This window comes from Crinia signifera, chromosome 8 (genome assembly GCF_055691185.1).
Source record: "Crinia signifera chromosome 8, ASM5569118v1, whole genome shotgun sequence".
NCBI classification, from domain to species: Eukaryota; Metazoa; Chordata; class Amphibia; order Anura; family Myobatrachidae; genus Crinia; species Crinia signifera.
This window is the reverse complement of record NC_139224.1, coordinates 118,432,033-118,576,211: the sequence shown is the minus strand read 5'-3', so window position 1 is coordinate 118,576,211 and position 144,179 is coordinate 118,432,033. Positions and strand designations below refer to the sequence as shown.

The following is a 144,179-nucleotide window of genomic DNA, read 5'->3' as shown; positions in this document are numbered from 1 at the left end:
CTGATGCAGTACCATGTCAGAATTGCACTTGTAACTTGGTAAATGTACCTGATTTTTCTATTGAAATCTATTGAAATTTGCTCCATTCAGAAGATTCCATGAATGGATGGTTCTGGTAAGCCAAATGAACACATCAAACCATTGAATTCTTTATGAATAGAATGTTATACATGTCATACAGTAGGGCCCACGTTGTTTGGAGCAAATTAAAAAGAAGTTAAAAATATTAAATTGCTCCTGGACAAACCATGGTGCACTTTTTTTTATAAATTGATATTTATGCATGCGGTAAAAATACAGTATGGACAGCTATTCTAGCTAGCAAACACAGGACAGCTTTGTTTTGACATGATTATAAAGCCTAAGCAGCAGCTTTTAAAAGCTGCCTCTTCTTGTTGAGTTTAAAATCGAAATTTGAAAATATAAATTATTAACCACAGTAACACAGCATTACAAAGTTCCCCTTTAAACGTCGCCGGTAGCCAGGGCCTGCAACAGAAATCTTGGGGCCCCATCCATGGATATTCTTTGGGGCCCCCACCCCCTCAAGCACCAGTAGTTATGTGGAGCAGGGAGGGATGTTGGACGTATTGGTGGTAAGAAGTCCCATATACTGTAATGCAGGGCTGGGCAACACCGGCCCTCCAGATGTTAATGAACTACACATCCCAGGATGCTTTGCATTAGTTTTGCTATGTGGCCATGCTGAAACTGATGCGAGGCATGCTGGGATGTGTAGTTCATCAACATCTGGAGGGCCGGTGTTGCCCAGCCCTGCTGTAATGGCTGCCCACAGTGCAGACAGAAACTTCTGAACTGACAGCTACTACACATTATACCACACAACATAATGCCCAAGACATTATACCACATGCTGTAATGCCCATTACACATTATGCCACACATCCTAATGTCCATTACATATTATACCACATACTGTAATTCCCTTTACATATGAAGCCACATCAGTGCCACTTACCTACATGCTCTTTGCCAGGGGTTGCATGTTAGGGGCCCGATTCAGAACCGCTTGCTAGGCGGAGTATATTCACTGCCTAGCAAAAGGGTAAGTGCCACCCACAGCCTCAACGAATGCCCCCCACCCCCGCATCCCCTCGGTAACATGCTATGGAATGTGTCTGGTAACACATCCCCTTGCATGCAGCTGAGGGAAAGAGACCATCACTGAGCATCAAATGATTTCTCTCCCCTTTTGAAAACCGACTTTTATTTCTGCCATTTTTCACTGAAAAGGGGACGGGTGCTGACGTCATGTGATATCAGCGGCTTGCACCAAGCAGGCATCGGCCTGCCTGCATTCACAGCGGAATGCCCAGCATTTTCATGGAGATGCCCATAAAATGCTGGAGGTTCCCCTGCACCGGCCCGGTATCCTCCCTCGTCCACCCTCTGGTGCGAATGGCTCAACTAGTGTGAAACTCACTAAAGCATTTCGATGCTGGGGTCTGCACATCCGCAAGTACACACATGTGCAGACCCCTGACCATTGGTACGGGGCAGAATTCATCCCCACCTGATCAACGTTGAACCACCCCCTAAATTGTGTTGCCTTGTACTCATACATGGATTATGTACAATATCCATCTATAATCTGTCATTTCTAAAAAAAAAAGTGCAAGTGCAGAGTCTATCTTGATGTTCTTATATGGAGCCAACTAGAGGCAGAATTACCATTGATGCAGTCCACATTTGTCCTATCTGTATCCGTCCATTCAGACCCATTTTTTTATTATTATTATTATTATTATTATTATTACTTCTACTACTATTACTACTACTACTACTACTACTACTACTACTACTACTACCAATTATCTTTTATTCATATGGTACCACAGGGGTTCTGCAGCACTTAACAGAGTACATAAACATATCAGCAAAACAAGAAAACAGTATTTAATTTACAGTACACTACAAGACATTGCAAGACAGAAAGTAAAAAACTGGGCCAATCCCTGGGCCAAGCACCTGGGCCAATCACTCAAAAGTTTTGCCACTGGAACCAGAAATCCACATATACCAGTAGGTTAATTTTACCTTACAAGACTGGAAGACATTAAGCTATGCCATGCTTCAGAACTGTGCAAAATAGAGAAGGTCCGATCAGAAATGGACCGATTCCTGGATTCATTTCTTTCCATAAAACACTTGTGTTGTCTTGCAGAACCAAAACACAATGATAAAATTAGAATAAAACCAAGATATGAGATTCCGTGAAATTCTCTAATTAGAACCAAAGAAAAAAAAAACCTTTCAGTTGCTTCTTTATTATCTCTCCTCTAATGGGAACTTCTTCTACCATAAACATTTTAAAAATTAAACTTTTGATATACAGTAGAGCATGGCATTTTCAATATTCTTGAAAGCAATTTATATTTTGGTGGTCTCCTACAGTGGTTTTCTCCTACAGTGTCAAAAAATCTATTTAATTCCGTTGATTGCTAACACTTCAATTTGTAATTTTATTTAATTACTAAGTTGATTGAGATATTTGAAAATACATCAACTACTAAATTACCAGGCAATATGTTTTAATATGACTAACAGATGGTTAGGTACATATAAAAATCTGTTCATTTCTAAATCTTTGTATGGTGTGAACTATCTTTGCAATTTGCAAGTGGACAACTGTAGTAAAATGTTCAACGGTAATTCTCTAATTAGGCCGATATAATTGGTTCTAAGTGTTTTAATATTATTGATTGTAGACCCTGTATAAAAGCTAGTGTGTGAAGCAGAGAGATGTTGTTCCAAAAACATAAACCAATAATAAAATGCAATATTCTCAAAATTTGTTTTGCCCACATTAATTGTATCCTCTGATACTATGAAGCTGTAGATCCAGAATAAAACAACATTGTTCTGGTGTTGAGACAGATCCTTTTACCACTACTTTAGTAATGGTGAAACGCATCACTGCCGAGTCCGACTCACTCATGTGTAACTTCCGGCAGTAAGAGCTCAGATGTTTGAACGGATCCCTCTACGCAACCAGGACACTTTCCCAAAGTTAAGGAGTGGGGTGTGGGAATGAACACCATCTGAAGAGGGTAAAGGTTCCTGCAATCAAGCTCTGTTAATTTAGCATTTTTTCAGAACTTGTTATATATAGGTCCCCATGCTAGTGTATGGGGACAGCAGGCCAGTTTGTGGGAGAGTTGCATCAACGCTTGGGTATAGATAAGGTATCAACCAATCTGGTCCTAACTTCCACTTAACAGGTCGTGTATAAAAAATTTACAGGAACTGATTGGTTGGTACTTTATCTCAATCTACTTTATCTCTCTCCAACCTTTGATACATATGCCCTTAGGAATAAAAGGTACATTATAAGCAAGACATTTCCATGATATCTCCTGCATTCATTTTTATTTTACTTACAGAATGTCCCTAAGAATTAATTTATAGAAAAGTAAGTGGAAATGTTTTCAACTGCTTTTGTATAAATTGAGGAATGATAAATAGACTCTTGTGAGGTATACAGTATATTGATTTGCTAATTTATTGTGGATCCGGTGGCCAGGATAGGTTAAAAAAAAAGGGGGGGGGGGTGAAACTGCGCTATATTTATGCACATGCAACAGGTGTTAACTATATATTCAAATTTATTACTATTAAATAAATGCAATAAACATTAAAAAGAGGGTAAATGACTGTGCTAAATAGCAATATTAAAATGGCTGGTACCAAGAAAGGATTGTATTAGCAAGAATATTCAACCAGAGTCCAGGAGGGATAGTGTCTAGTGTCCGTTCCTATGATGCTGCCTTTAGATGTGTCCCAGATTTTGTAGACTAATTGCTGTAGCAGGGACTTTATAGATGTAAATCTTCCTGTCCAGGGACCGCCTGCTGATATGGGGTACTACCTGGTATACAGGAGAGTGGTGGAGTCCCGATAAACTGCCGTTGCTGGGATAGTTGTGGAAGCTGGTCCGGGCACACGTTTTTGGAACTAAATTTGTAATCCAAGGGTTGGGTGTCCTTTGCTATGATACACCAACGCGTTTTGCGTTTCGCGTTTTACTTAGCAGCTTTTTCAAGGTGATGACCCCCAAATAACCAAAACTGCAGCTTCAGCAAACCTACTCTCCCTAGGCAGCTTCTCAGGACACATAGTGTCCCTACCCCCTTGTTTGATACGGTGGCCAGGATGCTGGCATTCAATTAACCAATGGCGGCATCTCGACAGCTGTCATAACACCATCATCAAAACCTCAAAAAGAAATTATGATGTCAACAACAAAATACTGACAGCTGCATTCCCATCAGTGAGAATGTGTGGCGAGCTAGTGTGCATCTGGCAAAGGGGGGCTAAGTTCAAGGACTATAAAGGGAAGGTTAGACTGTGAGGAGAAGGGGTAAGGAGCCCGCTGGAGCACACTCCTGCTGAGGGAAGACCCGGTGACATCGATTCCCTTATTTTCAGGGAGGGGCTGCTTGTGTAAGCCTGTAGCCGGGTATTCAGTTTTTTTTTTTTTGATCCTTGGATGCTACATTGTCTGAGGAGCACACAATCTTTGCCAGATGGGATGGCGAGTATGATTTTTATTCACAGGTACCAATGTGGATTCTACGGCAGAAGAGGAAAAGCCTATGTTGTGCCCTATAAGTAAGTATGTATGTATGTATGTATGTAGTATGTATTAAAGTTTTATATTTTCAGGTGTATGTGTGTGTGTGTGCGTGTGTGTGTGTGTGTGTATGTTCTTGGGGTATTGTTTCTGTAGTAGGACTACAAGTCCTAGTGGGCTAATTAATGCCCAAATGCTGGGACTTGTGGTCCTCCAAGTCCCAGCAAGTGGGGAGATTTATACAGGGGGTGAAGGAATGACCCTTCAGGTAGGATTTGCGCTAAGGGGGAGCAGCTTGATGTACAAGTTTAGATATAATGGGAGATTGTGTAGACACAATTTTGGGTCAAGCGCTAGGGAACAAGGGTGAGGACAGACTTGGGAGCACAAACAATTTGTAGGGAGAGGTGCACACACATGCGATTAGCTTTGCATAGAGGGTGCAGGAAAGGAGTGGAAGCGTAAGAAAATAAATAAAATAAAAACTGGAAAGAAATGAGGAAGAAGAGAGGAGGATAAATGGTGAAAAAAATAATGAAATAAAAATAAAAAAATAAAAAATAAATAAAAATAATAAATACAAATAAAAATCAAAGTAAAAATAAAAATAAAACAATAATAAGAACGTAAAAAAATAAAATCAAAGACCAATATGTTTACACACTTTTGTGTTGATGTGGGAGCAACAGAGTCTCGGGAGAAGCTGTCCCTATCTTACCCTGATGTTTTTGCTGAAAGTTAGCAGCGTTTGTGTGAAGCTGCGGGACTTCGCGGCCGGGTGCTGTGACATCACCCGCCGGCTCCGACTTCTTTGTCAGATGTGCGGCAAGGTTCTGGGTGGCTGGGGAAGCTTGGTACTCCTCTCCTGGTGCTCCTTAACGTATCCAACGCGTTTCACACCGCATGGGTGCTTTTTCAAGGATGTTTAAAACTGTTTTTTCTTCTCTTTATATAGCAAAACTTTATTGAAAAAAACGGAAGTTAAAAAACGGAAGTTGGTGTTCTTCCGGCGGGAACCTCATGGCTTTTCTGTAGCCTTGTATTATTTGTGAGGTTTTGGGCAAAGAGCTTTAAGATTGCTAAAAAATTGGTCAAATTTTTTTTATAAAAAACTAAAAATAACAAAACAAAAATAATAATAAAAATAAATAAAAATAAAAATAAATAAATAAAGATAAAAATAAAAATAAATGAAGATAGAAATAAAATTGGATAATAAAAAATAAAGTAAAAAATATAAATAAAAAATATAAATAAAATGAAAAGTAGAAATAAAAATAATAGAATGATACATAGAGCAATAGAAATGAAGAAAGATAGGAATTGGATGGGGGAAAACATTTGGATTTCACATGTAGGCAAGGTAAAAGAGCGACTGTTTCTTAGAGAAAGGCTTTTAATTCTATGTCGATATTAAGCCCCTTTGGTTCGAGGGTATCAAGTGAGTATATCCATTTGGTCTCAGTCTTTTTCAGTTCTGTCACGGTATCACCACCTCTCCATTGGGGTTCAACATGTTCTATGCCCATGAAGATGAGGCCTTTTGGGTTCTTGTTATGTTTTTCCAGAAAGTGTGACGATACGCTATGTGTTTTCAATCCTCTCTTAATATTGTAGATATGTTCTGCAATACGGATTTTGAGTTTTCTCTTTGTTTGACCAACATATTGGTAGCCGCAAGGGCATTCCAGGAGATAGATGGCTCCTTCTGTTTCACATGATAGGTGGTTTTTTATCTGGAAAGATCTTTTATTTTGGTTGGATTTGAATGATTTCGTTGGTTTTGTTCCTGTTGTTTGATTCTTGCACCCCATACATTTGGTGCAGTGGTAAAAGCCTTTATTCAGTTTTTTATTTGTTTCGAGTATTGGTAAAAAACTTTTAGTTAGTTTTTGTTTCAAGTTTGTTGCTTTCCTGTATACAATTTTTGGTTTGTTTGGCAGGATTTGTTTCAATTCTTCATCCAGTAAAAGAATATGCCAATGTTTTTTTAGCATCTCTTCTATTTCTTCGTGATTGCTGGTGAATTGGGTGATAAATGTGATCGGCATTTCTGTCTTGGGTTTATTGGAGTAGTTGATCAAACTGCGTCGTTCTATATTTTGGACTTTGTTCATTTCTTCATTTAGGAAGGTTTCTTTATATCCTTTTTCCAGGAATTTGTTCTTGAGGTCTCTGCTCTGTTTTGCATATACTTCGTCTTCGGTGCAATTTCTTCTCATACGTCTAAATTGACCTCCGGGTATATTTTTGACCCATTGTCGGTGGTGGTTGCTGTTGAATGCTAGCATATTATTTCCATTTACTTTCTTTATATGCGTTCTTGTTTGAATTCTGTTATTTTTTATATATATTTCAAGGTCTAGGAATGTGACCATTTCTTTGCTGGTGTCTGTGCTGAATTCCAAGTTTAGAGTGTTGTTGTTCATATGGTTCATGAATTCTTTTAACTCGTCTTGAGAGCCATCCCAGATGAAGAACAGGTCGTCGATGTACCTTTTCCAGCATACAATTTTTTCCAGATATTTATTGTTGGACCAGATTTTGTTGTCCTCCCACCAAGCCACAAATAAATTTGCATAGCTTGGTGCGAAGGACGTCCCCATCGCTGTCCCCTGCTCTTGGTTGTAGAAGGAGCCGTTGTACCAAAAATAATTATGCTTCAAAATGAAGTCAATGCTGTCCATTATGAAATTTATCTGTGCGTTTGTTATGGTTGAACTTTTGGTTAGATAATGACGGGTTGCAGTGCATCCGGCCTCATGATCGATTACCGTGTACAGTGATTTGATGTCACTGGTACATAGGGTATATGTCTCTTTCCATTCTGTAGTTTCTATTATCTGAAGAATGCTCATGGTGTCCTTTAGGAAGCTTTTTTGTTGTTTTTTTTTTGGAAGAATGCTCATTGTTTGTGCTCCCAAGTCTGTCCTCACCCTTGTTCCCTAGCGCTTGACCCAAAATTGTGTCTACACAATCTCCCAAGTGGGGAGATTTGCTGGGGCCTATAGTTCTACTACAGAACCCAAAATCTATTTTTGATACTTTCTTTTTTACAGTTTTTACCCAATTAGCCTACCACCCACCGCCCATTGGTAGTGGGGACAGCCCCAGGCTTTAGTCTGAGCCAGGGGTCCACTGGAAGGGAACACCCATTATTGGCGGGTTCCCCACTTCCAGAGGGACTCATCTCAGGCTGACCAGCCATGGTGCTCATGATTTGACTGGGGCATAATGAAGGTATGGAAGCTGGGGGCTCCTGTTACCTGCCACTAGGGATGGCTGTGAAGCTCGTACATTAAATAGTGGTAAACGCTCTTCATGCAGCACCTGTCATGTGTGACAGGCACAGGCAGCTATAGAGGCAGCAGGGAGAGCACCACCCAAGTCTGGCATGTCCATGCAGAAGTAATGTCCATGCATGAGGTGTGGTGGAGGGAGCAGTGAGTACAAATAAATTAAGATTTTTTTAAAGGGTGCAGGGGATTATCTTTGCCCCCCCCCCCCCCAAGCTGCCAGGCACCATATCAGAATCAGAATCAGCTTTATTGGCCAGGTATACTTGCATATACTAGGAATTTGATTTGGATTGCTGTGCAACAGCCAAGTAAAACAGTGGCAGTACAGACATATATATATCACACATACAGATATGCACTAAATGTATCCTGAAGAGGGACATGGACATGGGGAACATATATTTACTGAGCTGTACATCACCCAGGCAGCCATTCAGCGGCGCCACTCGGTGATTGCACAGCCAGATAGGTAGCAGGTAAAAACAAGACAGGGGAGACACGGGGGACATGTTCTGGCTAGTGGCACAGATCCTAGGCAACCATTCAGTGGTGCCATCTTAACATTGCTACTCACAGGCAGCAGTGGAGGGGTTCAACAGCCATCTCCCTTCAGTACCCATAGGAGTCAGCTTGCATGGATCCAGAGGCTGTCCTGTTGAGGGGCTTAGGGGAGAGGGGCAGTGTGCCAGAGACCTGGCTAGAGGAAGAGCCAGCATGGGTGGTGGCGATGGCGGGGGAGGGGGGGGGGAGTCAGTGAGGCCGGGAGAAGAGTCCATGAGGCTGGGGGTAGAGTTGGGCCCTCTCCGGGCCGATAGATAGGCAGTACCTGCTCCCATGGGGGCCACCTCCACTGGGTTTGCCCAGAGCTGGAGCATTGGGTGGGGGGGGGCAGACGGGCTACCGCAGTCTGGAGGACTCACTCCCAGTCCCAGCTGCATCCCCTGCATCATCTATAGTTACGCCACTGGTAAAACATCTCCCCCAATTGTGACATGACACAGCTGTCTGTTTGAGCCCAATGCTGGTTTCCAAAATAAGGGGAGGACCCTACTCCTTTTTTTCTACCATGTTTTGGGAACCAGGACCAGGCCAAGAGCCTGGTGCTGTTTATAGAAATCCCCCCCTCCCCCCTCCCTGTATTTCTGCATCCAAGACCGATTCAATGAGCCTGGGGCTGGTTATGTGCACCATATTTTTAACTATTCGTTTATTTTTACACAGAGAATCATCGCACAGTTCTGACTTATCTGTGCAATGCTCCATGTTTATTCATCTTTGGCTGCCGGGAAACTCAGCAGCCAAATACGAATCACTTTACCATCAGAAAATACAAATCGGTAGAATACAGCAGCTATGTAAATTAGCTGTATTCTCTGTTTGTATTTTCAGGCCAATTACAGCAAATCCCGGTCGTACCCATTGATACATGGGATCGTCCGTCAGCCTTCAGCCCTGCTGAATTGTCAAATTACATTTTCTAGATTAAGCTTTGTCATTAAGAATTTTGCAGATAATCAACTGCATGCCTGATCAGAACATGAATAATAAAGATTTCACTGCATTTAGGGGCAGATTTATTAAGCTTGGAGAAGAGATAAACTGGAGATAAAGCTGAGAAAAGGTAAAAGGAGATAAAGCACCAGCCAATCAGCTGTGTTTGAAAAAGACAGTTGGGAGTTGATTGGCTGTGCTTTATCTCCTTTTACCTTTTCTCCGCTTTATCTCCAGTTTATCTCTTCTCCAAGCTTAATAAATCTGCCCCTTAGTGAATAAAGCATCACATTGCAATTGACAAATACAATAGTCTTTTAGATACAAAACATAGTTGAAAGTAAATACATTGTTGCACATATGTCAAGTATTGAACATAGAATAAATGAAGATTTCATCTGCAATAAATTCAGTAAAAGCTTGTAATAGATAATAGTAAAACAGTGTCCAGAGTCCAAAGGGCATCTAACACTATAGGGGGATCTCCCGGTAGTCTTCTGTTTTCATTCCATTCTATAATTTTGAGGGTGTCCCCAATTCTATTTTGAAAGTTTATCAGAAGAATGGAAACATAACTCTCCCAAGTCTCAAAGAATTTTGTAGCACGTTTTTCCTTATCTAGAGTTGTCTCAAGCCAATCCATCTGAAAAATATGATAGAGATAGAGGGAAGGGGGTTGTAGGGAATTCCATCCCTGCAGAATAGTTTTACAATCAGCTAAACATTTATACAGTAGGTAATAACAATTTCCTGCATCCCTTGGCCACTTTCTGGCTATTGGAAACAATTCCAAACATGGACAGACTAGATGGGCCAAGTGGTTCTTATCTGCCGTCAAATTCTATGGCCCACTCTGCATTAAAATACAAATAACTAACTAAATGCTCCAAAACAAAGTCTCCCACCTGCAGCCAAAAATGCTGAATTAAAGGGCATTTCCAGAGACAATGCAATAGTTTTGCCCCTAGTCCAGCACAATGAGACATGCACCTAAATAGGGGGCATATCTGCCATATGTTGTCGGTGATTTATACCGTACATCCTTTTTTTTTATACATACTGTATTTTACAGTAATAAATCTTAGAAATATAACTTTTTTTTCCATTTTATCACAGAGATACACTCTGTCGGGAGTAATTCTGTGATTGTTATCACCATTGTTTATTTTAATACATACAACGTTATAACTGTCATGTTCATTGTGTTCATTGGGCTGCTCTATCATCCTTTTTAGTATAACTGTGCATACTCATACAGGGTACTTTACACAGAATTTATTAATATACTGTATTATTAATATACTTTAGTGCATGATACCATGTTTGTGCTGACCACTGTACACAAGGGTAACATTGTTTTGTCTGCTCATGTTATTAAAATTCTTTATTAAGGCATTTCTAAAATGTTTCTAGCAAATGTTTATGTTCAAGAAATGAAATCTAAAGCACCACCTAATTTATAGGGGAAGGTATCTGCTGTCTCCCTGGAATTCATTGTGCAGTTCTGACAATTCAAATAAAGTTGTGCCTACAAACTGTATGCTGAGAGAGAGATGAGCCTGCTCTAGAATATATAAACCATTTTAATAAGAGATGCACACAATGTAAAAATAAAATATAAATAAATAGAAAATAGAAAATTATAAAACAGACATTGGCCAATGTTAAACAAAAATTAACACAAACTGGAAATTAATGAGCTGATTAGACTTAATGAAGATCTAGTGATCAGACATTAGACAGTCCTAGATTGGTAAAGTCCTTAGAAGGATGGTAAGTTTAGGCAAGCAAGATGCAGTCCTATTATTCTAGGTATTATTTGCTGTTAATGGATGTTAATAAAGTGGCATTATGGCAATAGCTTGTTGTTAGTACAGTCTATTACTGTGGATATAATTACCGATCCTGCTGAGCTTGGTTATAGTTGGTGGTCTGGGCCAGATGTATTGTAACGTGTACAGGGTGGCCACCCTGATGGTGATTGTGGAAGGGAATGGCTCCCGACTGGTTAGCGCTCTAATTCGGCCTGGACTGGATCCGCCCTTATAATAATCACCAAGGGTCACAAATGATGAATGGTACCAACAGGTTGCAGCAAAAGAACTTAGCTTATGCGTTTCACCACCTGAGAATATCAGTGGCTTCCTCAGAGAGTAAAATGAGTATGATTGTAGCAGAGTTGTTATGATGATTAATAAGATCAGGCCTATTTATTAAAGTGTAGGTTTTCCAAATTAACAATGAAAAATCATAAGCATTTCCATAACAGTTATCTGTTATATAACCTGAAAATTCATACATCCCAGATTTGGAGGAGACTGAAGAGGGACGCTTGCATGCGCCGGAGCCTGACATTTTGGGGGATGACCTCATTACCAGGGGGAGTGGCCTATGCTTGTGGGGCTTCAGTGAGGTCACACCCACATTTACGCTGCTAATGGGGTATGGTCAGCGCTGTGTATGCTGCTTGCCATGCCCCCAGCCCCTCTGCCTGCATGAATAGATGCTGTGCACATGCAGGACACAAAAAATGGGACGGTCCCGCAAAAATCGGGACAGTTGGGAGGTATTGAAAAAACACATTGAGTGAGTCTGAGTGAGAGAGCAGGCTCAAAAAATACTAACAGATTGGGCAAGAAATTTAATAAAGCAAATTGTACTGCAGTATAAAACATCAGTTCCATTCGACTTAAAAATAACAACACAATTGTGAGTTTTCTAAGTATAAAAATTTACACTAGCACCAGCAGTTGGGGATGTGCAAGCGTCTCACACACTCACGCCTAAATAGCTGGGAATGGGGCGTGCGCACATCTCCATGCCAGGAGCTGCTCATATAAAAGTGTCTCCATCTGTAGGTGTGTGCTAGTGGTGCCTTGCACACAGTGCACCTGCACTGTCGGAGCATCTGCTGGCACAAACATAGCCTTCAGAGCAGGGGGTATAGGACAGGAGAGGCACTCTCCCCGCTCTACATCTGTCTGCTGTCCTGCGGCCTGCTGCTACATCTGTCACACAGTTTGAAAGGCACCAACACTGACAGCTAGAAGCCCTCTCAGTTTATACCATAAGCATTATATAAGAATAATAAACGTAACTCAATGGTATCACAATAATAAATAATAAATATTTTATTATCGAAAAATTGTATAAAAGGTGAATATAATGGATAAAAACTAAAATGGAGGCTTCCACGTGGTAATTAGGTGAAACTACTGTGCCTAATACAGGTATACATACACAATAAGAATAAGGGAGGACACAAGACAAACATACAGACAAATACTGTAGTCCAAAAATTATTAGTGGTTAAAAAATAATAATTTAATTATAATATTTATGTCCTCCGTGTGTAAAGGGCAGGTAATCCTGTGCTGTCCTTTGAGAAATACATCTGGCAGAAACAATACATTTTGAATCAACACATATGAAATTATATATATATATATATATATATATATATATATATATATATATTGAGCGAATCACTCGGCACTCAGGCTTGAAGTAATCAACTTGGACGGTGCCTCTGTATTCCGACTGGAAGAAATATAGACCACAAGCATTCCAGGCACTCATCCGGAGTTTCAACGGCAAATAATGAAATAAATCAGCCCAATACAGTGGGTGCTTTGCCAACGTTTCGGGCCATAGACCCTTTATCAAGACATGTCTTGATAAAGGGTCTATGGCCCGAAACGTTGGCAAAGCACCCACTGTATTGGGCTGATTTATTTCATTATTTGCCGTTGAAACTCCGGATGAGTGCCTGGAATGCTTGTGGTCTATATATATATATATATATATATATATAAGCAATTGGAAAATCCGCACACCATGTATAGAGATCATCTTTAGGGTGCCATGGCCATAAATGGATGATGGTAGATGGATAATTAGAGCCAAGCACACCAATTTGAAAAAAGTTTTTTGTATTGTAAGAAGAAAAAGTGAACAAAATCCATTGGCAGTACAATTAGTCCAATACAGCAGATCAAGTCATCCAGATACTTATCAGCATGCAAGCCGGTGAATGGGAGACAGGATACAAGACATCATAGTACTGCATTCAATGGGACAAAGTCAGGTCTGCTCGACAGCTGTTTCGGAGTGACTATCCGTCGTCAGGAGCATGTCTGACTGACCCACAGTACCCGGTATATATAGTAACCGCAATAACATAGTAATGAAAAAAGTGAACTCACCTGTGATCGCTAACTCACATGAGAAGGGAAGCGTGCGTTCAGTCCGGCCTCCGCCAGTACTAGCGCATCACTTCCTGTACATCCTGATAGGGTGTAGGGCCGTGTCAGGCTCACATGTGACACGCTGCGATACGCAACTTCCGTTACTCACACAGCGGTCTCTAAGGAGACCAGACGCTGCCTTTGCTAGAGCGTCATCAACCTGGGGCGTACACGCGATAGGTTGGCGACCCACCAGCGTGCACGTTACCATGGCGACGCGCTACTAGCCGCTAGAGCCTGGTGAAAATGACAGCTAACACAAAAAGTGCCAGCGATCACTCCCCAAGTCTCACAATGCGCACCCAAATAACTGAAGCGGTGGATCCACCAAACAGGCGCCACTAAGTGGTACACTGATCAGGGTCCAACACCTAAAATAATTTGCGATCACTGGTATATATATATGGTGGTACTAGCGCTGGTAATCCCCTGATCTTTAGATGTTAAAAGTTCTTCACACCAATTCGTGTTAGGCCTTATATACACTTCCCTCTTTCCTTTAGGGTGGCAGCACCTCTCCTATGGGTTCTCGTTCTCTTGAACCCTATGTGTAGCAAATCTGAAAAAAAAGGGTGAGATGGGCGCCTATAGTGTAGTATTTTCTGAACCAGTTTTGTCTCCCTTCACCACATGTAGACAGACCAACACCCCCAATCTTAAAGGTGTACCGTATAAGCTGGTTTTCCACCACTGTTCTATGCGCGTCTTTATCAAGAAAGTCCCAGCGACTATTCAACAGCTTCCAAGGAGTTCCAAAGCCTCCCTTCTTAATCCACTCCTCAATGTAAATTGCAGTACATACATGTAGGGAGAGAGTACAGGGAAGACGGACTAGTGTAATATGTTAAACACAATTTATTCACACCGCAAATACCACAAATTAAAATTCGTACAATATATAAAAGCAAAGTGAGCTTATCTGGTGGTGACGCACACAACGATTGTCATCCATCCATCACAGTAAAAGCAAATGGTCCCTCTCAACGCGTTTCATCCCTCTGGACTTCTTCAACACACTCTCCTGAAGAAGTCCAGAGGGATGAAACGCGTTGAGAGGGACCATTTGCTTTTACTGTGATGGATGGATGACAATCGTTGTGTGCATCATCACCAGATAAGCTCACTTTGCTTTTATATATTGTACGGATTTTAATTTGTGGTATTTGCGGTGTGAATAAATTGTGTTTAACATATTACACTAGTCCGTCTTCCCTGTACTCTCTCCCTACATGTATGTACTGCAATTTACATTGAGGAGTGGATTAAGAAGGGAGGCTTTGGAACTCCTTGGAAGCTGTTGAATAGTCGCTGGGACGTTCTTGATAAAGACGCGCATAGAACAGTGGTGGAAAACCACCTTATACGGTACACCTTTAAGATTGGGGGTGTTGGTCTGTCTACATGTGGTGAAGGGAGACAAAACTGGTTCAGAAAATACTACACTATAGGCGCCCATCTCACCCTTTTTTTCCCATATATATATATATATATATATATATATATATATATATATATATATATATATATATATGATAGTGAAGAGACAACAGCGGCACTCTGGGGATTTTTTGAAAAAATATATTTTCAGCAAAAAAAGCTTCCAACGTTTCAGGGTATGTGACACCCCTTTGTCAAGGTTATACGTGCAATAATAGGTACATACATGTGCTTACCTTTATCATAACAAGTGAGAAGAGTGAGCAAATCACGTTACTGCAGCGTGCTGGCATCAAACAGGAAACGGACAGTGAAAGGAAGTGGCCAGGCAGTGGATATCCTGCTGTTGGAACGCAGCGTGGACAGCAAGCCTCAGGTCTCCTAGGAGACTGATGGTGATTGCAGCAAATGTGTCCGGTGTAACGAGATGCCAGCATCACCTGACGTGACTGGCTTACCGTAGGGTGAATATTAGCATAAAAAGTGTATATTAGATAATAAAAACAGTGTAGAATCAACATGAAGATGCATTTAAAATAACGCAATATAAAAGTGACAAAATCATCTATATAAAATAACGTGCTGTGACCAAATAGTCTGATGTAGTCCGGGCATGGATCCTCCATTTCGGTGCACCGCTGAGTGTGTGGGAACAATTGGAGTGTCTGGAGGAGTGCTTTATTGTGGCAGAGGAAGAGGCGATTGATCACAGGCTCCTGGACACCCCAGCATGGCGAGACCAGTGTCGCAGGGTGGCTGATGAAAGGCACCGCCTGAAACAGCTTCTCCCACAGCCTAGGGAAGAAGCTGGTCAGTGTTCTATACTGGGGGAGGTTATCCCCAAAGTGAAGGAAGTGGGGCCCGTTAGCCAGGCACCCCAGGAGGAGCTGCACTACAGATTCCCTTTTGCTGAGATGGAAGATGAAGAGCTATTATCCTGCTGCCAGGGGATCTATGAGGACTGCGTCCAAGAGGAGATCACCGTGGTTAGAGGAGTATTCGCCAACATCCAGGCCACAAGAATACCAGTCACAGATGACGTCTTGTCTCAGGCTGCCCAGCATATTCAGCTGGGGAAGGAGGTTATCCAGGAGGAGGAGGTGTGCGCAGAAGTGGCTGCAGGTGAGCAACTGGCTTTTAAGGGGACAGAGCTGATGCGGCCTGTCCTGCAGCCACCAGCGGAATTGTTCCTGATGGAGGGTCCCTCCTCAGCCCTGGGCATTGAAACCAAATGTTGTACTGAAATTTGCCATGCCACTAGTTTGGGTTGGAGGGAGGAAGGATGTGACAGAGTGGCGGAAGTGCCAGGGCCAGAGCCCCTATATTGGCCTGCTGTTTGGCAGCTGTTCCTTGTGCAAGAGGGGGAGGTGGAAAGTGCTCCCTGCCCCATTAGGCCAGAGGCAAAAGTATTAGTACACCCTATAGGTGTGCCCAGTGTAAAAGGTTACAATGTTGCAGAAGGGGGGTACCCAACTTCTGAAGAAGAGGAATTGCTAAATCCCTTGTTAGTTCAGATGTATAACTTAGATTGTAATATAGCCCTTGCTGGTTCTGCAAACCAGCTGCCATTTACAAGATGGGTTTGGCATGATGTCACACTGTGGGACTCAGGTGGTACATCCAAACCCCAGATTCTCTGCTCTGAATCCCACTACAGGTTGTTATTGGTTCCTGAACAACTTGGTACAGGGACTAAAATAGTAGGGGAAGGAATGTGAAGTTATCAGACTCACTGTAAGACTGTAATTATTATATTTTATTAGGTGTAGTGATTAATGTACTTTTTAGTCCGTCTGTACCCTCTTCCTCTCCGTAGATATTTCTATCCCCCAAATCTGTGTGTATTTCCAGAACCATAGTAGTACACTGTATATCATATAGTATTACACTCTATATTAGATGCTGTTACCCAAATATGGTCGGACAGGAAATACCCAGGAAAGAACAGTGTATGATTTCACCAAAATGTTATGTCCAATTACCATATTATTGTTCCTGCTATTTACAGGAGGGTGATAGCTGAGGGACAATCTTCACAGGGGGTGATCAGCACACAACGTAATCAGCTGGTGTTTGTTCCTTGTATTTATACTCCTCTGTGCCTTTCTGGACTCTAGTAGACTGTTTGGAGCCTGACCCAGCAGGGGGGGGCAGCAGCAGTAGCTGGGAGGGGGATAAACCTGACTCTTGAATCCACCAATCCGGACCCAGTGCAAGTCCACTGATAGTTCAGGTACTGTGGGAATTTAGAAGGTTTTAAAATGACTTGTACACAGGCCGGCTCCTCATGTTAGTCGCAATCCTGGCTCAGGGGTCATACCCTCCACTGGATCTTGTGGAACACATTGTTTGCCCGGGAAGGGGGCATCCTACCAAGCTCTGGTGTGGAGCGTCTGTGCTGTGTGGATTTACACAGGTTTTGGCTATCACTGCTGTGTGGAATAAGTGATAGTTTTGCCATTTTGGAACTGCTACTACAAGGACTGCCATTTTGGACTGCTACCCGATAACGTTTATATGCTACAATTGCCTCTTGTTCCTGTGTTTGTCTACCTGTGTGTGCTGTGATAAAAATAAACCATATTTTGGTTTCATCTGCTCGGTGTCTGAGTGATTGAAGAATTCGTATCCTCACACTCTGCAGTGGAAGTCTGTCCTCTCTCCCTAATCCGGTGTGTGATGCCAACCACTGGTTTATACACAGCCACCCCTGAATCCCAATGACCTTTCCTATTGGCCACACCCCTTCATTTTGCTGGGGCCTGCAGAGCTGTCAGCACCCCTGCTTTTCTGAGGTTTCTGTATGTCCATTTGAGGCATCAGTAATGGTGGTGACACCCTGTGGAGTTCATGCAATATCCATGCACCTAAAGCATACACTGGTAAAAGTGAGCTGTGGCTTCATAGGTAAGGAGCATGGCCTTGCATGAAGGAGGAAAAAAGTTTAAGATGAGCGCCTCTAACTAGCTGCTGGTACTTGGGTTGTCTGCTTTGAACCATGCACCCAGAGCCAGACCACTACACCATTGGTGATATATCCACTAGAACTCAACATCTGCACAAAAGGAAATCCATACCACTGGGACTATTGCCTATCATCTCCTGACAATATGTATCCAGAAATAAATATTGCAATAAAACATTTTATTTAGAAAAACGTTAACTTTTATTCACTATATACAATAACAGCCGACGCTGGTACACCCCCTGTTCTCTCTTGTTACATCACTTTAAAGAGACCGGAGATACGGGCTGCCCCCAGACACCAGTGTGAGTGTAGTTCTGGCTTCTACACATTGACAGGAACCATGATCTGCATTTTATATCACAATGTCACCCTTCTACAGACAGCTTGCTGTGGTCAACATACCCCTGTTGTGACACTTCTGATGTCCAGCACTCATTGATGGTTAGGGTTATAAGGTTTTGAACTGGGAGGTCAATGCGCCCTATTAGAGTACTGGGTAAGTGGAATGAGCTATTTCACCTTATTTTAAAATGGAATTTCTGGCAATTTGGTAGCCTGCAACTGATAAATATTTTCTCTTCTTATCATATTAGAAATAATTGTTTACAATGGCAATTTGAAGAACAGTGTTTTTCCATTCTCTGGCCTTTAGTAATTCTGTTTTTGTCCAAATAAATACTAGGTATAAACATGCATCAATTTACTTACTGATCATTTACTGCGCTTATTATAGCTTAGTATAGCTTAGTATAGTTTGGGACGTCAGTCCTTGGGACGTTAGGGGCAGTGGCGTAGCTACGTTTTGGGCGCCCCCCCCCCCCCCGCCGTTAGGGGGGTCGCCCCCCACCACCCATGCAAACCCCCCCAATCCCCCGCAGCCTTACCTTTCGTGCTGGTCCCGGCGGCTCCGTTCTTCTGCTGAGGACCACCACAAAATGGCCGCCCCCATACAGCACACAGTTTCAGAAAACTGTGTGCTATATGGGGGCGGCCATTTTGTGGTGGTCCTCAGCAGAAGAACGGAGCCACCGGGACCAGCGAAATAGGTAAGCCTGTGGGGGATTGGGGGGAGGTGTAACTATAGCACCGCAGCCCCCGGCGCCCCCATATGCACAGCGCCCCCCCCCCCCCGCGCGGAGGCGGGGGCGGCGGTGCTATAGATACGACACTGGTTAGGGGTCTAGTATATGAAGGGTCTAGTTCTAAAGGATCAGATTTAAATTAATATCAGCGTTATACCGGTGTTAAACCAAAGGAAACCAGAAGACAAACAACAAACCAACATTACTTCTGAAGGACTGCATTATAACCACAAACCTCAGGAACATCATGTGGCCTCAACTCCCCTTTGCCATGAGAACACCTGCACTAGGAGCACCACCCCTACAGCTGAGAACACCAGGCCTACCCCTCATGATGAGCATGTAGCTGTGAGGGGAAAGCACCAGGGCCAGCCTACGTAGAAATACTTCCCCCATGATTGAATGTGCCCCCCTCCTTCTAATAACCAACTGTACTGCTCTCATGATTCCTGGACATTGATGATTCTTTGAAAATTATGTCAAAATATTTCCCTGTCGTCAGTCCCCAGCAAAAGTGTGTTCATGTATTTTCCCCACCCCTGAATGCACACATCTACCCCACCATGTGCTTGTCCTGTAATGTGTACCTCCGCAGATTGCACACCTTGCCAGCGCTGACCTATGCAGTGCACCAAGCTGGTTGCCTAGGATGATTTCTCTGCGGGCAGGATGTGGGTCACGTGGCTGTTTCTGTGCAGGGTTTATCGTACTACCACACAAGTATTTGCTTTCCAATATATGCATTGTAGTGCGCTCACCATGGCTGCCTCATCTGGTGCACTTGTGGATGGGATGAAAAATACATGGAGCTGAGTATACATTGAAATCACCCATTTTAGGCAATTTATTTTAGGGTTAATCTATTCCACCCAGGGTAATCCTACGCAGAGTGCCTAAAATGGCTGCCACACCTGGTAGCTTATTAGGGTGGAGTACAGGGTGGATTGTAAGCTCCACTGGAGCAGAGACTGATGTGAATATCCAAATACTCTCTGTACAGCGCTGCAGAATATATGTGCGCTATATAAGAAACTGTTAATGAATAATAAAATAAATATGGGTCACAGAGTGTAGTGACCCATAATGACATTACACAGCTCGTATTGACCCATATTTACATTAAACACCACATAGTGACCCATATTCATATTACCCATATTCATATTCATAATTCATGCTCCTGGAATTCCTGTCTGCTGTGGCCATCAGAAAGTGGCCATAGCAGACATTTTCCCAGTGATCTTTACCGCTGTGATGCTGGACCGAGGGAGAGGTGAGTAGAATGAAATAGGTGCACAGTGTACAGTTTGTGGGACCTCTTGGACCCAGAGGCCTGTGTGCACTGCACACCTTGCACCTACAGGTATTATAGATATGCCAGCAGATGGTGACTGTTGCTGGCTGCTGCTGGGATCTGTGCTGCTGGGTTATGGGTGCTTTGTTGGGTGATGGATGCTGGGTCAGAGGTGGAACTAACGGCAGTGCCAGGGGGCAAGAGCCAAAAATTTGCCTAGGGCAATTAATTGGCTAGGACCGGCTCTGCTTACTTACATTAGATTTTTTTTTGAGTCAATATTAGCCATCAAGTATTATAGAAAGGCCACTTACAGAATGGATTAATTCTAATTTACATAGCTTAGGACTCCAAGTATATATTTTCTAGTAATTTTCACATGACTTCAAACAATCTTTATTAGTTAGTCTGACAGTTAATTGCAATCTGTAACGTTGACATTTCAATCAGAACCTACTTTAAGCCTGAAATATTGAACTTGTACTTTTAATAGCTCATTAGCACTTAATTTTAATCCTGTGTGTCTTGGTTACAGTTCATGTTTGCAGTATGTGACAGAGGTGCACAATAAAGTATTAGCATATGGATTGGCTAAGTTATATGCTAAAAATAAACTGCAAGTTTTATTCTGTACAAACTTTAATAAATGCATGCATGAAATTAACCATAAAATAAATCTATTTATAATAATAATAATAATAATAATAATAATAATGATAATTAAAAAAAAGGGTTAACATATTTATAAAAATACCATATTTTTTCATGCTGTGAATGCATCTCTTGCAATGATATTTATATGGTAATATTATGGCTGTTTATAATTGTTGAGAATAGGTGGTTTGTTCCTTGTACATAAGCCTATATCCGCAGTGGCTACTTTATTAAGTACAGTATGCCATCTGATAATAATCTATCCTTGCTTGAATACTTTGTTCCATGAATTCATTCATTAGAGATCATTGTCCATGTTGACATAAGAGCATTAGGCAGTTGCTGACGATTAGTCTGCTGCACAATTACAGTTATGCTACAATTCTGCTCCAAAATTAAAGATCAACCAGTTACGATCTAAAAGAATCCAACCCATAGAGCAGTGGTTCCCAAAAATTTTTGAATCACGGCACCCCGGAGTATCTTTTTTTTTTTTCACTAGAATAAAAAAATAAATGTAGAAAACAATATTAAATTATATAAATTGTATGTATATGTCATCCTTAATGTTACAGCCACGAGCACTGGTTTTGACTATTTCAATGACTATAAATAATTTGCATTGCTACTGAACCACTAAATCGAGGCACCCCAGGGTGCCTAGGCACACAGTTTGGGAACCACTGCCATGGAGTATGAAAAGATGATCCCACAGTCCTCTTACACTAACTTGTTGCCCTGTTAAACCACAAAAATGGCATCAAACCGGTATTTTTAAACATTTCTAAAAAAGGGTCAGACAGCTAAAAGCCCTTTCAGACCGCATGTCTGGTATTTGGTATTTCTATGCCATTTTTGTCCCTTCCCATTGAACCCGTTTTTAAACCCATAGAAAATAGGGGATGTTCAGACTGCAAAAAAAATAACATTTTTTTACCGTTTAGAAATACCGGTATTCTGGAACCAGTAAATTCACTGTGGACCTTTCACATTGCACAAATTACCATTTTGAAATCATAAAAAAATGGCAAAGTACCGGGTAATCAGTGCGATCTGAAAGGGGCATTAGCGAACTGCTCTAATATTCTTACTAGGTGTGTAGAGATAAAGACCTTTTTTCTTATTCAGCTAATTATATTGTTTTAGGGGATTTAGACAACCCTTGAAGGCCACTTATAACCCTGAGCTTTACTATAATGGGCGGTATTCAATGAGGCAGATTCGCCAAGTTTTATGGCGAATCTGTGATTTTTTCGTGTGTGTCGGCGATTTTTGGAGCTCCAAAAGCAAATCACCCTATTCAATGAGCTATATTCGCCGATGGCGACCGGCGAATGAAGGACAATTCGCCATATGTTATTTGCTGCAAGTCGCCGGGCTTTGTCAATAGGATTTTTCATTGGGATTCGCCGGGATTCGCCAGGATTCGCCATGATTCGCCAATAGTGTATTCAATGAGAAGTTGGCGAATCTATTTCTTGATTCTTATCGCCGTTCTTCACCGAGTTTCCCTCGTCATCTTTTTATGGTGAACTTTTATATGAACTTCTGAAATAATTGGTTTTAAGTGTTCAATTTAACTCTGCAAGTGTAATCTAATATTATTTGCTGCCCTTGTGTGATTTTATGGTTGTAGAAGTGCTATATAAATATATATTTAATTTTTTCTGGTATTTTTTTTTCTCCCACAATGCTTTGTTATTACCCATGATTCACCTCAATTACCCATGAATCTCCTCCCCACCTCACTCCTTCGTTTGGCCTTTGAGGAGATTACACAGTTTTTGCAGTCTGATGTATTGAAATCGTTTTTTCAGGGTAATTTGCATTTTTTTTGCATTTCACTGCAATTTCTTAAACACTGACTACAGTAATGGAGCTGTTTAGGGATACGCCGGATTGGCTGAGATTCATCGTTAGGGGCGGTGAATCTCAGCCACGTTGAATAGGGTGACTCGGCGAGTCCCGGCAAATCCCCATGCATGGCGAATCGCGGCAAAAAAGCCGGCGAATTGATGGCAAATCTAAAAACAGTATCGCCGTGACTGGCGATAAAAGTAATTGAATACCGCCCAATGTATTATTTGTTTTATCTCAAGTTTCTCCATTTGTACACTTATCTCCTGGATGAGATTATTTATTATTATTATTTATTACCAGTTATTTATATAGCGCACACATATTCCACAGCAATTTACAGAAAAAATGTATACCTTCACATCAGTCCCTGCCCCAGTGGAGTTTACAATCTATAAACATCAACTGTCAGCTTGGAATAGCAGTTGGTGGCAGTTGATGTTTCTCCCCTATTTGAATTTTGAATTGTGCTCCAGCTCCACCTCTGGAGCCACCACTGTGCACTACTCCATACTACTCCGCAACTGTTTTCTTGATAAAAAGTTCAGTATAAGGAGGCACCACTAGTAAAAATTACACAGTGCCTCGGTTTAGATCAGGCATGTCCAACCTGCGGCCCTCCAGATATGCTAAAACTACACATCCCAGCATGCATTGCCATCATTCTAGCATTCCCTAATAGCCAAATTGTGGCAGGGCATGCTGGGATATGTAGTTTTAGCACATCTGGAGGGCCGCAGGTTGGACATGCCTGGTTTAGATGATGTCAATTAGGATTAGTTCTCAAAATAGAATGTCTGGATCAGCCCATTCAAAAAAATCTAATTCAATCCAATACCTCCGTCTATGTTAATGGCCAGGTGGTGCTCCTTGGTGCTAATCCAAAAAACTAACGCATTTCATAGCTGTGATCTTTCTCAATCTACCTTTTTCAACATACTCTATAATAATAAATAATATAATCGGTTAACACTATCCAAAAATCCTGGAACAACATTACCATTACCTTTAGCATTACTTTAAGACCATATATATTTTGTTCCTTGATGTATTAAACAAATAATTATATCCTCTGCCAATATAGACTCAGCAAAGCATGAGGAAACAAAAGATCAATTTCAAATTATAAAAAGGACAAAAATAAGTTTAAGGTAATAACATATTTTACACATAATCTGATGTGCAGGCCAATAACTGTGAAATGTGTTTCTCAATGGTCATTTAAGTTCACTTAATCTTAACTGCAAATGTTACATCTGTGAAGTGTACTCTGTGATGGGCTTAGAACCTAGAAGATAAATTGCTGATAAATGACCCTCTAGTTCAGTTCTGACTTGCCACCGAATAGACTTGGACCACCATTCTTGCAGCAATGAAACCCGGCCTTCTTGCTGTTGTTGTGTTGCTTTTGTATGGATCTGTTGGTAAGCATTATATTTCATATCTATCTATCTATCTATCTATCTATCTATCTATCTATCTATCTATCTATCTAGTCATCTCTCTCTCTCTCTCTCTCTCTCTCTCTATCTCTCTCTCTCTATCTATCTACTGTATCTAGTTTATATAGAGTAAATTATGAAGCATTTTCCTCTGTGTTTTGTTCTGTTGGGGAAATTCATAGGACAGTTACCATCCAGTAGTTATTATGTAAATCTATAGAAAGAGCAAAGCTCATTCCACTGCATGGTCACACGGGGACACATGCCAAAAGTGTGAGCTGGTGCACCAATCTATGACTAAATCACACCATAGAAATTATATGGAGCACATGTGATATTACAGTATATCCATATGAGCCCCTCGCAACATAAGCCCCACGCAAAATGGATCATGGGAGCACCTAGTGGCAACCAAGCTGAGCATGGCTACAGCTGTATATACAGTTTTCTTTTAAATAAAGATCTGTCTATGGTCATCCTTGCCACTAGCTGTGACAATTGTGGATCATTTGCCATGGCTGTGTACATACCCATCAAATGAGTGGGGCTAGTCTTAATTGCAATGCATATTCCAGTGCAACTGGCTTGGAAGCGTACGTATCTGTATTAAGATAGATAGATAGATAGATACAGTACATTATTGGTTATTTAACTTTTTTTACAGGTTGAGTATCCCTTATCCAAATTATCCAAAAACCATATTCTCCAAAAAAAAATTGTATGGGGGGGGGGGGGGGGGGGGGGGGGGGGGCTAAAAACCTACTGGCTACATCTGTATCTGGCACTACTGGGAAAATAACATGTAGCTGGCACTAAATATGTGCAATGACATGATTTATTGGCATTACAATTCAGTTTCTGAGATTGTACACAAACTTTATTTCATTTTTTAAAACTTTGTTTCATGTACAAATAAAATATGTTTGTGTATTTCATGTGTTCGATGTGCTCATACAGGTACAACATAAATGCAAGCTATCTCAAGATACCTCATTCAAATATAAAAATATTACAAAATACGGAATAATCGGTTATCCAATATAAGGGATAAGGGATACTCAAAGTATATATGCATTAGTTTGGTCATTCTAAATCTAATACTATGCACTGTGTTTGAATACAGAGCCTGCTTATAGCGCTAAAACTGCTGATCAGCAGCTGAGGAGCAGAAGAGGTATGGATGCAGCTCTCCCTGTCTCCCAGAGACATTTGGACAACATTATACATTGTGCTTATAGCTAAATGTGGAGTGTTTTTCTGCATGGCTGGCATGAGGCTTTTGGGTGACATTAAGCAGATGACAAATTTGTCCACAGCTCAGATTAATATCGCAATTACTGTAGTTAAGACATTGATGTGAATGAACTGATAAAAATTGCAGAACCTTAACTGTACAGTGAGTCTTAAATGTCAATTTACTGATATGAATGGTACGAGAGTTGTGCACCTATTCTGCATTTTTGTGAAGGGAATAAGTACAACCTTTATCAGAATGGTATATCCTTTTAAGGTGATCTGGCAATCACTGTCAGGGTCATTGTGAAAATAACAAGACATATGTCAGATAGTATTTACCTGAAACCGATTGGGAGAAGATCCCAGACCTCAGGACACCTTACATTTAAATATCAAGACTAGTGAATGGAAGGTCAGTTGCAAGATGGTTCTATCATCTGATTTATGGTAATTTATGTTAAGGTAGGGGGAGGCTACTTAACATTAAAATACTACGCTGCTCAGTTATACAGAATAATGCAAATAAGATGTTAACTAACTTTTAAAGTGCACAAGCATGTATTTCATTTCCAAGTTCCTGCCTTTAATTTAGAGGTAAATGTCATTCATAATTCGCCTTATAGTATTACAGATATTCTTATCTTCTAAAGTTTCCGTAATTCCTACAACAAATGTAGGGAAAATAGTTATTCAAATGCCAGAATTATAGTGTGACCATTTATTTGATAAATGGTTATATACTGTAGGCCAGTGATTTTCAACCTTTTACCTTGCGGCACACTAAATAAGACTTTAAAATTGCCTAGGCACACCCTAAGATCCCCAAAGGGCAGAACACATTGGCCATCACAGGAAAAAAACAAACCTATTGGCCCCCACATTAAAAACAATCACACTAGTCCCCACAGGTGACAACAATGAAATACATTGGCCCTTTACATGAAAAGAAGAGACCAGTAAATAACATTTGAACTGGTGGTAGCTGTAAACTGGTTTGGGCTTCTCTAGATGTGGGGGCACACTTGAGAACAGCTCAAGGCACACTGGTTGGAAAACACTGCTGTAGGCTGTACTATAAATACTTCTGCATTTTGGTGTGGCAGGAATACACTGTAGCATTTGTTGCCATAGCAACTAAAAGTAATTATGTTTGGAGTTAATTAATTTTTCCTTAAGATGGGGATTTTCTTGTAGTTCTTTCATAGTTTTTCAGACAGTTCTGGGATATTTACAAAAAAAAAAAGTTTCCATTTAACAAGATTTAACCTAAATTACCTACATTTATTATGTAATTCCCCCTACCAATTTGTTGCTGTATTGCTTATTTTATGCTTAAATATTGTTAGCAATACTGTCCCGCTAATAATAAACATCATAATTTAAATGGGGACCCTAAATGCACAGGAAAAAAGTTTTGTGAATAGCGATGTTTCCAAAGGTGGGACTGCATCGTCGTTCAAAATTCAGAGGCCTCCAAACACTGCCAAACATCACTAGCCGAGACTTAGGGGTTTATTCTAGTTCATTCTTTCTGACAAAATCCTTCTTAGATGGACAAAACCATGTGCACTGAAGGGGGGCAGATGTAACATGTGCAGAGAGAATTAGATTTGGGTGAGTTATTTTGTTTCTGTGCAGGGTAAATACTGACTGCATGATTTTACACTGCAATATAGATCTCACTTTGAAGTAAAACCTCACCCAAATCTAATTCTCTCTGCACATGTTACATCTGCCCCCCTGCAGTGCACATGGTTTTGTCCATCTAAGAAGGATTTTGTCAGAAAGAGTGAACCAAAATAACCCCCTTAGAGACGTAGCAATACACAGGATTTGCACATTATACAGTTGTCCAGTACAAAAAGTACAACAATGTGCCTGTAGTTTCATTTCATTTATGTATGATGCCTGCCTATAACTTCTTTGCTGAATATTGCACTTCTCATCCAAATTACTCATCCAACTGAGAAATGCGGTATTAAAAGAGACATTTTGACTACTATGCGGTAATTTTGGCATCTGCTTTACTGAAAATATTGCCTTCCTCAGGATCCACTCAGTCACATTTCAGAACAGGTTGAACTTACTGTAATCTCTGACTTTTTGTTTTCTAATGAGGAAATAAAAGTGTTGCATAGTTACGGCGCTCCAACTGACTGAGACACGCGTGCGTCCCCCACACACGCGCGTCTCAGTATCCGGGCGGCGAGGCGGACTCAATACTGTCCGCCTCCCGCTCGAGGGGGCTGGGGGGGACCCGAGGGCACTGCGGGGGGTGCGGTCGCCCGGTGTGGGCACCGGGCGACCGAGGGCAGCACCGTCGGAAGGGGACGCTCGCGCACCTCGTCCGCGTGCATCACCTTCCGGCATACAGATGGCACGGGGCAGGGGATGGCGGCTGGCGCCGCCATCGCCATCCCCTGCAAAGATGAATCCCGCTACATCTGTAATTGTAAGACTGACTTTATAGCTCCAGAATATGAATTTTTAAGGCTGCTATGTGGCCCTGCTAAAACTGTTGCAGGGCATGCTGGGATGTGTAGTTCAACAACAGCTGAAGGGCCAAATGTTCCCCATCCCTGCTTTAAGGTGTATGTTTTCGAGATATATCTATTGTGGGGAACATGCTATGTTTTCAAAAAGATTGTAAGCAACATTGTAAATATTCAATCAGATTGTTTTATAATAGTTTTCAGCATTTTCATACATTTATTTGCAGCAGAGCAGGCATACAATTTTTTTATATTTTTGCAGCGATAGATTACATTTTTTTATGTTTTTGGTCACTTATTCTATGTATACAATACACTGTCAGATACAATGTTTGTCATACTGACAGACATTTATATCTGATGAACTTGAACATGTCAGATATTGTGGCCAAACACTGGGGCAGATGTATTAAGCCTGGTAAAGAGATAAAGGTCCTTATTCAGATCTGATCGCAATACAAATATGTTCTCAAAATGGGAAAAACAATGTGCACTGCAGGTGGGGCAGATGTAACATGTGCAGAGAGAGTTAAATTTGGATGTAGTGTGTTGAAACTGAGATCTAAATTACTGTGTAAAAATAATGCAGCCAGTATTTACCCTGCACAGAAACAAAATAACTCACACAAAGCTAAATCTCTCTATACATGTTACATCTGCCCCACCTGCAGTGCAAAAATTGTACTACGATCAGGTCTGAATAAGGGCCAAAGTGGAGATAAAATGGAAGGTGATAATGCACCAGCCAAATCAACTCCTACAGTAACTGACATTTTTCAAATATGGGGAAGATGTATTAAGCCTGGAGAAGAGATAAACTGGAGATAAAGTGAAAGAAGTTAAAGCACCAGCCAATCAACTCCCAACACATTTTCAAACACAGTTCATTGGCTGTTGCTTTATCTCCTTTCACTTTATCTGCACTCTATCTCCACTTTGTTTCTTCTCCAGACTTAATAAATCTGCCCATAGCTTATTGGCTGGTACGTTATCACCATACATTTTATGTCCACTTCATCTCTTCACCAGGCTTAATACATCTGCCCCACTGTGAGATCACATTGTATGGCCATGATATTTGCCTTTCTCTCCTAGGGCCAGATGCACTAAACTTCAAAAAAGTGGAGAGTGATAAACCATCAGCCAATCATCTCCTGTCATTTTTAAATCCAAGCCTGTAACATGGCAGTAAGGAGCTGATTGGCTGGTGGCTTATCACTTTCTGCTTTATCACTTTTAAAGCTTAGTGCATCTTGCCCCAGAGAGGAAACATGTCCCTGTTCCACCCCTGTGAAGAAACAGGTTAAATGTGGGTTGATAGGCCATGGCAATGCATAAACTGCCAGTTGTCACTGACCAATTATCAGATCTATAGGACGTGCTCATAGGCGTGCGCAGCACATTTTATTAGGGGGTGCACCGTCAAAGGGTTGTGTGTAGCTCCACCTATTGGGCGTGTCTAACACCGCCAATCAGTTGTGTCTTCCGTTATCTATTGCCACTCGCTACAATATAAAACATCTCTCAGTCACACCATAATCTCCTGCCTATGCAGCCACACCATAATCTCCTGCCTATTTCAGCCACACCATAATCTCCTGCCTATTTCAGTTTTCATCTTCTAAATACTCTGTGTCATAAACATATATGGATGACACAGGTATGTAGTGATATGACAATGGAAACACACATTATTGTTTGATGTGTGCGTCTTTAAATGGAATACAGTTCTAAAAAGCAAAAGTCTTTGGTTAAAGGTATAGCTGCAGGGGCGTAGCCACCGTGAGGCAGCCCCTGCGGTCGCTTGGAGGCGCGACCGCCCGCGGGGCTGTGGTGGGCGCCGGCGCCTGTTAGGAACAACCTGACTACTGCTGCCACCTCTCCTGTAGTACATCCTTTGGCGCGTCATTCCTCCTCCATCACACCTGCCCGCCGTTCGCTGAGTTGCGTGTGACCAGTAAGTTACTGTTATCAGAATGTGACCTAAGCGCTGCGCCCACCCCGGCAATGTACGGGCGCGGGCACCGGGTACTGGCAGCGGCACTCTGCACAGCCGGATGTCATAATGCACTGTGACGGGGAAGTGACGTCGGGTGCGGGAGATATGGAACCCGGCACGGCTTGGTCCCTGGAGCTGAGCCCCGTCTGCCGCCGGAGTCGGGGTGAGCGACCAGGTTCTCCCTTGTATAAGATCCTTCCCCGGGTTCCTAATGTGTCTCAGTCGATGCACCCTTGTGTATCTGCACGAACAGGGTATTCTCCCCCGTATAGCTGTTCCTAGATGCTGTGGTAGGGTAAAAAGAAAAACAATTGCACTGCCAATATTTATGGAGCAATGCTGAATATTGGTATTTATAATGATGTGTTGCAATCACTGGAACCCCTAATTTGGCTATTCTAATTGTTGCAGTTTTCCTCATATCTGTTGCAGTATTTTAAGTCATCCCATCAAGAGCGCTAGCTGTACCCCCTACTACGTCCAGACTATTAATGCACAACATAGCAACCCCACTATAGAGGCTTATAGAAGCAAATACAGACTTTTTTTCTCTCTTGTGCACTCAAGGTGCCAGGAAGATGTGTGCTCAACATTGAAGGTAGGGATGCCAATCCTGGGGCATTTTTTCAATTCCGGAATTCCAGTTTGAAAAATTACCAATTCCGGCATTCCTAAAAGAAACCCCCCCCCCCTCAGGTTATAGTGTTTATCATGCCCAGTGCATGCCGCATGGAGCTATGAGGAGAAGCCGCAGGCAGAGTAGTTGCTGTGCCATAAAGGAGCCCTGGCCCTTGCAGCAACGATGACCTTCCTGGGATAACCATGCCCTCAATGTGGGTGATGACTGCACAGAAGTACCTGCAGCAGAGCTGGGCAATGGCCGCTCACATTTAAGTATTCTCTTCCCCTACTACTGTGGACATTAAGTGTAGGCTGTGCTACTACTCTGGGCATTATATGTAAGGGATGCTACCTCTGTGGGCATTGTGTATAAGTGGTACTACTGTTGGTATTGTCCATGTTAGTGGTTCTACTACTGTGGGAATTGTGCATTTAAGCTGTTCTACTACTATGGGCATGTATGTAAGGGGCAGTGTAGTATTATGTGAACAGGGGGCACTAACATGACTGCTTCAATGTGACAGTAAAGCCTGGAATGATCACTAAAGAATTCTAGATTTTTCATACCCTCACTTCATACCCCAGTTCCCACTTCGACTATATATATATATATATATATATATATATATATATATATATATATATATATATATATATATATATATATATATATATGTATGTATTTATATATATGTAAAAACAAGTGGCATACATTTTATAGTTACGCCACTGTATAGCTGTTAGTGCTAGCGGCAGGGGGGTGTTCATAAGGGTGGGCACAGCATTAGGGGGTGCCTGGGCACCCCTAACTGTCATTGTGCACACACCTATGGATGTTCTGTACAATTTCAACATGTTTGAAGATGGGTAATTACTGATTGGTTGTGTTAATACAGTTACCAGCCTAATCAGATTATTATAAAATGATTGGGCCTATAATTGGACAATGTTTACCCAGCATTAGCAGGTGATTTAATTGCAGGCTTTGGCCACACTCAAAATGGCAGAACTTTATGATCCCCAATATCACCATTTTTTCTTCTGTTGGCGATGTTGGTCTACCACATTCTACTGCGATTTGGGCATGGTCACAAATGTTATCTGAGTACACTATTCGTACCAGAAATTTCATCTGAAGTGGACTGGTTACCACATGATATACAATTATCCCACTGGCAAAGCCACTACTCCAACACGCTGACACCCTCTGCAAGGCGAATATCCCTGCATGCATGCGAATGGAGGCTTTGCATGCAAATGGAGGCTTTGCATAAACAACTATTCACAGCCTTACACGTGGGGCTAAAATAATTCGATGGTTTCCGACCATCAAATGTTTTCTAAAGAGTTCACCAATCTAAGGCACTCTGTGGTGACTCAGATTTTCAGCGCCCTGCTATATGAACAGTCCGGGCAGCTGATATCCGGTGATGTCAGATGCCCACCCCCAGCACCTGCACCACAGCGCTATTAACAAGGGAACCCCTAGCGTTTGCATGGGAACGCCTGCACCCTGCCCACACTGCTCAATGCGAATGGGATGGTGACTATATAAGCCACTGCATCCATTCACAAACAGAGCCTGCACATGTGCATAAATGGTTATGTGCATGTGCAGTAGCAAAACATCGTCCCCCCTGTGTGGACACCCGGGGGAGCTAATAGATGAGAATGACCTCCTAAGCCTTGGGGGGAGGGGGGGGGGATGCTCAAGGAACCAAAGACAGAGGGGTGATAGTAGATTGTGCATATCTCAAAACATAACCCATTCCAGGAGGGACAAATGCTCACTACCTGGACTTCTCTCTTCATATATGAATGGTGTCACCTGTGTGGAACTGTTTGATTCAGTAAAAAGGTGTTTCAACACAGGACAATGCCATCATAACTGAAGGAAGTCCAGGTAGAGAGTACTTTGTTCCTCCTGGAACAGGTCGTATTGGGATGCTTTGATAATACAGTATTAAGTTTAAACCTATGGAGAATATTAGAATTAAACTACTAGTTTATAAATGCCCAGACATCTACTTACAGCTATCTCCACCCTCCTATCTCTCCTCTGCTCAGGGAACCTCCATCGGTTCTGCTGCTGCATAAGGAAGACAGCTAGTGACGTCAGTGCATTCTGGGCTGACAAAAAGGGGCCCAGAGTACAGCATGCGCTGCACCCCTTTCTTAATCTGCCTATGGGTGTGAGTACTCCCTACTATCTTGTCTATTAAGAAGCCTAGCTAAGACAACCAGTGTGTCTCCATCTGAAAAGGCAGCTGTGACTAGGACTTCTAGTCCGCAGCAGCTGGCTTTGAACAGATTGTCTATCTCTGAAAGTCCTGTGACTACACAATGAAGCTTTTTCTGAACAGAATGTATTTTCAAAATCCAATCTGAACTGTCACCCTCCATTTTCTCATCTAAATTACAACCAACAATTATAAATAGCATTTGGTGCCAGATAATATCACATTACAAGATAGTACTATACTATCTGTTTTGAATTTGTTACCTTAATTCACCCCAGACTTGCACATAACAAATGTCTTTCAACTAAATGCAAAACCCAGTGAAAAGTGAATGTTAAATTATTCCTATAAGTGGAAATAAAGCTTTTGCTGAGATGAGTGTTTTAGATAATCTAACATTTGCTCTCCAGTAAAACTGCAGAAACCAATTGAGTCTTTTGTCAAGTTGCATAAGACAGTTAATTCAACACCAAGACTGAAACTTTTCTGTTTTTTTTTCCCTTGCTGTCACAGCATTTTTCAGCAAGAAGGAATACCCGATGGCAAATGACAATGTTGTGTATGGTACGTCTGCCTTGACCTCAGATACACTGTCCATACGGTTTGCACCCACTTCTGCTATACACATGTATTGATGTCAATGGCTTGCCTAGTTGTATTCAGGAAAAATGGCTTTTTTGTATTAGAAAAGGGTACATTCATTATGCTTAAGAGATGCCATCTGTCATTTTGTAAGGTGTAAGCTTACAACCACTACATCTCATCCCCTCCCTCCCTCCCACCCACCCACAATTCATTGAAAGATCTATAAATAGCCCCAATGCTTGTGGTATATTTGTGAAAAATTTAGCAGTATTAAAATATAGACCCTCTATTGCACCCCAGAGTAAGTAATAATAATAATATAATAATAATAATAATAATTATAACAATAATAATAAAAATAAAACACAGATATTTAATAATTTAGCAATCCACATTTTTTTATTTAAATGAACACATATGATGAAGGGCCTGATTCAAACCTGATCGCTGATCATCAAAGTTGCAGAAGACTGTGAGTAGATAGCTGCCGCCCAGACAGTGAAAACTCGCCTTATACTAATCGATATCCACTCACAAATCCAGATGCAATTCACGAAACATCTAATGATTTTTCCAGTCTGTGCAAATGTGAGTAAGTCTGACCATTCCATAATTCTGCGGCTGAGACTAGCGGATCTAGCCGGTACAGAACCTACATGATAACGCCTTGTCGCGCCTGCGTGTTTATAGACACCAAGAAAACAACCGGTAACCACTCCCACATGGCGACTTCCTGTCAAGGTCTGAATGATTTGCTTTTATGGTTCATCTTTTCTGTTGCTGTTTCCCATCATGCATATATGCTGTACACACCTGCTGTCACTTGATAGTCGCTCAATCTGTGAATATGATGATCGGTGATCCACTCTGAATCAGGCCCTTATGCAATAGCCTGCAAGAAGCAGGAGAAGTAGGATATGGTGGGAGTCAGAACAGAATGTTAAAGCAGTGTACATGATTGCCGCTTTAAAAACCTGTCCAGAATCAAACAATATCCTACAATTCCAGCTTCTAGAAGACTTGCATTTAGTCCACCTACAGTAGCCTGAGCATAAATATTAACAATACAATTGTCTTGTCTTATTAACAGTCAAGGTAGAGAAAGTAATACGGGAGACACCATAAGTATACACGTTTCAGGTGATGACACCATAAGTATACACGTTTCAGGTGATGACACCATAAGTATACACGTTTCAGGTGATGAACACTATCCCTATATAAACTGGGTTTTGCTTTTGCTGTTTGTGCTGTGCCAGTGCAAAAGAGGGTTGACCCCAGGTGTATGGGTCATTGGGTCGACACTATTAAGGTTGACATACATTGGGTCAACCACTAAAGGTCGACTAGCCTTAGGTCAACACCTGGAAGAGGTCGACATGCCTAAGGTTGACAGGGTCAAAAGGTTGACACAAGCATTAGGTTGACATTGGGAAGGTCCACAGTCAAAAGGTCGACATGAGGTTTTCATGTTTTTTGTCCCAAATGTCAACACAGTCAACATGGACACAGACAGCATGCACTGCGTCCGCTCAGCACACTATTCTATTCTATTCTACCTCCACACAGTAGGGGATGGTGGGGCATAAAATACCACCTGTCGGCACACGTCGGCTCCAAAAAAATGAAAAACCCATGTCAACATTTTGACTGTCAACCTTCTCAATGTCGTCCTAGTGGTTGTGGTGACCTTTTGACCATGCCGACCTTAGGCAATTCGACCTCGATCAGGTGTCCGTGTTGACCGTCAGTGGTTGGCTCAATGTATGTCGTTCTTAATAGTGTCGACACTATTAAGGTTGACATACATTGGGTCAACCACTGAAAGTCGACTGGCCTTAGGTCAACACCTGGACGAGGTCCACATGCCTAAGTTTAATAAGCTCAAAAGGTCGACACAAGCATTAGGTTGACACTGGGAAGGTCCACAGTCAAAAGGTCGACATGAGGTTTTCATGTTTTTTGTCCCAAATGTCAACACAGTCAACATGGACACAGAAAGCATGCACTGCGTCCGCTCAGCACACTATTCTATTCTATTCTACCTCCACACCGTAGGGGATGGTGGGGCATAAAATACCACCTGTCGGCACACTTTGGCTCGAAAAAAATGAAAAACCCATGTCAACATTTTGACTGTCAACCTTCCCAATGTCGTCCTAGTGGTTGTGCTGACCTTTTGACTATGTCGACCTTAGGCAATTCGACCTCGATCAGGTGTCAACCTAAGGCGTGTTGACTGTCAGTGGTTGGCCCAATGTATGTCGTTCTTAAAAGTGTCGACCTAATGACCGTATTCTGACCCCATAGGGATCATGTTGTTTGCACCTGTGTTTGCACAAAGGGACAGTTTCTCTAAAGCAAACATGCATGTAGTTTTGTGTCTGGAACAAATCATGAAAGGGGAGCAAATGCATTTATATTATTTCTCTATGGGCTAAATACTGATTGATTTTGCATGTAGCAAACAGATAAAGGACAGCTTTATTTTTACAAAGAAAATTAGATTTCAGTTTTAACACATCCCACCCAAATCTAACCCTCTCTGCACATGTTACATCTGCCCCACCTGCAGTTCAAAATGGTTTTGTCCGTTTGCTGTTTTTCTTTTCTTCTTTGCTAACAAAGACCCAAAGTGCATTCATTTTACATGTGCGATTTGTAGCATCGGATGGGGGTGTACATTTTTTTTTGTCCAGGTTTGTTTGGTTAGATGAGTGGGATCCGTTCTAATTTTGAGGTATAAACCCATTTGCTAAAGGAAGTGGTAGAGGATGCACCACATTTTTCTTCCCACATGAGCACTTTAATGTTCCACATTGTTAGCCGTCATTATGTGCATTCAGCAGGACACCACTTGTACCTCCCAGGAACACTGTATAGGATTTAGTTTTTGTGTTGTTGCACTTAAACCAACCCATCAAAAACATTCAAATGCACTATAATGATGACTGGCCAAATGTATTAGCCTGCTGGTTTGTGAAAACTGCAGATGTTCCAGTAATTCACAATAGCTGAGTTGGTTTTGTGTTAAAAACCCCCTCAATTTTAAATCTTGCAGTTAGCAAACTACTCCACACTCTATGGGGATTATTCTGGTTGCTTTGATGTGCAAATTCACCACCTTGCGAGTGCACCAACCCCGCCTTGCGAATGGTGGCTGGCCACCCCCCATTCGCAAGTCAAATTCGCACGGAGGGCATGCGAATGGTTGTTACACAATAACATCTATTCGAAGCCTGGTGGGATCCGCCCCCATCATTCGAATGATGGTGAAGGCTCACGCATATGTAAGGTTGCCTCAGAAAAACCTTACAGATGCGTGCCTGCTCGGGGGGAAGTAGGCGGGCAGCTGGCATCAAGTGATGTCAGCTGCCCGCTCCCCATCTGTCCATCATGCCTCATTAGCATTAGAAATCCCAGCATTCTAATGGGGAATGCCCATGAACAGCTGGGCATTCCCATATTGTAATGGGGCAGGCTGCCGCCCAATGCCCTCTCCGTCCACCCTCGCCCACAAGGTTTCTTGCATGCACCCAGCAAACAATCTGTTCGCTGTGGCCGCACGCAACAAGCGCATGCCCCTGGGTAGAAATGCGCATACATATAGATGAAACATCAGTCCCCATGCGAACGAGCCCCTTGTGCGAACGGACCTGAATAAGGGCCCATATCCCGCATGAGAAAGACGTCATGGATGTCTGAAAGAGCTCAAATTGAAACGACCAGGAACAGGACATGCATATTGTGATGTGCAAAGTCAACAAAAAAGTATTTGTGCAACTACAGTAACATTTTAGGACAGCACAAAACATCTAATTGGACAATCAGAGGTCGCCAGATAATACTACATTAAAAAACCTCTTCACCAGAACAAAGATACAGTAGGTTCTAGTGCCTGTGAAAAACACTGTATAATATAATAGGTCGTAACCCGACTGTACTCCATGAAACCATTGAACAATCAATTCCTTTATGTATTGCCTTGGCTGTCATCTATCTACAACGTCCTCCACTGAAGCAAGCACAGGAAGTTGAAGGTTCAACTACTTCTTTTATATCATAACCCTCTGTGTGTGCTATTCACCATCATCAGGTGTAGATTAATAGATAGAAAGTGTCTAGATAGAAAGTCAATAGGTCAACACTAAAAGGTCAATATGCAATTGGTCAACTTGGTCAAAAGGTTGATGTGGTCAAAAGGTCAACATGACCTTTGACACATAAAAAGGTTGATATAAATGGTCTTTTTTTGGGGGGTGTTAATGTCAACACCTGCAGATATGGACCCCCAATTAGTGTAACATGTACCCTCACTTGATAAAGTATAAAAAAGTCTGAATTATTAACAAAATTGTGAAAAACTCATGTCAACTTTTTCATGTGTTTACCTTTTTGTGTCAAACTTTTCATCATGTTTATTGCATTTCGACCTTTTGACCATGCCGACCTACTGTGTGTCAACTTTTTGGTGTTGACATATTGACTGTCTACCTTGACAATATCAATCGGAACCAGATACTATAAGCGAAATTTCACATATGATGTTGCTATTGGCAACTAATCAGATCCTGTCTACTATCATCTACCTAGAGGGTGCTAAATAAATAAGAAGTAGATGCTGATTGGTTGCCCATAGCAACATCACATGTGAAGTAGAATATACACCTTTGTAAATGTCCCCCCCATTATGTCAAACTGTAACTTTATCTACTTAGTTCTGAACAATACGCGCCTTGCTGAGTACATTATGGGTTTCCTTAGTCCTAATGCTTCAACATTGATTGACACAAACTCTGTGTCATTCATGATTTTATTTATTCCCTAAATAAAGAGAGAAGCCCAAAATTTACACAGTGACCATAGTAGAGTTCAAACTCTGCCTGTAGAATGTGTATTAATGGGGAAGCTGATCCTATCCTAGCTCAGTGTTCATGGATATACAGTATATTAATAACACAACATATCAAATCCACTGCTGCTAAACTAAGAATAAAAAACAACAATATATAAAGATATGTGTGTGCATTATGTGTGTTTTTCTGTTTTGTTTCCATTTTCCCTCACTTGTTTTTGTGCAATTGTTCTTTTATGGTACATTTGTGCTGTGAATAGTACGGAATCCTTTATAGCATATGCACAATTCCACAGCATCTGTGATTCAAGGTTGCTAAAAGGTAGATTCTAAAAGACAGCTTCTACTATATCCTTTATTCAAAAGCAAATCTAATGAGATGCTGCCTGTCAAGGTTAAGCTCATTTTCAGATAGAAGGCAGACTGTATTTTTTTATATTGATGGCCATGAATAGGGTTGTTGGAATATAATCAAGGAGTAATTACCCCTTCTAGCTGCCACTGGAAACAATGCAGAAGAGTAGAGGTTGCCATAAATAGGTTTCTGAAAAAAGACAAAATGATTTCCCTTTGTCCAGCTCTTGGCCAGTTTATTCTCAGTACAAAGCTATTTGGCTACATTGCCAAGAAGGATGATGCTACATATGCTTGTTCATATTCATGGGGTGAGAGAATAATGGACTATCCTTACTTATAGTTTGAATTGAATAATATGTGCACAAAATGATACCCTCATAGACTGTAGTTAATATTTACCTAGAACTCCAGCAGAGGTAGGAGTGAGAAAACAACAAGAAATCGTTGTGCAAACATAAATATAATTCATTAATTTGCATTTCTGTCATAACGCATTTTTTCTTTAATCAAACAGGTGGAAAGGGCCACTCTTCCTCTACCTCGGATGCTCTGTGTGTTCGACAATTTCTAAATTGTATTTCTGATACTACAGCCGGCAGGGGGCGCCTTTGTTCCGTGTAAAAAAAGAGATGCAACGCAGAGATTTAATCAAAAAGAAATCAACCCTTTGCAAACTGTGCTAGCTGCTGTAGCCATAGATTATGAAAGATACTGTATGTACTTTATTTTAAATGAAATAAAATGCATTGTGCATGCAATATGAAATGAGTCTTATATTCGGATTGGTAGTTGATGAGGGAACGTAGCATTCAATGTCTGCATGTGTCTGCATGTGTTCTGTGTGATTTTAATAGTCATGTTAAAAGCTTAAGCTTGTTCTTAATACAAAAATATGTGGCTGAAGTATACATTACACAGAATCCTATATATGAATGTATACTTGCTTGATTGGTGCGTGATACTGTATAAGAAAGTGCTGCATCTGCTTCCTTGTTATTATTTATTGCTATAATTGCTTCAAGAGAGCTTTTGTTTTTGAAAATGTGTTCCCATTAAATATATATATGCCCTTTCCTTTCTCCCAGTTACTCTGTGATCAGAATCTCAATGACCACAGTCTCACATTCCTTATGCAAGACCACAGAACTTTGCCCTTTCAACACATGCAGGAATTAAGCGTTTGGATAGCGTCATAAATATGCAAAAATAATCTAGAAATGCCAATGAAATTGAATGTAAAAATCATATTCATTGTTCTATAGCTTTCTATTGTACACTCAATCAACATTTCTATAGCCATCGTCATTAAGGATGGCCATTGCTGTTGTAATGGGGTGTCATCATATCCTTTGCTTACACTAACAGGTCTATCGGGCAGTTGTCAATGATTCAATCAATCATGGCTTTGCTTAATATTTAGGCAAACTCTCAAACGTATCTTTTCTATAGGTGTCTGGGCTTGCTGGGACTTTTAGTGTCACCCCCACCTGGAAAGTCAGATATTATAACTCTTGCTGCACATTACCATTTCAATCTCATTAAACTAATTAATCACAGGATTGATCGTTTCCCTTTTGCAAATTGCTGACACCAAATAAGGTACACCAAACAGATCTCAAAGAGGGCCCTGATGGATTTAACCCAGATGTACATCCATGGTATAGTACTTAAGCCACATGTTGTGACCTCAAAAGGCTAAGGGTTTGCTAATGGTCATTCTGAAATCATATACAGTAGATGGCTAACAGCATGTATAGTTCAAAGAAGCTTTGATCTGCACGCTAACAGCCACATTCACTATGGTAAATGCAGGCATTTTAGAAGGGAATGGGTTAAATTTCACAGGCTTCACTTTTTTATGTTTAAATAACGGTAACAAAAAAAAAAAATTCTCCAAGGAAAGTAAAGATAACAATAAGTCGAGTGATTGATTTAAATCACTGCTGATGATTATATAAAGATAGAAGTGTGTGGGTGGTAAGCTGCATTATCTCTAGAAGCAAAATGGCTTTTAACGTTCTATTTACATATGACACAGAGCAAAGCAGCTTTCGATTGTGCTAAAGTGAATAGAATAGCTGTTTTCACATTATAGCACTTTAACAATTGAGATACAATGCAGGATCTAGTGTAAAAGCAAATACATCACGTTGCTGCAGAGTGCACCCCAGAACCCTGGAAAACATTCGACTCATAGTTAAATACTCCAGCCAGTAACTAGCTAATAGCTTATGATAGATTATAAAACAATACAGTTTGGTGGAGATGTCATGTTCGAACTGTAACACATTTCAGTAACGTTGTCAAGTGTTCCAACGACCATATCAGTAAATAAAGGCCTACAACAGAAGCCTATGAAAACAATACATCTGCTGATACCTGCTTAGGGTTTACGGCTGGGTGCAAGTACAATGGCTATTCCCAGATCAATGATGTAATTGTATATATTAATATATTATTATTTATTTTTCAAATCTTTGACTTCCAACTATCAGGATACATTTCCGGCAGCACTGCGTCTACTAACGCATCAAGAGAATTCATAGGGATTACGCCAAAAGGCTGTTATTGATCTGTGACACACATTTACATTTAGAATAAAGCAGGGATTAAACATCTGATTGCATGATGATTTGTCATTTAAGGTGGACAAAATTGAAAATATGCATTTGTTAGACACCAGTGTGATGCAACAATATTTATTGTATTGTTTGTTAATTCATATAATAGGGTGAGGCTGGGATCTTTACTATTATTCTGGCCTGAAGAGGGCAATAGTTTAACACAAATAATACATGAAATCACACGGTAGCTTCTTGAGACGTTTGCCTTCAACCCAGGAATGCAATTTTCTGTAGGTAAAAGCAAAGGCTCCTAATTACTGTATATTGAAACAAAAGATCTGATAAACTGTTTGATTTGTCCTCGGGCTATGTTTCCAGATTGTTAGTACTGAAGAATCGCTGGGTTTATTCCGATGAGAGTGGCACAATTCCTTGAAATGTAATTAATTAATCAGAAATGATCAAACTAGATTATAAGCGTTGTAGCATAACAGTTCGGCGGTTGCAAAGGCTTCAAAGGAAAAACTAAAGGAAGGTGAAGCACATTATAGGTTTCATCAGTGAATTTCTCATTTTTATCTGTTCCAAATACAAGCGCCTTATTCGCAACTACAGTACATGATCCAAATATTTCAGCACCACCAGTGTGGACAGCTCCCAGCTTCTGGGAAGACACTGTACTGTAGTTGCTGCTCTATATGCTGCGCTGCTGAAGAGTACTTCTGACTACATTAGTGAACAGTTTATCGACTACAGAAAATGCATCACTTTTATTGTTTTACTAGTATTGTTTTGTTTTGATTGTTTTTACCTGGGAAGGTAATGATTGCGTTTAACTCTTAAAAACTCAGCTATTTCCAACAATGTCATTTAAAAAAAGCAATTAGGTTTAACGTGTTGTATTTATTCCATTAATATTAGAAATAAATCTGAGAGCTATCATTAAATCTACATATGATAAGAAATAAATAAAATAAAAAAAACCTGAGAAGCATGTGCAATTTAAATCACACACATACAATATAAGGGTTTTGCTGCACTGGCAAAGTGTAGTAATTATGCATAGTGGGAGTGCGGGCAGGCATTGTAATGCAAATCAAATTGTATCTCATTGTCATTTTTATAATCATTACTAGCATTATTGTTATTATTGGTCAACTGTATCTTGTATCATATGTGATGGCATCAGACTGGCCTTTGGAATATAACTGTCAGTCTTTCATTCTGCTAAACGGTTCTGGTCGACATCTGTGTGTTCTCTCTCTCTCTCTCTTTCTCTCTCTCACTCTCACTCTCACTCTCTCTCTCTATCTCTCACTCTCTCCTTTTGACTGCATGTTCCTATAGTCCCACAAGGCTTTGCCTCTTTCCCATTGGGAAGTAATGAATAAGAGGCTAGGAAGCTTGCACGTCAGATCTTCCTCAATTAATCCACCATTAGCATGTTCGGGATCCACTACTGCATGGTTAACATAAGCTTGTGTAACTGTATGCTGCCCAGAACCAATTAGGAGCTGCTAGAAAAATGAACTCTTTTCAGCCCTGCGCAGGGAGCTGTCAGGCTTTTACGTGCTGAGCTGTGGAGGTTGGGGTGTAGTGGCAGCAGGCAGATGGTGCAGATCAGATCGATGTGTTCCCTATTGCTGCTTTTTTCCCTTCCCTCTGGTTACTGAAGCAGAGGGCGCTGGCTGAAGACTATACAGCAGTAGCCGGGTAAGGAGTGAACGTGTCTGGGGACTTTCTGCAAGATTTCCCCCCCATCACTGACTTTCAGGGTTATCATGAACAAGGAAAAAGCAGCTTGCATCGTCAGCTCCGGTTCCTACATCAGAAAGCAGCTCCCAAAGACATAGCACAAGGATCAGCTACATCCTCAGAGTCAGCCAGAGCTCTCTCTTGGAAACTACACGGTAAGCAATGGGTTTCATGCAGGCATAACCTATAAGAGGTAATCATATCTTAGTACTATGCTCCTACAGTATATATAATGTATATTTCCAAGATGGCTCATTATGTGTCACCAAAGAAGATCAATATTTTTTTCCTTGTCTCTTGTTGCAACCATGCTGTAGCTGAGGTGCCTGTCTCTGTGCACACAAAGATGATTTTCATTTCTGTGTATCTTGCTGTGCTGCACAGAATCGCACAGGCTTTTCTGCTACACATCATTGAAGATTATTCCTTCAAGTAAAGTAACAGAACAACCCCATGGTATCAGATATCATGTACAGACTAACCACAAGTCTCCCTCAGATAACAATGAAACCAGCTTTAAAACTGCATCTCTGCTCCCACAACAGAAGAAATACTATATATTTATCTATTAGGTGGAAGTTGGTCTGGGAATACAGTACATAAAGGCAGTAATGCTACTTAGAGGGTGTAGAGATAGGGAAAAATCTTAGATTGGAGTCATTCTCTCTGGTTAATATTCATACTGAAGTGAGATCTCTCTCTGAATAATGAGAACCTGTGAGAAGGTGGGGCACTCGTTTCATATATTTCTGTTGAGCATTACTTTCATAAGTCTGGAATGTTGCCCAGTAGTATGTTCCTTTGCTACAGAACTGGGGAATTGAGATCATACATACCACTAGTTCTAACAGAGCGACTGCCCATGAGATATACTGACTTTCCCTAAGGCACACTTCACGATTTCTGGAAGAAGACGGGAGGTGTGAAACTCCACAAAGCTAAAGGGATCTGATCCAAAATTGTGTTAGTATGTCAAGAACAATTTTCAGGGAGCAGTAATTGCAAAGGGAGATTATTTTCCTAGCCCCCACGTTATGCGTTTTGCATGAAGGAGTGGAATGTATGTCTCACCCACCAACAGCTGTAACATTTGGCTGAAGCTACCAAAAAGGGAGCTGTCCACAGATCGGTGCTGAACAGTTTCAACCATATTGGTATTGTAGACTTTCTATCCTGTGATTGTACACTTGTATGGCTGTAGATAAAGTGTTTTCTTATTTTATATTTAATAACCTTTGTGATTTTCAGTTGCACTTTTCCATTGTCTTAAGAATGTAGTGTACTCATGATTTAAACTGTACTTGCAAGAGGAACGCAGCATAACGCACATTCAGAGCAGAATGTCATTTTAACACCTATAGTATTTTACTATATTCTATAGTACACTAGTTACAGTGTACACAGATTAATACATGTGAAATTTTAATAGTGAATATATATATACTGTATGTGTGTAATTGATACTGATAATTTCAGGAATCAGTACAGTATGTACTGTATATATGTATAAATGAGTATATTTATATGTGCAGCTTATGCTGGGGAAATATTAATATGTATGTATACATATAGCCGCTCATAAAAATATATTTCACATGTGTATAATCTCATACTGATCACTCACTACTCAGCATGTGTGCTGAATAAACCCACATTCATGAATTAGAATAAGGGGAAATGGACACAGTATTCAACCCCCATTCTTTAAAATTCAAGAATTGCAAAGGAATCCTACTGATGTTCTACAGTATACAGGATATCTACAGCCACACAATCTATATATCTTAAAAGCTGATCAAGAGAAAACAGATTTTTAGTGATGATCTGGGTTTATAACACCCTCACACATCCTATAATCCACTTCTGCATTCAGCACAGCTACAGTAATCCTGACCTTTTCAAAAATTATCATTTTGATATGAAACTACAGACAATGCTTTGCCATATTGTACATCATGTACCTCACCACATGGTATATGCATGTAGATTTCATAATTCATAGTTATAGATTTTCATAATTCATAGTTATAGATTTAAGCACATAATGCATATATATATATATATATATATATATATATATATATATATATATATATATTAGCTACATTAGTACAAAGTTTAAATGTGGATCAACAGCATAACAGAAAGGAATGTATTATTACTGATATAATGAAAGAAGCAATAAATAGTTCTTATGCCTAATCACACAATGTGTGGCATAATATATGGGATATACATTCAGTACTCTGTTGGATCTTTCACAGTATGACTATACTTAAGTATGCATGCAATTCTCTTGCAGGAATCTATAGGTCCATTGGACAGCCAATTGAACTGCCTGGAGCTGGGGGGGCGTACAACAGAGGGTTATTTTGCAAGAACAGAGGAAGACATAAGGAGAGACAAGGTACATTGCACGTAACTCTCTTGTGGTGTGTGTATGTGTGTATAGATGCACATCTTCATTGCATTACACTTCATGGCTCTCTGCTATTCTTTCAGGACTGGCACTAGGACATTTTGGACTTGGTTTATGGACCTGTTTGGATTCTTCCCTGCCTATGGATTTATTGTCCAGCCGGCTGCTGCTTTGTGGCTCTCTTCGGTGACGGGTATTCTTGGGTGGATAATACGGATTACGTTGTTATTGCTTAAGAATACGCGTAGTTGAGGAGAGTATCTACAACAAGCACGCTGCAACGCACCATGTGGCAACCACCGACTGCTGTCTTTGCCAAGGTAGCACAATTTCATCTATTTTCCATGCATTTAAGATGCTTGCTTGCAAACTGCTTACTGAACTTATTATTTCAGCTGATAGATCCATTAAATGGGCAGTGTGTTGTATTCTCCCCTTTAAACTACAGCTGAATGATAAATAGATTATTATTTTATTTTTTTTATTATTTTTCATTTTCTTTGCTTCGGTGTGATTTGTGTTTGCCAAATTTCTCTCTTCAGATAACTATTAAAAAAAAGAGCTTTGAGGTTTCTTGTTCTAGTCTGATATTGTGGATGAATTATATATGGGCTCAGATATACACCAAGGCAACGCCTTAAAATTCTTTTAGCCGGGATCCTTTGGGACTTCAGTGAAATAAAGTGATCCCTGCTCTGTGGCCTGTATCTTTGCCTTGGGCCTAATCTCTGCACTACGTTTATTACCCTTTGCCTTAGCACTCAGTCATTCCAATCTTCCATTCTCCCTGACATGTAGTAAATGTTCCCTTGGAAGTGTCAGTTCAGCAATAAGTGCTGCAGAACTCCATTTTGAACTCCAACTAGAAGAGAGGGGGTTAATGAGCAATGCTATGTTGTTTCTGTTGTTTTAACCATGGATTGCAAATCAGTCTCCTAAAAACGATTGGAAATCTTTGTGAGTACATTGTAACCCATTAATTTCACTACGGGTAGCACAATAAACGGTTTGATACGATTGAGAATTGCCAGCTGTGTGTTATCTTGCTCCTGTAAATACTTTCTTGGTCTTATACATGTATATAAATATTATAGACTTAAATGAATATACATGATAGATTTACAAAAAAATATATTTTTAACACTTGTCGTGAAAAATGCTAGAGCGAGAAATGTTTTACCAATGAATAATGTAAATTGTAAACCAAGGCTAATTCTCAAGACTTGAATAAAATATGTTCTGTCAATTATAGGGAATGCTAATAATGTGGAATAGTTATGTATAAAACATCATCCAGTAATATATCCAGAAATAAAGACATTGCTTTCACAAATATAAGCGTTTATTGAATTTCTACACTCTTGAGCAAAATCAGCTTCATACTAAGAACACATTGCCATTAATTTTACACTGAATTTAGCTAATCGAAAAGTTATTTGGACAACTAATGCAAAATAATATGTAAAAAAGAAGCAACATTTGTTTTAGTCTTGCATGACAAAAAAGTATTCCAATTATCTTTACAGTTATCACATTCATTTGGACACGGTATATATATATATATATATATATATATATATATATATATATATATATATATACATATATATATATATATATATATAAAATATACCATGTCCAAATCATTGTAAATTAATATATATACCTATTTATTCTATTTCGATACTTGAAATACATAACTCTTGAATTTTGAACATTTTAGGATATTAGACTGAATGCAATTATCTCATCTGTACCACAAAGCAGAAACATCTGTATTTCGACCATAGGGAAAATAGAAATATTCAACATCTTTTAACATAGACTGATAAAAGATTGCTTTAATTAACAGAGCTAACCTTTGCAGTGGCCTCTCATTTCCACATCCATCAGAATATATTACCTTCAACTTCTGCCGGGTGCTGATTTTGTGGATGGACATTTCTTAATATTCATTTATTAATCAAATACTAAGAAATTTGAAGAAATGTTTCATTTTATTTGTCAGAAGTACAAAAGTTAAGCATGACTGGCCATAAAGGCCTCAACCTTAGTATTCCACTGGGAGAAGTTAAAGTGTTACGAGAGTATGGAAGTAGTGTGCTATCTAAATTATTTTCGTCTATGTATTACATGGGAGTGGAGAAATGGAGGTTGTCAATGGTTTTTATTTAATAACAAAATTGACTGAAAAAAAGTACACTGGTACACTATTTAAGTTTTGACTGTAGAATATAGATAAATATTTATCTAAATATAATGCAAAATGTTTTACGCAAAATTAGCATTTCAAATAAATTATACATTTGGGACTATTTTTAATAATAATTAAATAACTGATGCACTGCTATAAAAAATTATGAGTTTTGATTATAGAAAGGCAAAATATGAAACCCTAACACAATTGGGAAACATTGGAAAAGCCATCTGCTAAGACAAAATTGCCACTTAAGGGCCTAATGCCAATGAATTATGCAATAACGTCACATTTCCATTATATATAGATGCAGCTTATAATGTTACAAATTGTTCCATTTACATTCTGCTTCGTCTCCTGGTTCTCAGTAAATCTCTTTATGATTAATGATTTCTCTGCAATGGAAACATTCTATTAAAATGGATGAAAAACGTCTGCATGTTTCAGTGACTATACAGATTACATAAAAATGAAAAAATTCTATCTTCTGATTTGAATCTATAGTACCAGAGTATTTTAGGCTTGATGAAGTAAACATATTGATAGATTAAAATATATTTCTTAGAAAATGAAATAACTGCAATACATAATGTGACTTTGAGGCCTTCTTACACAAAATCTCTATTTTACATATATGTCAACTGCCTTCTTATTTGTAGTTCCTTTTTATACTTTACTATAGTTGTTTATATAAAAAAATAAGTTTTCAGGAAAACATTTCTTACAACTATTTTGTATTAATACATACGGTACCAACACAATATGCACATGTTAGGTGTACATAATACATGTGTATCTTAAATTACATGAATGTTTATTCTTGATTCAGAAATGTGAAAGGCAACAACCCAATTAGAGCATACAACAGATTTGTTGCAGTTGGTGCACTTTTCCATCTCGACATGAAAAAAGTTGGTTCCTACAGTGATAAAAACTGAAGTATGGAACTACCGTCAATATTATTTTTGAACTCTAGAGTTACTGGATTTTCTCACACCAACTCATTTTTATTGTAGAGTACATTGATACTGATACATTTGTAATTGGCCTCTATGTAATCCTAATGTATAATACCATTTATTTAATTAAAAATATACTATTAATGTATTCATATTTATGGAAATAAAAAAATATTAAAAATAGTTTTCAATATCACACCTGTCTTTGGTTTAAGTAGGCTGGAAAATTTAAACGGAGATATTGCCTGAGATATAAGGTTATATATCAAAAAATTCATTATATTCAAATATATGAAAATCTTATGAATTAACCAATGATCTATACATATTGCATAGACTTTGAAAGGTATGGTACGCAAAATAATAGTCCACCAAGACTAAAATATACTGAGGTCTGCATAATCAGAGTAAAGCATTACATTGAAGGTTTTAGTGAATAATAATAACGAAATTTGCCAGCAGCTGAATCTAAGATTTTAGTCTCTAAATGTATAGTTAATATACAGTATGGGGAAAAAAAGTTTTTAAATACATTATATATTTGATTTACATAATCCTAGCAATGTATATAGCACTATACATAAGTGTCTTAAAGACCATATACAAAATAATATGCTCCGTAAGAACGAATAAATAATCTTGTCAGCAAAATAACATCCTCAACAAAAAAAGCACTACAGATAAATGATACATACAGTAGTGGTGCCCAACATTCAAAGCATGTAGAGGGATAAACTGGAGAGAGGTAAAGTACTAACCAATTAGCTTATGTCATTGTACAGGCTGTTTAAAAATGACAGGAGCTAATTGATTTATATTGTATTTCTCACCACTTAATTTCGTACTCCAAGCATTGAGAAATCTCCCTCTCTTTGGGGGAAATTTACTAAAATGGGAGTTCTATTACAGATGGGATGTTGCTGTGGGCAACCAATCAAGTACTATCTATTATCTTCTATAAGGTGCTAAATAAATAACAAGTAGATTCTGATTGGTTATCCATAGCAACATCCCCTGTTAAATAGAAATCACATCTTAGTAAATGTCCCCCTTTGTGTCTGTACACCTACATGTAGTGTTATCATATGCTTGGTGCACAGTGATGTTTTTGACTTTTATGTGTGTTCTGACTAATGGATGTAACAAGGACAACATGTTCTCTTTCCTGCTTGTGGTCAAGTGCTGACCTTGCAGTAAATCTATAGTTCTCTTGCTGCAATCAGTATGTTACATTAATGTTTTAGAGATGGGATTGCACCTGCAAGCAGGGCCAGATAAAGGAATGGGTGACAGTGGCAGCCTTCCTGGGGCCCCCATACGTTAGGGGCCCCCACATACTGTTGTTTCAATGTCCTATGGTGGCCTACCTGTTCATCAGCAGCCACCAAGTATCTCCTCCAACTAGCGGGACAGCAGGCTTGACAGTGCAGGGTCAGTTTCTTGAGGGATTTCACTTCACTACACCATGAGACGATGACTGTGAGCTGCCAGTGTCTGCTGCTCTGGTGCACTGCTGCTGCTGTGATGTCCTGGTCAGAGTGTGAGCATGTGTCAGTCAAACAGGGAGGGAGATTGGCAACAATTTTACTGCCAAAATACCTTGATCTGACCCTGCCTACAAGCCTTGCCTCAGTCTGACCATACTGTTTACTATTATTTCAAGGCCTAACTCACATCTATTGGACGCTCCATATATGGAGCTGCAGTACAGTCCAATATTCCTATAGGGGAGCCGTACCAGCTTGCAGATTGTCTGGCAGCATATTGGGGGTAAGTTGGTGTGGCTCAAATATTTGAATTGCGGGCTGCGCTGCAGACCCATATCTGGAGCTGCTAGTGGTCACACCTAATCTAGAAAAGAGGTCAGAGTCGTTTTCAAGGAAGAACTTGCTTGACATATTTATACTGGGGATGGTTTGCTAAACTAAATATCTAAACATAAAACAGTATATAAGCATGGCACACATTTTATTCACTGTGGTAGGTGATAAAGACCCTATTCCGAAATTCTAATTTTGGGGTGAATATTTGGTACATACCAAGGAATTTATGCTGCTGGTGGTTCTATCTTTAGTACACCAATAAGAAAAGCTTTACATTATTTAACCCAAAAATATAATTCTTCCTACCTACAGTATATTTTCAGTCACTGCGGTGCTCGCTGCCTGATTAACAGGTAGAGGGCCTTCCAAGGTGGACACCTGGTGTTTCCAATAGAAAGCTGGGTGGGCCTCAAGGAATGCAGGCATTCCCTTGCCTGCTCGGGGCAGGTGACTGATGCTAGTGCCCGCCCCCAATTTGGAAAACACCATGCAGCCGAAAAGTAAGTCCAGGGCTAACCTTCTGCTTCATGAAGAGGAAAAATCCTTCAATGGTAACTGCCAAATGATATTTCCTCTGTGTGGGTGCTTTTGAGCAGATGTGTAAGCATAGACATCCGCTCGCAGTGTAGCAATGGGATTTGGGGTGTGTTCAAAGAGGCAGCGTTCACCTGCTCGCTAGGCTCTGAATAAATGTAGCAAACTTTTGAAAGGGCCTCCATTCTACCGAGAAAGGGTGACACACATATATAGGGGTACAGTTGGGGGTACAGGGTGTCACACACACAGGGCTATAGAGGTAGGGATCTCCCAGGACTGTCGCTGCTCTGTGCTCTCATGCACCTTGGGTGAGCTGCAGGCTGCCACGAACCAAGGTACATGCCAAACCTAATCTAGCAGCCTAACCACCCCGCTTTTCCAAGTAGCTTCCTCCTCTGAGTTTAAACCTAAGTCCCATACTAGTGCCTAAACCTACCCCCCCACCACCACCTTTTTCCAGCCTAATGCTGCTGGTGCCCACATACTTATGTAGTCGGAATGCTGGCACTTCCATCCATGATGTTGCCATTCCAGCACTTGTCTTTTGGCGCTAGTCAGGATGCTGGCGTTAGTTTTGTGACTGCCGGCATCCTGATTGCCTGGATGATAAATGCATTTTGCATGGACAAGGCCAACAGTGAATGAGGACCTCCACTCACTGAGAGATATAGAATGAGTCTTAAACTGGACTCCACTGGACTCTTACCATGGGGGCAGAAACAAACACCATAACATCTCACACCCCTGGGAGCCCCATCCTGCAGTACACAGCCACACCCCCCTTGATTACCACACATAACTGATAATAATCCACTGTAACCCCATACCCTACACCCCCTGCCAACACACACACCCTATTCCCCTCGATTTACACAGCCTACCACACTGACCAACCCCTTTGCCCAGCCCGCACCTTGGTGGATAGTTCTTTCAGTGGGGCTGACAGCAGCACCAATTCCCCTTTTGGTAGCTGCTCACCAGGACAGTCAGCTCCACACAGTGCGCCTCAGCAGAGCTGGTGTCGATGAGATGTGGCTGTAGCTATGTGAGGCGGAGCTGCAGCTGAGACGCAGTGCAGGAGCAGAGCAGCTGCTGTCCAGAGGAACTGTTTGTGGTGCCTGTCCTTCTCTAGAAGTGTATGACCGGCTCCGGTCCCAGGATAAGTAGCGCGGGGTGGCCGCATCTTCTAGCAAATCCTGCAGCTATTAGCGGCACTGGTGGTGAGCAGCTGACTGACTGTGAAAGCACAATCAGTGCTCGTCCATCAGCTGCGCACCATCAGAGCCGCTGCTAGCTGCTGGAAATCGATAGAAGAAGGGATTTCACCTCCTCCCGCCTCCCAGAAAATAAGCAACAGGAGCAGCGTTAATTGCAGAAATTTTCTTTAGAGGGTGCAGGGAGCCCCCAAGCCGCCGGGTCCCATAGCAATAGCACCCCCTGCACCCTATATAGTTACGCCACTGCCTTTATTATTATACTGTACAATTACTGACATGTGTTTGGTTGCAGTATAAATATATGAGGAGATTTGTAGTATTATATATAGCTAGTCTTAGGCCTAATTTACAAGCCCAGCGCAGAGAGGCAGCATTTCTAACCACATAGTTACAATGTTGCCGATAGCTTTTGATAGACTCCAGAGTATACTGTATTAGATTAAAAGAAGGAATGTTTACAGCCATTTTGTTAAATCCTTATGTTAAAGACTTTAATATTTACTTTTATGGGAGGGAATTTTTTAAATGTTATTAGCACGTTATTATTTAATATTACCATTGTGGCTAAAGTCATGCATTGCCTCAGCTCAACAGTGCATCCAATAGTATCCAGTCAGGAAGTTTCTTTTATTACTCATCCATTAATGGATTTTAATTGCTGATTTCATGCATTAAAAAAAAAATAACTTTGTTAGTAAATAACCAGATGACCACCATTATCTTTATGTTACATGTGCCATATTCAGTGTACAGTTATATATTTGATCAATAATCATAGTCTAAGAATTGTTCTGTCTAAAATATATATACTTACAAAAGATATTTTGCACATTAAACTCTACACTGCTCAGCGGCTGCCTTCATCTCTAGATGTGTTTTGCTTTCACTAACAATTTGTACAATCTGTTGTACGTTAGGGGGGGGGGCTAAGCAAAACTTGTAGCAGAGAATGTAAAAATATGAACAAAAACAACATTGTATTAACAGCAGTCATACGGTATATCATTATTTCTGCCTTCTATCCTTCTTTTAACAGCCCTGGGGAAGATGTACAGTATAGTGTTACACCTAACAACAACTAGAGATATGCAGGTTTGGATTTAATTGGTTCTTACAGTATCACCAAATTATCGCAAGTTTTTATTTTTTTGGATTGACTATTTGCTTTCACTTGTTCAGGCTAGCCAATGAGATCCCGCCGTGAGAACCAAGTAAATCCAGGTAAAACAAACCTGCATAATGCTAATAGCAACCAATCGAAGTCTGTCTATGAGTTTATAGTACTGTATGTACTAGATGATGGGTCCTCAAACTATTTTGCTCTGGGACCCCATCAGACACTAAAAATAATTACGGGACCCCGGCAAGTTACTGCAGAAGGTCATCACATCACATGTGCAGTCAGCAGACAGCACATACATGGAAGCAGTGCGAAGGCACAACATTCTGTGATGAGTCTAAAATAACAGACAATTCAACAGATTTTTAAGACTCCTTGAATCACTGACTGAGATTAGAAAAGTCATCAGCCTGATGGTCAGCAACATGGAGTCACGACCCCGTGCTGAGAAGGTCGGGACCCACTTTGGGGTCAGGACCCACAGAGCTGCTGTACTAGATAATGGATAGTTAAATGATGCTTAGTTGCTATGTTCAACTACTCCACTTATTGTCTTTAGAAGGGACAGTGTCAGACCTCTACTCCCATTTTGAAATGAACAGTGTCTCCAACATACTTTTTTTTTGCTTCCTCTTACTTTTCAATCACATTCTTATTAGATGAAAAAAGGTGCTGAAGATATCTAAATATGCACATATGGTAACAAGAGCTGCCCCTGATACCAAGAGGTGAGACAGAACATCAGTCTCAAGAATTGCCAGTGAGGATATATGGTATCCATAGGTGCTAAAGTGACCCCAAGATAATAATAGATGGCACGTTAATATGGGGTGCAATAAATTACTTGAACAAATCTGGAACAGAGTAACAAATGTTTTATTAAAAACAACTGTAAAACATAACAATCACCCCAAAACAAGGAAACAATAAAAAACACTTAAAACACATACCAAAGAGAGTCCATACCTGATGGAGGAGTAGCTTGTTGCATCTACTAATTGGAATTTTAGGGGCTATATAATATTATCCTTGGGTCACCTTAGCACCTACAGTAAGTATACAATATCATATATCATCACTTTAAGCAATCACATTATTATAGCATCACTTTATGGCATTGAAATTTGCTGTAACCAATACAGTATAGCCAATTGCCTTTTTTCTACTGATCTTTCAAACATAAGCTTGTAGTACTGTTAGGGACTAATTATCCTGTTCTGCTTTTAGAGGGGAAAATTTATGGGTGAGGGCACCCCATGGCAAAGTAATTTTATTAATTTCATAAATTGATAAAATAAGCTGCCGTTTGAGTTTGCCAAATTTAATAGAATAATAATAAAAAAAACACTTACGAGGACCTTTTTAATTTTAATTATGGTCACATATTTATTAAGTAGGACAGCTAAAAGGGCAGTAGATGCATATCCTACCCATTTACAATCCATTCAAGATGTCATATAACACATTGTTTTACAGTTACTGGAACTTTTCAGGCTCACAGTACGGACATATTGTAATCATCTAAGTGTTACAACCCAATCAATTTCCACCCTAGTCATGTGCCTCACATGCCTAATGGGAAATATCACACTGTCTATTTGGGTTATACTGTAAGTGTATTGCAAGTTGTCTCCAAATTCTGTGAAGTTTAGGTACTTGTTTCCTAGCACGGCACCCAAGATTTCCATCTTATGGCATCATACGATGCGATGCGATTTTTAATTGTATAAGCACGCTAATGGGTGCTTACAATGTTAAATGCACCCCCAATACGATTTTTAATTGTATAAGCACCCTAATGGGTGCTTACAATGTTAAATGCACCCCCACTATCAACGCGAACCCCAAGCGTAGCGAGCCCACGAGGGGCAGCGGTACGCGTCCTCTGACCTTTTCATACCCCCACTATCCACGTCGGCGTGGAGTTGATTTTAGATGGTGTGGAGAGCGCAGTGAGCCACCGATCCCGAAGCGTGGTTAGCGCAGCAAACCCTGCGAGGGGACGCGTATTACTTTACATGTATTCCGCGTCCCCTTGCGGGCTCGCTGCGCTCGGGTTGGCGTTGATAGTGGGGGGGGCATTTAACATTGTAAGAACCCATCAGGGTGCTTGTTCAATAAAAAATCGCATACCATCGCATTGTATGCCATTGTATGGCATGCAATGCCATACAATTTTTTATTGTACATCGCGTCTCATCGCATACCATTGTATGCCTTATTTAGTCTTATGGTATACAATGCGATAGGCGCCATGCTAGGAAACAAGTACCGACGTTTATAAAAGAATGTGGTACCTTGTGCCTATTTATTATCAAAAAAACTGTTTATTGATTTCATTTTCAACACATACTTAGAATATTCAGAAAACTATATTTTATACCTAATATTATACATTAGTTATAGGTGAGACCCAGCACTCCATTTCTCAAATATAATTGCTCTGGAGCCATCCATCAGTGAGCAAAACCTCATAGAGAAGTAAAATCTTCAGGCAGAACTCTGAAGTCTTTTCCAAAAAATATCTTTATTGATTGGAAATCCTGCACATGTTTCGGGTCACATTCTGTCATCAGGGATAAACATGAATTGTGCTCTAACCCTCTTATATACCATTATACATGCCCTTTAATTATCAAAATTGAAGTACACCTGCGATGCTCCACTCTCTCAGCTCCTATTCTGTCCCAGATTTAAGTGCTGTTATTTGAGGTGAGCAATCCACTTGTGACTTTTAATAATACATACAGTATTATTAGTATTATCAGTATATAGTATTCTATTTACAAAATACATGAAATACATTAACAATACATATACAAAATCTATTTAAAAAAACACATTCAAAACATCAAGTTAATGCTCTTGTTAGATAATAAACCTCCTGTATTTTTTGGCATATACCCTGATTAGGCAGTATTTTTCATTTTTCATTATATTATTTTATTAGCATATTTAATTCTGCTCCATGATTAATCATTACGTGACCAAATCATGCCATAATGAGTGAATCCATGTGCCTTATTATTCAATATTCCTATATTTCAACTATTATGATCATACAACATTATGCTGACCCATATACTCATTTAGTCCTCTCAGTGAAATAGTATCTCATTTAAATATCCAACGACTCTCTAGTTGTAGAAGTTTTTGTCCATGACTGCCACTCCTTCTTCTCATGGTAGGCACATGTTCAATTATTTTAGATCGTATGCTTGCTACATTATGTGCCAACAGGACACAGTGTCATGCCAGCGGCTGGTCGCTAGTACCAGACTGTATGGTTGTCCCAATGGCAGACCGGTGGTTTGCCATCCTTTCCTTAAACTGACATTCTGTCTTGCCCACATAGTACAAGCCAAAGGGGCAAGACAAAATTGTAATTACATATCGAGAGAAACAAGAGAATTTTTTATGGCATATTTTTTACATGTGTGGGGATGAGTTATGTCATTAATTATTAATGAACAACATCTTGCTTTTTCATTATAAATTGTTCATTGGGTTTTCTCTTATTGAAGTCAGTGATGTCCAATTTAAGCAACATGTCTTTTAAGAGTATGTGATGGCATAATCTGTTTGGTACAATGCTGAGATTTCTCTATCTGAATTAACTATTGGCCGTTATCTTTTAACTTCCTTATTAGTCCCCTTACTATGGTTGGTGTATTGTTTGACCAATGGTATCACTTTATTAACTAAGGTATCTTGTTTACCTGGTTGCAGGGTTTAATCCCTGGGTACTGATTTGACCTTTTACTTAATTTTGGTCTGATCTACCAAACTATTTTCACCATATGATCCAGTGCAAGATCCACCATTGATTTATTGCTTGTGACCCTTTTAACCCTTAACATTATATGTAATTCATATCACAGCTGTTCTTCAAACTGTTTAAGTAACCTGAAGCATATTTTAGGGGAGATGTATTAAGGTCTGTTATATGTATTTATGGTAACTGTTTATGTAATAATAATACAGGGAAGTGTTCAGAATGATGGGGGCGCTATGCTCCCCTATCAGTATCGGTGCTGCTAGACCTTGATTGTAAACCTATCTGGTTTGGCAAATTATGGATTGGCAACTGCAGCTCTCGATTTTGACATCTCCAGCTGTCATTGACACATGCAATGCACAGTCCCTTGCTGTTGGAATATGCAGCTTGTCAAATAAGCCAAAAGAGGTACAGTGTAATTCACCAGGTGAGATGACACTCTTCCTCTTTGGGAAATTAGTTTTTTATACAGATGTGTCCTCATACATTACTGCTGCAGTCACGCCAAACAGCCCCTGCCAGCATTGGACATCTTTTTTGCCTCTTTTTGTTATGTGAAAATGCACTTTAGTCATACTGTCATATGACCAAGGCACATCAACAGACTGTACTGATACATTTTTATGCAACACTTACTGTATATATGTGTGCAACTGAGTCGCTGATTCTATATATTAAGTGCTAAAATGTGGTAGCCACAGACAGGGCAGGCGACATGGGGGGTCAAAGGGGACCCTCGTGCCAGGCCCCAGCCTTGTGAGGGGCCCCAGGGCTCTGAGGGTTCAAGGACTGCAGCCCTAGCAATGATTTTAAAGGTGCCAGCTGCCTGCCTGCACACCTGGATTCCTGGAAAGGAACTTACTTGGAACCCATTCCAGTTACCCACCTTGGTCTGGACACCTGTCTGGCTACTCATACTTATGAGTTGAATGACATCTTGCAACACACCGAACAGCACAACACAAAATGCTGGTCCCCGTATTACATTGCATAGTGAATATTAATAATAAGACAAAATACATTCAATATGCAGTGTGCGTGGTTGGGAGCACCAGGGATATCAATGTATCAGGCCCTAAGATTTTTGTCGCCAGTCCTGTACACAGACTCAATCGCACACATACTGTATATACCAGGTTTGCATATCAAATGTAGTAGCTCGGGTGCATCCTAGCCAATTTGTGTGGCTAATTGATGCATTTTCAGCAAAAAAAAAAACACATACAGTAGGTCTGGATAGTTGCATAGGTACTTGAGGCTCAATTGTGCCTGTTTGGTGTACTGGGAAATATTTGTTCATTTGGGTAATAACTGGCCCTGTTTTACCATGAAAATGGGCATACAGTAGCAGAGCCCTGCATATAAATATCTTTAGCCACATCTCAATACATATGTCCTATTGATCCTTAAATGCAAACATTATCCCTTTTAAAAACAAATGTACACTTTTTTGCTACTATACTATAAACCACTATACTGTATAGTAATGTGAAGAAAAGATGTATGTACAGAGAAGATCTAATTTTTCGCATTTGCGCTTGTCACCTACTGTATATTTATAATAAAAGACCGGGACAGATTTTGCTTAGCAGCCAGAAATTTGATGGAATGCTTTGGGACCGGGGAAGGAAACCTATGCAAATATTGAGATTAAGATTCTGGAACTCTGAAGCCTGATCCTGGAACTCATTGGGGGTGGTTGTAGCAACTACTGTTAATTAATTTAAATCAAAACTGGATACATTTTTGGCCACTAAGGGAATCCTATAAGGTGCGTACACACGGGGGGAGATATATTGCTAGCAATATATTGCTTGCAATATATTGCTGAGCAATATATTGCTCAGTGTCTCCTTTTCATCAGCGACCAGAGATGGTCGCTGATGAAAAGGAACCTCTGCTGGGGGAGCCGCAGAGGTAATTAGCTGGTCGCAGGAGCAAGCTCCTGCGTCCAGCGATTACATTGGGGCAGAAAACGGGAGCGCGCACCCAGCGATTTATCGCCGGGGCACACTTCCATCACTGGCAATTACTGGCGATTATAGCCCCTATCGCCCCCGTGTGTACACAGCATTAGATATGACTTACTCAAGTCAGTAGTTACAAGTCAAATAGGTTGAACTCGATGGACTAACATCTTTTTTAGCTTAATTACTATGTTACTATGTTAAGTCCCTTTGCATGCCTCCGCTGCAGGAGAAATAATTTGATGATCGCTGGTCATCAAATGATTTATCTTGCCTTCAGAAATTGAAGTCGGTGGAAACCGACTTTTATTTGCATGCTACTGGCTGAAGAAGGGATGTCAAGTGATGTCAGCCACCCACCCCCGGCAGACATCGACCCACCCGTGTACCCATGGGAGCGCCCACTCCATGTCCCTACCTCTACCCAACAATCAGATAGATAGAAAATCACACATGTACAAATCGAGGCCATTCATTGCCGTGATTTGTACATGTGTGAATATTTATTTATTTATTTGCAGTTTCTTATATAGCGCAGCAGATTCCGTTGCGCTTTACAATAGTAGACAGTGATAAAACAAACTGGGTAACAGACAGACTTGGTGGTTAGAGGGCCCTGCTGCAAGCTTACAATCTATTAGGTATATAGGGGGGAAACACAAGGACAGGCATCAGTAATAGCATAGCAGTCCCAACAAGTTACAAGTCCAGAAGGGAAGCTATATAATACATAAGTGCCTCAGAGGGTTATGCGTGTAGAACTTAAATATGATAGGCTTGCCTGAAGAGGTGAGTTTTCAGGGAACGCTTGAAAGTTTGGAGGCTAGCGGAGAGTCTAATTGTGCATGGAAGGGCATTCCATAGGATGTCAATAGAGTCATAGCCCTAAGTTTCTCAGCACAATTTATTTTTTTACATGCTCAAAACTACTCATGATCCCATTAAGGATCTGCATGCGCTTGCGCATGCAGAGACCCCCAAACATCATAAAGGGGCCAAATTCGTCCCCAACCGAATGAATTAGAATCATCCCTTAAATACAAATGCAACACAGCCGTGGCTGGGATTGAACACTTATATCCTTAATGGGATCATGAGTAGTTTTGAGCAAGTAAAAAAATAAATTGTGCTGAGAAACTTAGGGCTATGACTCTATTGACAACAAAATTTAAAACACCAATCATTTTAAATGGGAAACATTACTAATTTGCATATAAAATATTAGACTTTGATTTAGACGTAGAGAAAGGGGACATCTAAGCTTAAGTCTAAGTTTCATTGTAAAAATAAAACTGACAACTATTTGTCGATTATCTTTAAAAGCTGTTCATATATTACTTGCATGCCCCAAAAATAAATGGATTGCCCCTCTTGTATTGCAGGATGGTAAGTCTGAGCACACAATTATTTTGCCCCATTTTTTTTATTTGATCCTATCTTTAAATTAGCCCCAAAGTTTGCAATTGATTTCAATTATTTATCTTTATATTTTCTCCCTCATCATTAGCAGCTTGAGGCACCTATTGTGCAATGGTAAATGTATGTACCAGCGCAGGCTGTGGAAAAAAACCTGTAATAGAACGGTATCTTTTACAATATATTTATTAATAATAAAATTAGCTGTATTTTAAATTCATGGAATTCCATATAAATAAGAACATAAAATTAAAATGTACAATTAAGATAAAAGGACATTCATCAGCTCAGTTTTTGAACATCACTTACATAGACATACTGTATTTTATATGGGTATGTTACCAATCGGACATCAATGCAATTGTCTCCCAGTATAGCAGCAGATGATTCTCAGGTGGCCAATAAGTCCCAACACAGAGTCCATAGGTGGAATTAGGATTCCTCTGACAGGGTAATGGTAAACCTGGATGACTGGAATGAGTCTGGAGCTGCCTCGGATGGTTTCTTCCAGATAAATTACTGTTTGGAGATTAGGCGGAGCAAGTGGGTTGGTATTGTCCGTGGTCCATAAATAGCCTTGTAGTGATGGTTAGAGTTAATGTCCAGTATGGAGCTCAACGTGTTTCCCTGGGATTAACCTCCCAGCTTCCTCAGGAGCAGAATTGTGCAATGCATATTGTGCAATGTAAGTTGCCTGTTGCAAAGGCCAGGAAATCTTCATGCAACCACAGAGAGTCCTAACCTCTCGCCTTCTCCACCAAATGGCAGTGACTCACCTCTGTTTTCACAAATGGAGACCATTGCTGCTCCTCCTTGTCCCCAAAATTACTGACTGATGCGGGAATGCGTGCAACATCGCAGGACCTGTTCACGCATGTGGAAAATGGGTTTTGCGCAAAGTGCCCAAAGTAATTTATTTTGCATTCCATCACTTTAACTTTGGCATCTGAATAACTCGAATCTCAAAAAATTGCACCTTCAAAGGATCTTTCTGTAAAATTATCTGTAATAATCTAAGGGCCTGATTCAGTACCCGACGTAGTCGATTCAGTACCTGACGTAGTCGATCCAGTGAGGTTTTGGCTCTGCACATGCTAATATATACATGTGCAGAGCCGCTGTGCGGATGCTTGCAATGACTTGCACAGTCGCTGATGTCACAGGACCTCAGCTGCCTGCCCATTCTCCAGAAATATACTGTAGGTCCGTCAAGACTGGCTTATATTTGCGAACAGGGGAAAAATCATTCTACGTTCGCCAACCATTGAATGATTTTTGCCCCATACGCTCCCATGTGAATGGATTTTATACTAAACATCCATATTTATTGCAGCAGTGATGTTTGCAGGGCAGTGAGGGTAAACATTCGCTTGCTTGGTGGGTGGCGTTAGAGGGCTTGTGAAGCAGCGAATCTTCACTGCTTAGTGAGCCTTAGTGAATCAACCTTAGTAATCAACCAAATCATCTGCATCATCTCCAATAATGTTCTCTTGTGATGTTGTGTGAGTGGTCTGAATAAATCTCTAATAACTTCCAAACATCAGAGTATATGTAGAGTACCAAGCCCTGAAGAGAGATAAACCAATTGGCTTCTAAATGTCATTTTTCAAACAAAATCTGTAACATCACAGTTGTGTGCTGATTGGCTGGTACTTTCTCTCTTTTCACTTTATCAATGTGAAAGGTGTAGTACATATTGTCCAATCACGCGTAGCTACTAATTTACTACAAAAAAGAATGGGTTCAACAACAATAGTCGCGTTTAAATTACTATTCACAATATACACATAGGGTCAAATGGAAATTAGAGTTTTCTCCCTTTTTTTTTTTTTTAAAGAGGCAATTATTTACACTGAAAAACAGGTTGATTTTGCTATGTAATTGATGATTTCTGCTTAAAAAAATGGGAAAACTCTTTTAAAATCTCTCACTTTCTGATTCTCACACCCCCTATTACATTTGGCCCATGACGTCTTTACAGTGCTAAAAAATCAGCACGCAGGTTGACATATTGTATAGTAATACATGAATTACTGTATATACTCAGTGTGCAAAGCAAGCACTGCATTGAGTGTGGGAGGATAGAACGATGTAGCTACCCCATAGTACCTATGTAGATCATGCAAATTACAATACAATGGCCATATAGTCACATAATACAGAAATAGGCGATACAAAGAGACAGATATAACAGTGGTTATATCACCACTGTGAACAGGATAGGATGTTACCAGGTTGTATTCACTGCAAGTACGTGGTATTTTTGCCTTGGCTGACTGTACATAGACAGTACAAGCTTGACAGGTTACATGCACATTTTAGCCGAAAGCAAAGCCAAAGTCAGCGTTGTTCAAAAGTGATATCTCATTCTATACGATAGTTATCCCCGTAACAATTTGAGAGGCTGCAGTATTAGGCGTGATTAGAAGAAGATAGCTCAAGATAACATGGATTTCTTTGGGATATTGTTGGCTGCATCTACAGTATACAGTAGCAACAAATTGGCCCCTATGAAATCACTGCTCCTGATTGCTAGTTATTTTAGCGGCTTTACTGATTTTTTTATAACTCAAAGAACGAACACTTTCCTAAAGGTCTAGAAGTAGTGTATACTTTCTTGCATTTTCTGCATGGCAGCATAAGGTCAACCCAGTTTAAGTCAATAAGTAACCTTATAGTTACAGTATTGCAGATTGCAATGTACTGTATGACTGCACAAGGATCTCACAGGCTTCCTAATCAACAAGTTAAATAAAATGTGTTCTTTATTGCTAAATGTCTGCCACTATAAAATGTATCCACATACTGACATAACTAACGATTATTTTATACATATGTAAATAATGGATACACGAACACCAGATGAAGAGGAAGCAGCATCTTATGAAAACATATAACATTATATTGTAGCAGAATTGTAGCACAGTGTGAAAGAGGTTTTACATTGCTTGCAGCTTGAATAATTGATTATTTTGCAGCTGGAGGTACATTTTAATATACTGGCATGAGAGTTCTTTTCAGATGCTTTACAGAGATTCCAAGGCTTCCTGCCTCCATTTTTAGCATGATATTTCTCATGATGGCCCATTAAAATGTTTTACAATCTACAAAGTAATTTGGAATACTATAGCTGCCATGCATATTACAGACGCCAGCCAAAATTACACATCCTAACTCAACAATGGGATATTTATTCTTTTAAAGAACAGCAGCTTAATGTAAAATACAAACAAACATGCACTCACACACACACACACACACACACACACACACACACACACATATATATATATATATATGCACACATGTTCACCACATATGTCTGAGATAAAGAAGTAAAAGGCGGTATTTCTGTGCTCCATTTTTTGGGGTTTAAACCTATTAAAGAAATTGTTGACAGATTAGCTAATTCTGCAATAACAGGGAATATAATGTAGGTATGCATACAGCTGCATAGCAATGATGTGCAGTGTGCAATGCAATGTGCAGTGATGTGCAGTACTGTAAATTGTAGCAACATAGTAGTTAAGGTTGAAAAAAGGTGAATGTCAATCAAGTTCAACCTTTGACCTAGATTTATCATCCCTTATTTGATATATACACTTAGCACTGACTAAATAATGGTTATGGGTTGTACCCCTGATTTTTTTTTCCAATAAATGATTGTTTAACCTTATTTTAAATGTGTTTAATTTGTCTGCCATTACCACTTCTTCTGGAAGAGAGTTCCATACTGTACCTTTACTGCTCTGGTTGTAAAAGCCTTTGCTTTTTAGGGTACTGAATCTTCTCTCCTCTAGTCTGAATGCATGGCCATGGGCATAGGCAACTGCAGCACATTTTATTAGGGGGTGCACAGTCAAAGGGGTGTGCCCAGCAGCACCTAATGGTCATGTCTAACATTGCCCTTTGGGTGTGTCTAACACCAATCAGACATGTCTACCATCATCTATTATCACTCGCTACAATATAAAACCTCTCTCAGTCACATCATAATCTCCTGCCTGTTTCAGTTTTAATCATCTAATTACTCTGTGTAACAGTACATGCAAATAAAGTGATAAACATATACAGTATGTATGACACAAGTATGTAGTAATATGACAATGGTCTAGTACAATTAACAATGCAAAACATACATAACTCATTGGGCGCTTCATTCAAAGGGTGGGCAAAGCATTAGGGGGTGCCTGTGCACCCCTAACTCTCAATGTACGCACCTATGCCCACGGGTGATAGTCTCCATCCTCAAAGGAAAGAGGTTGCCCGATAGTTCAGAATATTGCCCTCTGATGTATTTGTACATGTTAAGCATGTCTTCCCTTAATCGTCTCTTCTCCAGCGTAGACATCACTAGTTTGGCTAATCAATGTGAACACTCCCAATGTATGTGAAAATAATGGCTCCTAGGCAGTATACAAATTGCAGTATACATTGCTAGCATATATTAGCCATCTTTATTTTCTTTACAACTGGTTGTCACTTCCACTTGGTGTTGTGGGTGGAAAAAATCTAGGAGGTATTTTCTACCCACTAAAAATATGTTTATAGGCTCATTTAGATTTTATTTTTGTAAAGTGTAAAACACCAAAAACCTGGAGTTAAAGACTGTAATTTAAACTTCTATGGTCTGTCTGTCTGTCTATCTATCTATCACTTATAAATACAGATATATCCTCATACATCTAGCTTTAATACTTCATGCAGCACAAGATATCTGGTGTGAGCAGGGTCGTAACTCTATATTTGTAGGCCCCATAAAAAAAAGTTTGTAAAGGCCTGTTGGTGATAAATGTACATAAAACATGTTACTTAGACAGAAAATATGGCCCCCTTCAGCTCTGGGCCCCATAGCATCTGCACCCCCTGCACCTATGGTAGTTATGCCCTTGGGTGTGAGTGAGCTGCCAGGTTCTGTGCAACTCTGCTAACGTTGGGCATCTTTTAATGCATCTTAGTCGCAATGTAATCTGACTAGTGTACATGAAAACTTAATTTGACATATGACACTTGTAAAATGTCTGTGACTGAGTCTGTATACAGGGCAGAACAGAATTTGTATTGGGAAAATGCATTGTAACACTTTGTATACAGGTTCAAAGATTTAATTGTACACAAGTATCATATACTGTATCAATTAATCAGCACAGTCTCCTTGTGAGTTTTAGTCATATTGTGTTGCAACTAAGGTACGTTTTGTCGAAAAGGATGCCCAGATGCCTAGAAGATTCTTATGCAACCTGGAGTGCCAAGAGTGTCAGATTGTCATGATTGCAACAAAGATGTATGAGGACATATATGTATGTATATATGTAGACATGTATATTTTGTGTGATCTGTAGCAAGGAGGTAATGTATTATAATCAAGAATTAACTGACAATCTGCAATGTCTGAAGGTTGTACTAGTAGATGGTGCAATTTTCTAGACCTTAGGACCTGGGTGGTGGCTCACTTTCACCCCTCCCCCACTACTGCACTGTATATGGTTATTTGCTACTGTAAGTGAATATGATAACACTACACGTATCTTTACCTTGCTTACATAGATAACCAATGTTCACAGTGAAACCACCACAAGAACTATACACAATTTATGCTTTTTTAGCATCTATATTTACAAGACTTTAGACTCTAAATAACTCAATCCATTTGATTGTAAAATAAGTTCAGAAATCAGACCTCCTGTAGACCATAATCAGACTTTGATTTAGAGTCAGTTTGATTGATCTTTGTATGAAATTTGGTTGCATGGTTGCTGTGAATATCAGATTTTCAATGCAGCTCTGAATCATGACTGTCCCATTAAATTAAACGTCTAATGGTTTAGATTCAAGGTATATCAGCTTAGATGAAAATATTTTATTTTATATTTTTTACTCATATGGAGATTAGTGTAAGCATATTATTTTTTAGGTGTTCCTCGACATCCTTCAGATTCGAATGGCTAACATTGTTATTTTAATCTATTTAAATAATATATACTGTAGCAAGTGCTCCAACGCTAAATCACTACTGTTCATTTACAATAGATAAGAATAAATTCATACTGCACAAAGGGGCACATGTCTTCAGCCTGGTAAAGGGATAAAGTGGAAGTCAACCAGATGTGTTTGAAAAAGGACAGTCAGGAGTTGATTGTCTGGTAGTTTATCACCCTCCACTTTATCACCGCTTCATCACTACTTTGTCACTTTACCAGGCTTAATTTGCAAAGTTTCAAGAATAGTCCTTAATATGGACAGTATGCCTACTCCAATGCTGGGCGTCCCTCTCATATTTTCCATGTTATGATTCAACACATATAAAGAAATTACTGTCCCAGTAACTCCCAAAAAATCAGAAAAGGGAACATGCCAAAGCATAATACCATCACATTTAATTGTGAATAAACAAGTGGCATACAAATGAATAAATAAATATACAAATGAATCCAAATAATCAAAACCACAGGTAAAGTGACACAATGACACTTATGACACAATGACTCCTATAAGGGTTGTTCCTGCTACTCCTGGAGCAATACTGCCTTCCTACTAGTAATATCCCAGCATCCTCTGTGACAACAGCTCCTCCAGAATACACCAACATATGTCAATTCTTCAAAGTTTTTATCAAGGTATACAGTATATCACCTTTATCTTTTTGTGCCATAAATATGACCCGAAGCAGCACCTTCTAATGTCAATAAGCTACTCGAACTGAGGAACCAATTTTTGGCTTTTATATATATATATATATATATATATATATTAGTCGCCAACATCTTTTTACATCGCTACCCATATATATATATATATATATATATATATATATATATATGGGAAAAAATTGGTTTGGACTAGAATAGCGACTTACTTGCACGTATTAAGTATACATGGGACAATAATTGTAATAAAAAATGAACAATTTATTTATCACAGAGAGGTAAGATAAAAAATATATAAATACAGGGGATACTTTTTTAAAAAAAAATATATATAATATAAAAAGACAAAAAATATAAAAAATGACAATGTATTTTAAGTATGATAAAAGGTGGGAGAATGTAGTATGTCAGTGAAGCAAACTGGCCAGACTAAAACCAATGTACTATGTAAGATACTGACTGTAATCTAAAATCAAGATCACTAAAAAAAATTTTGATAGCAGGGTACTCAGTAACAAATTGAAAAAACAAGGAATAAGAGAAATCAGCTTAACTTGGAGCAATGCGGTGAGGAGCAGGTGACCGAAGTTTATCCCAACATGTTTCGTCCAACAGGACTTCGTCAGGGGTGAGGGACTGAATGACTAAGGCTGTATTTATGACAGGGATAGAGACAAGGGTGCCGCCCCCCTCGTTAGCAATGCTTAATTGGACCGAGTATGAGTTAAGCACAAAACAAGAATTAAATATATGTGGTACATGCTAATAGATGCATCTAGTGGCCCCACTTATAGGTTTCCAAAAACGAGTTGTGTAAAGTCAGATAACTTAGTAGTATGGTTTGGAGTGTGTCAGCTCCGTTTAGAAGGAGCGTGACATCACATCCGCCCCACTTCCGCCACACATCCGGCGTCAGCATAGCGCTACTGCGCCTGTGCGCCTGGTTCTTCTGGCGTTATGATGATATTTCAGTCTGTGTCCTATGAGTCCTTGTGCGCACAAGGACTCATAGGACACAGACTGAAATATCATCATAACGCCAGAAGAACCAGGCGCACAGGCGCAGTAGCGCTATGCTGACGCCGGATGTGTGGCGGAAGTGGGGCGGATGTGATGTCACGCTCCTTCTAAACGGAGCTGACACACTCCAAACCATACTACTAAGTTATCTGACTTTACACAACTCGTTTTTGGAAACCTATAAGTGGGGCCACTAGATGCATCTATTAGCATGTACCACATATATTTAATTCTTGTTTTGTGCTTAACTCATACTCGGTCCAATTAAGCATTGCTAACGAGGGGGGCGGCACCCTTGTCTCTATCCCTGTCATAAATACAGCCTTAGTCATTCAGTCCCTCACCCCTGACGAAGTCCTGTTGGACGAAACATGTTGGGATAAACTTCGGTCACCTGCTCCTCACCGCATTGCTCCAAGTTAAGCTGATTTCTCTTATTCCTTGTTTTTTCAATTTGTTACTGAGTACCCTGCTATCAAATTTTTTTTTAGTGATCTTGATTTTAGATTACAGTCAGTATCTTACATAGTACATTGGTTTTAGTCTGGCCAGTTTGCTTCACTGACATACTACATTCTCCCACCTTTTATCATACTTAAAATACATTGTCATTTTTTATATTTTTTGTCTTTTTATATTATATATATTTTTTTTTAAAAAAGTATCCCCTGTATTTATATATTTTTTATCTTACCTCTCTGTGATAAATAAATTGTTCATTTTTTATTACAATTATTGTCCCATGTATACTTAATACGTGCAAGTAAGTCGCTATTCTAGTCCAAACCAATTTTTTCCCAAAACTACCCTTCGAACAGCACACCACTGTTCCTGGACTAAGCTGACACCCAGTATACTTAAAGGGGATTGCATTGTATGGGACCTGACATCCGTGGAAGATCACCTGTTTAAAGAATCTCTTGGCGCACATCTCACTCAATCTACTTTGTCCACATATATATATATATATATATATATATATATATATATATGGTACTTGTTTCATAGCACGGCGCCCACGAATTTCGATCGTATGGCATCTTATGCATTGTATCGCATCGCATGCCATATAGCTGCATGCGATGCGATGCGATTTTGCCCCCCCCCCCCCCCATACGATTTTTAATTGTATAAGCACCCTATTGGGTGCTTACAATGTTAAATGCACCCCCATGCCACCCCCACTTTGAACGCCAATCCAAAGCGTTCGAGTGCAGCGAGCCCGCGAGGGGCGGTGGTACGCGTCCTCCGACCTTTTCATACCCCCACTATCCACGTCAGTGTGGAGTTGATTTTAGATAGTGTGGTGAGCGCAGCGAGCCACTGAGCCCGAAGAGTGGCGAGCGGACGAGTATTACTTTACATGTATTCCGCGTCCGCTCGCCACGCTTCGGGCTCGGTGGTTTGCTGCACTTGCCACACTGTCTAAAATCAACTCCATGCCGACGTGGATAGTGGGGGTATGAAATGGTCGGAGGATGCGTACCATCGCCCCTTGCGTGCTCGCTGCGCTCACCATGCTTCAGGTTGGCGTTGATACTGGGGGTGGCGTGGGGGTGCTTTTAACATTGTAAGCACCCATTACGGTGCTTATACAATTAATAATCTTATAGGGGGGCCATTTAACATTGAAAACACCCATTAGGGTGCTTACACAATTTAAAATCGTATACCATCACATTGTATGCCATTTACAATGGTATACAATTTTAAATTGTATAACATCGGGTGCCATCGCATAACATTGCATCGCATACCATTGTAAGGCTTATGGTATACGATGCGATGGGCGCCGTGATAGGAAACAAGTACCATATATATATATGATATTATTATTATTTTATTTATAAGGCGCCACAAGTGTTTCGAAGCATCGTACAAAGGAAAAGTACAGGGAGACAAACTTAACATTACATTAAATGGATAACAAAATAGAGTACAGGTAAAAAGAATGCCACAATTCAATACACATAATAGTTTAAATGTAAGTAGTGAGGACCTGACCAATGTACTACTATGGGCTGGTGGCCAAAGATGAAGATGAGTATGTGGACGAAGATGGTCGCTGAGTGTTTCTTCTTCTTCTTCTGCTTCAGCCGTACACTAGATGTGCTTCATGGCCCAGACAATCCTCTTTTTCATTGCAGCTTTAAATCCTAAACCCATTACTTGTTTCCTAATAAAGGCCATCTTATAACTCTAAAATTTAAATTATTTTCCAATTTTATTTTTGTAGTTGTGCTCAACACCGGGAAAAAGCAGGTTTTGCCAGCAGCATAACCAGGCAGTCAAATAGATGGCAAATAGCATATGTATAATTTATACTGAATATTAATATAGTAAATGACCACCTGGGTGTTACATACACAGAATAACTGTCATATACTACATAAGGGTTTTTGGCTTTTGGAAAATAGTGTATAACAGGCATGTCCACACTTTGGCCCTCCAACTGTTGTGAAACTACACATCCTAGCATGCCTTGCCACAGTGTTAGCATTCCCTAATAGCAAACAGCTGGAGGGTCATAGTTTGGACATGCCTGGTGTATAACCTCACCGATTGGTTTGAGCTTCTTTGACATGTTTTTTTTTATTTGGGGCAAGGGCTAATTTTTTCTAAAGTTTTTGCAAATCAGAATGTTAGCAGGTGTGCTAAAATGCCTGTAGAGCAGTGATTTTCAATCTTTTTACCTTGCGGCACACTAAATACTATTTTAAAATTGCCAAGGCACACCATGAGATCCACACAGGGCAAAACACATTGGCCTCCACAGGAAAAAAAACAAACCTATTGGCCCCCATATTAAAAACAAACACACTGGTAACAAAATAAATACATTGGCCCTTTACATGAAAAGTAGAGACCAGTAAATAACCAGTAAATAACAGTTGAACTGGTGATTGCTGTAAACTGGTTTGGGCATCTCTAGATATGGGGGCACACTTGAGAACAGGTGAAGGCACAGTGGTTGAAAAAAACTTGGAGAGAAATATAATTGTGAGAAAAATATTTAATAAAACTCCAACCAATCAGATCCGGTCATAGCATGTACTGTAAAAATAAGTTAGAAGCTGATTTTATAGTTCTTCATCTCTCCAACATGTATATCTCTCTGAACTGTATAAAAATACCCTCTAAATATCTAAAAATAAAAACATTGACAAGCATACTGTACTTTTTGGGAATACAAATGAATTACAAAAAGTAGATTTATGGCAATAAATTCAATTTATCTGCTGTTATAAATAGAGCATAAAGGTAACTCATATTGAAATAATCAATTAAATATAAAGAAAAGCATCTTGCTCGTTTACAAGAATGGAAAACTATACTTTTTGAAATTCAACACTTGCATAATTTAATACAGTTTTGTTGCATGTTTTAATTAATTTTTACAATATCAGAATAACTTGTCCCTTAGATAATCAGAGTGATCTTGTAGAACCCTTTTACATCGCAAAAATAACCCGGGTTCATCCTGGGTTATTACCGGGTCGACCTGGGTCTCTGTGCAGCGTGAAAGGGCCTTTTGAAATGACCCCGGTCCCTTTCACTCTATGGGAAAGGCAATGCTTAGAGACAGCGTCAGCGCCAAGGGCTGCCTCCTCCCCCGCCCCTGTTGAAGTGCATGGCACAGGGTACTATTCCAATTCTCAGTTCACATGAATGGCAGAGGATGAAAAGGTAGCAAAAAAAACTTGCTTTGACCAGATGTGTCTTAACCTTTGTCATGCCCATGGCAATTTGAAACTGTTGACTTTTGTACAGTACATGTTAAACTTAAGCACTGTTGACCTATAGTGTTTAACTTTTACCATGTCGATCGAATGCATATTAACCATATGGGGTTGACTTATTGACAATTGACCCAAATAGGCTTGAAATATCATCTGGATACTCAAAAGCAGAGATTAGTGTCAAAATGATTCTAGAAAAGTATAGTGTTAATTTAATTGTCATCTTAATATGAAATTAAAAAAATATGAATGTATCCTTAAGTAACCATATTGATCTGATAATATTAGAACACAAGTCTATCTAACACAATATGTGTTACAAGCAGTTAGTCAAGACTAGCTGCTTGTAATTACGATGTCAGAATAAAGGACTGTTTTCTACAAGTTAAAAAAAAAAGCCTGGTAAATGCTCCCTTTCTAAACTATTGCTGTATATGGCCCTGGATTAGTGCTCATCCACAAACAAAAGTCTGGGACCCGCACCCCAGCTGTTGCAAAGGAGTATATATATATATATATATATATATATATATATATATAAGGTCCCAGCGTGGGTGCCGCACACCAAAGAAACTTCTTTAAGTCCGTATAAACAGGGTTTATTTCAGCAACGTTTCGATATCACCGCGATATATATATATATATATATACACACAGGAGGTTTCCCAGCTCCCACCGGACACCGGAAAACAAACACGTCACTGCAGCAATATCTGCAGTTTTATTAGTAGCGCCCCAACGGCTCGTTTCAGGGTTTCCCCCTTTCTCAAGAGGCAATACAGACAGTTTGAACAATGTGCACAACATACCTTAAGTACCTCACAAGTTGGCGCCAATCTCCTCTCCCACACTCCGGACTCACACCGCACACCTGCGTGCAGGGTCCCACCTTGATGATGTCAGCGTCTCATACACGCTTAAATCATCTCCATGGAAACCCGCCGCTTACATAGAAACATAGAAACATAGAATTTGACGGCAGATAAGAACCATTTGGCCCATCTAGTCTGCCCCTTTTTTACCCTTCAGGTAAACTCAACCCTTTTTAATCCTTATTTCTTTGTAAGGATATTCATATGCCTATCCCAAGCATGCGCTTGATGCGCTAGTGATCATGGAGTATTCCCCGCATCCTGGCACGCCTCCACACAGCCGTCACCTATACCACCTGATCGCCTCTCTCACTGGCGTCAGGGTAGTCATGGAGACTCTTGCCGTGTGTGGAACCAGTATAGCGAGTTTGGAGCAGAAGATTAGGCTAAAGGACCGGTTACACCCAGAATATATACATAAAACAGTAAATACATAAAATACATTTAGTGTAAAGAAGTGATAAAAATGAGGGGACATCAGAATCAAGTCACCACGTCTCACACACATGGTGCGATCTCCCGGTGTCTCTCCAGTAATACATTAATCGAACATTGTACCAAATATTAGGGCGGCCCTGAAGGACAGCCAACCGCGGCTCCCACCCCCAGATTGGTCGTCCCCCATCACCACCCCACATATGGACAAATGAGCAAGTATACAGAAATGTAGTATACGTTAAAAACATGGAAAAATGGAACAGAAAAGAAAATATGTATATTACCATATAGGCAATTATAGAAGTCACATAATGCAAGACAGATTATTATATTACATTATAATCAGGACATATTGCACAAAAGTTATATGATTACATAAAGGAACTCCAAACAATGCGTTCATTCAGGCCATTGGGCGCCACGGTATTTAATCTATAGATCCACGCAGCCTCCAATTTTAACAAACGTTTGACTCTATCACCACCACGGTTAGATGGAGGTACATGGTCTATGATCAAATATCGTAGCGACTCTAGTTGATGACCCTTGGCCCTAAAATGTATCGCTACAGGTTGGTCCGCCTTTTTACCAGCCAGTGCTGCCTTGATAGACGAACTATGTAACGCCATCCTTTCTTTAAACTTTCTTGAAGTCATGCCAATGTAAAACAGATTGCAAGGGCAGATAATGGCATAGATGATGAACTGCGTATCACATGTGAGAACATGTCTCATGTGGTATATTTTAGCAGTATGAGGATGTTTGAAACAATCTGCAGCAATCAGAAATTTACAAGTGGCACAACGGGGACATTTATAGCAACCAGGCTTTTTATATACTGTTTTAGAACGTACCTCAGAGTTAAATCCTGTAACATCGGAGTGTACATATTCTTAAAGGCAGGTAAATTCTTGTCAGAAGCTACAATTGGCCATAAGGCCCTGCTGGCAATGGGGACCACCATACTAGAAGAATCAAATTTTGAGATAAACGGGAACACGTTATCTACTTTTTTGACCCCTGGTTTCAATAGGTCTGCTCTATTCAGTTTTAGGGCTCTTTGCTTGGAAAAAAGCAATCTATCCAATGCATAGCCCCTGACGTGAAATTTTTCAATTATAAGATCCAATTCCACCTCAATTCTGGAATGGTCACTACAAATACGTCTGGCACGTACCATCTGTGAATATGGTAGACCGTTTTTCAATGGTGGGGGATGATGACTACTGGCAAGAAGGAGTGTATTCCTATCGGTAGGCTTTCTAAATACAGAAGTCTCAATGCTACCATTACTCAATGAGACAGACACGTCCAAGAACTCTATCACAGATCTACTGGTTTTGTATGTAAATTTAATGGGCGTGTCTGCCGCATTAATTTCCTCCATCATTGTATTAAACAATTCCTACCCTCCATTCCAAAACATAAACAGGTCATCAATGTATCTGCAGAACGTCCGAATGTGCTGGCCAAATCGATGTCCAAAAATAAGTTATTTTTCAAAATTAAACATAAAGACATTGGCATATGCCGGAGCGACCGCCACCCCCATTGCACACCCGGACGTTTGCAGATACATTGACCCATCAAACAAAAAGTAATTTTTGGTAAGCACCAAACGCAGTAAATGCAGATACAGAGGAATATTAAATTCAAAATTAGGTAAATCATTGAGAAATTCACTCATGGCTGAGAGCCCCTGTATGTGTGGAATGGACGTGTATAAACTTGACACGTCCATTACACACATAATGGTATGCTCCCGTATATCATCCATAGTGGCGATGACATTTAAGAAACTGGTTGTATCTTTAAGAAAATGGGGCTGTACAGTGATGAAAGGCTCGATAAGCATGTCAAGTAATTGTGACACCGGTTGATATAGACTCCCCCTGGCAGAGATGATGGGTCTGCCAGGGGGGGTTGTCACTATTTTTATGAATTTTTGGTAATGAGTACAGAACAGGTTTTACAGGATCTTTAACTTTAAGGGCCTCAGCACATTTTTTATCTAATAAACCCTGTAGCACACCACCATCAATAATTTCAAATAGTTTCCTTTGGAAATGTTTAGTAGGGTCACCATCTAGTTTACAATACACATTGCTATCAGATAATTGGTGATATAACTCTGACCGATATGCCCCTATGTCCTGTATCACTATCCCGCCCCCCTTATCGGCGGGGCGGATAGTGATAGTTTAATCACAACTAAGTGATTTAAGGGCCTGTTGTTCAATTCTAGATAGGTTATGATGAACAGTGCGATTAGCCGCATTAAACCGTACCATAGAGTCATTAAGCAATCTAGTGTATGTTTTAATTGATGTATTGTTACTAACAGGGTCAAATTTCGACAGATGTTGTCGCCATATAAAGGCTCCAGTAGTGCTAGAGTCTTGAATGGAGATAGAGTCCTGAAAATGTTCTTTAAGTCTCATATTTCTTCCCAGTCTTTGTAAACTGCACTGCCACTCAAAATCATCATGTACTGTAGTTGGAATGAATGACAATCCTTTATTAAGAATATTAAGTTCCACATCCGATAGTTGTCGAGAAGATAAATTAAATATTAATTGCTCTTTTGGTTTGTTGCTTTTAAAGAGCCTCTCATTTTGCTTGCCTCGGCAGGTTCTTTTGTTGTTCCGCCCACTCTTTTTTGTGTGTTTACCCATAAAGGGGGACGAGCAGATGAGGGATCGTCAGATTCCGGCCAGCCGAAGTCGCTGTCACTCTGTGAGGACCCTTTTTGTTGGTCACGGTTGTCCCTTCTGTTGCGCCATCTGGTGGTGTTACGTTGTTTAAAGGGGCGTTGAGAATTACCCCCCGCCAGACACCCACCGGTAGACAGTATTGTCCTCATAGTCCTGTTGTACCGTATACAGCTTGGTCTTTTTGAATCTCAACAGTTCTAGGCGATAAGTATCACACTGGTTTTGGAGTTTACTCCACAATTTTTGATGGGTTTTATCATTCAGGGTTGTCTCATGTATCGATTTGAATGTGTCAATTTTTTCTTTAGTGGACTTGAGGTCCAATTCACACTTATTTAATACAGCAACCCACCGTCAACAAAACTCAGGGCTCGAGCGGCCAATTGTCGGGACATTGCGGACCCGGAATCCGCGAGGGATCAGTTTTTCCCGAAAATAATCGGATAATGATTGTCCATGCAACATGAAATCAATTTCTCTTTTATGCAATTTCAATAGTCTCTGATAGATATCCTCAGCATTAAGGCTTGTATCTCCAAGTGGTTCCGCAAACAACACTTGTGAACACTCCTCAGCTGTGAGGCTAAGTGTCTCGCCTTTAGGTAGCACAATACTGCCAGGAACATAAATCTTATCTGTATCCATATTTTCCATAGGTTCCATCGTGCACCAATACTTCCACTTAGGAGTATATACTCAAGACAGTCACAATGTACTCACAGAGTTAATTACTTGGGGTGCCTTGTCCCTTACAGCGATTTTCTCCGGATCACTGCGCAATATGCAGCCAACGGACCAGCACTCTCCACAATAGTACACAAGCTGCGTGCCTTTGTCAATAATCAGATACACAGGAGGTTTCCCAGCTCCCACCGGACACCGGAAAACAAACACGTCACTGCAGCAATATCTTCAAACGGTGAAGTTTTATTAGTAGCGCCCCAATGGCTCGATTCGGGGTTTCTCCCTTTCTCAAGAGGCAATACAGACAGTTTGTACAATGTGCACAACATACCTTAAGTACCTCACAAGTTGGCGCCAATCTCCTCTCCCACACTCCGGACTCACACCGCACACCTGCATGCAGGGTCCCACCTTGATAATGTCAGCGTCTCACACATGCTTCAATCATCTCCATGGAAACCCGCCGCTTGATGCGCTAGTGATCATGGAGTATTCCCCGCATCCTGGCACGCCTCCACACAGCCGTCACCTATACCACCTGATATATATATATATATATATATATATAATGGCAAGGGGTCACTCCTAAGATTGACTCATGAGCATGGGTCACTATCACCAGGTGTCATGGACTAGTGGTTAAACATGGCACTCTCAATGCTTGGAGATCCAAGTTCCATCCTTAAAGTGAGATTTTTTCTTTTTTTCTTTTTACTAAACATTTTACGAAACTTACATAATAAAAAAATCCTGTTTCCATAGCTAACTTACACACATAAAAAAATCCTGTTTCCATAACTAACTTTGCAAGCATCTCAATATGCACAATATCAAAAGCATACTGTAGTACTGAACTCTTGAATGTACTCGTGCTTTTTCTGTTGTGCCTTCTCCCAAAAGCAAAGCAACTGAAGTGCTGTATTGGCCTTTCATTTACATCCACACTGGCCTCCTTCCCTGTGAAAAGAGCAGTTTCCTAAGGAGGGGGAAGGGGAGACTCCTGTTTGAAAAAGCCAACCTGAGTGTGGTGAAATGCGTTCCAAGGATTGGTCTGCAGATCCTGACTGGCTGGTAAGCTGTGCTCTTACTATCTGGAGCAGAGCACACACCATTTATTCTGCTGTCCACATCCGCTGCTCATTTCACAGCACACATCAGCAGGCGCAGCCAGCGACAAGCTGTGTGTAGAGGTACTGTAGCCACCCATTTCAGTGTTCCCCACAGCAGTCCATCAGCTGTGTGAGCACTATTCCCAAATAAAGAGGTACAAGTTGGAGCATGGGCCAAGTCAGGAATGGGGGTAAACCACTAACTGAGACTAACATTATGCACTGCCAGCACCTGTTGAATCCAGTCACAGTAACCATCAACCCACTGCATTTAAATCCAATAGGATATGTGGATCCACATTTGAAAAATGCATTTATTCTGCGTTATTCATTCCCATCTCAGAATTGCAAACAGATGGGTATGTTTGGGTGGTGAACATCAGATATATAGCTGCTTAACCACTGATTGTTTTTATGTTTCATTTTTTATTTCATTATATGTTATTTTGGTACCCCTGGGAGGTTTATGCATGCTATTTATTTATGCTGCTTAAAATAAATTGATTTATTTTTACTCTTGTTGTTGGTTTGTACTTTAAGTGCCACTTGATCTTGGTATTTTTTTGTCTATATATTGGTGATTGGCATTACTCCATCTAAGTGACTGCTGACTTGCAAACAATTGTGACCTCTCCCCACTTAAGCAGTGTAGACACAATTCTTTGATCATTAATAATAGTTTTGTTTCCCTATTTGTATAAACGTTGTTCAAAAGTAAAGGAGGAGGAGACGGGGACCGGAGGCGGGGACCGGGGGCAGGCTCCATTGCCACGGGGCGCGCAAGCATCTTGTGCACGCGTGCCCCTGGTGGTAGCTGGCCACTGGCGGGGGCTGGTGATAGAATTGCCCGCCCCTGCAAGGTTAAAGCCAGCTCCATCTGTAAGTGGCAGATAACTAAGTAAATTCTCTGTCTGTAGGGTGAAGAGCTCTACATACAGTATGTCCACAATCTGGAGCTGATCAGAGAATGTGTATATACTAGGTTAAGTAGTAGAAAAAGTGTTGTTGGAGGGATTGGACCTGTCTAAGTAAAGTGAGGAGATTAGATTAAAGTCACCATATATAATGAGATTATTTGATTGAAAAAAGATCAGCAATTTTAGTATGGAAGAAAAGAAGGATTTCTTGTATATGTTATATATTACACAATATGAAGGGTGTGTCTGCTAACATTATGGTGACTAGGACAAAACGGCCTTCTGAGGGAGACAGAGATAGTAATATTTTAAGTAATATCACAACCCCTCTTGATTTGGAATTGTAGATGGATGTTGCCAGAATTTCCCAGCCTAACATGGGGAGGTTAGCTGTTTCAGGGGTAGTAGGGCAGGATTCTTGGATAAATGCAAGGTCTAGCCATTTCTGTCACAATCCTATGTGCAGCAATTCCCCAGATATGCCAATCTGCGAATCCTTGCCATGTGACACCGTTACTGGATACCCAAGCGGAAGTGTATTCCAACACTATTGCCATCACCAAAAAAGAGTTACAATAATTGCAGAAACACTTTGGCCTTTACCTTCATACACAATTATTAATACTATGTTAACACCTCTTCAGAGAATTGGGTTAATACACAACAAACACCAGAATTAAATTATGGATTATTTAATTCAAGTTAAACACTACAAGGCTTATTTTAAAAATAAGGTTACGGGATATATTGGTAAAAGTCAAAGGGCCTTATTCTAGTTCACTCTTTCTGACAAAATCCTTCTTAGATGGACAAAACCATGTGCACTACAGGGGGGCAGATTTAAAATGTGCAGAGAGAATTCGATTTGGGTGAGTTATTTTGTTTCTGTGCAGGGTAAATACTGGCTCCTTTATTTTTACACTTCAATATAGATTTCACTTTGAAGTAAAACCCCACCCAAATCAAATTCTCTCTGCACAAGTTACATCTGCCCCACCTGCAGCGCACATGGTTTTGTCCATCTAAGAAGGATTTTGTTAGAAAGAGTGAACTAGAATAAGGGCCAAAGTCACAAGTAAAGACAGTTTCAAGAAAAAAAAATTGCTAAATAAAAACTCACCAATCCAATTACACACAGCATGAAAAGGTAGTACGAAGTGAAGCCTCTTCTCATTGTATAATCACAGAGACAGGCTTAGAGACCTGTCTCACTCCATGATAATTAGTAACTTTCTTTCTGTGAGTGGTGTATTTAAGATCTCAATCTGCACCCTTTTTAAATCAAAGTTAATAGTGTAACTCAACTGTCACATGGGGTCTCCTGGTCATATATCCAGAGGCTGGATAATTATTTTTCCAAATCCCTTTGAAGCTGAGAAGTAAGGTCTTATTAATCATGATACTGAAACTGTATAGCTGGTTACAGGGATATGGTGGTCTCCTCTACTCTGTTAAGGAAGAATTTCTTCAGTTAGTAAACAACTTGTTTGGGGATACACAAACCAGGCCCCATCCCTATCTCTGATAATTGTCCGATCCTGGATTCTACGGAAATTACTTTGCTGAAGTTTTCCTGGCCTGAGAAGACATTTACAATAGAAATATGTCTAAGATCACATATTTATAGATCCAGGGAAAGGAGATACCATCTGCTTCTCTGAGCTTTCTCTGCTTGACTTATCAAAGGCCATCTTTACCTTTAGCAGCATTCCTGCTGTGCAAGGGTTGTTGGAATAATCTTTTCACACAAGACTTAACTACATAACTACTCATAGGGGCAGATGCAGGTTATTTATCAATGCAATTTTATATACAGTTATACCCATTTTGGCATCAGAATTGCGTCCTATCATGACAGTTTCTTTTGAGAGATATTGTAGAATTGTATGGCTTTTTGCTGGGGAGTTAATACCACCTACATTTCAGATTTACTATATTAATATTTACATTACATTTATTAAAAAATTTGTTCAGCTGGCCAACCAGTAAAGAGTATATATATACTTATTAACTTATTATACTTATATATATACTTACAGTACAAGAGAGTCCGGGCACAATCCTCCAACAAACGGTAATACTTGGGTGCCTCCAAAGGGGTATAGACAGTCCAGCAGAAATGATGTGGCACTCCAAAGTTTTGATGCTAATAAATTTAATGACAGCAGATAGCCTATCTGCTGTCATTAAATTTATTAGCATCAAAACTTTGGAGTGATGCTAATAAGTGAGCCTATCTGCTGTCATTAAATTTATTAGCATCAAAACTTTGGAGTGCCACATCATTTCTGCTGGACTATATATATACTTAGATATATTTATTAACAGTTTCTTATATAGCACCCACAGATTCCGCAGCGCTTTACAGAGTATAGTTAAAAATTCACATCAGTCCCTGCCCCAGTGGAGCTTACAATCTATATTCCCTACCACACATATACAACGCACACACAGATATTCTAGGGTTAATTTGTTAGGACACAATTAGCCTACCAGTTCATTTTTGGATTGTGGGAGGAAACTGGAGTATCCGGAGGAAACCCACGCAAGTACGGGAAGAATATACAAACTCTGCACAGTTAGGGCCATGGTGGAAATCGAACCCATGACCTCAGTGCTGTGAGGCAGTAATGCTTACCATTACACCATCCATACTGCCCATATATATATATATATATATATATATATATATATATATATCCAGAAGACACAAGAGTGCACTCACCAGACTTATTTTTCAAAGTAAAACTTCAAGTCTTTAATTAATCCATTTAAATTAAGGCAAGGTTGACGTTTCGGGTCTACATATGACCCCTTTTCAAGACAACAGCAAACGCCATAGATCCCTGGAGCAGGTATAGGACAGACTCTCCTTTGCCAATTTAAATACCATCAAACCCCTCCTCTAACACTATAGTTAGCCAATCATATATATTATCATATATATTATCACCAGCTAAAGAATGCACGGCTCACCTGTTACTTAGTATAGATAACATCCAAGGCACTATTACCCACCTGCTCCCGGGCATGCGTTTCAATAGACCGGAAGCGGCTACCGCTCAGTGTTTTAACCTATTGCACCGAGGTCTGCTTCCGCGTTCCATTCAGCGGAAGCAGCCAGAGTCCCATTGCGTGGTAGACCGGAACTTGCTGGCGGACCGCCTAGTTCCACTTTGCCTTCCAAGGCAAACTAGGCATGTCAGTATTTTATCTATCTATCTATCTATCATTATACCTTGTCTCACTATTCGAATAGTATTCATAAGTTCTATATACATATAGGAACAGTCAGCAAGTTTGTATATAGTCATGCTTGGCTTGGCTTGTTTTGAAACCAACAAAAGGTTTTTAGTTATTATTATTTTTTAATATGGCATGTATTTAGCATTGGGGACCCTGTCCACACCAAACATAAAATACAACAATACATATTACAAACAATGATTAAAAATGGAAGGGAAGATCAGGCCCATTAGGTCCCGATAAAGAGCAAAGAAAACATTGCTCAGCCATCGGATACAAGAGGGACCCAATCAGCCCTCAGATGCATAGCAGCACCCTATCAGCTATCACAACATACTTATACAGTAAACTACACACTATTAGTCAAGTGAGTTAAGAGCTCAAAAAATGTATTTTTTTTTATTATTTTTTAAGTACTAGAAAAACCTTTCTTCATACTTATCAAAATAGCATTACAAAGAGATGTAAACATTTTTTTTATCCAGGATAATTACTGAAACCCAACAATGACGTGAACAACACATTAAGAGGACTTCAGAAAGTGTCATGCACTTTTGGATAAGAGATACTCAACCTGTATTCACACTTATAAAAATGGCCCATAACACCACATTTTCACAATGTGCCCTTCATGCTCCAGGCCGACATTGGTCATATGAGATAATTGTATCAGCTTCACCCAAAAAAGTCATCTGAAGCTTTAGGATATAAAGCTCACAAAGTTTCAGAAAAAGCTCAAACTCATTCTGCTGTCAAAATATTTTGGGTAGATTGTTTTGAAATCTCTTAAGATTATTAATCTACTAAAAGGTTATTCTGCATTTTTAGGTTGTAGTAGCATTCAATGAAATATTGTACTACAAGACTAAAAAGGGTAATCATTACATATAACAAAATGTTACAATTGACCTTATCTATATACTAAAATCGAATGGAAAATTCCGGCGGTCGGAATCCCGCTGGTCGAAATCCCATGCCCAAATCCCGACAGCTGCAATGTAATGCAGTTTCTCCCTCTATGGGTTTCCACGACACCCATAGAGGGAGAATAAGGTAGTGTGCCAAGCGTAGCGAGGCACCGGGCCCGCTACGTGGCGAGCGCAGCGAGCCTGCAAAGGGGTGCAATCCACGGCCCCTCCTTGTCGGTTATTTTGGCGGTTGGGATTCCGGCGTCGTGATTCCGTACGTGATCCACTAAAACAGTCATTGATAACAATACAACACATTAAAAATAAACATATACTAAGCGTAAGCAAAGTTAATATATTATTTCATTTTACGAACAAAGGCCCTTATTCATATCTGATACAATACAATACAAATTTTATCTCAAAATGGGTAAAACCATGTGCACTGCAGGTGGGGCAGATATAACATGTGTAGAGAGAATTAGATTTGGGTGAGTTATTTTGTTTCTGTGCAGGGTAAATACTGGCTGCATTATTTTTACACTGCAATTTAGATTTCACTTTCAACACACCCCACCCAAATGTCACTCTCACGGCACATGTTACATCTGCCCCACCTGCAGTGCACATGGTTTTGCCCATTTTGAGAACAAATTTGTACTGCGATCAGATCTGAATAAGGGCCAAAATGTTATAAAAAAAAAGGGGGAAAAACACATTTATTTTCCAACACCAGCTCTTTCTTAGTAAGATATTTTCAGTGTAAAAAAGGGAAATTCATATTTTATCTGCATTTTAAGATGCAGAAAGCTGAGAATTGTAGATCAGCTTTGTACTTTTGAGTCATATAACTAAATTTCCATAAGACTTGCTTAAGCTTCAGATTACAAAAATCTTCAAAAGACAATTTACAATCCTGTATTCTAATTCACAATAGTAATATTTCAGTTTCCATTTTATTTTTAAGAAAATATATTCTCTATTCTTTAATCCCCAAACCATAAAAAGACACATTTATTGTTTCTAGATTTATTAGATCTTATTGAAGAGTTTTGCTTCTCTGTTTTTAAATAATATAATTTTTTGTTTGCAATGAAAAGCCAACACATGATTTTATACTGAAAATGGGATAATTATCATACCACACTGTTATCTCCAATCGGGGGTTGGACTGGTCCCCAGGGGTGCAAAGGCAGACACAACCTCTCCTCTGCAGAATGGGCATTTGATTTAGGCATATATTAAATTATACTTTAAAGGGCTATGTTGTATCTTCTAAAGTGCATTGCTGTTAGTAACCTGGAAAATTAGTAGTATTTTACATAGATAGATAGATAGATAGATAGATAGATAGATAGATAGATAGATAGATAGATAGATAGATAGATAGATAGATACAGTGGTGCAAAAAATTATTTAGACAGCCACCGATTGTGCAAGTTGACCCACTTAAAAAGATGAGAAAGGTCTGTAATTTCCATCATAGGTACACCTCAACTGTGAGAGACAGAATATGGAGAGAAAAAAATTTGAAATCACATTGTATGATTTTTAAACAATTTATTTGTATATTCTGTATGTGTTTGTGGTCATTGTCATGCTGGAAGATCCAGCCACGTTCCATCTTTGATGCTCTTATTGAGGGAAGGAGGTTTTGGACAAAATCTCACGATACATGGGCCCATTCATCCTCTCCTTGGCCCTTATTCTGGTTGGTGCGGATATGTCCGCGTGCGTTCGTTCCGCCGATGTTTTGTGTCTGCGCATGTGCAGAGGCATATCTGCGCATGTGTGAAAGGGACATACGTCCAAATTCCGCATGAATTGTTTACACTACGAACAGGGGGAGGAGAGAGGCGTGAAGGGCTGTTTGGCCTCATTAACATATGCATACGCCCCGCGTTTCATGGGCGTTCCCATGAAAACGCTGGGCGTACGTATGGTAATGCGGCCGTGACGCACGTGTAGGGGGCGGACATATGACATTGCCGGATGTCAGCTGCCCGCCCAGATCCCTGCTTTTGCACGGAAAAATGCCCGAGTGGTCTGAGCTCGCGGGAGCTGCCTGACCGATCGGTCCTGCATTCGATGGTATGCGACCATCGAATGATGGGGGAGGTTCCCAGAGATGGAGGAGGTGTATACATGAGAAATCCACTCGAGCTCTGTGCGGTCAGCGGCATACCGCATTCGGACGGAGTGAGTGATCCGTACGGAAGGCGGAGTTTAGGACACACGGTCCTGGCCGCATATTCAGCTCCGGCTGCACAGACCAGAATAAGGCCCCTTAATACGAATAAGCCTTCCTTCCCCCTTTGCAGAAAAGCAGCCCCAAAACATGATGTTTTCATCCCCATGCTTTACAGTGGGTATGGTGTTTTTGGGATGCCACTCATCACTCTTCTCCCTCCAAACACAGCAAGTGGAGTTTATACCAAAAACTTCTATATTGCTCTCATCTGAGCTCATGACATTCATCCAATCCTCCTCTGGATCATCCAGATGGTCACTTGCAAACTTTAGATGGGCCTGGACATGTGCTGGCTTAAGCAGGGGGATCATATGTGCACTTCGGGATTTGAATCTATGACAACGCAATGTATTAGTAATGGTAACCTTTGTGACTGTGGTCGCTGGTCTCTTGAGGTAATTGACCAGGTCCCCCATGTAGTTCTGGGCTGATTCCTGGTGTAGAGGTTGCAGTCTTACTGTTTGAGGGTGTGGACAGGTGTCTTTTCACCTTCTTCCGACATATATCCAGAAGCTAAAGTCTGCTAAGCCTGTTATCAAGTCTGTCAAAAACTGGTCAATCGAGGTAAAAACAAAGCTTCAGGCCTGCTTCGACTGCACTGACTGGATGGTGTTCGAAGCCTCTGCCTCTGACATAGATGAACTAGCAGATGCAGTCACATCCTACATCAGCTTCTGCGAGGACTTATGTGTACCAACCAAGCAAATCCGATCCTTTAACAACAACAAGCCATGGTTCGGTAGCCAGCTCAGGAAACTCCGCCAAGCCAAGGAGGAGGCATACAGCAGAGGGGACAGGACACAGTATAAAGAAGCCAGGAACTCCTTGACTCGGGGTATCAAACTCGCAAAAAGGGAATATACAAACAAGCTGACACACAACCTCACAGCAAAGGACCCTGCGGCAGTATGGAAGGGCATGCAAAACATCACAAATTACAAGAAAGCCCAAACACAGTCTGAAACCAGCCATGAACTTGCAGAAGACCTGAACAAGTTCTACTGCAGATTTGAGCAGGCCGTACCTCCCCCACTCCATCCCAAAGACCACCACACCCAGGCCCTCCACGTGGACCAAGGCGAGGTAGAAGCAGTACTCAAAAGAATAAAACCTAAGAAGGCTGCAGGACCGGATGGTGTGTTGCCATCCAGCCTTAGGAACTGTGCAGCTCAGCTCGCCCCCATCTTCACAACGATATTCAACTCCTCCCTGGACTTGTGCAAGGTTCCTGCCTGCTTAAAACGCTCTATCATCATCCCGGTCCCTAAGAAAACACCTATGAAGGACCTAAATGACTTCAGGCCAATTGCACTAACCTCAGTGGCCATGAAAGCATTTGAAGGACTAGTACTGAAGCACCTGAGAGAAGTGACAAACTCTCACCTTGACCCCATGCAGTTTGCCTACCGGGCGAACAGAAGTGTAGATGATGCGGTCAACCTCGGTCTGCACCATATTCTACAACACCTTGACCACCAAGGCACCTATGCAAGAGTCCTATTTGTGGACTTCAGCTCAGCATTTAATACTATCGTTCCCGGCATCCTGCAGCCAAAACTCCTCTCCTTAGGAGTCCCAGGATCAACATGTTCATGGATAGTGGACTTTCTAACAGCAAGGGAACAGGTGGTCAAAGCCGGCGCCTTCTCGTCCAGCACATGAACAATCAGTACTGGAGCCCCCCAAGGATGCGTCCTCTCCCCTCTGCTCTTCTCTCTCTACACGAATGACTGCATCTCAGCTGAGCAGTCAGTGAAAATCATCAAATTCGCAGATGACACCACTATCATCGGCCTAATCAAGGATGGTGACGAGACCGCGTACAGGCATGCAGTGGAGAAGCTGACACAGTGGTGCAGCAGCAACAACCTCGATCTAAACCCCACCAAAACAGTCGAGATGGTGGTCGACTACAGGAAAAAACCAAATGCACTAGCCCCGCTAACAATAGCCAACGCAGTGGTGTCGCGGGTTGATTCCTTCAAATTCCTAGGGACAACCATGTCCAGTGACCTAAGATGGTGATTAAACATAACCACAAACATCAAAAAGGCCCAACAGCGCCTTTTCTTCCTGAGGCAACTCAGGAAATTCAACATCCCACAGGAGCTGCTGTGCGTATTCTACACCGCCATCGTGGAGTCTGTCTTATGTTCCTCGATCACAATCTGGTACGGTGGCGCAAGCGAGAACGACAAACAAAAACTGCAGAGGGTAGTGAAGATTGCAGAAAGGATCATAGGGACAGACCTCCCCCCGATAAGGGATCTGTTCTCATCCAGGGTAAGGAAACGTGCTGAGAAGATCGCAAACGACAAGCTGCATCCTGGTCACAACCTGTTCGACATCCTACCATCCAGAAGACGGTTCAGGTCCATCCCCGTCAAAACGTCCAGATACGCAAGAAGCTTCTTTCACCTGAACAATCCGTTAGCCGTCCATCACCTGAACAATCCAATCAAAGCGAATGAAATCCCAATATCAACAGCCAAACAACGTGTCCCTACTTGGCGACCTGACCACCATAGTCGTAGCTAGAAATTAAATGCTTGTAATGTCTTTATGTAATATATGTAATGTCTCCCTCCCCCCTTTTCATCCCTGCTTGATGCTGCACTGTAATCCACAAAAAATTCCTAGTGTGCGTAAGCACACATGGCCAATAAAGTTGATTCTATTCTATTCTAACCAGTTCACACATTTGCCATTAATACAAGTAATGAGTCGAGGATAGAAAAGCTTCTTAAAGAAGTAGTAACAGGTCTGTGAGAGCCATAAATCTTGCTGGTTGGTAGGTGTCCAAGTATTTATTTTCCACAAGAATATACAAATAAATTGTATAAAAATCGTACAATGTGATATAGTTTTTTTCCACATTCTGTTTCTCACAGTTGAAGTGTACCTATGAAGTGTACCTCTCTCTAATCTTTTTAAGTGGGTCAACTTGCACAATCAGTGGCTGTCTAAATACTTTTTTGCACCACTATATATATATATATATATATATATATATATATATATATAGAAGCAAATAAGACCGCACTCTCACTGTCAATAAAGTAACGGCAGGGGTGTTCAAAGGGGGTTGGACGTGAATCAACACGTGCCCCAAATATAGTCCAAAGGATCCCTCCCTTTTTGGGGGGGAAATTGAACACTCGCCTCGATAAAGCAATTTGAATAAAGTCACTGGTGTGGGTAACAATAGTACAAATAGTTTATTCCAGAAAAGACATTTCCATCATTGCCCCGACGTTTCGGTCCACATACGGACCTTCCTCAAGGAGCCTAGAATATAACATTTACATATAATAAATATCATCCAGATGTAATGCTAAAACACCAATAAAGCAAAAAACATCCAGGATGGATATAGCAAAATGAGTTTAAATGAAGATAACATACTTTTAAGATGGATCATCAGCGTTTCAATATAGCCAATACCTCAGCCCTGGAGGATCAGGAGACAGCTACACTCCAGTGCTGTCTGGGCCAGGTTTAAATACCTAAAGGAGTGAGGTTAAAATTAGGCATTAGAGGGGCGTGACCACGGCGGGTAGGGAGTGAGGTGTGTGAGAGAGCTCTCTGACCTCCATCCGACAGCGGCAGCGTTGAGACTCCAGCCCCGGGGATAGCACCTCCCTACTTGGGGAGTGCATATTGGAGAAGTACGCGGTGAGAGAAGGATAAGAGCACGAGGACGCTCACGGCCAGACGCCGGCTCACTGCGATACCCTGCATCGGTGATTTCGCGCGGTAAGCGACACAGCCTCAGCAGCACTCGACTCCTCCAGCATTAAGCAAGAGGTCTGTCTTGGACCTGCTTGCCAGCTGGACACAAGCCGCAGGCAAGCCATAACACGCGGCCAGGGATAGCAGGAACACGTGGACGCATACAGAGAGACGCTGGCCCACTGTGACACTTTACATTGGTGGCCTGACGCGGCAAGCGGCTCAGCCTCAGCAGTATCCGACTTCGTTTACCCAGTGAGCAAAACTGGTGATATATCCCCCCTGTATTAAGCAAGAGATGTGCCCTGGATCTGCTTGCTGGCTGGGAATGAAATACAGCCAAGTCTCTACATATGGTCGGTGATGTACTAAAGAGAGGTCCCTGGTATTCAGAAACAGCTTGCTTGGAAAAACAGCGCGAGAGGATCCCTGCAGCTGCGATAAGGTATTTTAATCCGGCGGGGTTACTGTGTGAAGGTGGGAAAGTCGGACATTTGGAAATACTGGGGGATTGACTGCTTGTGGAAAGTGGGGAAAGTGCTCTATTTTGTAAACTTGATTGGTAGCCTGCAACAGCCTGTGGCACTCACTGCTGCGTATTAGACATTCCTGTTTCCCCTACTCTCCTGCTTGCCTGGTTGTTGGAGATCTGCCTTAGTGGCACACAGAGGACGGCTAGGAAACTGTAAATATGGGCAAATCTAACAATGCCACCGCGGCCGCCCGTCTGGAGCGGTTCGCCCGCACACAAACAAATCCCACCCAGACCCCAAGCTCTACCCCCCATACAACCCCCTCTAAAGATAAAAGCGGTACCCCTCCGGGACCCCCGGAAATTACCTTGCAGCAAATATTAGAGGCCATAACAGCCAGTGAGCAACGCCTCACTGAAAATATCCAAGTAGTTCAGAATGAAACCTTGTCAATTAAAGCAGATCTGAAAATCATTAATGAGAGAGTCCAGGAGGCCGAGATACGGATATCTACCTTAGAAGACTCCACTAATTCTTGGGCGACAAAAATGAACAATCTCGGTAAACAAGTTTCAGAAATAAAAACAAAAATGGCTGAGATGGAGGGAAGGCTTCGTAGGAACAACCTACGCTTCGTAGGTCTGCCTGAACATGTAGAGGGGAACGAGCCTTCGGTCTTCTTGGAGAAATGGCTTTCAACAGTACTCGATAAAGCAGAGCTAACATCTCAGTTCGCAATGGAACGTGCCCACCGAGTTCCCTCAAAGCCCCCCCATCCAGGAGCATTTCCCCGCACATTTATTGCTAAAATTTTGAATTTTCGCGACAGGGATGCTATTCTTAGATCAACCCGTACAAAAGGACAATTGGAATATGATGGACATAAAGTATCGGTTTTTCCGGACTTTGCGCTTGACGTGCAAAAAAACCGTGCAAAATTTCTGGATATTAAGAGGCGGTTAAGAGAATGTAACATTAAATATGCAATGATCTTTCCCGCAAAGCTCAAGATAATCAGCAAAGGCGAAACCCTTTTTTTTTCAGCCCCAGAGGAGGCAGCATCCTGGCTGGACAAGAACGTTCCAGGCATATATCAAATGGCTAGTTAATATGTATTATTTCTATGTTTTGATATAGTATAAAACAGGTCAGAGAGCTCCCCTATACCTTGGTGGTCAAGGGATCTTTTTACACAAAAGCCCCTCGTCTTTTTTTTTTTTTTCTCTTTTTTTTTTTTTTTTTTTCTCTAGATTTAAATGCTTTGTATTGTTTACGGGGTTTTTTGATAATTGAAGTATGCCATCACAGGGAAGGTATACAGGGTGGGGGGAGGAGAGGGAGGGGGGATCTGGGATGGGGTTTGTTGTTTGTTGGAAATTTCAATGTACTAGTAGGAATAGGCAGCTTGATTTTGTTCTGATGCGGCAGGGGGAAGCGAGTTGTAAGTGGATGGAACCTGGTAGACCGCTCCTTGTAATTATATTCAAGGAGGGGGAGGGGAAAGGGAAAAGGAAAAAAAAAGAGGAAAAAATGAGAACATAACATTATGGTGAAATTAATAACCTGGAATGTACGGGGTATAAATGATAAGGTCAAACGATCCTTAGTGATGGACCAACTTAAAAAATCTAAAGCAGACATTATATGCATGGTGGAAACTCACTTGACTGGTGGGAAATTACTATCATTAAAAAGACCATGGGTCGGAGCGGTCTACCATGCCCCATTCACAACTTCCTCTAGAGGGATATCAGTCTTAATTCGTAAAAATTTCCCATTTGAATGTCAGAATATACAAATTGATCAAGGAGGGCGATATATTTTTCTAAACTGTAAGATAGATAATAAGTGTTTATTGATATTGTTTATATATATCCCTCCTCCATTTTCTATGGAGATACTACTTAAGACGGCAGAATACTTGGCAAAGTTCCCGCAAATACCATCAATATGTATGGGTGATTTTAATAATATTATGGACCCCTCAATTGACAAGTGGAGGCAAACCGCAAACGTCAAGAGGGAGTGGAATAAGGGGTTTGTGGACTTGGTCCATGGTTTGGGGTGGATTGATATATGGAGACATAGGAATCCGACCAATGCTCAGTATTCATATTATTCGGCAGCCCATCGGATGTTCTCCAGAATCGATCTCACCCTGGTTTCCCGTGAATTGATGCCCCAAATCTCTAATACCTATTATATGGCAAGGGGTATCTCTGATCACTCCCCGATGGTTTTAGAACTTTTGGAGACGAGAGAAGGAGGGTATCAATTCTGGAAGTTGGATCCATATTGGCTGCAGAATATAGATCAGGAAGAATTAATACTCTCCCAATGGGAGGAATTCTGGGAGCAGAATAGGGGTACAGCTTCTCCTGCTGTTACTTGGGATGCATTTAAGGCCTTTGTAAGAGGGGTGTTTAAAAAGAAAATAGCGGAAAAGAAAAATAAAAACAGAAATAAAATATCCAGCCTGGAGAAAGAAAGTAAGAGTCGAGAAATAGAACATCTTCTGGATAAGGGGGAGACATCTAGACTAGAATGGGAAAAAGCCCAACAAGAATGGATGGAGTTATTACAAGAGCAAAATGTTAAATTAATGCAGGGTAGTGTGCGTAGAGGATATCAAAATGCGGATCGTGTGGGTAGATACCTTGCCTATATATCAAAGGTCGAATCGACAGCCGGGAATATCCTAGGTATAGAGAGTTCAGATGGGTCCACTGTATATAACACCACAGAAATAGCAGTAGAATTTATGAAATATTTCACGTCCCTATATGCCTCAGCCCTTGATTGCTCGCAGGATGATCTGGAAGAATACATTACAAGTACTGGCATTCCATCTTTGAATCCACAGCAGAGACTTGACCTGGAGGCCCCTCTGACATTACAAGAGATAAAAAAGGCCATTATGGAACTGCCAGGGAGAAAGGCTCCAGGCCTAGATGGATTGCCAGTAGAATTCTATAAAAAATATCTAGATAGAATCTCTCCACTACTTCTGGAAACTTTTTCCTTATGTTTTGAAAGGGGTAAATTACCCCCCTCCTTGGTTGAGGCTAAAATATCAGTCATTTTAAAACCTGATAAGGATCCTACTAAAGTGGAATCGTATAGGCCAATATCAGTATTAACGGTGGAGGCCAAGATTCTCGCTAAGATATTGGCGAGCCGCATCAATAGATTTATCCTAAACATAGTTCACCCAGATCAAAATGGGTTCATGCCGGGTAAAACCACCTCCCTTAATTTGCGCAAATTGTATACCCATCTTCAGATCCCTAAAGAAAGGTACTCGGGGGCAGCGGTGGCATCACTTGATGCCACCAAAGCCTTCGATGTGATCGAGTGGCCGTATTTATGGACCGTGCTTAGGCATTTTGGTATAGGTCCGCGATTCATAAGGTGGATCCAGCTTTTATACACAAACCCAGTAGCCAGGGTCTCGGTTAATGGTTGGACCTCAGCGCCCTTTGAATTAGCGAGGGGGACAAGGCAGGGGTGTCCGTTGTCCCCTGTCTTGTTTGCCCTCGCGATTGAACCATTGGCCTGCATGCTGAGGAAACACACTGAACTTAAGGGATTTGAAGCGGGCCCAAATAGAGATATAACATCTTTATATGCAGATGATCTTTTGATCTACATAGCAGACTACATAACAGAAATGCCAGGTATCCTGCGAGCAATCGACCGTTTTGGAAAGATATCAGGGGTTAAAATTAATTGGAGCAAATCAAGTATAATGCCAATACAACAAGCTCAAAATCCATCTTTACAAAACACATTCCCGTTGGAATGGGTATCTAAATTTAAATATTTAGGAGTCTGGATCTCTATAGATCCAAAAGAATTTATATCGTTCAACATCGATCCGTTAATGCTGTATCTTGAGACTAAATTTAAGGCCTGGAAAAGACTCCCCCTCACTCCAACTGGGCGTATAAATTTGGTTAAAATGATAGCCCTGCCAAAGATGCTTTATGTATTACAACAATCCCCGGTATATATCCCTCCCACCCTGTTTAGGAAAATCAACAGTTTGATATCCTCCTTTATATGGAAAAATTCCAGACCTAAGGTGAGATTAGAGATTTTAATGAGAGAAAAAGATCAGGGAGGTTTGAGTTTACCCAACCTAAGATATTACTACTTGTCTGCACAACTAGCACAATTAAGAGATTGGCAGGTAGATAAAATAGAGAGGAACCTAATCCAGGATTTGGTCAATTTGTCAACTCCCGGGATTACCCCCTTATCCAGAATACTTCAGGGCTATGTAACAGTACGAGATCCCCCCCTACTAGTCCAGGCGATAAAGATCTGGAGGGAGGCCAATAAAATAATAAATCATGAAGGAATTGACCCACACCATCCTATAGAAGATAAGAAAATGGTGGGCGATTTGAAGGAACTCCAGATTCGTGAGGTCTGGAGCCCCTTCTCAATTTGTTACTTACACCAACTGTATACTAGAAATGGCTTTAAGTCATTTGAACAAATGAAGTTGGAATTTAATATCCCCCAAGCCTACTTCTTTCGTTATCTCCAACTGAGAAGTGCACTCGAACATCTATGTGAACACAACACTTTGAGTTTTGATACCTCTCCTATAAGGAAAATAATAACCTCCGGTAAAAAAAAAACTACATCTAAGATCTATAGATCCTTAACGAACGAACCAGCACTGGGGTATTTAACTACTCTTAAAGAAAAGTGGGAGCAAGATCTGGGGCCCTTACAGGAAGATGAGTGGCTAAGAGCAGTATCTAGTGTAACTGAAACCTCTAATTCCCTACGTGTACAGCAAGTACAATTTTACATACTCCATAGATCCTATTTGACAAATAGAAGGATGATTAAATTTGATGCTTCAGCCTCCTTGATATGTAAAAGATGTAATGTACAAGAGGGTACCTTTTTCCATCTACTAGCAGAATGTTACCCAGTGGCAAAGTTCTGGGAAGAAGTTAGGGAAATTATGATAGAAACTGGCATACATGCCGATATGTTATCTACTAAAAACTGTATACTTAATACCTCTACCGGGTATCGTTGCAATTGGGGTCAAAAAAGGTTTGTTGTTATTCTATGTGCTCTCGCGAAGGTGGTTATATCTAGGTATTGGATGGCAAAGACGGGCCCTCCGATAGAAGAGTGGAAAGCACTTGTCAATTTTACAGCCCGCCAAGAGAAAAGCCTGCATTTAGTTAGGAATACTTTAGATAAGTATGGGAAAATCTGGGGTATATGGAGAGCCTCAAAATACTGGTCCTATGACATAACTTAATGCCTATAGCAACTAATAAGCACAAAAGTGAATAAAAGAAGCAAGTTGCTTCTTCTCATCCCCAGCTTAAAAAACTCGCTATTTTTCTTTTCCGGTTTAATATTTAGCTATCCCTTTTTTTCTTCTTTGTATAGAATATGTAATAGTGTGTGTATATTAATTGAAGTTTTTGCACAAAAATTAAATATGATTGTTTGAAAACGGGCTAAATAGTGGCCTTGGGTTAATGAGTATAGAACACATTAAATAAACTTTTCTTCACTGATCTACACTAAACTATATACTATAAATACACGTGTTTAAAAAACACAGGATGAGTGCATTGAATTATAAACTTGATCACTAAGTTGCGAGGGCTAATTATAAAAAACCTCGCTATTTTATGGTGTGCTGTCATTTCTTTTCTGGCTTAATATCTCGCTATTCCCTTTTTTTTTTTTTTTTCTCTCTATATAGAATAGGTAACAGTCTGTGTATAATAATTGAAGTTTTTGCATAAAAAATAAATATGATTGTTTAAAAAACGGGCTAAATAGTGGCCTTGAGTTAACGAGTATAGATCACATTTAATAAACTCTTCTTCACTGGTTATCTACACTAAACTATATACTATAAATACACGTGTTTAAATAGTACAGGATGAGTGTTTTTAAATTATAAAATTTGATTACTAAGCTGCGAGGGCCAATTAATGTGGAGGATGAGTAGATATAGAGGACTAAGCTAGGATACTACTTGTAATTTTGTCAAAGGAACCAGTACTGGTATCATCTGAACACTTGTATAGGTGACTCGGTTGGCTCAATCATCTGCTTTACCTCCTTTTCACTTAGCAGAAATAGACGGGAAGTCAAATGCAAAAATCGCGAGTGAATATTGTCATTTAACTGTGTGGATTGAAGATATAAACTTAAAGGCAACCCTTGCTTAGCATATAAACCGAGTGCCTAGAATGGAAGTAATAACAAATCTAATAAAAAACCGTACGATCAACTGGAAAAGATAAAGCTGTTATGTATTGTTTGGATTATTAATCTTCCTACATGTCTTAAGGTATCCCAAACCACTATAATAAGTTTCGAGAAGTTCCGTACTCGATCTCTCCCCCTGAGTATCATCAGAACAAATAATAAACCAATATTGTGGTAATTTTTTTTCCCAGGCTGCCTAACTAGTCTAACTAGTCTAACTAGTTTGGACTATCTTCCTACTAGTGTTTTAATAGAGACCATGGAATATATATGTAATGTTAAAAGTTGTTGTTCTAATGTACCACATGAGTCTGTTTTCTACTTTTTCTGTTTGTATGTCTTTGTAATTTGAAACAAATAAAAATATTAAAAGGTAAAAAAAAAAAAAAAAATAAATACCTAAAGGAGTTATCGATAAAGGGGGTTGGTTTGGCGCCGATTTTCAAATCAGCGCGATGCGTCTATGCACTTCCGGTAAAACCGGAAGTGCGTAACCCGGAAGTAACTCCGGTGGAACGCATCAATGAGCCGCACATTGGCCGGAAATATCGGCAATGTGTTGAGGCTCGGAGCTGTATAAATTACTGGGGCTGTAGAACAAGCAGGCAGCTAGCTGACAGATAACATGTCAGCTCAAGTGTATTCAATATAGCAAAAATGGAAAGTGGAGCATTATCGTGGCAAAAGAAAAAATGGCCGCTAAATGGACCGCAGGTGGAACGCATAGCTTACCAGCGCCACCTGGCTAACACATGTGGTATCTATGCTAAAGTCATAATAAGGGGAAAAAGAATACACTGATATTAAGCCTACTGAAAATGAGGTGAAACCTGACCAGAGATCTGACAAAACAATATCGTCATACCCCACTATCTGATTAGGTGTTTAATAGACATAAGTGGCGATATTGATGATTAGAAATCATTAAATGGAAAACATTTTTTATAAACAATTATTTTGTGCTTTTTTTACTTTTTTTACTTTTTATATATATTTTTGCTTTTATTAAAAAAAATTTTTTGTGCAAAAAAATTTAAATATGTGATTTTTGTGGAGATACATATTAATGACATTATTTCTAAAGGCATTATGACCGTGGGGTTGCATATTTGATCTCGTCAGAAAAAGTGTCAAAACGATCGGTCACATAAATATGACCCAGTGATGTTGAACAGGTCAAACCTGGATTATCAAGCTAGTAGGTGGTAACAAGTATCACACATTTATGGGTTGCCGCTTCACAGAAGGTTGGTGAATGGGTCACATGATGCATAAGGCGTGCATGAAAACATTAGATCTAATACATACAGTCAATAACATGCTGGCGTAAGATTAATGTCCCAGAGAGGGGGCTTAGACGGGCAACAACAGAATGGTGATTAGGGTGTCTTAAGAAAAACAGCTAAGGGGTTGTTTTCATTAAGTCTGCGTGGGGACAAGGTTCCCAATTGGTGTATCCATCTACATTCAGATTTTCTGAGGAGTAATCCACGGTCACCTCCCCTGGGTGGGGGGGGGGACCCAATCAATTAAGCGGCACCGAAGTGTGGCTATTTGGTGGCCTGCGGCAAGGAAGTGTCTGGGAATTGGAAGTTCGGCCTTTCCTGTTTCAATTGCTGATCTAATGGAGTTCCGATGGTTGGCCATCCTCTCACGAAACTTTCGGGTCGTCATCCCTACATATGCCAGCCCGCATGGGCAGTTTAAAAGGTAAATGACATGGTCCATCTGGCAATGTAGGCGATATCGTATTTTAATGGCTCTTCCTGAATGGGGATGTGGAAAGGTGGGGCCTTGGACCATACTGCTGCAAGTTGTGCAGCCTGCACATTTGAAGCAACCTGGACGTTTGGTATGAAGCCAAGTGGTTTTCTGTTCAGCATTAGGATTGAGAGTAGGCCGCATTAGAATCTGTTTCAGATTAGGGCCTTTTTTATAGGCTAACATGGGTGCCCTCTGATGTTGTAGTTTCAATGCTGGATCAGAATTGAAACTACAACATCAGAGGGCACCCATGTTAGCCTATAAAAAAGGCCCTAATCTGAAACAGATTCTAATGCGGCCTACTCTCAATCCTAATGCTGAACAGAAAACCACTTGGCTTCATACCAAACGTCCAGGTTGCTTCAAATGTGCAGGCTGCACAACTTGCAGCAGTATGGTCCAAGGCCCCACCTTTCCACATCCCCATTCAGGAAGAGCCATTAAAATACGATATCGCCTACATTGCCAGATGGACCATGTCATTTACCTTTTAAACTGCCCATGCGGGCTGGCATATGTAGGGATGACGACCCGAAAGTTTCGTGAGAGGATGGCCAACCATCGGAACTCCATTAGATCAGCAATTGAAACAGGAAAGGCCGAACTTCCAATTCCCAGACACTTCCTTGCCGCAGGCCACCAAATAGCCACACTTCGGTGCCGCTTAATTGATTGGGTACCCCCCCCACCCAGGGGAGGTGACCGTGGATTACTCCTCAGAAAATCTGAATGTAGATGGATACACCAATTGGGAACCTTGTCCCCACGCGGACTTAATGAAAACAACCCCTTAGCTGTTTTTCTTAAGACACCCTAATCACCATTCTGTTGTTGCCCGTCTAAGCCCCCTCTCTGGGACATTAATCTTACGCCAGCATGTTATTGACTGTATGTATTAGATCTAATGTTTTCATGCACGCCTTATGCATCATGTGACCCATTCACCAACCTTCTGTGAAGCGGCAACCCATAAATGTGTGATACTTGTTACCACCTACTAGCTTGATAATCCAGGTTTGACCTGTTCAACATCACTGGGTCATATTTATGTGACCGATCGTTTTGACACTTTTTCTGACGAGATCAAATATGCAACCCCACGGTCATAATGCCTTTAGAAATAATGTCATTAATATGTATCTCCACAAAAATCACATATTTAAATTTTTTTGCACAAAAATTTTTTTTTAATAAAAGCAAAAATATATATAAAAAGTAAAAAAAGTAAAAAAAGCACAAAATAATTGTTTATAAAAAATGTTTTCCATTTAATGATTTCTAATCATCAATATCGCCACTTATGTCTATTAAACACCTAATCAGATAGTGGGGTATGACGATATTGTTTTGTCAGATCTCTGGTCAGGTTTCACCTCATTTTCAGTAGGCTTAATATCAGTGTATTCTTTTTCCCCTTATTATGACTTTAGCATAGATACCACATGTGTTAGCCAGGTGGCGCTGGTAAGCTATGCGTTCCACCTGCGGTCCATTTAGCGGCCATTTTTTCTTTTGCCACGATAATGCTCCACTTTCCATTTTTGCTATATTGAATACACTTGAGCTGACATGTTATCTGTCAGCTAGCTGCCTGCTTGTTCTACAGCCCCAGTAATTTATACAGCTCCGAGCCTCAACACATTGCCGATATTTCCGGCCAATGTGCGGCTCATTGATGCGTTCCACCGGAGTTACTTCCGGGTTACGCACTTCCGGTTTTACCGGAAGTGCATAGACGCATCGCGCTGATTTGAAAATCGGCGCCAAACCAACCCCCTTTATCGATAACTCCTTTAGGTATTTAAACCTGGCCCAGACAGCACTGGAGTGTAGCTGTCTCCTGATCCTCCAGGGCTGAGGTATTGGCTATATTGAAACGCTGATGATCCATCTTAAAAGTATGTTATCTTCATTTAAACTCATTTTGCTATATCCATCCTGGATGTTTTTTGCTTTATTGGTGTTTTAGCATTACATCTGGATGATATTTATTATATGTAAATGTTATATTCTAGGCTCCTTGAGGAAGGTCCGTATGTGGACCGAAACGTCGGGGCAATGATGGAAATGTCTTTTCTGGAATAAACTATTTGTACTATTGTTACCCACACCAGTGACTTTATTCAAATTGCTTTATCGAGGCGAGTGTTCAATTTCCCCCCCAAAAAGGGAGGGATCCTTTGGACTATATATAAATATATATATATATATATATATATATATATATATATATAAAGCAAGGGGTCCGTCTCTCCATGGAACCTATACTGCTTTGAGTGCAAAGGTATCAGATATGTAAAGCAGGAATAATGCAGCACTATTGAGATCTTGAATACAACACACTACTGTGGCATATACAGTATAAAGGCAGCATTCCAGTACCCAATTATATTTGGTGGCACTTTCAACAGGTCAGCGAAAGTGTCACCCAATAAAATCTCTCTGCATATGTTACATTTACAAAGGATTTTATTTTACATACGCTAATATATTTGGAATTTCTTTTTAATGGAGTACCACAATGTAATGTAATAATTTCCTTGACATTTTTAAGGGAAACTAATATTTTGAACTTAGAATGTTTGATTGCAAAATAAAATATATCTATTTGCTACGGAATGAGATTGATTCAAAGCCTTACCCACATGGTTTATTGAATGATGATTGGATAGATACTGTATTGTTACCAACAGTACATTGGTACAGCTAAAGTTATGCAGCTCAAAAGAAACAAACATTATGAGTTATGTAATAAATTAGTTCATCAGTAGAATAATACAATTTTGACAATTCAAAAACATGTTGCCAATATGTTTATATTTTTACATATGGGCGCAGTACAGAGGAAAAGCAACTGCAATATCTGTCAATGGGGAAAATTTACTAAGGTTGGAGTTCTATTTCACATGGGATGTTGCTATGGGCAACCAATCAGAATCTACTTCTTATTTATTTAGCACCTTCTAGAAGGTAATAGATAGTATCTGATTGGTTGCCCATAGCATCTGAAATACTGTAGAACTCCCATCTTAGTAAATTTCCCCCAATGTATCTAAAGCTCCTCATCATTTCCTCTTACATAGTCATGTAGCTTCTGAGTACACTTCTTTGAGGTGGAACCACTTACCTAATACACATAAAAATAGGTTTGTATAGAATTTCCTGCTCTGTAGATTACATCTACTGTATATAAAGAAGCTAGAGTATATACAGTCATTCTTCCCCAGGCTAACAATTTCTAGAGCCCAGAGCAAGCACATGTTATAATGCCGCTTCCCACATGACACACGGACCCACAACTCCCCATTGGGTTTATTTTAAATGGGAGTTCTATTTCGATGTATTATCTTCTAGAAAGTTCAAAATAAATTGGAAGTAGATGCTGATTTATTGCCCATAGCAACATCTCATTTTCAATCGAACTCCCATCTTAGTAAAAGAAAATCCCTATCTGTCTGTCTATTGATATGTCTACATAAAAAAAAAAAATTATCCTTATGCGCATTAGATGCATGTTCAGTCCAGCACAAAGTCACTTTATAGTGTAACCTTATCTTAACCCTGCCTCACAGGCTTTATTTGTTAATTTAGAGCTACAGTACAAAACAAATTTGACAACATTATCTGCGCTCACATAGGTAAAATCTGATTCTCCACAATACCCTGCATTAGTTAATTGTGTAACCTGGCAGCTCTCTCACTCCAAGCATCGGTTTCAGTGCTGCTGATGTCACTTCAGCTCACGTCACTGCAATCTGGCCAATATATACTGCAATAAAAAATGATACAGTAAAAAATTCAATAAGGGCGTCTGAATTATTATACCAGAATTTAATAAAATATTTCCACTTCAGTGACAATCCATATGGTTTATAATCACAAGTTGTATTTAACAAAAAGGGGGGTATTCAATGTTTAGGTCAAGGTGGTCAAGCTTGCTCGACCGCCGTGACCCTGTCCCCTTCTTGGTCATCTTGACCGACAACATGCAGGCGGGATTCATGTCTGCGAGTTGCGGGCAGGAAGAGGCGCGCTGCAGCCGGCAGCTCATCACTTCCCGGACGTTCTCAGCAGAACGAGCCCAACAGCTAGTGAAGACAGGCTCGTTCTGCTGAGAAACCCTGCTCAATGCTGTTGGGGAAGACAGCATTGAATAGGGCCCACCGACCATTGAATACCCTCAAAGTCCTTTGTGAAAAACAAAGTTAACCTACATATCAAAGTCCTTTTATTTGGGGTAGGATGTTATTGCTCAAAATTGAGATTCTCTTTTCTGGGGTTTCTGCATATCCGGTAGAGGTTTGCAAACTCATTTTGGGAGCCTGAAATCCGACCCTCATAACAATAAGCACCCAAAAAAAGGCATTTACCAAAAATAAATACTGTTTCAAGTAATTATTCATTTGTCTGATTCTAACACCGGTGTTGAACAGCTGACAGTAGCGATACATACTGGTAGATACTTCTGGAACTTTACCCTTAGTGAAAACTTAATCAAAGGTAGATTGAGTAGCAGATTGATTTGTATCTTAATATCATAAAAACAGTATGTTTCTTTTCAGTAGGGAGATATATTATCTGTCCAGTCTACCAGCATATTCTGGTCATTGGCATGCTCTGGGCCCCCTGATAAAGAGTCTGTCTTCTCACATTTACTACTAAGCTTTTACAGATACATTTTTCAAATCAGTTTTTCTGTTTCCATTTCCATGTAAATTCACAAAGTCTGTTCTTTATAAAGTAAGGGAGATAGGGACATCATTTTAGAATATCTCTATCACATAATTATTTTGCGTGACACTCAGTTAAAGTTTGCAATATTACGTTTATTAGTAGTATATACATAGTGTTACTTTATTGAGTGACAATATATTTTCACAGTGACTGGAGTTTGCACAGTTAGCTCACGTGGCAGTGGTTTGGTCAGGTGGTACAGTAATTAGGAATTTAGTTATACAGTATCAGTGATTTAATATTACAGCAATCCACTAAATAATAGCCTTCATGGGTTACTGTAATTCATGCCCTGTCATGCTGTGGGAGCCTCGCTAATAGGGACCAGTAGTTCACTTGTAAAAAAGGATAATAACTCTAAAATGAACTATTACCTCTGTACCCATGATCATCAAGGGTACAAAGGGGATTCAAAGAAGTGCCCAGTGCAATGGGCATGAGGGCTGGTTGGATTAAGATTAAGGCCCCACAAGATTTGCAGGCATCACTCCACTAGAGACACCAGCCCTTGTGAAATTTATTGTAGCAGTAGTGAAATGATGATCAGGAGTGGGTATCCCTAATGTCGCTGACCTCTGGTTTGTCTACATTGATGCTAAGAGGGGGGGAGTGGGTACTAATTACCTGGACCTGATGGAGGCGCTCCAGAGTGCCTGTGTACACCAATAATCTCACCCACCTATACAAGACAGCAGCAGCACTTTTGTTCTCTAGAAAGCTACAGCATTCTTCTGTGTGCTGGATGGGCTGTGGTGGTGCAGCGAGGCTGCTGCCACTGAACAACAGCAGTCTTTTCTTCCAGTGCCAGATAGGGGGAGGAAGGGGGAGAGTGATCACATTGATCATGCTCCACTCTGTCTTTTCTCCTGTCTACGAGGCATGATAGTTCTCCTCAAAATATGAGATCGCCCCCACAAAATTGCCTGAGCTACATTTTTTTACAACCCTATTTGTGTATTAGTTAGCACATTATTCTGGCACAACTGTAGCTGTTTTACAATGTGCAGACTATTACTGTACATCCAGTGATTTGGGTATCTCACGTTAGAAACATTTGGAGATGGGCATCACTCGCCCTGATGAAACCCAATGCAGTCTGGTGTAAAAAAGGGGATCACTGACATAGGTGCCGATTTATGTTTTTGCTGGTGGGTGCTCAAGTCAAAAATATAGAGGAGTGGCTTCATGGGGAAGGGGTGTGGCCACAAAATAATACCAATTTATATTATGGAGCACAGTTGTCTGCAATATTTAAATTAGCAGCAACAGCAACAGAGTTCCACATACATAAAATCCCCCACAGTGCAGGTACATAAATGCCCTCCACAGTGCAGGTACATAAATGCCCCCACAGTGCAGGTACATAAATGCCCCCACAGTGCAGGTACTACGCGGACACAATACACTCTTCCTGGCATACTGTTTCCCAGGTGGCGGGTCCGTCAATGTGGGTGCTGCAGTCGCAAATTAGCAAATTAATATGGAGGCCCAGCAGTGGGACTCGGGCCCGTGGGTGCTCATCAATTTCCGTGGGTGCTCGGGCCCTTGAGCACCCACAGAATCGGCACCTATGATCACTGATCAAAACACAGAAACACACAAAATGTAGAACTCACAAATGTAAACCTTGTGGAAGTTCTAACTACAGCTCACGTCACTGCAATCTGGCCAATATATACTGCAATAAAAAATGATACAGTAAAAAATTCAATAAGGGCGTCTGAATTATTATACCAGAATTTAATAAAATATTTCCACTTCAGTGACAATCCATATGGCTTATAATCACAAGTTGTATTTAACATAAAGGGGGGTATTCAATGTTTAGGTCACGGTGGTCAAGCTTGCTCGACCGTCGTGACCCTGTCCCCTTCTTGGTCATCTCGACCGACAACATGCAGGCGTGATTCATGTCTGCGAGTTGCGGCCAGGAAGAGGCGAGCTGCAGCCGGCAGCTCATCACTTCCCGGCCGTTCTCAGCAGAACGAGCCCAACAGCTAGTGAAGACAGGCTCGTTCTGCTGAGAAACCCTGCTCAATGCTGTTGGGGAAGACAGCATTGAATAGGGCCCACCGACCATTGAATACCCTCAAAGTCCTTTGTGAAAAACAAAGTTAACCTACATATCAAAGTCCTTTTATTTGGGGTAGGATGTTATTGCTCAAAATTGAGATTCTCTTTTCTGGGGTTTCTGCATATCCGGTAGAGGTTTGCAAACTCATTTTGGGAGCCTGAAATCCGACCCTCATAACAATAAGCACCCAAAAAAAGGCATTTACCAAAAATAAATACTGTTTCAAGTAATTATTCATTTGTCTGATTCTAACACCGGTGTTGAACAGCTGACAGTAGCGATACATACTGGTAGATACTTCTGGAACTTTACCCTTAGTGAAAACTTAATCAAAGGTAGATTGAGTAGCAGATTGATTTGTATCTTAATATCATAAAAACAGTATGTTTCTTTTCAGTAGGGAGATATATTATCTGTCCAGTCTACCAGCATATTCTGGTCATTGGCATGCTCTGGGCCCCCTGATAAAGAGTCTGTCTTCTCACATTTACTACTAAGCTTTTACAGATACATTTTTCAAATCAGTTTTTCTGTTTCCATTTCCATGTAAATTCACAAAGTCTGTATGGTTGGCATAGAGTACTAAAAATAGGGTACTAAAACTATAACTACTGCTCTGATCAACAATACAACATATGCTTATCATGTGCAGTGGTGGCTTTAGAGATGAGGCTGCAGCAAAGTCCAAAATTGAAATAGGCAGCCATACCAACTGCCACTCAAATTTCAAGGACCGATACTTACTTGGATTTGGTGTGCTTCCCCTATTTGAATTTTGGGCTGTGCTGTAGCCCCCCTCCTGCCAAACGGTATGAGCTGCCACTGGTTATATCTTACCTACACTTCTGAGACTCCAGAGAGGTCAGGGCAGGACTTAAAGTGGTCATGCAGAGCTGGGGGAACTCATTTCTCTATGCCACTTATTTACCCTCTCTCCCCTACCCACATTAGGCAGAGACATGGCGGGTGGTAGGGTTTTTGGCACCCCCCTGCAAACTAGAATGATTTTCTGTGAGAATTACTGTGCAGGGCCAACGTGGAGGTTAAAATGTTCAACCTCACCATTAGAGGTGGTGGAACTCAGTTCCACCCCATTCCCCCTCACTTTAACCCCTGGGTCAGGGCCTCAGTATTTTGTACCTTTGTAGTTCTACAGCCACAGAGAGGCCAGGCTGGATGTGTGTTTGTGTGTGTGTGTGTGTGTGTGTGTGTGTGTGTGTGTGTGTGAGAGAGAGAGAGTTAGAGTATGTATGTAACTAAGCATCAGCCCCTGAAGAGACATACAAACATATAAGAGGAGAAGAGAAATAAAAAGACAGATTAAGTCTCTGTTGCAGGTAGTTTTCCCATAGTATAACCTTGTTGCCAAGTTTCTTGTTCTACTTGTAAATTCAGAATTCAGACAATATGCCTCAGTGTTAATATCTCCATCATTGGGTCTCTGAAAAATTCATTTTTTTTTAAACCTGGAAGGCTAACTTCCAGGATTCACTGGTTATAATTGATGCTAACATCAAATACCCAGCCTCACAGAGCAAATTAATTTCAGCTCATCTAATTTTGATCATAAATGATCTGTAATTGGAAGGATTTATTAAGCTTTATTCTGGAGAAATATTTTAACTATTATAAAGATACAATGTTACATAATCTTAACACCTACAGAGCTAATTATCATCCCATCTGGTATTTTTTGTTTACTTTATTAAATCATTGGTTGCATTTATAGACCTAAAAATTGGTATTCATTTTAGAATAAAAACAAACTGATTTTATGTAAATGAAAATGGATAGCACTTCCTCACATTTTATGATGGCCCAAGCTGTTATCTTTATTAAAATAGAACAAAAAAATCTGTAATATATGAGTGTATGCTGTGAGGTTTATTCATTACAATGTCGATTAAAAAAAGACTCAAAACTATATATTGATTATTCAAGTCTTTTAGAAAAAAATCATACTGTACAAAAGGGACTAATGTATGCACTAGTTTGCAGAGTGTATCTTGTGAATTTTCTTATAGCATGTTTCGGCATTGATTGTACACAAATAGGGCTGAGACAGAAACGTATATATGTAAAAAATGTGTTCATACACTATGGCCGCAGTCACACCAAAAGCCCCTCTAAGTGCACCAGGTCCAACGCAACTCGGCCATACCAAGCGTCTTGACCGCTGAAAAAAAGCATCTTATTTGTAAAAGTACAACAACTGGTAGTGACAAAACATTTTCTAGACTTGAATCTTGCTTGATCAATTTGATACTTTCAGCAATAAAGCTGTGATAAAGCCATAATTTTGCAAACCGCCTGTTAAACTCGACTTCACAGGATAAATCACGGCGAATCACCATCAAACCAAATATTGGCAAAACTACATTGGTACCAATGCAAATAACAAATTTACTAAGATTCTTGTTTGCAAACTTGCACCAAAATCACTAAACCACAGGATCTCGAAATCTATTTTCAGGATCCCAACCATTACATGATTTCCAGGTCATTTTTTTTTAAATGAGACAGTAGGTGATCTATAGTGCAACTGCCAGAAAAACATAAACTGTGTGGTGTCCTGAGGACTGAGTTTGAGAACCCATGAACTGATCTAATACACTTAAGTGTACCAGCCTGAGGGGATCATTGAGATCTGGCATGCTTTTATTTTGTCAGCCATGGCTTCACTGGATGGGGTGTGGCTTTACAGTAGTAGTGTAGATTCACATCCTGACCTTGTTTTAATTAGTCCGTGGGTCCAAGACAGGTGGACTGTCCTACATACTGGGTATAGTGCCTGTATTACAGTACAGCACCTGGCTTCTGTGAATGAGTAAGTATATACTGTAATTACAACATGGCTACCACAAGTGGTGGATCTCACATGATTTTTTTCACCTGGCGAGCTGCCAGGTGATCAGTGACAGCTACCGTGGGAACAGGCCGCTTTGAGGCTATGAGTGCTATGACTGTCAATCAACAGCAGCTTAACTAACTAAAGAGGCATACCTGGACAGTAAGTGAGCAATCTCATATTGACAAAGTTCAGCAAGGTAGCAGTAATAACACATACAAGCAAGTGTATACTGATATGATGACAAGTTTTAACTTAGGGGGCAGTGCAGGGCTTAAAGTGGTATTGGAGATGTAGTGGAACTCACGTCTTCTGCCACCTAGATCCGCCATCAACCGAATTAGGCAGAGCCAGGGCCAGTGCTAGAGTTTTCAACACCCCCTGCTAACTTTAAATTTGGGCCCTATCTCCCTTACTTTATAAAGAGACAGTAGGCATGGTCACACAATAGTATGCCCAGTTAAAATTATTCCCCACGGTAACACAATCTTATTCATATTGCACTGCATAGTAGAGTTGCTTATTCAAGTAAAGTCACTCAATATTGCCCCATTTTTACATTATGCTATATGGTAGTGCTGTACCTCTTATATATTATACGTTATGATGCACAGTAGTGTCCTTTGTACACAATGCTTCCTGTTATATACAATTCAAACAGCAGTGCCCATTATGTACATATCTGCCTCTGTCACTCCAGCACCTCACCGCCTATGTCCCACCAGGAGATCCATGTCCTGTGGCCCTCTAGCAACTTCCCATCTCTCTGTGTCCCTCCAGCCCCCTCTCACCTTATATTTAGTATGCACAAAGACAGCGCCTCTTAGTGGGGCTTCTTCATTTCAGCAGCAGTGACAGCATGACATAACATATGCCGTGCCAGAAAAGGATCTGTGTAGGGGACAAATTATGTCTGAGTAACAGGAGGCCTGGGCCATAAGACGTCATGTTCTGAGATAGGCGGAGGAGGCTGCAGCTCATCGCTGGTGCTAGTGCTACCTACTGTACAGCATCTATTGACATGGGTGGTGGGGTGGGCTCTTCTGTTGGAATTATTTTGTAGGGCCGGGGCCAAGTTGGAACTAGTTTCACCTACCATTACAAGTGGTTGAACTCAGTCCACCCTGTCACCCCCCGACACTTTAACCCAGGGTTGGCCGAACCGGTCCTCGAGATCTACCAACGGTCCACATTTTCCAGATCACCTCGCTGCTGAACAGCTGTAGTCATTACTAACTGTCACATTTTCAAACATGCTGCATTCATTCCTACTATAGATCCACAAGTTACCTGAAAAACATAAACTGTTGGCAACTAGAGGACAGGTTTGCCCACCCCTGCTTTAACCCCTGGGCAGTGCAATGCATGATGCAATAGGCCATTCAAATTAGGTGCTCATAAGTTGTACACCATCCACTTACAAGATCCTTCTTACTGTACATTTCATAAAATGTTTGCTATCATCATTTTCCTCATTTCTTTCTTTAACACTTTATTAAAATCAAACCAATTTATTGTTTTATTCTTGTATAAAAAGAATATATGCATTTATTAAGCCATTTTTGACAATCATAGGAACAAGTGTGGAGGCTGATTTAGACATAACTGAGACACGAACCATCATCATTATTTTGCTATAAACTCCATGGATGATGAATGATGTCTTTGTTAAAAAAAAGAATAATAATAAAATAAAATCAACCATTCAATTCTTTAACCCGCAAAGTATTTCCCGTGCTGGTCGCAAACATCATTTTAGAATATCTCTATCACATAATTATTTTGCGTGACACTCAGTTAAAGTTTGCAATATTACGTTTATTAGTAGTATATACATAGTGTTACTTTATTGAGTGACAATATATTTTCACAGTGACTGGAGTTTGCACAGTTAGCTCACGTGGCAGTGGTTTGGTCAGGTGGTACAGTAATTAGGAATTTAGTTATACAGTATCAGTGATTTAATATTACAGCAATCCACTAAATAATAGCCTTCATGGGTTACTGTAATTCATGCCCTGTCATGCTGTGGGAGCCTCGCTAATAGGGACCAGTAGTTCACTTGTAAAAAAGGATAATAACTCTAAAATGAACTATTACCTCTGTACCCATGATCATCAAGGGTACAAAGGGGATTCAAAGAAGTGCCTAGTGCAATGGGCATGAGGGCTGGTTGGATTAAGATTAAGGCCCCACAAGATTTGCAGGCACCACTCCACAAGAGACACCAGCCCTTGTGAAATTTATTGTAGCAGTAGTGAAATGATGATCAGGAGTGGGTATCCCTAATGTCGCTGACCTCTGGTTTGTCTACATTGATGCTAAGAGGGGGGAGTGGGTACTAATTACCTGGGCCTGATGGAGGAGCTCCAGAGTGCCTGTGTACACCAATAATCTCACCCACCTGTACAAGACAGCAGCAGCACTTTTGTTCTCTAGAAAGCTACAGCATTCTTCTGTGTGCTGGATGGGCTGTGGTGGTGCAGCGAGGCTGCTGCCACTGAACAACAGCAATCTTTTCTTCCAGTGCCAGATAGGGGGAGGAAGGGGGAGAGTGATCACATTTCTCCTGTCTACGAGGCATGATAGTTCTCCTCAAAATATGAGATCGCCCCCACAAAATTGCCTGGGCTACAGTTTTCTACAACCCTATTTGTGTATTAGTTAGCACATTATTTTGGCACAACTGTAGCTGTTTTACAATGTGCAGACTATTACTGTACATCCAGTGATTTGGTTGTCTCACGTTAGAAACATTTGGAGATGGGCATCACTCGCCCTGATGAAACCCAATGCAGTCTGGTGTAAAAAAGGGGATCATCACTAATCAAAACACAGAAACACACAAAATGTAGAACTCACAAATGTAAACCTTGTGGAAGTTCTAACTACAGTATATGTAAAATAAAGGAAGAGGGACTTAAAATGAAACAAATCAGGAAGCAAGTTCTACAGATATTATGTATGAAGAAACAAAGGGCTTAATTCAGACTTGCTCACAAGGCAGCGTATATTCACTGCCTAGCAAGCAGGTAATGCCACCACACTGAATGCACGCCCCCTTGCCAAGCGGATACCTGCACCGGTATACACTTACACCATCAAATGAATTCCCCAGCCTTTGCTCTGAAAATTAAGTCTATACTTTTCAGATGCCCGCTATTCACCAGATAAGGGGAGAGTGCTGGCGTCATGGGATGGGGCTTTAGGAATGCATGGGCATGTCTGCATTCACAGGGGTAGGCCCAAGGTTTCCATCGGTGCACCCACCATTTTTGTGCGCACCCCATTTCTGCCTTTCCTGCTATGATTGCCCGGTGAGTGTAAACTTCATCACATGGACCTCAAATTAGTGTATTGCATCCCATCTCATGGCTTGCTTTGCTTGCCATGCTTTGGGCAAGGTGCCTAGCTCTATAACTCATGCGCTTGGCAAACTTTACCATACCCAATCAAAGTCCACGTGGATCGTAAACTATAAAAAAAGTTTTTTTTAAAAAAGAACAAATTTCAAAAGATCTGGGGGAAATTTACTAAAGGAAATTTGTAAAAAAAATAGGTGTATTTGTATCCAGAAATACAGTACACTTATTTTTGACATTTACTATCCCGAAAATACGGCAATTCGTATTCGTATTGATGTGCTATCAATACGAATACGAATTGCCGTATTTTCGGTATAGTAAATGTCAAAAATAAGTGTATTTCTGGATACAAATACACCTATTTTTTTTACAAATTTCCTTTAGTAAATTTCCCCCCTTATGTCAACCTTTTTCATTTGTGGACCATTGCCATGTTGACCTTCTGTCATGTCAATCTTGTCAATGTCGACTATATGGTGTTGACCTATTAACCTATCGGCTTGATAAAAGCTTCAAAATGCGTACTTCGATAATGTCTAAACAACAGAATTTTGTGAACAATTTCAGGCTTATTTATAGCAGTCAAAAATATATGGGTGATGCATAGTAATAATCTAGTAATACATGACAAACTCATATTACTGAGTAAATACCTTCCTGATTACTCTCCTAACAGTTTGGACATACTTTATGTGATTACATCAGTTACAGTATAGTGGGAAGACAATGTCTAGGTCGACAGTCACTAGGTCAACCATTAATGGTCGACACCTGAAAATGGTTGACAAACCATAGGTTGACATTGGACATGGTCAACACCCACAAGGTCAGCACGTGTTTCCAAGGTTTCATGTGTCTATGTCGTCATATGTCAACATGGACACCGTTTAAGTGAACCGTGTCCCCTTGCATAGCTTACTGCACTCACCTTGCTTTGTGCACGGTGCCTCAATGCACTCGGCACACTATTATATTCCCATTGTATGCCCACTTGAATAATAAAGTATGAGCCAAGTCGGTGTACACCAAAAAAACGTAAAAAACACTTGTCTTCCCTGTGGGTATCATCCTTGTGGACCTTAAGCTTGCAGAGGAAGTACCTGACGGTCCGAAATGCATTTGGCATGTCTTGCCTTCTAACTACTTGCTCAAACAGACTCACTTGCGGGATCCAGGGCTTCAGCCTCTCCCAGTATCCGGATCTGGAGGGACATATCTCTGTGACCGCAGTTTGCCTTGAGCATTTTTACTATATGGTTTTATCATCATCCAAATTGTAAGTGCAAAACCATATTAAACCTACCTGTTTTTAAAGTTACGCACTATTATTCTTTCATTGTGTCATTTCGTATACCTGCCACCACTGAGAGGACGTGGTTAGCGGAGGATTTTAAAGGATTTCTTTGTGACATTCCACACGGATTTATTTATTTTTTGGGAACACCATTAGCGCTAATTCAACAGTTTTAATTTGTCCTTGTATGACCATAAGCTTGTGTCAACCTTCTGCCTATGCCGACCTATGGTATGGCATCCATTTTCAGGTGCCGACCTTTTCACTGTCGACCATTAGTGGTCAAACTAGTGACTATTGACCTAGACCTTGTCGACCCAGGGATCGCATACCGATGACTTCATACAGATTTAATACATGTAAATCCTTTTCTACTAAATAAAATTGTTGGTAGAAGTGAAATTACACAGATGGTAGCAGATTTTATTATTGTATTTCTGTTCATGTGTGGGAAGGATACTAGATTGGATTTATCAGGCCATCAAAAAACGATCTCTTATGAGAATTATTACCACATGTACACTTACTGATTACTGCTAGTAATTGAAGATATGGATCTTAAATTAATACTAGTTAAGGGAAATAATTCCCAGGGCATGATTCTATGCCTGGTTTAGATTGACATAATCAGTATGACTTAATCCCACAGACAGCTCATTAACTCAATCTCTATCATGACATCCTGTAACACTGTACATTATGATTGCTGATTACTGGAAAGGAGGGACTCTCTTCTTGGCATGTGCTCAGTAAGCTGTTTTGATGACTCAGTTTAGATATGTTGGTTAGAATATTTAGATTTTTTGGTTAAATAAAAATACGTTGAAGGTTGCATAATGCTTAGTGCTGTTAAAATCATTGATTAAAATGTATTATTATTAATAATAATAAAAATAATAATAATTTTTATGTAGGGGACATGATATATTTATGATTATTAAATTATGATTTTAATTACAAAACAACTCTTATACAGCCATTGCTACTTCTTTGCCTTTAACCACCAACTCGTTTTATGCTCAGAGGTATGGATTGCATTATTATTAGTAGCATATTAATATATAATATTATTTGTACTAATCTAAGCAACGTCATTTATAAAAAAACATATTAGTGTGTTATCCCCACAAAAACACCAATTTCCAGGACATATAACAAAATATTAAGTGCAGTACTAAATTATTAATTGTTTGGGGCGGATATCGGAGAAATATACCCGGGTCTTTTTCTTTATTGCAAAAGCAGTCACCATAGGTTCCTATGGTTATTCAACCAGAATAAGGGCCTAAGTCCCATTAATTATCATGGATGCCCTTGAGAACTACAGTATGTTTAGCTAATGTACAGTATGAAGCAAAATAAACTACAGTAAGTACACAAATGTAATGTTATTAATGTTTAGTTACATGCTATTTCAAATTAATATGAAAGACTAAACTGTCATTTATTGTAAGGTAAATATCAATTAGCATTGTTCATATAATAGAAAAAATGAAAATTTTAAAATTACGCTGAAAAAAACCTGTGTGACAATAAATTACAGTAGGTTGATAAACAATTGACAAGTGACACTGAAATAAAAAAATACATTTATAAAAATTGACACATGAATAAGATTCTGTATCGAACCAAAAGATTTTCCCATTTTAAATGTAAAAATGAAAGTACATAACATCTGACTGGCTACTCCATGTAACTGTCTCTTTTTCCTGTATGTAAATCTATTTTCACAAATGTACCCAAATAGTATCTTGAATAATGATAACCTTTCGGTACTTTTTTTAAAGAATACAAAACATACTTTATACTGTGATTGAAAAAGGATATTTGAAATATACACAAGCCTTGTACAATTTAAGGTAACACAATGCCTTAGTGACCTTTGATATCCATATATTTTTTTTAGAACAAGGTAAAGTATTCAATATATATTCCGGCTACACGAGAAGACATTCAGGGCTACTAGGTCAGCAATGAGTAGAGTTTTAACTGGCAGACCTTGCTCATATAACATGAAATGAACTACAGAACACTGAAGATATATCGTACTTTTGTAAAAAAAATAAAAAATAATAGAAACATGTTCAAGTGGTTCTTTCCAATTTCTTCAAATTGCGGCTTGAAAGAGATGTTTTAAAGCTTATATATAAGGCTATCAATTGTTAAAAGAATTTTTGGAAGAATAAATTAAATTGTGATAAATTCACTGCAATAATGTTATTATGTATACAGCCATTTGCAATATCTGAATAGTACAAATTTTAAAACAATATTTTTAAATAATTTGGCAAAAAAGGGTACCATAAAGCAGTAAAGGTGTCATGATGGCACAATGCCCAGCATTGCTGCCTTATATCATTGGGTGCTTTTGTTCTCCAGGTCTACCCATGTAGGTGTTCTAGTTTCCACCCACAGTTTAAAAATAATATAATAATAATAATAATAATAATAATAATAATAATAATAATAATAAGGTACTTGTTTCCTAGCACGGTGCCACGGATTTCAATTGTATGAAATTGGGTCGAAAGAATTGTGTCGATCGCATCACATGCGACCAAATCCACCCGATTTTTAATTGTACAGCCACCCTCATGGCTGATTACAAAGTTAAATGCCCCCACAGACCCGATTTTTAATTGTATACCCACCCTGATGGGTAATTTCTATGTCAAATGCCCCCCCCCCATTGTTTAACACCACGCCAAGATCAATGCCAACCCAAAGCGTGGCGAGCGGTGGTGGTACACGTCATCCGATCTTTTCATACCCCCACTATCCACGTCGGCGTGAAGTTGATTGTATATAGTGTGGCGAGCGCAGCGAGCCACCGTGCCTGAAGCGCGGTGAGCGCAGCGAGCCCCGCGTGGGTCTACATTACTTCACACGTATTATGCGTTCCCTTTGTGGGGCTTGCTGCGCTCGCTACGCTTCTGGCTCGGTGGCTCGCTGCGCTCGCCACACTATATAAGATCAACTCCACGCCGTGGGGATATTAAAAGGTCGGAGGATGCGCTCGCCACGCTTCGGGTTGACGTTGACCATGGCGTTGCGTTAACAATGCGGGGCATTTGACATAATAACTAACCATCAGGGTGGGTATACAATTAAAAATCAGTTCTGGGGGGCATTTAACATTGGGTCCAATGTATAATCAGGTCTCAGGGACCATTTTTACATTGGGTCCAATGTAAATATCGGGTTGGTCGCGTCGCATCGCATTTCATTATAATGGCATGCGATGCGACTGATTTTTTAATTGTATGTAAAGCCCGAAAATCGGGTCTGATTAGGTCCCATCGCATACCTTAAGTTATGGTATGCAATGGGGCCCAACGGGCGCCGTGCTAGGAAACAAGTACTACTACTACTACTAATAATAATAATAATAGACAATGTTCAAAAAAGGGGATAAAGTATTCAACCAAGTGCGCACTAGCAGCTGAGGTGTGCAATCCCCTAGGGTGTATCTCAGGCACCCAGAAAGAGACAGGCAAATATCACAACAAAGTTGGGGTTACCCTCCACCAGCGCTAGATAACAATAAAATGCTATTTCCCTTTCTTTATGTGTGTTTTAGATCCTCTCAAAGGCCGGTATCACTTACAGCTCCTTCCACTCATATGGTTCACATGTAAGAAGAGCATATGTATCTCATAGTGTATACCGTTTTTAATTATCACACACAAAATTTTTTTACATACAGGGAAAATGACAATACATCAGAATAAACACTGCTACAATATACGATGATAAAAGCACACACATTAAAATCCAATCCATAAAGTGCTGAGTGCAAATGGAAAAAGTGCTACAGTGTAGTTACCAGATGGTATGTGAACTGTTGTTGCTACAGTTCAAAGTGCGCATGCATGAAATGTCCGAGTCGCCCGGGTACAAACTGGATCTCAATGCTGCTGCTGGCTCCACACCTCCGCACCAGTGTCCACTGCTCTCGCCCGCCGACGCGTTTCGGACCCTATCTGGGTCCTTTTTCAAGGCTTGATGTGTGTGTGTCCAAGAGTCCATTATATAGTGTACCAAAAATAAACAGCTGTGCGTATGACGCGGCCTCCCGGAACCTCACTTCCGGGTACCGTGAGTCACATGACCCGTCTCATCACCAGCGTGACGCAGTCTCCGGATTTCCCACTTCCAGGTACCGTACATCACGTGGTTCCTTGCGTCTGTAGTTCGATGGTGATCTAGGCAGTTGGTCTTTTGCTCCGGTCATGTGACAATGTACCGGACCACATGATCGGAGTTTCTGCCTTCTCATAGAGTCCGCATCTGATTTCCGCCCTTAGACACTATGGGCATCTTATGTAGATACCTTTTAAAAGAAAGAATGACAGATAAATATCTAAAAAGCGTTTACCTTATAAAAACCAATCATAGAAACCATTTTAATTCAAAGTCTGCGTTTATCCCGCTGGGTTTTAAAGTGTTGTACTTATAATTCATCTGCATTTCCAGTTGCACATCTATATCCCTTCTGCGTCAGTGTCCCTCCACATATTTTAATCCTAAGAATATTTTTATGTGACTGGGGGAACTGCCATGATGTTCTTTAAAATGTTGGGAAAGTGAGTGTGTCTCAACTCCTTTCTTAATATTTCTAATGTGCTCACTTAGACGTACTTTTAGGGGCCTCGATGTTCTCCCAATATAAAATAAATTACAGGGGGGCGTGGCCTGGACGCCATAGGGAGAAGACGCCTGAACTCAGTGCTCCCAGCCCAATCTCCTGCCTTGTTATAACATAGGCATCAAAAGCAGTCCCCAGCGCCAGGGCAGGGGCCCCGGACACCCCAGGAGCCCTCTCCTGCTGTTTTCGGGTGGTTGCGGAGTCGGGGCGGCTGCGTGCAGCTGCCTGCGGATTGCGGCCTACCCGGGAACCGGGAGCCGGGACCTAAATTACACTGCAAGCCCCGGATTTGAGCTCCGGCGAGAGCGCATCGCGCGGAAACGCCGCGGAGGACACCCTCTGTCAGCCACACACCCAACCTCCTTCCCTGGACCCTGGGGTACCCCTCCATACCTAGGGTGAGTGCCTGGGAACCCCCAAATAAGCACTATTTCATGCCTGTTCATTCAGGAACCAGGCCTGTAACCAGCGGCGGCCATCTTGGAGGTGGCAGGGATGCCCTGCTAATCCCCACACACGAGTGCTTCTTCACAGGGGCAGTGAATCCCTTCACCTCCCATTAATAAAAACACCCCTCTACCCTACAGGAGAGAACATTAATCGGCTGACTTTATTGCATCTATTGCCTCCACTTAACCTGGGCCGACTTGCTCACACCTCCCATCGGCCGCTCCTACTGCATATCCACCCCTGTGCAGTCATACTATACACTTAAGAGGGCTGACTTTGGCTACCCTGCCTTGCACCCCTGAGGCTACCCTCGCTTAGCCCCCCTGACGTGACGTAACACGCTTGTCACACGCTCCACATTAACCATAACCTTGGTAACCCTCCCTTTTAATACCACCTGATGATGTAACTTTAAGCGGAGTCTGCCCCCGGGTCGTATACACAGGACCACAACTTCCACAGATGTGTCTGTAAGGGGTTCTCCTTAAGTAGCTGTACCGACACTAATCCAACTCACATCGTATACCTGTCATCATGCCTAAAAGCAACAAGAAAACAGCAGTGGCAGATGTCACCCAAAGCCTCAAAAAGTATGCTTATTCAACAGACAAACCCCCATCCGAGTCCGTATCCTCCCTGGTAGAGGCCTCAGACTCTGAGGAGTCCGATCATTCCCCCCTAACCAGAAAAGATCTACACTCCCTATTCCGTGAGATCCAGGAGACCAGAAAATCTGTACAAGCGATACAATCTGAGGTCCGGTCGGCAATCAACTCTATAAAAGCCGATGTAAATGACCTAGGCTCCAGAACAGATCACCTGGAGTCTAAAGTTGATGAAATAGTTGACGCCCAGCAGGAACAGTCCGATGAGCTACAACTACTAAAACAAGAGATCCAAGATATAAAAGACCGACAGGAGGATCAAGATAACAGGGACAGACGTAATAATCTGCGGATCAGAGGGATCCTGGAGGAAATCGAGCACACGACCTTGAACGACTATCTCAAAAAGCTCTTCACTTACATCTCCCCGGCAACACCAGAAGATCAGCTCCTACTGGACAGAGCACATAGAGCTCTCTGACCTCGTTCCCAAGATCCCTCCCTCTCCCGAGACGTAATTATACGCTGCCATTACTTCTCCACAAAAGAGGATATCCTGCGAGAGGCAAGAAAGAAACCAAATTTACAGTTTCAAGGCCATTCCCTTCAAATCTATCAGGATCTGGCCCCAGCCACCTTACTGAAAAGAAAAAACTTTAAACCGATAACCTCAGCCCTCCGGGAGAAGGGGATCCGTTATAGATGGGGATTCCCCTTCCGCATCCTTGTATGGCATCAGAACCGTCTTCACTCGGCTAAAACAATGGAGGAGGCCAGACAGCTCCTGGCCGCCCTGGACTGTCCCCTCCCAGCACCATTGTCCACCCCTATATCACACCTTCACTCGGCCTCGCCATCAGATTCTTCTACCACCCCGAGACGACCTCTAAACCGTGACTGGACAAAGATACCCAACTCCAGAAAAGCCCTGTCGGTACAAGCTCCAACTTGAATGTCGATGGACTCTAACGGCAACTTTCCACTCTGCTCTACGTTGAGCTGAGCCTCTCACCTGGACTGGTATAGTCTACATTTTTCTTGGTTGTTATTTGTCTTTGTCCCTTGACAAGGCCCTAATTCGCTCACCTTGTCCCGTATAACAAGTATGTTACTGTTAGACGTGCTGTCCCAGCAATGCACATTAGTTAATAGTTAAAATACTCCCACTTACTGTGAGAGAACCTGTTGTTATTATATGTCCTCTTGTTGTTTTTTGATGTTTTCTAACTACGAAATTGACCCGGGATGACTACCCTACATGTTTTCGCCACTAACCACCAGGTTGCTGGTGGACTGTCCAGGCCATGTCCCCACCGGTGGGTTTTATGCCCGCAATCGGTCTCCACCACTGAATGTCATCCCCTTCCCTGACCGATATCCTGGGCCGGAGGTGGGTTTCTCTGGCCTCCAATTACCCCCCCTCCCCCCTCCCTTCCAATCTTGCCGGTCCCCCCCTAGTAGTGTGCACCACAGCAATTGTTTCACGCGATACCTCTCACTCCACCTAAGTTGCATAAGGGCCTTCATACTTCTTCTGCTCCCCGTTATTCCACTATTATCTCACCTGCCAAAGTTAGTTAACATGGGTCTACATAATATACCAATTCTTCAAATGTCATGGCCCTCAAACTCTTTTCCCTAAATGTTAAGGGGCTGAACTCCCCAACTAAGCGTACTAAGTTATTTATTACTATCCAGCAATCTAAAAGTGACGTTGTTTTTTTACAGGAAACTCACTTTAAAAAATCTCTTCACCCAGACTTAAAATCAAAACACTATCCCCTAACCTTCCACGCTTGTGACTCCAAACAGAAAAAAAGAGGTGTATCTATTCTCTTTGCGTCTCATATCACATTTGATCTAATAGATTCACAGTCAGATAAGGAAGGCAGATGGCTCATCTTAGTGGGCAAACTCAATCAAACCCTTTGTACCTTGGTTAACATATATGCCCCGAACCAAAATCAAACAAGATTCTTCAAAAAACTAGACTCCCTTCTATCCCAGTTCAGCAAGGGCGAAGTGATAGTAGCAGGTGACTTCAATGAGGTCCTGGACCCTACAATTGACCGCTCTGCCCCTTCCACCTCCTCGACACATAGATCATCTTCCCCGGCCACCGCGGCCCTGTCAGATTTAATGAGAAAACACCTCCTATTTGATTCCTTTAGACTGTTAGAACCCCTGACGAGAGACTACACGTTTTACTCAAACGTTCATAAGTCTTACTCTAGGATAGATTTGATCCTACTTAGTAAAGGACTGTCCCTCCAACTTGAATCAGTCGGCATAGCTCCCATGATTTGGACCGATCATTGTCCAATATCGGCAGATCTAAAATCTCTCGCCTCCCGCCCCCCCCCTGCCTCCTGGAGGCTGAACGACTCCCTCTTACACTCTCCTGAATTTTTTGATTTGATTAAATCCCATCTCACAGACTATTTTCTTTTCAATGATCAACCCAGCATATCTCCAACTACACTATGGGAGGCTCACAAAGCTGTCCTCCGCGGCCATCTGATTAGCCATGCCTCCAGGCTTAAAAAGTCACAAGACTCCCACTTCCTCTCGCTCTCATTAAAACTTCAACAACATGAGCTTCAACACAAAATATCCCCTACCCAGACTAACTTAGATCTCTTGCAGAAAGCTAAATCAGACATTGCACTTTTCCTCTCTGAGCGCACAGCGAACACCTTGAGAAAACTTAACCAAACCTTCTATGAAAAAGGCGACAAAGCAGATAAGCTTCTTGCCTCCAGACTTCGAGCTAAACACGCCCAGAATAATATTTTAGCCATTAACTCTAAATCAGGAGTAACTTCATATAACCCAGAAGCTATCAATAGGGAATTTCAAGACTTTTACTCTTCACTCTATAATTTACAAAGTGAGACAGAAAGGCAATCCCCCCCTGACGCCTTGATTTCTGACTTCCTGCAACGTGCCCACCTCCCCAAACTATCGACCCAGACAGCGACAGATCTGAATAGAGCCATTACAGAGGAAGAAATTGCCACTGCTATTAAAGAGTTGAAGACTTCCAAAGCCCCCGGGCCAGACGGCTTCACCGCCGCCTATTATAAAAAATTTGCTCATATACTGATCCCCCACATCAGCCGCCTATTCAATGCAGTTCTCCACGGCACCCCTTTCCCAAGTACAATGTTGGAAGCTAAAATTATAGTCATCCACAAAACCGGTAAAGATCCCCGTAGCTGTGCCAGCTATAGACCGATCTCATTACTCAACCTAGATATTAAGATATATGCTAAAATTCTCGCTGGCCGCCTAAACGAGGTTCTTCCGGAGCTGATCCACTACGATCAAGTTGGCTTTGTCCCAGGCCGTCAGGCTAGGGATAATACCAGAAGGACTATCGACCTCATACAAATTCTTAACAACAGACAAACACTAGACGCCGAAAAGGCTTTCGACCGTATCTCCTGGCCCTTCCTGTTCCACACTCTTCGGGCGTTTGGGCTAACGGCGGAATTCCTGACGGGGGTCTCAGCCTTATACTCCTCCCCTATAGCTAGAGTCATGACTAACGGAATCCTGTCCCCCCCTTTTTCCCTAACCAATGGCACCCGCCAGGGATGCCCCCTGTCACCCTTAATATTTGCCATGGTCATAGAACCACTTGCAGCCATGATTAGATCCTCTGAGAATATACGTGGTGTCCCTGTTGGCCCCCATAACTATAAAATCTCCCTCTTTGCAGACGATGTTTTATTGACACTGACCGACCCCAAAAAATCCCTACCAGCCCTCTACGACATTATAGGAGAGTACGGTAACATCTCAGGCTACAAAATCAACTACTCCAAATCAGAAGCTATGCTGCTGCACGTCCCCGCCAACCTGAAATGCTCCCTAAAGTCCTCCTACAACCTTACATGGCAAGAATCTAAGATCAAATATTTAGGGGTATTCATCACCTCAAACTATAACTCTCTCTATACGGAGAACTTCCCTCGTCTCTTCCAAAAGCTAAAATCAGATCTTACTAAATGGAAATCCCACTTTATTTCATGGCTAGGGAGGATTATTGCTGTAAAAATGACCCTATTGCCGCAGCTGCTATATCTCTTCCAAACCCTTCCTATTAATGTCCCTGACGCAGCCCTTAAAGGTATCCAAACTTCCATAACAAAATTCATTTGGAAAGATAAACCCCCAAGACTAGCATTCCACATCCTTAGACGCCTGAGAGCTGGTGGGGGCAGAGGGCTCCCCGATATTAGGTTTTATTTTCTAGCTTCACATCTAAGCCAAATAGCTGCCTCCTTCGCGCCCCATGGTAAACTAGCGTGGCTAGACCTGGAGAGGGCCTATTTTAAGCTTAACTCCATCACTTCTATTTGGGGCATGCCTAATCCCTCGCAAGGCTCCAGATTGAGCTCCCTCCCCTCCCTCAAATTTCATTTCACCTTATGGTCCAGATCCATACCCAAATATAAACTATCGTCGCAATGCTCCCCTCTCACCCCCATATGGGATAATCCTGATTTCCCTCCAGGCCTACCAACCAATCAATTCCAGCAATGGAAGTTGTCCGGGATCTACAGAGTATTCGACCTCAAATGCAGCAACGCCTGGGCATCCCTCGACGAAATCAAATGTAAGTTCTGCCCGCTCTCCCCCCCTCTTTTTGAATTTTTTCAAATACGCCACTTTTTAAACTCCCTCCCCCAGCCAGACGCTTGTAGAGATCCCTCCCCCCTCGAGAGACTATGTATAGATAACCCCCTGAAAAGGGGCATGATTTCCTCTATATATTCCATCCTAGTAGAGACTACATCTGCCACGCCACCACGTCACGAACAGGCCTGGGAGAGGGACCTCGGACCCCCCCCGGATGGTCCCTGTTGGGAAGAAATTAGAGAAAATATCGCTAAATGTTCTATCTCCACCAGACTAAAAGAGACTTCCTATAAGCTATACTATAGATGGTACTACACCCCGGACAGATTATCCAAGATGTTCCCCTCCTCGTCCCCTGTCTGCTGGCGAGGCTGCGGACAACGTGGTACGCTCCTACACATCTGGTGGAACTGTCCCCAGATAACCCCCTTCTGGCATAAAGTCCTAGGTATCCTAACATCCCTCTCTGGAATAACGATACCATTGGATCCCTGGTCCTTCCTGCTAGCTCGCCCTTTCCCCAATCTCGACCCCAACATGAACAAACTGCTATCTCACGTCTTGACTGCGGCTAAATCACTAATTGCCAAGAACTGGAAATCCCCTGGTGCTCCTCCCTTCCCCGCCCTAATCAACTACATTTGGTTCGTAGCTAACATGGAAAAGGTTACTTATTACCTGCACAATTGCCCACAGAAATTCGTCTTGATATGGGGCCCCTGGCTGGAATTCATGTCAGACCCTCCCCCCCCAGCCCCCTGCTACACCCCATATAGTCAGCCAAACACACAATGCCTGAACGCATCCTTCCTAGTTTGCACACTAATGACCTTCCCCCCCCCTCCCCCCCCCCATTCTACATTTAGTGTCTATCGGTATTGTTATGTTAATTATATGTCTGTTTCAGTTTACAAAATTGTAGGAGAATAGCGTATCATCTACGTGTTAACTTTTACTATTTGATGGATCATCTCAATGCTGTTTTGCCTTATGTACCTGACCTTGTGATTACCTATTGCTTTCTCCTTACTTAAATAAAGTATTTAAAAAAAGAAAAAAAAAAATTACAAGTACACCCAACGAGATAAACAACATTCTTAATGTTACATGTTATGAATTCTCTTATGTTGTGTTCAATACCATTAATGGATATTTTCTCAACTTTTCTTTCACCTTTTACATTAATGCAAGCACTACATGTTCCACATCTGTGGAACCCTTTGGTCCTAATTTCTCTTCTCCCTATGTTGGAAGCATGCATGCTAGAGTTGGTTGCCTAAATTGGCAGCCCTTCTATAGATGAAGGAAGGTTTTTCGGGCAGATCCTTACCTATAATAGGTTCTTCCCTAAGTAGGTTCCAGTGCTTCCTAAATGAACTTTCTACTTTTTTGTGGTGACAATTATAGTCTGAGATGAAAGCAAATTGCTTCATGTCCGACTGAATAGGTTGTTTTATTTATCCTGGAGGAGGGCGGCTTGTGGTACTAAGTCCACCTTCTCCTTATCCTTTTGAATGGTAATTGGATTATAACCACTTTCTGTGAATTTGGTTACCATGTTGGAGGGTTTGGAGTTTATACGTCTCCTCATCTGTACAATTCCTCTTGATTCGTTTGAATTGACCCTGTGGGATGCAATCTAGCCAATTCTTATGGTGGCAACTATCGACATGGATGTAGCTTTGAGAGTCGGTCGGCTTCGTATATGTTTTTGTTTTTAGCCGACCCTCTTCTGCATGAATGGTTATATCCAAAAAATTCACAGACACATCGCTAACATCGAATGTAAACTCAATATTAAAATCATTAGTATTAAGGTATACACAAAAATCGTCTAAAAGCTGTCTACCCCCTTTCCATAAAAACAGGACATCGTCTATGTAGCGGGTCCATGACACCAGGTTCGCCCCAAATGGATTGTTAGTCCATATCATACTATGCTCCCAACGTCCCATTAAAAGATTTGCATAGCTTGGGGCGAACCTGGTGCCCATAGCGGTCCCGACCCGCTGTACATAGTAGTCTCCTTTAAACATGAAATAGTTGTTATTTAAAATAAATGATACTCCTTTGATTAAAAATTCCTGTATGTTTCTGTCTAAAGTGCTATTGTTTAAAGTGCTTGTTATGGCTTCTACACCCTGTTCATGGTTAATAATCGTGTAAAGTGATTTTACATCAGCTGTTATAAGATGATAGCATTCTTCCCACTCCAAATTGGGCAGTTTTTGTAGTAAGTCCTTCGTATCCCGTAGGTGTGAAGGATTTTTTAGCACTAAGGGTTGGAGGTAATAATCGATGAACTCCAATAAATTGGAGGTCACCGACTCAATACCCGTTACGATCGGGCGCCCTGGTGGTACTAAAGGATTTTTATGTACCTTCGGCAATACATATATGACCGGGATTACCGGTGGTACTTGTGTAGTTTGGCGGCGCCCATCGCATCGCATACCATAAGGCATGCGATGGTATGCGATGCAATGCGATATCGCGCGATATTGTACAATGCCATACAATTTTAAAATTGTATGACATTGTATATGGCATACAATGCCATACAATGCAATGCAATTAAACATTGTATAAGCACCCTAATGGGTGTTTACAATGTTAAATGCACCCCCCGCCACCCCCCCACTATAAACGTGAACCCGAAGCGTGGCGAGCGCAGCGAGCCCGCGAGGGGAGGTGGTACGCGTCCTCCGACCTTTTCATACCCCCACTATCCACGTCGAGCGCACGCGGATACCTGTAAAGGCAGCGAGGGGACTCCGATACCTGTGAAGGTATCCGCGTCCCCTCACAGGGCTCGCTGCGCTCACCACGCTTCGGGCTCGGTGGCTCGCTGCGCTCGCCACACTTTCTATTCTAAACTCCACGCCGACGTGGATAGTGGGGGTATGAAAAGGTCGGAGGACGCGTACCGCCACCCCTCGCGGGCTCGCTGCGCTCGTCATGCTTCAGGTTCACGTTTATAGTGGGGGTGCATTTAACATTGTAAGCACCCATTAGGGTGCTTAAAAGCACCCTTTAGGGTGCTTATATAATCTTTCATTGCATAGGGGGCAAAAATCGCGTCGCATCGCATCGCATGCCATCGGTTGCATAGCATGCGATGCGATTAAAACATTGCGCGATGGAGATCGGGGGTGCCACCAAAATACACAAGTACCTTACCGGTTGTGGGATCCATAGAAATTTGGACTCCTTTTCCGTTATACAGTAGTTCCATTTTGATGGCACACATCGAGTAGGCTCCTCAGATTATCCATTATTTTCTTTGTGGGATCTGACCTTAATTTTTGATAAGTCTCCTTATCACTCATCTGAGAATTTCAGTTTCATACCATTGTGAGGGGACGCGGATACCTTCACAGGTATCGGAGTCCCCTCGCGGCCTTCACAGGTATCTGCGTGCGCTCGCCATGCTTTGGGCTCGGTGGCTCGCTGCGCTCGCCACACTTTCTATTCTCAACTCCACGCCGACGTGGATAGTGGGAGTATGAAAAGGTCAGAGGACGCGTACCGCCGCCCCTCGCGGGCTCGCTGCGCTCGCCACGCTTCGGGTTCACGTTTATAGTGGGGGGTGGCGGGGGGTGCATTTAACATTGTAAACACCCATTAGGGTGCTTATACAATGTTTAATCGCATCACATTGTATGGCCATATACAATGTCATACAATTTTAAAATTGTATGGCATTGTACAATATCGCGCGATATTGCGTCGCATCGCATACCATCGCATGCCTTATGGTATGCGATGCGATGGGCGCCGCCAAATACACAAGTACCACCGGTAATCCCTGTCATATGTATTGCCGAAGGTACATAAAAATCCTTTAGTACCACCAGGGCGCCCGATCGTAACGGGTATTGAGGCGGTGACCTCCAATTTATCGGAGTTCATCGATTATTACCTCCAACCCTTAGTGCTAAAAATTTGGAGTGGGAAGAAGGCTATCATCTTATAACAGCTGTGATGTAAAATCACTTTACACGATTATTAACCATGAACAGGGTGTAGAAGCCATAACAAGCAATTTAAACAATAGCACTTTAGACAGAAACCTACAGGAATTTTTAATCAAAGGAGTATCATTTATTTTAAATAACAACTATTTCATGTTTAAAGGAGACTACTATGTACAGTGGGTCGGGACAGCTATGGGCACCAGGTTCGCCCCAAGCTATGCAAATCTTTTTATGGGATGTTGGGAGCATAGTATGATATGGACTAACAATCCATTTGGGGCGAACCTGGTGTCATGGACCCGCTACATAGACGATGTCCTGTTTTTATGGAAAGGGGGTAGACAAGCTTTTAGACGATTTTTGTGTATACCTTAATACTAATGATTTTAATATTGAGTTTACATACGATGTTAGCGATGTGTCGGTGAATTTTTTGGATATAACCATTCATGCAGAAGAGGGTCGGCTAAAAACAAAAACATATACGAAGCCGACCGACTCTCAAAGCTACATCCATGTCGATAGTTGCCACCATAAGAATTGGCTAGATTGCATCCCACAGGGTCAATTCAAATGAATTAAGAGGAATTGTACAGATGAGGAGACGTATAAACTCCAAACCCTCCAACATGGTAACCACGTCACAGAAAGTGGTTATAATCCAATTACCATTCAAAAGGATAAGGAGAAGGTGGACTTAGTACCACGAGCCGCCCTCCTCCAGGATAAAAAACAACCAATTCAGTCGGACATGAAGCAATTTGCTTTCATCTCAGACTATAATTGTCACCACAAAAAAGTAGAAAGTTCATTTAGGAAGCACTGGAGCCTACTTAGGAAAGATCCTATTATAGGTAAGAAGGGCTTCTATAGAAGGGCTATAGAAGGGCTGCCAATTTAGGCAACCAACTTACTTCTAGCATGCATGTTTCCAACATAGGGAGAAGAGAAATTAGGACCAAAGGGTTCCACAGATGTGGAACATGTAGTGCTTGCATTAATGTAAAAGGTGAAAGAAAAGTTGAGAAAATATCCATTAATGGTATTGAACACAACATAAGAGAATTCATAACATGTAACAGTAAGAATGTTGTTTATCTCGTTGGGTGTACTTGTAATTTATTTTATATTGGGAGAACATCGCAGCCCCTAAAAGTGCGTCTAAGTGAGCACATTAGAAATATTAAGAAAGGAGTTGAGACACACTCACTTTCCGAACATTTTAAAGAACATCATGGCAGTTCCCCCAGTCACATAAAAATATTCTTAGGATTAAAATATGTGGAGGGACACTGCCTCAGAAGGGATATAGATGTGCAACTCGCAAAACTGGAAATGCAGATGATTTATAAGTACAACACTTTAAAACCCAGCGGGATAATCGCAGAATTTGAATTAAAATGATTTTTATGATTGGTTTTTATAAGGTAAACGCTTTTTAGATATTTATCTGTCATTCTTTCTTTTAAAAGGTATCTACATAAGATGCCCATAGTGTGTAAGGGCGGAAGTCAGATGCGGACTCTATGAGAAGGCAGAAACTCCGATCATGTGGTCCGGTACATTGTCACATGACCAGAGCAAAAGACCAAGTGCCTAGATCACCATGGAATTACAGACGCGAGGTACCACGTGACGTACGGTACCCGGAAGTGGGAAATCTGGAGACCGCGTCACGCTGGCGATGAGACGGGTCATGTGACTCATGGTACCCGGAAGTGAGGTGCCGGGACTCTATGAGAAGGCAGAAACTCCGATCATGTGGTCCGGTACATTGTCACATGACCAGAGCAAAAGACGAAGTGCCTAGATCACCATGGAATTACAGACGCGAGGTACCACGTGACGTACGGTACCCGGAAGTGGGAAATCTGGAGACCGCGTCACGCTGGTGATGAGACGGGTCATGTGACTCATAGTACCCGGAAGTGAGGTGCCGGGAGGCCGCGTCATACGCACAGCTGTTTAATTTTGGGACACTATAAAAATGTACTCTTGGACACACTCACATCAAGCCTTGAAAAAGGACCCAGATAGGGTCCAAAACGTGTCGGCGGGCGAGAGCAGTGGACACTGGTGCGGAGGTGTGGAGCCAGCAGCAGCATTGAGATCCAGTTTGTACCCGGGCGACTCGGACATTTCATGCATGCGCACTTTGAACTGTAGCAACAACAGTTCACATACCATCTGGTAACTACACTGTAGCACTTTTTCCATTTGCACTCAGCACTTTATGGATTGGATTTTAATGTGTGTGCTTTTATCATCGTATATTGCAACAGTGTTTATTCTGATGTATTTTCATTTTCCCTGTATGTAAAAAATTTTTGTGTGTGATAATTAAAAACGGTATACACTATGAGATACATATGCTCTTCTTACATGTGAACCATATGAGTGGAGGGAGCTGTAAGTGATACCGGCCTTTGAGAGGATCTAAAACACACATAAAGAAAGGGAAGTAGCATTTTATTGTTATCTAGTGCTGATGGAGGGTAACCCCAACTTTGTTGTGATAATAATAATAATAATTGTTATTATTTTTAATATTATACATTAATTTTAATGTTATTTGGAATTTGACAAAATAATGAGCAACATTTTCTGTAGCATTCCATATATATAAAGTTTAATTTTAATATTCATTTTAGGATTATACTATAGGTATTTAGGGCTTAATTTAGCATGGATCGCTAACCATAGCGCCACCTCGTCCGGAAGAGAAAAGGCCAATTTGCAATGCACTGCAACTCTATTCGCAATTCCTGGAACATTGAAGAGAATTTGCCATTTGTCCAAATGTGAGTAAGTGTAAAGGTTTATACACACTGGGCATTTTTACCCAGCGTGTATGGAAAATGATGATAAGGAAAATCACTGGGCTGAAAACCGCTCAGTGCATTACACACTGATAATTTTTTGCCCGTGTCAGCAATTTTCCCCAGGATCTATGCTTTCCATAGCAGGACACTTTTGAAAGCCATTTACTCCTTTGCTCATCTGCTGGTAATACCAGCAGATGAGCGGCCGGTCCAGCGATGACGCGGGAGCATGCATCAGCGATTATCGCTGGCCCGGACACACTGGGTGGCTTTCATGCTGAAAGCAGTTCAGAAGAGTAAACTAATACCCCTTTCACACCAGCCACCCGGCAATTACCCGGCATTTTTAAGTGCCGGGTAATTTTGCCGGCTGCAGCCGGACCCCATTTTCCAGCAAATTACTGGGTTGAAAAGCTTTAACCCGGTAATTTGTTTTGTGGTGTGAATGGGGTATAAGTGTCTTTCAGCTCAAAGTCACCCAATGTGTATGGGCCTTAAGGCTTCCTCTAATGTGTTCTTAGTACATTACTTCAGTGACATCACCAGGACATTTGGCTATATTGCCAAATTGACCTGCATGTTCGGTAGATATCAATCATTGTTGACAAAGTGCAACAGTGTACATCATTAACAGTATTGAGTGTCCACACTAGATGATATTGTGAACAATATCAATTAGAGGCCCCTTACTGAGCGATATTGTTAACAATATCACCTATGTGTATGGGGCTTTAGGCTTTGGTAGCTACATAATCTGAATTTTGGAAGGTGCCTTGTAAAGACAGATTTTTTTTTGTGGCTCGTGGTGTCACAGCTATTTTGCTTATGTAAACTAATGGCAGCCTGCTGTTATAATGTTTATGCAAGTCAACAAAACAACAGCGCATAACTCGAGCGTGGGAAGATCTTTTATCTTTCTTTATCATTCACCATGGAGTAAAACTAAGCAGCTACAGAAAATAAGGAACACAAACTTTTTCACATCTAGCTGAATTTTACATATGTATGGTAAAGTTGTCAAACAATTACTGTCTTTATTTCACTGCATTATGCAAAATTATGCAATTATGCAAATAATAGTTACCAGCTCATCAACATGATGGAACAAAACAGTAATGTCAGTGCAGGCAGCTGTGCACAGCAGAACGGTATAACAGTGCAGTGTAAAAATGAAGCAGCTAGTATTTACCGTGCACAGAAACAAAGGGGTACATTTATGAAGATGGAAGATCTATTGAAGATGGGATTTTGCAAATACCAACCAATGAAATTCTATTTATTATCTTCAAGACGGTTTTAAATAAATACCTAGAATCTGATTGGTTGCCATGGGTAACATCTCATCTTCAATAGAACTCCCATCTTAGTGTGGTGGCAGGTATAGTGGGGTCAGTAGTGGTGGGTATAGTGGGGTCAGTAGTGTAGGGGAGCATATAGATGGATCAGTAGTGTAGGGTATAGAGTGGTCAGTAATGTAGTAGTGGATACAGAGGGGTTAGTAATGTAGTAGTGGATACAGAGGGGTCAGTAGTGTAGTGGCGGGTATAGAGGGGTCAGTAGGGTACAGATGGGTCAGTACTGTAGGGTATAGAGGGGTCAGTGATGTAGCGGAGGGTATAGAGAGGTCAGTACTGTAGGGTATAGAGGGGTCAGTGATGTAGCGGTGGGTATAGAGGGCTCAGTTATATTTGGGACTTATGAATAGGACTCCATTATTTTTCATTTATTTTGTAATATATTGTTTCCTACACTAGATGGGTTCTGTTTACTCACTGGGGCAGGGTGCACCAAAGGCAAAAATGTGGCCAAACCTTTGAAAATCCGTATTCAGCGGTCCAACCACATTTCTCGTATACACCAAGCTCCTGAATGGGATACATTCTAGAGCATGGACTTGGTGGGCATTGCCATCTGTAAATGGCATTGCGTTATAGAAGCCTATGGGCTTCTTTTTGCAATATGTACTGAATGGGATTTAATCGGTCTCCTCCCAGTGCCCATAGAGTGCGTTTATCTGACGCATGCGCAGAAAGATGCAGTGTTTTGTGTTCTACTTGCTGGTTTCTTACAGGCGGCATTCTAAGCCCATTCCTGCTGATTAAGCAAACCAGGCCGCCAACACTGAATCTCATTTCATGCGCTGGTAGAAAAAGCGGGGCCACTGTCTTATGTTTGCCCCCTAGGCTGAAAGTTGCCAGCCAGCCCCTGCATTCCGCCTTGCGAATTAACCAGAATAACCCCCAATGTGTACTAATGTGGCATTATGATGCATGAAGTAATTAGAATATTGGTATAAGGTGGCTAAAAAGGAATGCATACTGTATGGTTTACAAAATAAGTAGACTCTAGCACATAATGTTCAGTTGGTTTTAAAGGGTCTTCTAAGTGCCAAAAAAACATACCCCATACCATTATGCCACCAGCAGCAGCCTGCATAGGTATAAAAGCTAATGTTGCATCACTTTCAATTTAAATAATCTCAATATCCTCCTCTGACCCTTTTTGTAAGCAAAACATTTTGGTCACAAAATATCTTTTTTTTGTATTGTGCTCCATCCTATGTAAACTGTAGAGACTGATGTGTGTGAAAATCAGGGAAGATAGCCAATTCTAAGCTACGAAAAAGTACTCTGTATGGTACCAAAAATTATTCTTTTGTCATGATCAGTTACAGCAGATTACATTTATTCCCCATTCTGGTATTTAGGAAGGACAACAACTAAACTTGTTTATCATGCTTTCTTGCTTTTATGAATTAAGTTGCTGCCACATTAATTATTGAATGATATTTGCACTAACAAACAGCTGTACGGGTTTACCTAATAAAATTTCCATTGAATGTACAGCACAGTATGTAAAACTTAATGAAACATGCCATATCTTTCCCCTTCTGGCCACTATATTTAAAGATGGATTTAATCTGAATTTCAATACTATCTTACAATGCTTTTAACCCTTAACTCAGTGGTTCCCAAACTGTGTGCCGTGGCTCCCTGGGGTGCCTTGGAACACTTGCAGGGGTGCCCTGGGCTGGTGGTCCATTCACAACTAATGTGTGAATAGTGTCCATTCACAACTAATGTGTGCGGCACGGCTCCCTGGCCGTGCGGGATTTCACCGTGCGGCAGGAGCCGGAGTGTGTGAAACCAGCCTTAGGGTGCTGTGATTCAAAAAAGATTGGGAACCACTGCCTTAACTGTTTTGTTATACATAAAATCCCATAATATTACAATATAAGGAACACAACAAGCTGGGTTTCACCTGAGATACAGCATTACCACTTAATCAGATTCAATAACTGAGTCACAAACCTTATTTTTTTATAGTATGTAGATTTCAACTTATTACAATGTAAGGGGAAGGGCAGAGCCGAATTTCCGCACATGTTTGGGGGCGGCACTTAGATGCCTGTGATAGTACTGTCAGCCCAAAATGTACCAATAACTGCAAAATATCCACTGTACTGTACTATATTCCATCTTAAATAGAGTGTAAATGGATAGGACATGCATATACTGCCCCTATAAACTGTCCTACTTAGTAAACATTATTGTTGTGCCTAGGGGCGCCCTCATCCCTAAATCCGCCCCTGGGGAAGGGGGCATCTAAAGTCAACATATTGGATCTTTTTATAGTGACATTGGCTCAGTAAAAAGCACATCTTCATTTCATCATATGCTGATTATAAATTATATATAGCTTCTGGTCATGCTACAGAGCAGATGTGTCTGGGGTGGTTTTGCCTGGAGCCCAGCCTACCATGATCTGGGCCCTTAAGGTGCCTTGTGGATGCCCCCCATTGTAGCCCATTTCTCACCTATGCAGCTGCCTTGCTTCTACCGCAGTTCTGGTCTCCCCATACTGCTCCAGCAATGATTTTTTGATGTCTTTAGACTGTGCCTGTGTATCCACTGCTTTATGACTACCCCTGTGATCCCCAACAATGCTGCTGGTGGCATCACCTCTGCTAGAGAACGAGATCCCTGAGAACATCAGCACTCATCAAGGGAATCAGAAGGGGTAAGAGCACCGGGACCAGGTCATGACTGCCATTTGCAACATGCAGGCCTCTCACCACTATCACTGCCTCTCATTGGGGGAAACTTACTAAGATGTGAATTTCACTTCACTTCACTTCACATGTGATGTTGCTATGAACCAATCAGATCCTGTCTACTATCTTCTAGAGGGTGCTAAATAAATAAGAAGTGAATTCTGATTGGTTGCCCATAGCAAAATCACATGTGAAATAGAATACACATCTTAGTAAATTTCCCCCATTGTCTCTTCCCCTGATTCCTGTGAAACTGCACTGGAGAACCGATTGGACAACCAACCTACTGCCCATTCCCCTGTTTATTACTTTTCTAGCCTGCATACTGTTTGCTGAATATGCTGTTCTTTGTTTTGTATACTGTTTCTTATAATGTACACCCCCACCCAAATCTAACTCTCTCAGCACATGTTACATCAGCCCCACCTGCAGTTCATATGGTTTTGTCCATTAAAGAGTGATTGTGCCTTTCTGAGTGAATCAGAATGACCCCCGTAGTGTGTCCAAGATGGCTGCCTTACCTGTGTGAGTGGAGGGGACAACCTATGGAAGTTTTTTTTCCAAAATGTCTGCACCAAACCCTGCAGTTATATTTATTGTGCTCGCTAGGGCTTTGTTTTCTTTAATTTACAGTATGTACTTTGTGTGCAGTTTTGTACTTGTAATTCTAAAGGAGCCCATACACGGTCCGTTGTGGACCGGCTCCGTTCTGTACTATGCGATGCACACTCCAGCGCATCACATAGTATGCTACAAAAAGTATGTGCTGCACATACTTTTTGTACTAGGTAAACATTGTATCGGATCGCAGTGCATGCACAATGCATGCACAAGGGATGCGATCCGATACGATGTGTGCTGTTTAAGCACAGAACGGATCCAATGAACGGACCGTGTATGGGGGGCTTAAATCCTCTGTATATAAATGAATATCAATAATACTAATTAAAAATAATTACATCTAACATATACCTGTAATAGAAAATATAAACTTGACAACATACTGCTTGCTCACAGATCTATATTTTATGATTTCAGTGCACTGTGGGTGCTCCAGACCTTGTGTTTGCCCTATAGCTCACAGTGGGTAGAGACAGCATTGAGCACTTACAGTTTGGGTTAAACAAATGTTTTATTGTGCTTAATAGGCTGCAAGAGCAAGGAGATGGAACATGGGATACAGCCAGAAGTGCTGGAAGGTCTCTCTATCTGCACCCACTCCTATCGAGTTACGCAGGAAAATATAATATGGCTCTGTAAATGGCAAATAAAAATGTAAGTAAAGGAAAATGAAACAGTTTTTCCATCATGATTTTGGGGGATAGCTAAACATATTGCAATACTTAAGAGATGAATACTGCAGTAGTAATGCAATAACGAAAAAGGTGTTGTAGGTGACCTATTCTTTAGATCATGCTCATTCAGATACAGACAGTGTATCTTGTAAGCAGCTATTACAGTGCATACAGTGGAAAATGCAATTGTATACATCATTTTTACGCTTTCTTCCTGGTCCACTGAAATCTTTTTCAATCTCTTTCTGCTCGATGATCAGTGGAGACAACAACTAAGCTACTCAGAAAAACCACAGAGTAGCAGATACAGGAGCGAATGCAACCCATTTGCATAGGGTATCTTGTGTTTTCACTCTGTGCTCTTGGTCCCATTGCATGCTACACCTTTTTGGGCAAGGCAGTGTCCAGTGCATCTCAGAAGTTGCATCTCTACTTGTGAGGGACTAAGCACAACTTAACTGTCCCTGGTACACTCATAGTGATGTTGTCCATATAAACCAATCACATTCAGTCTATCATTTTTTAGAATGTAATAGTTACATGTTAGACAGAACCTGATTGGTTGATATGGACAACATCACTGCTACTAATTTTTAGATGCTTTCGTAAATTTCCAAATAAAGTAAATGTTCAGAGAGGGTGTGGCAACGTAATTGTGTGGGTATCCGGACTCATGATGGTCAACAGTCAAAAGGTCAACAGGAACCAAAGGTCAACAATAAAAAGAATGACAGGGTCAAAAGGTCAACAGGGACCAAAGGTCAACAGTCAAAATATCGACATGGTCAAAAGGTCGACGGGGTCAAAGTGTCAACATGGGAATTGCCAGCATGGAAAAGGTTGACATGCATATTTAGCAAAATGTTGAGCAGATGTATCAAGCTTCAAAAAGTGATAAAGTGGAGAGTGATAAACAACCAGCTGCTACCTGACATTTTACTAACCCAGCCTGTAACATGGCATTTAGGAGCTGATTGGCTGGATCTTTATCACTCTCCATTTTATCACTTTTCGAAGCTTTCTACATCTGGCCATAAATATGCCTATTTTCAGACATATCTTTTTGCGCCAAGTGTAGTGCTGGTGCAAGTGTGCACTGTTAGTGAGGATGGTTATTAAACCAAGTTTTATGATAGGAGAGGTCCATTCGCGGCCTGCACACTCCACACATGGGCGTATATATACACATCTATTCCTGTGCATGCAGTTACAGCTGACTTGTAATCAACTTGCATAGTGCCCACAGTCAGCAAAGCCATAACACATGAATGGGTGAGCCAGAGGAGAAGTGGCCTATTGAAAGCAATCAGCACTGAAGTAACATCTATCATTTGCATAATATAACATTATACAGAGCAGCTGATTGGGTGCCATGGGCCACTTCTCCTCTGGCTCACTTCTCCTCCCTTATCATTGGATCCTACATCTACCTCTAAGATACTGAGATAAACCTTTTCTGGAATACCAGCAGGCAATAGGTTCATTTTGTGAATGAGCAATATCCATTTATTATGCACTGTCCAACGCTCCTTTACTCAGCCCAAAGCACTACTACATACTGTAGCATGGCCTGTTCATGGACAGAAGTGTACTGCAACTGGCCTATCCACAGCAAGGCAATCTTCATAAATCTCACATGTGGATAAAAACGAAAAAGTTTGTACATAAATGTAGGCTGTACATAAATGTCGGCATGCTTTCTAAAGTGTCTTTAATATATTACATGTAGCTTATATTTAATAGTCAGTATGTATGATACATTAAATAAATAAAATAATTGGTGATTAAAGGCCCACCCAGTTGAAAATCTGTTCCTTGGCAGCTGCACAGAGGAATTCTTGGAATAGGAAAAGTGTTTATCTATATGAATATTAGGTGCCAGTAGGAAGATTTCCAGATGATTCATTATTTTGAGTTTGAATTCTGTTTTAATACAATGTGAAAGTGCACTTCATTTTCTGTAGGTCATACAAGAAAAGACCTTTGTATGCACTTTGTTATCACATTCAATGGAAAGGCTACTGTGTGACATACAAGCCTTCCTGATAGAATATTGTGCAAATTCCGATTAGCTGTAGGGATTGTATGGCATTATCACCTTAGTATTGAATATGTCCTACTTTTATCTTATAGCAGCAGTAGGAACAGATTACAAAAATGTGCAACATATACATAATACATGGAAACATATGTTGTATCATTTATATACATTAAATTTCAAATCCAAACCAAAATAGTGGATTTTTATTGAAGAGAGAAGAAATAACAAATGGAATACTTAGCATAGAAAATACTACAGTTTTATGTTGTCTTCTTGTTGTCTATATTTGTATTACTTTAGTGATTTCTTATCTGTTCACATCCTTTCTCGATTGACATTGAATTAATAACGTATACCTACTAAAAAAAATATTTTTGGTACTTTTTTAGTTTCATGGCGGCAGGGTCTCAGTCGCTGCAGCGTCTGTGTCCACTTGCGGGGCTCGCTTCGCTCGCCCACGCTACGGGCTCAGTGGCTCGCTACGCTCGCCACGCTATCTAAAATCAACTCCATGCCAACGTGGATAGTTGGGGCATGAACCAATTCACGTTGGTATGGGCTTTATTTTAGATAGTTTACCGAGCGCCGAACCCGGAAGTAGCAGGCAGTCATGCTGCCGCCGTGAAACTAAACAAGAACCATATTTTTTGATCACCTAGTCCAGGTCCAGGGATTCTCAGGACCCAATTCAGTTCACATTTTCCAGGTGATCCGGCAAGTGCACAGGTGCATTCATTACTCGTTGACACATTTGAAAAGATCCACAGGTGGAGCTAATTATTTAACTTGTGATTCTGTGAGGAGACCTGCAAAACCTGCACTGTCTGGGGTCCTGAGGATTGAGTTTGAGAACCTGTGACCTAGTCAGCTCAGATAAACTGTAATAGGGCTCATGCCGCTTTGGATATAGGGCCATTGGCTTACTGCAGAATATGTACTGCTTACACACAAATGTGTATATCTTTGTTTGTATGCAGATTTGGTACTTTGCCTACTGTAGGCTTTTGAAGGCAGGCCCGGCAACAGGGGGGTCAAGGGGGACAACTGTGATGGGCCTAGACGATCTTAGGGGTCCCAGATGCATGGCTGTGGCATCAATGATGTTAATATAATGTATAATAATTTTCTTGTTGTTATTTTCATTATTTTCAACATTAAAACTTTTCTCACATGTTGTGCTTTAAATATGAATAATTGACTTTAGGGTTGTAGATTAAAGTTCAGGAGCCCATACACGCTCCGTTGTGTACGGCTCCGTTCTGTACTATGCGATGCGAGCTCTCGCTAAGATAAGTCCCAGGAATATTTAATCACCTATGTGTATTATCATTCACTATTGGCTTGTCATCGATTAACATAGCTTAGGGTTGCCTACCTGACCCTCTCCTTCAGGGAGAAAATGCTCTGTTCCTGGACTTCCCAGGTAATGTATGATTGCCAGCACCTGTGGGGAGCTAGGTAATTGATAAGAAAGGCATTTCCTGATAATGGAGACTTGAACCCCGAAACATAGATGTTGCACTTTTCATACTAAAGCACTATATTTGAAGTCTTCCGAGTGCCGCCTCGTTTGTATGATATAGCATTGGTGGACTTGGTTCCCCCACAGGAAGGCACCGGAGCAGCAACGCAGGGAGTGGAACGGAGTGCCGGGGACATGGATGTATATAGATGTATACATTTTGAGCCACACTGGGCCCTTTGTCAAGACCAAATCATAGATGGTTCACAGCATCAGATGATCTAGATATATATATACAACACCTTCATGGTTTGTATGGTCACATGACCTTTCTAGTTTGTCATGTGACCAGTATGTATACTTGTAAGATCGTGTGATTAGGGCCCCCATATATACTATTCATGGTCAGTTTTAAGGAATGTCATGAAGCTATGTCAGGATTGCCTAACTGACCATCTCCTTCAGGGAGAAAATGCTCTGTTCCTGGACTTCCCTGGTAATGTATGATTCCATCACCTATGGTGAAACGCATTTCTTATCAATTACCTAGCTCCCCACAGGTGATGGTAATCATAAATTACCTGGGAAGTCAAGGAACAGAGCATTTTCTCCCTGAAGGAGAGGGTCAGGTAGGCAACCCTGAGCTATGGTAATCGATGAAAAGCCAATAGTGAATAATAATACACATAGGTGATTAAATATTTCTGGGACTTATCTCAGTGGTGATTCTACAGTTTTCTAGTCCTATTTTTTTATTTATTATTTATTTATTAATTAAGGTATTTCCAGAGGAATGCCCTAATATCAATATTTTTTATTATTATTATTATTATTATTATTATTATTAAGATGTGACCTAACTTATTCTCAGACTCAGAGCAGGCTGTGGAGAGAACATTCCAATATTTTTAATAGTCAATGTTGGAATGGGAGAAAGTTTGTTGATTTCATATATTTAACTATAGAGGGGTTTAAAGAGGGAGTTTGCTTGATGACTGAACAGGTGCCGAATTAGGGGGGGGGGGGAGCGGGGACCTGGGGGAGCTCCGGTTGAAGTGCGCGTACATCCCCTTCCGGGGCAGGGGCTGGCAGATGGCAGGGGCTGGTGGATGGTGAATCCACCGCCAGCCCCTGCCTGAACGAGACCCGCTCCATCTGTAGATATATATTTGACCCGACTTCCTTCACATTGATGTAACTATTGTGTTGTCTTTGGCTTCCAGGGTTATATCCAAAAAATGTATAAGTGTGCGGTGATAAGTGTAGGTGAAAGTATGATTAAATACATTTAAATTAAGGGAATCAATGAAAGAAGTGTCTGACTTTAAATCCCCATCCCAAATAAAGAATAAATCATCAATATAACGGCTGTAGAGGACAAGGTGTGTGCCAAGCCCGTCTCCCGAAAAGGTTGGTCCTCAAATTGACCCATGCATAGGTTAGCGTAGCTTGGCGTCTACCTACCATCCAACACCATTGCGAGAGACTGCCATACCAGTAAGGTACCACTCATGCCTACCTTATGTGCCTATCACTTATATGTCATTTAATCATGTTTTCATGTTTTTATATATTTTTGATTGCATTTTAAATAAATACAATTTTACCATCCCACGGTATTTAATCTCTCCTCATATTAGTGCTGTGCACCGCCATTGCTTTTCCTCTTACCTTCCACATATTTGTTTGATAAACATCTTGTAACAGAATTTTTTTTAAACCAAAGTCTAAAAAGCAACATACCATCAATATTAAATTGCTGGAGAAAAAGTTAGTATTTTGTAAGTTTTAATATTTTAATTAGCAAAGTTTAAATTTTTAAGAATAGCACTATTTTATGTTCCCTTTAATCAGCTGTAGTACTGTGCATCTCATTTGTATCACAGCCTAAACTGCATTGGTTTTATTTTTTATTATATACTGTAGAAACGGTTAGGTTTTAGCATAAAAGGATCAATAAATTGTGATGCAATAAACCAAATTCAATTGACAGACCTGGTAACAATAGTATGAGGCGTAATAAATATGAACATTTTTAATATGTTGCAGTGTTGGTTTCATTAATTATGCAAGAACAGCACTGGGGGACCTTACCTCGTATCTAAAAATGGGAATTATAATTGATCATAATTTGTTTTTTTATTTTATTTAACTTAACCTTGCAGTCATATCTCAATACTCAAGACAAAAGGGAATTTCCTTTTTCAGGTTCATCTTTTACTTCACAGATCATCATAGCATACTGCAGAATTTAAATGAACTGCTAAAGACTAATATATCATTTGTTTCTGGCACATCTGTTCTTTAAACTACCTTTGGGTACTCAGTAGATTGGCATCAATGTGACACACATAGAAATATAGAATATTTGAAAAGGAAAAATCTGAACAAAAATAATAATCTGAGATCCTGTATGGGCTGGGTCTGATGACATTACAATGGAGTATGACATTTGTTATTTGGACATGGGAAGATGATATTGCTGATGGGATGGGTACGGATCATTGTATAGACAGCAAGTAGGTCGACAAGCATTAGGTCAGCACCACTAGGTTGACATGCATTAAGGTCAAAATGACTCAAGGTGGACATGACTGAAGGTCGACATGGGTTAGGTCGACAGGGTTATTTGGTCGACAAAAGCATTAGGTTGACATGGGAAATGTCGACAGTCAAAAGGTCGACATGGGGTTTTTCACTCCCCCCCCCCACCCCCCCCCCCCGAATTTCGACACAGTAGACATGGACACTTAAACATAGCACTGCGTCCTCTCGCATGGCTTGCTGCACTCGCCATGCTTCGGGCACGGTGCCTCACTATGCTCAGCACTCTATTTTATTCTCCCACCACACCCTAGTGGATGGTAGGGCAAGAAATTCTGCCTGTCCGCACATGTTGGGTCAAAAAAAAGGAGAAAAACCACGTCAACCTTTTCAACCTAATGCTTGTGTTGACCTAATGACCCTGTCGACCTAACCCATGTTAACGTTCCTGCATATCAACCTTTGGTCAAGTCAACCATAATGCATGTCGACCTAGTGGTGTCGACCTACTGCTTGTAGACCTAGTGACCGTAACCCAATGGGATGGTGTTATGAGGGTCTTCATACATCGTTCTGATAGTGATGCAGAGTATATTTCTGTAGACCACTCCACCCTTCTTTCCTCAGACTTTTGATTTTCTGCTTTTGTTTTACAGGTTGAATAGCTGGAGAGAGTGGTGGAACAGTGGCTTAGTCGTGAAATTAATGGGTACACTCTCCTTCTTGTAAGCCAATAGCTGATTCCACACTGCTGGGAGTTAGTCACATCACCCTTCTGAATAGAAAATAGAATTTGTGATATGAAGTTTCTTGAAACCCAGATTAAAGGGACTATTGGACTGGCTGCTACCTCACTCTTTCAACCACCCTTTTTTCCCTTTTTTATGTTAGTGACAGCCCAATTAGCAGTAGAAGGGGATGTATGTTGCATCACCCCATGCACTTACCATTTAACTTCCAATACATACAATTGTTGTGATTCAAGTTTCAATGCATGCAATAGATTCACTGGGGCAGATGTATTAAGCCTGAAGAAGAGATAAACTGGAGATAAAGTGGAAGGAGATAATGCACCAGCCAATCAACTCCCAACTGTCATATTTCAAACATAGCTGATTGGCTGGTGCTTTATCTCCTTCTACGTTATCTCCAGTTTATCTCTTTGCCAGGCTTAATACATCTGCCCCATTGATGGTAAATTCTTTATCTCTGGGTCTAAACACCCTTTCTTTATAAAATATTTTCTTATCAATAGATAATAATTTATTTTCAATAAAGATGACCTATTACAACTATATTTCTAATGTCTGGTCTCTTTATTTTTGAAGTTACGTTAGGTATCCAAATATTTTATTTATTATTTATTTATTGTACTGTATGCATGAGAGAAGCCTGAAACCATCATATCGGGTATTAAGAGATTTAAGCATATTTAAACATATTTGTGAATTTATTTACCATAAATAGAGCTATTGGCTAAATACTGATAATTTGTTCTGTGAACAGAACCCCAGGAGATCCACTCATCTGTAAACAGCATGAGCAAGAGAAAAAATATCTAAAATAATTTATCTTGCTTGATCTAAACCCTATGCATGTGACTCCTAGGACTACATGCTGCTTATTAGAGAGGAGAAAAAGTCTCCACAAATGCAATTGTTTCACAGCTGTAGTAGGTAAGTCTGAAAAAGTTTAACTATTTCAGAACACAGCTGTCTCTTTGATTGTAGACTTTTATGAAAAATGTATTTTAAAATGTTGACTCAAATTTGCAAAAAAGTATAATTTTTAGTGTAATGTGATTACTGTGAAAGATTTTAACACACACACAGGCACACATATACTGTATGTATATACAGTATATATTTATATATATATATAGGACTCAGCTTGAGAACAATCAGCGGCACTCCAACGGGCTTGTGACAGAAAAGTTTAATGCACAAAGGTGACCGACGTTAACACTCCCCATTTTCAAGGTGTACAAACAATAAGATAAGGAAAATAAGGTACCTTAAATAGCGTGTGAAGTGCAGCCCTCCTCTCAGTGTCAGCGTCCGGTGTTCCACCCGGCTTCCGCTGGCGTCAACAGGGGGCGGGGGAGCTGGCTGTTAGCGTCCGTAGCCTAGCGACGCCTCAGGCATCTGCTGGTTGCCATGGTGGTCCGGCGCCGACGTCTGCGTGAGGGAATGAGAAGTGAAATCGCATAAATAACAAGCATATATCAAAAAAATACAATATGTGAATTACGGCCTGTTGGAGGCACTGGGTGGTATCAATATTGGGCACATGTGAAAAAAGTGACTATAAAATTTAAAAACATGATCCTGGGCAGGTATGTCATCCGTGCTCAGATTGGGCAGTCTTTCTGGAAGCACAGGCTCGTGTTGACACATTCTGTCGTGATTATTGATATTGTTGCTGTGGCTGTCAGGGCAGACAAAAGAAGTGGAATTATATACATAAATCACAGATTGGTATGACAGCGGGCGGTCTCTATTGATACTCTGGAGCATGAGAGAAAAAAGGAGAGGGACATAAGTACAGGTGATGCCTAGATGCCTAGATGCCTGGATGTGACAACTTGTCTGGGTATGGTACTCCAGAAGATGTGGTGTTCCGATTGTCTCATAGAGAAATGTTTAAAGAGAGTCTCTCGTTGAGGCCCTGGGGGCTGCAGGTGTCCAATGTAAAGATCCACTTCATCTCCTTACATAGCAGGATACCCTCTCTATCTCCCCCTCTGCGATTCCAGGGAACATGGTCTATGATGATGTGTTTCAGTTCTGAGAGTCTATGTTTCATAGCTACAAAGTGCTTGGTCACGGGTTGGTCTACCGCTTTATACCACTATATATATATATATATATATATATATATATATATATATATATATATATATATATATATATATGATAAACACAAAAAATAATTAAAATAGAAAGTATCATACTTATGTCCAAGCAAGAATGCCCCTTATGAAAACCTTTTTTTCAGAAGTTTTTGCAGGATACAAAGTCCCAAGGAACAATTAAGACACAAAGAATGTTCCTTGTTGTTTTCGGCAATGCACTTTGGTTTTTTTATAAAACCTGCTGCTCCGTCATGAACCATACAGGTGTCCTGAATCCAACAGGTGTAATGCATCTAAAATAGAAAAAACGGACGCTCCATAGTGCAATTACCAAAGATTAAAATTGAGTATTTTAGAATAAGAACAAAACCACCACGTGGGTCAGGGTAACGTACCGCAAGTAGCGGTCTACAAACACCGCAGAGAATACAGCATGAACAAATGGGTGCAGAGCACCTTTACCACTGTTGGAGCGGTTACACTTGCCTGGGTTGCACAGTCTCAGCGACATTAGGCCACCCACCTACGCGTTTCATCACATGGACTTCAACAGGGATTTTGGTCACAGAATTACCTGAGCTAATTTGTGAGCCTTTGAGAAACCAGCATATAAAAAGATTGTTCTCATTGGACCATCTTATCTTTTTTGATGATCATTTTTGATGATCTACACTTCTGACAGCAAAATGGTGTAATCTCTCAATCAAATTGATCCATTTCTGCCCCTGATGAAGTAATGATATTGACGAAACACGTTGGGATGCCTACACCAACTTGATGATCACCACTGTCAATTTCCTGAAAGGATTCCTTATTATTGTACCTTTTGATTTTATTGAAAGTTGTATACACAATTTTTTATTGAATACTTTTGACTACATTTTCTATCCATTAACTATTTCATAGCGCCCTCTGAACCTTTATTTCTATCATTTCTATTGTTGGATTCCACCTAATAGGGGATCCTCATTGATGCTGCTCCATTTGTATAGAGTGCAGATTGGGGTCTTTTCTATATATAAATATATAATATACTCATTTTACATACTGTGGCATTGCATCTGTATATAGTAATCTGCATTTTTTTTTCGTCATTTTATGTTAAACTCTCCTGTGGTACTGTACATGAGTATATTATGAATATATATATAATATAGTATATTATGAATATGTACAAAAATATT

The 144,179-nt window shown here is 40.8% G+C and overlaps 2 long non-coding RNA genes across 4 annotated transcripts; both read left to right on the top strand.

The window, feature by feature from the left end:
* The first annotated feature begins 24,228 nt into the window (after window positions 1-24,228).
* Window positions 24,229-39,737, top strand: LOC146027076 (uncharacterized). Its single transcript, XR_014454654.1, has 4 exons — window positions 24,229-24,347; window positions 25,489-25,539; window positions 33,467-33,517; window positions 39,265-39,737. It is a non-coding gene; the product is annotated as an uncharacterized LOC146027076 (long non-coding RNA).
* A 2,877-nt stretch (window positions 39,738-42,614) lies between these two features.
* On the top strand, window positions 42,615-141,206 carry LOC146026413 (uncharacterized). Of its 3 annotated transcripts, XR_014454446.1 has the most exons (6): window positions 42,615-43,224; window positions 45,372-45,476; window positions 45,572-45,808; window positions 132,639-132,765; window positions 133,948-134,074; window positions 140,798-141,206. It is a non-coding gene; the product is annotated as an uncharacterized LOC146026413 (long non-coding RNA). The 3 variants fall into 3 exon arrangements; XR_014454445.1 differs by lacking the exon at window positions 132,639-132,765 and having other exon boundaries at window positions 42,635-43,224; XR_014454447.1 differs by lacking the exons at window positions 42,615-43,224; window positions 132,639-132,765 and adding an exon at window positions 43,968-44,223.
* Window positions 141,207-144,179: the final 2,973 nt, after the last annotated feature.